This window comes from Macaca thibetana, chromosome 2 (genome assembly GCF_024542745.1).
Source record: "Macaca thibetana thibetana isolate TM-01 chromosome 2, ASM2454274v1, whole genome shotgun sequence".
In the NCBI taxonomy this organism is placed as follows: Eukaryota; Metazoa; Chordata; class Mammalia; order Primates; family Cercopithecidae; genus Macaca; species Macaca thibetana.
Window position 1 is genome coordinate 53,179,988 of NC_065579.1, and position 144,179 is coordinate 53,324,166.

General features: G+C 42.3%; 3 protein-coding genes and 1 long non-coding RNA gene across 5 annotated transcripts; 1 reads left to right on the plus strand and 3 right to left on the minus strand.

Moving 5' to 3' along the window:
• Nucleotides 1–15,357: 15,357 nt before the first annotated feature.
• On the minus strand, nt 15,358–61,488 carry ERICH6 (glutamate rich 6). 2 transcript variants are annotated; one of them, XM_050779772.1, is made up of 14 exons: nt 61,041–61,488; nt 59,948–60,005; nt 56,860–56,951; nt 41,401–41,463; nt 41,069–41,124; nt 40,845–40,961; nt 37,285–37,383; nt 35,917–36,074; nt 35,613–35,683; nt 33,487–33,632; nt 29,472–29,557; nt 24,626–24,781; nt 22,277–22,505; nt 15,358–15,628 (listed from the first exon to the last, which is right to left on the minus strand). In XM_050779772.1, exons 1-14 carry the CDS (start codon nt 61,411–61,413, stop codon nt 15,365–15,367), a joined length of 1,968 nt encoding a protein of 655 aa, XP_050635729.1. In that variant the 5' UTR covers nt 61,414–61,488; the 3' UTR covers nt 15,358–15,364. The 2 variants fall into 2 exon arrangements, with proteins under 2 accessions (XP_050635729.1, XP_050635730.1); XM_050779773.1 differs by lacking the exon at nt 37,285–37,383.
• On the minus strand, nt 48,321–50,721 carry LOC126948235 (WD repeat and SOCS box-containing protein 2-like). Its single transcript, XM_050779784.1, has one exon. The coding sequence runs from the start codon at nt 50,663–50,665 to the stop codon at nt 49,478–49,480; it is 1,188 nt and encodes a 395-aa protein (XP_050635741.1). The 5' UTR covers nt 50,666–50,721; the 3' UTR covers nt 48,321–49,477.
• Nucleotide 61,489: 1 nt separating the features above from the next.
• Nucleotides 61,490–82,307, plus strand: LOC126948257 (uncharacterized). Its single transcript, XR_007723379.1, has 4 exons — nt 61,490–61,577; nt 64,451–64,694; nt 65,502–65,579; nt 81,872–82,307. It is a non-coding gene; the product is annotated as an uncharacterized LOC126948257 (long non-coding RNA).
• Nucleotides 82,308–103,546: 21,239 nt separating this feature from the next.
• SIAH2 (siah E3 ubiquitin protein ligase 2) lies at nt 103,547–124,713 on the minus strand. The gene is made up of 2 exons (XM_050779796.1): nt 123,769–124,713; nt 103,547–105,123 (listed from the first exon to the last, which is right to left on the minus strand). The coding sequence occupies exons 1-2, from the start codon at nt 124,183–124,185 to the stop codon at nt 104,566–104,568; spliced, it is 975 nt and encodes a 324-aa protein (XP_050635753.1). The 5' UTR covers nt 124,186–124,713; the 3' UTR covers nt 103,547–104,565.
• Nucleotides 124,714–144,179: the final 19,466 nt, after the last annotated feature.

Genomic DNA, 144,179 nt, shown 5'->3' on the forward strand with positions numbered 1-144,179 from the left:
TCTTCAAAAAATTAAAATTAAAACTGTCATATAATCCAGCAATCCAACTTCTAGGTATATATCAAAAGGAAATAAAATCAGTATCCTGAAGAGCTATCTACACCCCCATGTTCATTGCAGCATTATGCACAATAGCCAAGATATGAAATCAACTTGTGTCCTTTGACAGATGAACAGATAAAGAAAATGTGGTATATACTTATACAGTGGAATATTACTCAGCCATAAAAAAGAAAATCTTGCCATTTGTGACAATATGGATGAATTTTGAAGGCATTATGCTAAGTGAAATAGCACAGACAGAAAAGACAAATACTGTATGATCTGAAATCTGATCATATATTTGTGCAATCTGAAAAAGTCAAAGTTACAGAAACAGAGAACAGAATGGTAATTGCCAGGAGTTTAGGGGTGGGTGAAATGAGAAAGATGTTGGTCAAAGAGTACAAACTTACAGTTATAAGATAAATAAGTTCAAAGGATCTAATATACACATGGTAACTATAGTTAATAATATGGTATTAAATCCTTGAAATTTGCTAAGAGAGTAGATCTTCAATGTTCTCACCACACAAAAAATTGTAACTGTGAAGTGACGTATATATTAACTAACTTGATTGTGGTAATCATTTCACTATATATTTATAAAAGTATCAGGTTGTACACTATAAATACATATAATTTTATTCATTTTACCTTAATAAACATGGGGGATAAGGAATGACTGAAACCCATCTCCACCCCAACCAATTTATTTTTATTTTTTTAGAGACAGGGTTTGTCTGTGTTGCACAGGCTGGTCTCGAACTCCCGAACTTCAGTGATCATCCTGCCTCGGCCTCTCAAGTGCTGGTATTAAAGACGTGATGCACTGTTCTCACCCCAACCAATTTAAATTTGGAATCTCTGGTGGTAGAATCAGGCCGTGTATGTGTGTGTGTGTGTGTGTGTGTGTATAAAAGTGTGTGCATATATAAAAATATGAAATATATGTATGTGTTTTTAACTTATATGGAAATTTAAAAATAAATATCAAAATAGAATTGTACAAGGAACCCTCATGTACCACTCACCTAGCTTGAAAGATGATCAGTTCATGATCATTCTTGTTCCATTGGTACTTTCTTCCTCTTTCCTCCCCTGCTGAATTATTCAGAAGCAATTCCCAAATATCATATTCTATTAGTTTATCAGTATGTGTTTCGAAAAGAATGACCCCTTACAAAAATAACCACAAAAGCATGATCACATTTTAAAATTTAATATTAATTTTATCAGTGACATGGGGAGAGTTCCAATTTCCCAGGCACAGGGATTTGAAAGGCTCCCAGGGTGATTCTCATGTGCAGCCAGAGTTGAGAACTACTAGATTCTGATCCGTGCTCCTCAAACTTACAGCAAGCACACATTTCGGGGGTCCGAGATTCCACATTTCTAACCAGCTCTTGCCTGATGTCCATGCTGCTGGTTCAAGAGCTACCCTCTGAGTGGCAAGGCTATAGACCACAGGGTCTTTGGGGGAGTTGATGTGGGTGTGTGTTGATAGGACTAACATGCCACCAAAATGGCATAAAGGTTATTTTCAACTGAACATTTTTTAGTTACAGCAGATGCAGAAATAAATCTTATCTGCATGTCCCATATCTAACTAAAGCAAAGCTCCCTGAGAATTCAATTGCTATAACCCACTGCCTACCCTCTCCAAGAGAGTCTTCAGAGAAGCAATTGACTTTTAACACAGTGACATTCCAAGAATATTTTGTAAATGAGCCTCTCAGAATCTTCCATATATTCCCACTGAAGCCCCTTCTCACCTAAATCCTTACCCTTAGCTGTTGGGAAGTGTGTCCTTCCTTCCCACCCTCTCTCCTGCTCTCTCTCAGGTGCTTGCACATGAGTAATACACTTTTTTCCAGGTTCCACGCTCTAGGATATAAGGTGGTAGAGAAGAAAGTTTTCCTTCCTACAGTGTGTGCAGTGTGTGTGTGTGTGTCTATATAATAGTCTTTGCTTTATGACCAGAAAGAACCTCCATTTTGCATCTTGCAAGAGTAGGAAAATTGGTTATACTATAGGTGGGGTGTCAACTTTTCTCTGGATGTTCAGCCAATGTTTTCCCCTTGGAGGGTGGTCTAATTCAGTGACCTTCAAATGGGATCTGAGGACCTTCAGGGGTAAAGCCTTCTTAGGGGATCAGTTCCCATGGGCTGAGTTTCATGCCTTCTCTAAATGTGAATGGAGAGAGATTGTGTGTGTAATGAAGATGTAGGCTCTTTCTTCATCTCCCATTTACAAAGAAAGGCAGACCCCTCACCTTGGTGTCTCACTGAGGGGGCGTACCAGGTGCACAACCCTCCAAGCCTCCACCCAAGGGGTCCATGGTGAGAAAATCAGTGACCCTGGTGACTGGGTAACATACATGTTAAGCAGTTTGTAATTCTTTGAGTTTAACCAAATTTAAGGAGAGTGAATCATACATTTCCGATGAAATTTTACTTTCATTAAAATTTGCTATGTTGTTTTGATCAGTTATGTGCTAATAATAATTGTAATATTAATCAAAGGATTTTTTTGAACACAGAGCCTTAAAGTCATAGAAAGTAAACTTTTACATTTTAAAATTTTAATATATTACTTTTGTAGTCAAGAAATATGAGAAGATGATCAGTAATAGATTTTCAAGCATAAAAATATATCACAGCCCAAATAAACTTCTTTGGAGGAAGTAGGATGAAACTGTAAATTCAAAAGAAAATAAAAGGAATGTTGCAGAGTTTCTGCCTGTTAAAAAAGAGCTAGTTCATATACTTTTTAAATGGATAATGTCAAGTATTATGTTACTGTGGTATTTAGATTCCATTGGATTCATTTTGGAAGGTAATGTTTCTTTCAAAATGTCAAGATTTATAATACATTGAAAATGACTTCATGATGAATCATTATAGATGTCAATTGAAAAATGTGCAATGGGGAACACGCACTAAAATGTTTTCTTAAGGACATAAAATGGGAAAAGTTTGAAGATCACTGATCTGGACTGATTGCTTCCTTCTGGGGGGCTAAGTGCCATTCACTAGAATGTAATTTATTTTAAACCATGTCTTTGTTTTACATATGCTATTACAAAGAGAAAATTTAATGAAGTAGAAATTGATCCATACTTTACAATTTTATTTGTTTTAAGACTGATAAACAATAAACACTACAAAGACTTAAATGTGTGCTTAAGGAAATTGTGTGGGTATGTTTTATGTAGCACTTTCTGTTTATTCTCTGTGGGTAAAGGAGAAACAAATATGTTTGTGTGGTACAAAGTTACTTCTATTATTGTTAATACTTATTAACATCATTTATTTTAATACTGGTAATTAAATAATTCCTTTCTGATGTCAGCTTTCAGTTCCTACTAATTCTCTCATCTAAAATAACTCTATAACTATTTTTTTATATATTATAAATTAGAGATGAGGTCTCACTGTGTTGCCCAGGCTGGTCTGGAACTCCTGAGCTCAAGTGACCCCCCCAGCCTTGGCCTCCCAAAGTGCTAGGATTTCAGGCGTGAGTCACCACACCTGGCCTCTATAATTATTTCTAATTCTCTGAAGCCCCAGAAGAAAGATGACTTAATTCCCTGGTTTGGTTAGAAGGACTGTGTCAGTGAGAGGCTGGTCTCTGTAATTATTACAGTAGTTTCCATCACTAAGCACAACTACAGCAGGCCAGGCACTGCACACATATTCTCTCTAGTGGTCAGTACATGTTATGGTCTGAATGTTTGTGTTCCTCCCCAAATTCCTATGTTGAAATCCCAACCCTCATGATGGTATTTGGAGGTGGAGTCTTTGGGAGGTGATTAGGGCTTGAGGGTGCGGCCTTCATGAATGGGATTAGTGCCTTTACAAAAAGGAAACCCAGAGAGGTCTATAGCTCTCTTTCAACCATGTAAGGATACAGCGAGAAATTGGGAGTCTGCAACTCAGAAGAAGGCCCTCACCAGAACCTGATCATGCTGGCACCCTGATCTCAAACTTCCAGCTTCCAGAATTGTAAAAAATGATTATTGACTAAACATTTATCCAGTTACCCAAACCACCCCGTTTATGGTAGTTTGTTATAGTAGCCCACACTGAATGAGACACTACAACTATGAGAAGTTGATTTTATCTTTTTCATCTTACAGCTGAGAGAATGAGTTTAAGGAAGTTCAGTAACTTGACCAAGGGCACACAGTTAGTTGATGGAGAGCTGGGACTTGCCCTGAGATAGTCCGAGTGATATACTCTTTGGACCTCTCTGGGATTTGGTCTTTGGCAAAGTGAGCCCTGGTGAGAAACAGAGGCAAGAATATTTGATGGGGTCAGATGACCTGGACTCACTTTCTAACTCCACTTGGTGCTTAGCTGTGAGACCTAAGAAGTCACCTGCCACTGTTCAGTCTTAATATCTTTGCTGAAAATTTGCAGTATTATGAGACTCAAAGTATAAACAACATATGAGTATGAAGGAGGATTATTTTATCCTATCCTCTGGCTCAATTTTGTTATGAAATTGACAAAAAACAATGATATCACCTTTTAGTCCCAGAGGAGTTCTCAAAACCTCATTTGAGTTTGTGGAATTGGGAATTGGGTTATGTTTTTCCATCTCTGTTGAATGCAACAGCAAATGGATTGTCAAAACTTAGAAGTGCATGGAAGTGTGTAGTATCCCTGCCTGATTTGGGCACTGGGAAAAGAAATCAGGTAGCGCAAACACAGGAAAATGTAACACATCTTTTTTAGATAGAGACACATGACCTGTGTGCATTCTAGATAATCCATGAATTGAATGATCTCAGAGAATTTCTAGATTGTTCATATTAAGTTCTAAATCTGGTCTCCATCTCTAGAGAATTATGTAAGGGTAGAGTTAAAAAATAAAGATATACTTTGTATTAAAGAAAGCTCATCTGTTCTCTGGATAAGAAGAAATGTCTAAGTTCCAGCCTTGGTGGCCTGATTCCCTAGTCTACTTTGAAGAATTCAACTAAAGCCTCTGCTGACTCACAAAATTGTTTGCTTCTGCCCAATAATTGCTTCCAGTCTCCTTTTTATATTTGCTTGCTTGCTTCTGGCTAGTCTTTCAAATATAAAAAGAGAAATTTCAGATATTAAAAAAATATAAAGAATAGTTAATGAAGACCCCTTGAACTTACCACGTTGCTTAAGAAATAGTCACAGCCCGCTATATAGCTCCCAACATCACATATAGCTCCAGTGGTAAGCGCCAGCCCAAAAATTGACATCAAGCATTCCCGTGCATTTCTTTATACTTTTCCTACACAAGTATGTCTACCTAAATGATACATGGGATCATTTTGCATATTTTAAAACCTTATATAAATAGAATAATACTGAATGTGTTCCTTTGCCCTCTTGCTTTTTTCATTCCAAGTGAAAATGTTTTTCAGAGTTGTTCGTATTGATTCAGATATTTCTAGTTCATTCGTTTTCAGTACTGTGTGGAATTCACTGTGTGAATACACTACAATTTACCTATTCTGTTGATGGACATTATGTTGTTGCTGTTGTTTTTCTATTACAAACAATGCTTCAGTGAACAAGCTTGTTTTTGTTTCACTGAGTAAACGTGAGTGATACGGTTTGGATCTGTGTTCCCACCCAAAGCTTGTGTTGAATTGTAATCCCCAATGCTGGAGGTGGGACCTGGTGGAAGGTGATTGTATCATGGGGATGGTTTCTCATGAATGGTTCAGCACCACCCCCGCTTGGTACAGTGTAGTGAGTGAGTTCTCATGTGACCTGGTTGTTCAAAAGTGTGAACCACCGCCCCCCAGCCCTCTGTCTCTTGCTCCTGCTCCCAGCCACGTGAAGTGCCTGCTCCCGCATTATGCTTCCTGTACAGCCTGTGGAACTGTGAGCCAATTAAACCTCTTTTCTTTATAAATTACCCAGTCTCAGGTATTTCTTTATAGCAGTGCGAGAATGGGCTGATACAGTGAGTTTCTTTAGGCTATCTCTATTTAGGAATGGAACCTCCATGTGTTGGATAGACACATCCCCAGCTTTACTAGCTAATGCAATTTGATCTCCAAATGATGATACCCATTTTCATTTTCTCCAGAGGTATTTGAGTGTTCCCATTGTTTTTCCATCCTTATTCCTGGATCATCATTATCGGGTAGGATAGAGAAAAAGCACATAGTTCGATCAACTCAGCAAGTTTTAAAAATTGGCACCCCTTCAAGAAAAAGACAAGTGTCTGTGGATTAAAATCCCAACTCCTTATCCTAGTGCACACAGCTGCCTTCACTGGCTCCTCCTACCTTGCCAGCCTCACCTTGCACCACAGTCCCTGTCATGCACAGTGGCCTCCTTTCTAGCCCTAGAGTGTGCAGGCAAACTCATTCCCATCTCAGAACTTGATGTTCTTTCTGCCTGGAATACTCTTGTTTCAGCTCACTGTGCAACTAGTTTCTTCCCATTTTTATATATTGGCTCCTCAGAGAGGCCTTCTCTGACTACATATATAAAGTAGATCCCTGCTTACCTGATTACTTACTCCTAACACATTCTGAAATTATTTCCATTGGAATATTAGCATCACAAGGGCCACATACAGTGCCTGGCATGTGCTAAATTGGTAATGAATGAATGAATATACACACTGATGCCTTCTCTACCAGGCAAACCTGTTACCCTTTCCTATCACTTCATCATTCATCCTTCCTGCATTTTGCTGATCACTGGCATATAGATTAGGGTGAATGCAGAGGTGTTGCGGGAAGTCAGGGACCCCAAACGGAGGGACTGGCTGAAGCCATGGCAGAAGAACATAAATTGTGAAGATTTCATGGACACTTATCACTTCCCCAATCAATACCCTTGTGATTTCCTATGCCTATCTTTACTTTAATCTCTTAATCCCATCATCTTCGTAAACTGAGGAGGATGTATGTCTCCTCAGGACCTGGTGATGATTGCATTAACTGCACAAATTGTTTGTAGAGCATGTGTGTTTGAACAATATGAAATCTGGGCACCTTGAAAAAAGAACAGGATAACAGCAATGTTCAGGGAACAAGGGAGATAAGACTTTGAAGTCTGACTGCCGGTGAGCTGGATGGAACAGAGTCATATTTCTCTTCTTTCAAAGGCAAATAGGAGAAATATCGCTGAATTCTTTTTCTCAGCAACGAACATCTCTGAGAAAGAGAATGTGCCCTGAGGGTAGGTCTATGAACGGCCCCAAAGGGATGAAATAAGCCCCGTTCTCCTGTAGTGCTCCCAGGCTTATTAGGATGAGGAAATTCCCGCCTAATAAATTTTGGTCAGACAGGTTGTCTGCTCTCAAACCCTGTCTCCTGATGTTATCAATGACAATGCGTGCCCGAAACTTCATTAGCAATTTTAATTTCATGCCATCCTGTGGTCCTGTGATCTTGCCCTGCCTCCATTTGCTTTGTGATATTTTATTACCTTGTGAAGCATGTGATCTCTGTGATCCACACCCTATTCATACATTCCCTCCCCTTTTGAAAATTGTTAATAAAATCTTGCTGGTTTTATGGCTCAGGGAGCATCATGGAACCTGCCGACATGTGATGTCTCCCCCGGACACCCAGCTTTAAAATTTCTCTTTTGTACTCTTTCTCTTTATTTCTCAAACCAGCTGAGATGCTTAGGGAAATAGAAAAGAACCCACGTTAACTATCGAAGGCGGGTTCTCCCAATACAGAGGACCTTGGTAGTGTCCTAAACAGAGGCTCTAGCCAGTGCTGCCTTTCCTTCTGAATGTCCCAACATCTCATGCGCTGGCTTCATCCACCACTGAACCTTTCACTTTGGATCAAAGCCAGGCCACCTCCTTCTACCCTCAGTGCCTGAGATGAAGCCTGTGACTCCTTCTTTTGCTCTCTACCTTTCCAGAAGTCGTTGTGGCCTCCTTCAGTGCTTGGTCAAGGACAGGATTTGCCTGAATCATCTCTGGCCTTTTCTTGCTAATCTGATGGTGTGGGCAAGTTCTCAAGGGGTAGAGCATATACTTATCTACTTATCATCTGGGTATTTGTGACTTTCTGGTCATCATTTGAGTCACCTGTGATTCTGACTTCCAGTCAGAATCAAAGGTTCTCAAGGATTAATTGTTGCTTCTGGAAAAAATTCTGTGATCATTCTGAGATGGGTCATTTGATTCCTTTGCCTTCTTTGCTCCTTCCTCCCTCCACCCCCACATGACATCTACTTCCTGAGCTGAGACATATGCTCTCCTTTTGGTGCTCTCTGTACTTCTTTTTGTCACTGAGCATACCTCGTTGTTTTGTCATGGTCTCTTCTTGTGTCTCATTTTCCCTGAGGACAAGGAACTATGAGTTCTAACTTTATATCACCAGTACTTGGTACAAAATAAGCAACAAATAAATGTTTATTAAACAGATGAACAAATGAATGGATGGAATAAACTTTGAACCTGGAATTAAAACTTTTTATTAACACATTCAGTTTATATAGAGACAGTGCCAGGGCCAGCCATGTTTCTGAAAAATTTGTTACCAGTGGCAGCTCAACTCCAGAGAAAGCCAGGTGTTTCATAAAAGTATTGAAGTGGGAACTAGTTTTTGATATGAATCTATTTTAATCTATTTTCAACCCACTTCGTCAAGCACTGGATAGAGCAGCAAAGAGACACTAAGAATTTTCCTCCATGGCCATGTATATCTCTTGTAGAGATTTTACTTCACTTGTTCATTCATTCATTCATTCAACATTTGTCAGGTGGTAATATGCATTCATATGGACAATAGATCAGGGGGTTGATTATGTTTCCAGCGTGTTGCCCCTTTGCTTAATTGTTTAACAGAGAGAAGCTTCTGTGTTATTTTGAAAATGACACAATTGGGCATCATCTCTGAAGAGTCTAGATGGATGTTACTGTGGTTTTCATTTCCTGGTGTCAGCTCTATATAGCAAGTATGTGCAAAGTGAATCCCTGGACTTCTCTGTGCATTGTCTAATGCTGGGTCACACCACAAGGTATAATACAGATGCTCTAGTTATTTTCTTGCATGGCTGTGAACACACACAGTCTTTTCATTACCTGCTTTACACTTGCCAGTTTGACTCAAATCAAGGTATTCCTAACTCCCGGATTTCACTCTGTATTGTAGGGGAAAAACTGAAACAACACTCTCTCTAAGGAAACGTGTAACTTGAGGAGGCCATAATCACTTGCTGGTTATCTTCTCATTACAGATTGTGCTATCTCAACTCTAGCAAGGGTATTAGATCTCGTGACTTTTTTTTCTTGAGACAGGGTTTTGCTCTGTCACCCAGGCTGAAGTGCAGTGGCATGATTATGGTTCACTGCAGCCTCTACCTCCTGAGCTCAAGTGATCCTCCTTCCTCAGCCTCCCAGTAGCTGGGGCTACAGGCATGTGCCACCACACCCAGCTAATTTTTCCTTTTATTTTGTAGAGACAGGGTCTCTGCATGTTGCCGAGGCTGGTCTTGAACTCCTGGGCTCAAACCATCCTTCCTCCTCAGTGTTCCAATGTGCTGGAATTACAGGCTTGAGCCACTGTGTCCAGTCCCTTATAGCATTTTGAAAACAATCTTACTCCTCATTTCATATCTCATTTCAAGTTATTTTCTACTTGCCTCACTTACATTCACCTATTTTTAAAGTTGGATGTATTCCTACAAGGTACCTTATATCATTTCTGGAATAAGACAGAGATAAGCAAAAAAAAAAAAAAAAAAAAAAAAAAGGGCATAATATTTGTTTTGCAGGGAAATGGAACAATAGAATGATCAGGACAAAATTACTTGGTTTGAAGTAAAATCTATTGTTTAGTTGCCCTTGGTGTACCCTCTAACATAGCTGGGGAAAAATACAGTTCATTTCTGGGTTTTTGTTTGTTGATTTCTTTTTTTTTTTTTTTTTGAGACGGAGTCTTGCTCTGTCGCCCAGGCTAGAGTGCAGTGGCCGGATCTCAGCTCACTGCAAGCTCCACTTCCCAGGTTCACACCATTGTCCTGCCTCAGCCTCCCGAGTAGCTGGGACTATAGGCGCCCGCCACCTCGCCAGGCTAGTTTTTTGTATTTTTTAGTAGAGACGGGGTTTCACCATGTTAGCCAGGATGGTCTCGATCTCCTGACCTTGTGATCCACTCATCTCGGCCTCCCAAAGTGCTGGGATTACAGGCTTGAGCCACTGCGCCCGGCCTGTTTGTTGGTTTCTTTTGAGATAGAGTCTCACTCTGTTGCCCAGGTTGGAGTGCAGTGGTGTGATTACAGCTCACTGCAGGCTCAACGTCCCAGGCTCAAGTGATGCTTTCACCTCAGCCTCTCTAGTAGCTAGGACTACATGCCTGGCTAATTTTTTTGATTTTTAGTAGAGATGAGGTCTCACTACATTGCCCATGCTTGTTTCAAACTCCTGAGCTTAAGTGATCCTCTTGCCTCAGCCTCCCAAAGTGCTGGAATTACAGGTATGAGCCACAATGCCCAGCCAGCAATTCTGTGTTTCTAAGAAATTTTTATTATTATAGTATAACATTTGCTTCTGAATGTTATTGACCATCCAAATCTTATTACTTTTATTTAAATACATCTATTAAAACAACATATACTCCAATAGCCTTTGCTTAATTATTTTTTTTAAATAAGCTAGTAGTAAATTTACTGTAAAAATGAAAATCCTAACAGTTTCACAAGATAGTTGCTTCCAGTTTACTAACAAACAATGTGCATTTAATTTAGTTGGCTTATTTTGCAGTTCTATAATAGAGTTTTTCTGTGGCTTTCTTTTGGGAACAAAAAATTCAGTTTACTTCCTATCTTTCAAAATTCTTATTGGCAATGACTAATTCCCCTGTATGAGATTTAACACAGAGAAAGAGAGAGAGAGAGAGAGAGAGAGAGAGAGAGGGAAAGGACTGGAATTAAATTGAGCACAATATTAAAGATGACTATCTGGCCCGGTTCTGTGGCTCACACTTGTAATCCTACCACTTTGGAAGGCCGAGTCAGGGGAATCACTTAAGGCCGGGAGTTTGAGACCAGTCTGGGCAACATGGTGAAACTCTGTCTCTACTAAAAATACAAAAGTTAGCCAGGTGTGGTGACATGTGCCTGTAATCCCACCTACTCGGGAGGCTGAGGCACAAGAACCACTTGAACACGGGAGGCAGAGGGTCCAGTGAGCTGAGATTGTGTCACTGTACTTCAGCTTGTGTCACAGACTGAGACTCTGTCTCAAAAATACAAAAAGATTTACCACTATTGTTATTTTGAATTATTCAATTCCCTTAAATAAGTCTAGCTGCCTTGAAATATGAGATGATAGATAGATGATAGATGATAGATATAGATAGATGTTTTCCACTTGGGAATATTTTCGTTTTTAATAATTTTTAAAAGAAGCAATGTAAATTTCTTATAAATCGAAGAAAATGTAAATCAAATTAAATGATTGAAATGGGTCTCAATTATTTTAGTGGTTTATTTTGCCAAGATTGAGGATGCGTCCAGGAGAAAGGAGCACAAAACCACAAGAACATCTATGACCCATTCTTTTTCCAGATAAGGTTTGAGATTTCAATATTTATTTATTTATTTGAGACAAAGTCTGGCTGTGTCACCCAGGCTGGACCCGCCCACTTCAGCCTCCCAAAGTGCTGGAATTACAAGTGTGAGCCACCACACCTGACCTGAGATTTCAATATTTAAAGGGGAAAGAGCAGGTAGTAGGGGAAAGAGGAAGGAAAAAAATGGGGAGGAAGAAAAGAGGAAAGAATAAAAGGGGCAAGCAGTTGCATCTTTGGAGTCTTTGATCAGCATTCACTGAATCCACATTTTACATGGGAAAGGAGGGGATATAGGAATAATTATGCATTCATCTCATGCTGGTGAATCTGCATTTTTACATAAGATAAACATAGAGTAGAGGAAGTAGTCAAATATGCATTTGTCTCAGCTGAGCAGAGGGATGACTTTTCCCCATGCCTGTGATGAGAAGCTGTTAATTTACATTGTCAGGTTAACATTCAATGAAGCTGTTTTAGGGTAAAGATATTGGGGCCCCAGAAAGAATTTCCTTTTGAGTAAACTGTGAGGGAAGTATGTAGCCTTTTCTCTTTGTAGCTATCTAATTAGGAACAAAATAGAAAGCAGTTTTGTGTGACTTAGTTCTCAAGCTCGACTTTTTCCTTTGGCATAGTGAGTTTGGAGTCCTGATATTTTTATTTTGTTTCACACCCTTGTTACATGTCATTATCATTTAGTAAAGTAAATAACATTCTGGCATTAGACATGAAGCAACATGGTAAAAGACGCTGTCCCATTATCCTGCTAATCTCAGCCAATTAAGGCCTTTGAGGCTCAGCATCCCAAAAGTGTTTTTTTTAAATGATGTACAATAACAGATTTCATTTAGGGCTTTGTTGCGATTTGCCGTTATGTGCAGATTTTTGGTGCTATTCTGATACATTTTAGCTCAATTATTTTAATATCTCACTTGATAGAAACTAAGTTTACTCGTCAATGAAAAGGAAGAGGCTAAAGGCAAAACGAAAAAAGAAAAAGAGAAAGACTTTAATGTAGATTAAGATGTGAATCTAGGAACCTCTTTTTCACAAAGATAGTGTGGGGAATGGCAAGAGTGAAAATAAAAAATAAAATAAAACAGAATCCTCAGTATTAACAAAATTCCTAGAAAGAAGGCTAACTAAAGGCAGGAAAAGAAAAAAAGGGAAGTTAATGGATTAATAGCAAGAACCAGACCCCCTATCTCCCAGTCACTCAGCCTCCCTGGAATACTCTATGCTTCCACTTGCTCCTTTCCTTTCCATTCCCTCTTCTATTTCCTCTGGTAGCTCTTAGCAGGGAAACAATATAATTTGACACTAAGTCGTGACGGTGGGTAGGCCTAATCCCTCTTGTTCCACACTAGCACCAAATTTGGAATTCAGTGTAAGGGGTGTCCCCTGAAACTACATTTCACCCTCTCCCAAAGAACAAAGAGTTGAGAAGTAAGTCCCAGGAAGTGCAGGAGCTACAGAGTTCTGGCACCCTTCTATGTCTTGAGGGTCCTCCACCTCCGACTCTCAACTTTGCTTTCTGTTCTAAAGCAACCCTATCATTGAACTGGCTGAGGTGGTAGGATCACTTGAGCTCAGGAGGTCAAAGCTGCAGTTAGCAGTGAGCCCCTGCACTCCAGACTGGGTGCCACAGCAAATCTCTGTCTCAAAATAATAATAATAATAAAAGGCATTCTTGAGTTATTAGGCTGAGGTGGCTCATCTGTAATTTCAGCACTTTGAGAGGCCATGTTGGGAGGATTGCTTGAGCCCAGGAGTTCAAGACTAGCCTGGGCAACACAGTGATATAGGAGTTAAAAAGGAATTACTTAGGCAAATAATGAGGGTAAGGATGTCCTCAGTAAGGTTTTCCTTTTCATGAAAAGCAGGCCCCAAATCATTTTCTTTTCTAACAAAGAGCAGTCTGTAAAATTGAGCTGCAAACATAGACAAGCAAACTGGAAGCCTGCATGGGTGAATACTGGCAGCTGTGCCAATAGGAAAAGGCTACCTGGGACTAGGCATGTTCAAAATGGTGGCTCCATCTTCCCTTCTCTTTGCCAGCCACGTGTACCGTAAGAAGCAGGCAAGCCGGCCCGGTGGCTCACGTCTGTAATTCCAGCACTTTGGGAGACCAAGGCCGGCGGATCACGAGGTCAGGAGATCGAGACCACAGTAAAATCCTGTCTCTACTAAAAATACAAAAAATTAGTCGCACGGTGGTGGGCGCCTGTAGCCCCAGCTGCTCAGGAGGCTGAGGCAGGAGAATGGCGTGAACCCGCGAGGCAGAGCTGGTGGTGAGCCGAGATCGCGCCACTGCACTCCAGCCTGGGTGACAGAGTGAGACTCTGTGTCAAAAGAAAAAAAAAAAAAAAAAAAAGCAGGCAACTTCGTGCCTGCCAGGCAAAGACATCATTTGCATAATGATTAGGGTGGGGCAGCCAGTTTCCTTGTGTATTATGTAAATATCACACCTAGTCCAACCAATCTATGGGCCCTATGTAAATCAGACACCGCCTCCTCAATCCTGTCTATAAAATTCCGTGCCAGAAGTCCGATTTGGGCTCCTTTCTCTCTCCCAGTAGACAGCTTTTCTACTTTGTCTTTCTTTTGCCTATTAAACCGCTACTCTTTTGACATGGAGTCTCGCTCTGTTGCTCAGACTGGAGTGCAGTGGCGCGATCTCAGCTCATTGCAACCTCTGCCTCTTGTTCAAGCGATTCTCCTGCCTCAGCCTCCCGAGTAGCTGGGACTACAGGTGTGTGCCACCATGCCAGGTTCATTTTTGTATTTTTAGTAGAGATGGGGTTTCACCATATTGGCCAGGCTGGTCTCAAATTCCTGACCTTGTGATCTGCCCGCCTTGGCCTCCCAAAGTGCTGGGATTACAGGTGTGAGCCACGGGCACCCGGCCTAAACCTCTGCTCTTAAATTCGCTCCTTGTGTCTGTCTGTGTGTTTAATTTTCCTGGCACGAGGCAATGAACCTTGGGTATCACCCCAGAAAATGATTCCACTTCAACAGTGGGACCCCATCTCTTAAAAAAAAAAAAAAAAAAAAGAATGTAAACCAGTAATGCTCAGAATTTGTTCTAAATTGATAATATAGCATATTTCTTGGTATTTTAGTCATTTTGCACACTTTTTTGGACTCCTACCTGTATTAGTCGAGGGGTCTCTAGAGGGACAGAACTACTAGCATAGATGTATATATGAAGGTGAGTTTATTAAAGAGTATTGACTTACACCATCACAAGGTGAAGTTCCAAACTAGGCCTTCTGCAAGCTGAGGAGCAAGGAAGAGAGTCTGACTCCCCAAATCTCAAAAGTAGGGAAGCCAACAGTGCAGCCTTCAGTCTGTGGCCAAAGGCCCAAGAGCCCCTGGCAAACCACTGGTGTAAGTCCAAGAGTCCAAAAGCTGAAGAACTTGGAGTCTGATGTTCGAGGTCAGAAGCATCCAGAACAGGAGAAAGCTGAAAGCTGGAAGACTCGGCAAGTCTGCTCGTTCCACCTTCTTCTGCCTGCTTTATCCTAGCTCTGCTGGCAGCTGATTAGATGGTGCCCACACAGATTGAGGGTGGGTCTGCCTCTCCCAGTCCACTGACGCAAATGTTAATCTCCTTTGGCAACACCCACACAGACACACCCAGGAACAATACTTTGCATCCTTCAATCCAATCAAGCTGACCCTTGATTGATATTAGCCATCACACTCCCGATCCTTCACCTAAATAAACCTCAACCAAAAAAACCTCAACAAAACAAACGAAAGCACCATCATTCTTAGCTAAATTTCTTCATTTATTATATTTCTTATTGTCTTCATTGTATCTTGCTTTATACCAGAACTGTGACAGAGGGCAATTAGTTTTAGAGTAAGTGAAGAAAGGTAGGAAGGTTGCTTTAATTTTTCCCAAACTTGGCTTGAGGGAAAATTCACACATCCTTCAAGTTTATGAAACAGGCGACGGATCTTTATTAAACTGGCCAGCAGAAGAAGGTCATCTCCACTCACATATCGGAGGACTGGAATCTCCTCAGGGTTTGGTAGCTTTTCAGCAAAGAGAAAGAGAAGGAAACTCAGAGTCCAGCAGTGAAACTGGGGAGGTGGGAGGAGCTGAGTCATGGCACTTATGTGGGGTTGGATTCCCTGATGACGGTCCACTCTAATTCATCCGTAAGCAGGGGCGGTGGTGTTATTCTAATCTGAGTGAGGAAAGAGTTGAAACGCTGTGGAGACTTGAGAGACCAAATGGAATATGGATACCTTCAAAAGCTTATAATTTATTCATGTAGTTTAACCAGCACCTACTGAGGGGATCACAAAGATGCCTCAGACACAGTCCCTTGCCTGGAAAGTGCCCAGTGGGGGAGGTAGGGTGAGTGCTGGTCTGAAGGCTGGGTGCTCACTGGGAAGGCACTGAGAAGAGCAGTTTTCCTCAGAGAGGGTAGGACTGGGAAAAACGAAAACTCCCTTTCCTGCTCCTAAATGTGCCCCAACCTCCAGGAGGCCATTCCAAATTAGCCTCTCCATTGCTCTTCTTTGGCCTCTGCTCTCCCTACTCCCTCACAGCTTTTGACGATTCAAGGCGGGTGTTGTCTTCCTGCAGCTGCAGAAACTGAATGGATTTGCCAGGACAGTCTTGCCTGAGGTGTTTTCAGTCTGTAGCTTCAAGGCCAGCCTAGGAGGGGCATTTAGCCTCTCTGGGGCAGGTTAAATGCAAGCAGAACTACTACCCTCTGCAAGCTGAGTGACCACTTACCTGCAAAAGATGATACTTACAGTATCATTTCTGTATTTCACTCCTTCTTCCATAGAAAGGAAGAAATGGAGGATGGAAAATGTATGAGATGGACAAACAACAAAGAATAGGTCAGAATCTTTTACCCCAAATATCATACAACGACAGAAAACTTTTTTACAGATTAAGTCAACGATGGCTCTAATAAGAAAGATTTCTTTTTTCCCCCTTTGTTTCCAGCGGGGTTGGAATAAGAACGATTTCATTGGCAGGATAATTTTAAGGAATTCCTGAAAATCAAAAAGCGATGAGACCATGTGTATATAGAGAGAAATGACCACATGAAACCACTAAGCAAAAACACATATACTCTGAGCTCAAACGCAACAGAAATGGGAAGCAGGAGGGGCTCTGAGGTAAACGTTAGGCTGATCAATTGGGAGGTGGGCCCCTCACCTTTTCCTTTATGTTGAGTACTGGTGCCCATGGGCTGAGGCTGGCAGCGGGCACTAGCGCTAGCTTTCTACCCCTTAGCAGCACAAATTGTCTCCACAATTATCTGAAGCAAACTTTAGTAAGCAGAACAGGGAAACAGGAATTCTCAAATCCAAATTGAACGCACGACTGAGAATCACCTAATATTTGACGCCACTAAAGAGAGGCACCAGATTTACCTATCAGCTTATACTCAAGGAAATATACCAACTTATACTCAAGGAAAAAGAATTAGGAGATAGAGAAAGACTTTAGGAAATTTATCCATATTTAAATGGTTAATATTTTCTTAGGGACTTGAGAGAATGTTGTTAAGGAAGAAAAACAACTAGAGGATTTGGAAATTAATTTTATGCATATTATAAAAGATACGTTAATTTTAAACTAACCATTGAAATATAGTGTATTAAAAGACTGAGTCTGTTAGCTGGGCATGGTGGTGCATGCCTGTAGTCCTAGCTACTTGGGAGGCTGAGGCAGTATGACGGCTTGAACCCAGAAGTTTGCAGTTACAGTGAGCTATGGTCACACCACTACACTCCAGCCTGGGTGACAGAGCAAAACCCTGTCTCTAAAAACAAACAAACAAAAAACCTACTGAGTCTATTAGGTTGAGGAAAGCAACAAAATCTAACTATATTTGATTTGAACATGTAACTCAAAACTACATGACAAAGGTTGAAATTCAAAGGATGAAAAAATACCAGACAAATGCTAACAAAGAGAAAGTAAGTGTAAGAATTTAACATCAGATGGAACAGCACTTAAGGTAAAGGCCACTAAAAAGGAAATTAGGAATAACATATGTTGATAATATTACTACTTTTATTGTCAAAATAAAAACAAAACTCTCACTAATACACTAGGGCACAAAACGGGAACAGCTGAAGAGCGAACGAGTGAGGAGAAAGAATGAGCCGGCCTGGGCGAAAGGTACAACTCACAAAGAAGAGAGTCAGCGTCTTTAATTTCCTGATCGCAGAGCTTCAAAATATATACAGCAAAAGCTGATTGAAACACTAAGAACAAGGAAGAAATTCACAATCATTTTGGGAAACTTTCATACATTTCTCAGAAGTAAACCCAATGACATAAAAATAAAAGGATAGAGAGGGAGGTGTGACTAGAACAACTAGACATAGAATTTTGTACCAATAAACTATACAACATTTTGGTTAAATATACATGGAACACTTATATAAAAATTATGCAACCAACCACTAAGAAAATATCAATACATTCTAAACAAGAAGAAAAAAACTGCAGGTCATATTTCCTGACCATTTTGAAAGGAACAAGAAAGGGGTAAATCTTTTGATCTATTTGAAAATTCAGTGACTACTGCATTGAAGTCAAAATAGGTATTCTAAATTATTTAGAAGTGAAAGAAAATGACAGCACTATATATTAAAACTTGTGGCAAATGACCAAAGAGGCACTCAGAGTGCTAGGGAGAAGGTGGGGGTAGGTGTGGCTGGTTTTGATAGATTGCTCAGGAAAGGACTCTGTGCGCAGAAACCTGAAGGAAGTGAGGGAACAGCCACATGCTAAATGGGGGGAAAACATTTTAGGTTGAGGGGATAGCAAATGCAAAGACCCTGTGACAGGAACATGCCTGGTATTTTCAAGGAATAGCAAAAAGGCCAGTATGGCTGGAGTAGTGAATGAGATAAGGTAATAGAGAGAGACTATTCGAAGACAGAGGTCCAGATTGTGTACAGCATTGCAAGCCTTTATAGGGCCTTGGCTTTCACTCAAGTAAAATTAGAAGTCCCCGGATAGTTCTGACCAGACTTATGTTTTCAAAGTATCATTCCAAATATTGTGTTAGAATGAACTTTGGGAAGACCAGAAGCAGGGAGACTTATTAGGAGGCTATTGCAATAATCAAGCAAGAGATGGATCAGGTAAAGAGGCAGACAAGAATGATAGCACTGGAAAATGTGAGAAGTGTGAGATTCTGGAGGTATTTTGGAGGCAGAGTTTACAGATGAGTTGGTACGGGACTGTGAAACAGAGTATTTAGAGTTGTGAAACTACTCCCGAGTTTTTGTCCTGAACAAGTGAAAGAATGTAGTTGCCATTTTCTGAGATGGAGAGGACTGAGGTTGGATCATGTGTTGAAATCAAATTCTGCTGTGTTGTTTTTTCTTTTCTTCCTAACAGGGTCTTGCTCTGTCACCCAGGCTGGAGTGCAGTGGCACAATCACGGCTCATGCAGCCTTGAACCCCCTGTCCTCCACCCCGCCAACCGTGGGCTCAAGCTGTCCTTTCGCCTTAGCCTCCCAAATAGCTGGGACCACAGGCATGTGCCACCATGTCTGGAGAATTTAAAAAACAACTTTCATAGAGATCGGGTCTCATTGTGTTGCCCAAGTTGGTCTCACACTCCTGGGCTCAAGTAATGCTCCCGTCACGGCCTCCTAAAGTGCTGGGATTACAGGCATGAGCCACCATGCCTGGCCTGTGTTAAGTTTTTAATGCCCTCTTAGAAATCCACATGGGTATGTTGAATTGGAATCAGAGACTTGCAAGTCTCGAGTTCATATGAGATCTACCTGAAGATACAAATTAAAGGGCTATTAGCATGCAGATGATATTTAAGGAAGTGAAACTCGAGATAATCTGAGGAGTGAGTATAGAGAAAAGACAACCCAAGGACAAGCTCTGGGTTCCTCCAATATTTAGGAAAAGGGGAGATGAACAGTAATCAGGCCAGAAAAATGAGAAGAAACAGCTTGTGAGGTACAAGGAAAATCAGGGGAGAATAGCCTTGGAAGCAAGGGAAGAAATGATTCCAGGAAGAAGAGATCATCAGTGTTTAATGCCACTGAGAAATCATTAAAGTTCATATAAATTTAATATTTATATTAAATTCAATATTCTTCAAAATGTAGACACAAAAAAATCTTCAATACTTAATAAGTGGGAAACAAAAACAAATAGGAACCCCCTCCAACAATACAATATGTACATCATCTAGATTTTATGTTTTAAAAAAGATGTATAAAATAGGCTGGGTGTGGTGGCTCACGCCTATAATCTCGGCACTTTGGGAGGCCCAGGTGGGCAGATCACCTGAGGTCAGGAGTTTGAGACCAGCTTGGCCAACATGGTGAAACCCTGCCTTCACTAAAAATACAAAATTAGCTGAGTGTGGTGGTGTGCGCCTGTAGCCCCAGCTACTCAGGAGGCTGAGGTACTAGAATCGCTTGAACCTGGGAGGTGGAGATTGCAGTGAGCCAAGATCATGCCACTGCACTCCAGTCTGGGAAACAGAGCGAGATTCCATCTGAAAAATAAAAAAGATGTATAAAATAATTTATAAATACATAGTAAGGAGGAAGGGACACACTAAATTTTGGGTGGTGATTACTTTGGGGAAGAGAGTTAGAATAGAAGAAGAAATGAATGGAATTCTCATTTTTTAAAAAAATTATGTTTATTTCTGTATTGTTTAAATCTTTAAATATAAAAATATATTCACAAGTCACTTGTAATTAAAAAAAAAAAAAAAAAACCTAAAGGGTGATTGTGAGAACAATGAGAAAAGTAAAAAACTTCAATAATGAACTCTTCCTTTTGCATCAAAATGATTCTTTTTTGATTAAAATTAATTTCTAAGTGGGGAGAGGAAGGGAGGTGGGGGAGTGGGGGAAGGAAGTAGGGGGAGAAAGAGAGGGTAGAAAGAAGTATCTTTATATTTTGGGTAAAAATGTATTTACTATGGATGTAATGTAACAAAAGGAGGCGATACTGAAGATTTCTAACCAAGAAAGAAGTTTGTCTGGAGCCTAAAAATTTGACTACAGTTTCCAGACTCACTGAAAGTAACTGGAATAGTGCTTAGCACATTGTAGACCCTCGCTCTGTGTTGCCTGAATCTGCAATCTCCCCTTTGTTTGGTGGTCATGAGATATTCCTTCCTGTGTTGAATATTGAGATTCTATTTCCACATACTTAAAAGTTGAAGGCACCTTTGAAGTTTGGAGTTATGTGTTCCTTTAAAAATCAATGAAACAGGTCTTGCGCGGTGGCGTGCCTGTAGTCCCAGCTACTTGGGAGGCTGAGACAGAAGAACCGTTTGAACCCGGGAGGTGGATGTTGCAGTGAGCCAAGATCCCACCACTGCACTCCAGCCTGGTGACACAGAAAGACTGCATCTCAAAAAAAAAAAAAAAAGAAAGAAAAAAATCGATGAAATGGGCCAGGCGTGGTGGCTCATGCCTGTAATCCCTGCACTTTCAGAGGTTGAGGCAGGCGGATTATCTGAGGTCAGGAGTTCGAGATCAGCCTGGCCAACATGGTGAAACCCCGTCTCTAATAAAAATACAAAAATTAGCCAGGCGTGGTGGCAGGCACCTGTAGTCCCAGCTACTCAGGAGGGTGAGGCAGAAAGAATTGCTTGAACCCAGGAGGCGGGGGTTGCAGTGAGCCGAGATCGCGCCACTGCACTCCAGCCTGGAAGACAGAGTGAGGCTCCATCTCAAAAAAAAAAAGAAAAAAAAAGAAAAAGAAAAAAAAATCAATGGAACAAAGGTCCTTGAAGTTTAAGGGACCTGTTCGAAGTCACACACCATATGTGTTATTTATGTATATAGCTATACATCCATCTCTATTTGTATCCATCTCTACATCTATATTATTTTATTTAGTGCCAAGTACTACCCTTAGTACTTTGCATTCTCATCAAATCTTCACAGTAATCTGTAAGGTCGGAATCACGATTCCATTTTATGGATAAGGAACTGAAGTTCAAGTTCACTCAGTCAAGTGGCAGAGTTAAGGTTTGAAACTACAGAGAATCTGCAACCTGAATTCCATGTTCTTAACCATCATGCATTATGGCTGGTCACTGAGAATGTACTCAGGGCTGTGCCCTGGGAGAGGCACTGGAGTTACAGAAGTCAATCAGATAGAGATTCTTCCTTTCAGGAGATTGCCATCCAGTAGGAAAGGCAGCACTGTTCAGCAAGCACGGGGATGGAGGTAAGTACACAGAAAACCCATAGAAGGATGTGGTTGAGGCTGACTGGGTGAAGGACTTGGAGGTCTGGGAAGTGTCTCCAAGGAAATGGGGCTTATGATTGGTCTTGAACGTGATTCAAACTCAGGTCTCCTGACGCAGCCCAAGCCTTTCTACCATGGCAGGGAGAAAAACAAACACAACATGAAATCTTTAAACAAAACCCCCAAAGCAGCACTACTCAGGCACAGAGCAAACATGCAATAAGTGTTACTTGGATCTGAGTCTGAACTTAAAGGAGTTTCAGAGTAAGAAACAATAAAGCTGCCTCAATTCCATATGAAGCTTTCACTACATGTTTTTCCATTGAATTCCAAAATCCTAGTGGACAGTAGATTATGCACTAGTGTAATCTATCAGTAATAATACTAACAAAAGTTATTTTACTCTTATTATTATTCTAAATGCTTTAAACTGTTTTTAAAAATGTACCTACCTTCACTTTGGTTCCAACACTGATTCTTGCCTGTTGACCCATTGCTAGAAAAGTTATAGAAATCTTGTCTTGTTCTAAGATGCGGACTCCAATATAACGGTTCAAAGCCAGAAAGACAGGTTTAAATGAAACAAAGGGTGAGGAAGTGATGGAATTTGACCAATTCCAAGCCCTTATTCTGTTGCCGGCTTGATCTGAATATTGACCTCCCAATATATTGATGTATACCCTGGGCAGGAAGGAAATGTAAAAATCATAAACAGTAACACTGTAATAAAATACTGGAATTATCCTTGTTACTTGCTAGCCAAGGGGACTAACAGTTTATGCCAGCAATTAGCATGAGTGGTGGAAACTTCAGGTCATCTTAGGAGTGATAATACTATGACTAAATTCTACACTAATTTGAAGTACTGTATCCCATTTGAGTTCATACTGATAAACTAAAATGGGCCCAAAGGATCAACCTGGGATGAAGGAGTCTGGAAGGATGAAGAGGGAGCAGAGAAGGTTTAGTCTGGAGAAAATAAGATACAGAAGAAGAGTAGATTAATCCTGAAAGAGGAGGAAAGACCAATGCTTAGATTTTCACCACACCAAAATAAAGACTTGTGGCTGTAAATTCTGGGGAAGACTGTGTCGACCTCAGTACAAGAGAGCTGTTTTCTGGCAATGCCCAATGAGGAGCTAGGAGTCCTTCCACGAGTCCTGCCGTCATGGCTGAGTGTGGCGGCAGAGGCTCAGGGAACAGCTCTGTGATCACTGCAGTGGAGAAGAGGTCTGTGACAGAGCAAAGGTGGACACCTTAGACCCACTAGGCGACCCTATCTCTTCAGACCATGAATGCCTTACATTTTACAACATCACTTTTAGCCCCTCACCATCTGAGATCTGGCAGTACTAATCGCTGTGCCATTCTATTCAGTTATCTCCTTCTCATACCCTCTTACCATCCCCACCTTGAGGAGAGAGAACAGATATAGTTCTGAGTACTCAGAAAGTTGGCTTAATTTGAGAATGAATTATTTTTTTAAAACTAGATGACTTGGCTATGGGGACCCCTAGCTAACATCTCATGTCCCCAGTATTGATCAGTGGTAGTAATCTAATAACAAAAGCACAAATGAGAAACCGAGGTGATTATCGTATTGTGTCTGGGAAGGGAAGATTTAGTTTTATCTTGAAATCTGGGTGAAAATAATTATCTAGCTAAAATTTTCTGGATAAGTTAGTCCCTTGTTTATTTAGTAAGCATTCTTTGAGTCTACACTATGTACAGATATGCTGCTATGTAGTAGCAAAGATTCAGGATGTGCCCTGAAGGAATGTCAGTCCGGTAAGGGAAATGGACTTACTACACAAGAGGCAGAGATAGGGCTATGAGAGTATCAAGGAGCCATCTCAGGGTGCCTGAGAGTTCAGTTCACGGGGCAATGGCTTCATAAAACCAATCTGGAAGAACCTATGGGTTTCCAGTCTAGAAACCAACGAATATTGGTGACAATTAATATCAATTACCATCAGAGGTAACATAGAATTGCTATAGAATCCTGAAAGATACATAGAAATTTTCCAATATACATGGTGGTAATGAATTGACTACTGCTGTAGACAAAAAACACAAATAGCTCGGTATCCTAACTTTCTCAAGACTAGAAGTATAAACTTCGCCAATTATTGGCAGAAGTTCCTGAGATGAGATTGTTATACCTGTATATAACTTAAAGGAAAAGACCTGTTTCTGAAAAGTTCAAAAAGTTTAAACTGTTCTGAAGTTAGAACCCAAATTTCACTTTGTCAGGCTAAATGAAATCATATGAAGTCACATAATTATACATAGTAGGTTAAATTGGGACCAGGATCTTCATTGCTCCGGATATTTTGTCTGTATGTTATTGTTCTTGCTTGTGGCTATAGGACGCTTACTAGCTAGGAATGTATCTCAAACAATAACAACATAGTGTATCAACTGTCTATTGACAAGTTGTTTACACAGATGAAGCAGAATGGCATAGGCTCTAGAGACTGCCTCAGTTAACATCCCACATCTTTAGAGTTACCATATCATTTATCAAGTTTTTTTCTATGTTGTAATTATATAGTTCATATATTCTTACTACATATAGAAATAATACGATGAGCTTTATTTTTATAGTTGCTTGGGATTTTTCCACTGAGAAGCATATGGAATGGTGTAAACCAAAAATGACCCTGAGTTGAACATTACCATTTAAGACCACTAACTTAAATAAATCTTCTTAAACCCATTCTTATCATTTAAAAAGAAAAAAACAAAATTTCCCAGAACGAAAGCCACAAAATGGCAGCAGCAGGAACCTAGAAGCTTACCAGACATTTCCATTGGGATGATAGCAGGAACTTCTGCCAGAGGAATCCAGCACTGCCAGGATAGCAGGGTTAGTGGGCATATCTTCTTGGACTATACAAGTGAAACCATTTACCTTGTTGGGCACTCGAATGATGGCTAGGTTTCCAGATGGATAGCTGAGATCAGATAAGGTCATATAAATTGTTCTAATGCTCCTTGACTATTCTGGGAACAAATTCAATTTATGAGAGCACTCTGAAATGATAAAGCATTCTGAAAATGGGAGGTACTATATTAATACAAAAAATGTTATGCTTTTTATGTGGATCAGAATATACTGATGGGATGCAAGAATACTCAACAAAAAACTTGCAAATGAACTGTCACAATATAAAAAGGATTATGCACCATGATGAAGTAGGGTTTACCCCAGATATGCAAGTTTGGTTTAACATCTGAAAATAACTTAATATACCATCTTAATAGAATAAAGAGCAAAAAACACATGGTCATCTCAACGACACAGAAAAAGCATTTGACAAGTTTCAACCCTCTTAATAATAAGAAAACTCAATGGATTTCAAATAGAAATGAATGTCCTCAACCTGGTAAAGAGTATCTACAAAAAGCCCACAGCTGGGCTGGGCATGGTGGCTCATGCCTGTAATTCCAGCACTTAGGGAGGCCAAGGCAGGAGGATTGTTGAAGCCCAGGAGTTTGAGACCAGCCTGGGCAATATAGTAAGATCCTGTCTCTACAAAACAATTTATTTTTTCATCTTTAGAATTTTGATATTTTAATTAAAAAAAACCCCACAATTAAAACCATACTTAATGGTGAAAGACTTAGTGCTTTCTTCGTAAGATGAGAAACTAAACAAAAATGTCTACTGTTACTACTTCTATTCAACATTGCACTATAAATAGATGTTCTGGCCGGACGCGGTGGCTCACGCCTGTAATCTCAGCACTTTGGGAGGATGAGGAGGGTGGATCACGAGGTCAGGAGATTGAGATCATCCTGGTGAACATGGTGAAACCCCATCTCTATTAAAATTACAAAATTAGCCAGGCATGGTGGTGTGTGCCTATAGTCCCAGCTACTCAGGAGGCTGAGGCAGGAGAATTGCTTGAACCTGGGAGGTGGAGGTTGCAGTGAGCCAAGATTGTGCCACTGCACTCCAGCCTGGGCGAGAGAGCAAGACTCCATCTCAAAAAAAAAAAAAAAAAAAAAAAAAAAGATGTTCTAGCCATGGAAGTTTGGGAGGAAAAAAAAGGAAATGAAAAGCATCCAGATTGGAAAGGGAAGTAAAACTGTACCTATTAGCAGATGACATGTTCTTGTATATAGAAAATCCTAAGGAATTCATAAGATAATGTATTAAAACCAGTAAATGAGTTTAGCAGGGTTGTAAGCTACAAGATCAATATACAAAAACAAATTGTATTTCTATACACTAGCAGTGGATATTCTAAAAATGAGATTAAGAAGGCAATTCTATTTTCAATAGCATCAAAAGTAATAAAATATACTGAGGATAATTCACTAACTGTTAATACTCATTTCCATATCCAGGCTCATTAGAAGTCCAGAAATAAACACAAGATTGATTCTAAATCATTTTGCAGATCAGTTACAGCCTTCAAGAAAGCTAAGAGGAATAAAGTCAGGGCATGAAATGATTAATAACAAAAGTTGGAAAACCATATATTTTTATATGGTTTTTATACAGACACAGCCTGTAGTCCCAGCTGCTGGAGAGACTGAGGTGGGAGGGTCACTTGAGCCCAGGAGTTTGAGGCCAGCCTAGGCAACATAGCAGGGCTCTGTCTCTAAAAACTTTAAAAAAATTTTTAGGCCAGGTAAATTATTTAAAATTTATTGATGTAATGAAAACAAAACCTACACACTCTCATAGGGTCTAGGGAACTAAACCTTCATTATGCTTCCTATGCTGTGAAAGTCATTTTTCTGGCTTATTATTGGGGTTTAAGTAAACACTTCGGAAACGATAACTAAAAATGACTTTCTTCTACAAGGGGAGGCTCTCAGTTCATGAAAAGGCCGCCTCATTTTTTTGCTTTTTGTTTTTACTTTCCTCAGATATTATGAGGATCTGAACAGCTCAGAAAGTGTAAATATTAAATGAATGACCTGGCCGTCAGGCAGAAAGTCCAAGCGATCAACAACTTGGTGTTCTATGAAATAGATACTGAATTTTGGTATTAAAAATTTTCTGCTGCTCATGGGTGTGTAAACTAGTATACATTTTCTGGGATGGAGGGATGGCAAAATCTATCAAAGCTTTAAAATATCCAAATTATTCATCTAGAATTTCTACCCCTATATGTTTGTTTGTTTATATAGTTATTTATTTATTTAATTTTTTGAGATAGGGTCTTGCTGTGTTGCCCAGGTTGGAGTGCAGTGGCACGATCACAGCTCACTGCAGCCTCAACCTCTCTGGCTCAGACAATCCTCCCACCTCAGCCTTCCAGGTAGCTGGAACTACAGGTGCGCACCATGACACCTGGCTCATTTTTGTATTGTTTTTGTAGACACAGGCTTTCCCATGTTGCCCAGGCTGATCTCAAACTGCTGAGCTCAAGCGATCTGCCCACTGTGGCCTCTCAAAGGGCTGGGATTATAGGCATGGGTCACCATGCCCAGCCTCAACCCCTAGGTATATAATTCAAGAAAGTAAGTGGTGACTATGCCACAAAGTATGCACAAAGCTGTTTATTTAGCTGTTGTGTATAATAGCAAAAATTGTGAAACCACCTTTGTTCAGTAATAGCGGATAGGTTAAATGAATTGTAGTACATCTATATAATAAAGTACTATGTGGTTATAAAATGGTGTTGCTACCTGTTTTTTGGGGAAAAATAGTGTTGTACCTTTATATTTATTGCATTATCATATATTTATAACATTATTGTATAATTTCATTATGTAAAGGAGTCAGTTAGAAAATATGAATAAACAGTTAAAGAATCAATTTATATATATACATGCTCATAGATAGAGAAAATATTTTTTAAAACCCCATGGGCCAGGTGTGGTGGCTCACGCCTGTAATCCCAGCACTTTTGGAGGCCAAGGCGAGCAGATCACATGAAGTCAAGAGTTCAAGACCAGCCTGGGGAACATAGTGAAACCCTGTCTCTACTAAAAATATAAAAGTTAGCTGGGCATGGCAGCATGTGCCTGTAATCCCAGCTACTCGGGAGGCTGAGGCAGGAAAATTGCTTGAACCTAGGAGGTGAAGGTTGCAGTGAGCCAAGATCCCACTACTGCACTATAGCCTGGGTGAGACTATGTCTCAAAAAACACACAAACAAAAACCACATATTTTTATGTTTATTCATTTATTTTTCTCTTTTTTTTTTTTTTAACTGCTCTTTGCAGAGCAGAGCTACCCCATAGGAAGTGCATTCAGAATAGCCAAAAAAAAAAAAGAAAAAACAAAAACCATTTATTTTTAAATGCTGGCTAGACACAGTGGCTCACACCTGCAATCCCAGCCATTTAGGAGACTGAGGCGGGAGGATTGCTTGCACCCAGGAGTTCAAGACCAGCCTGGGCAACATAGAGAGATCCCCATCTCTACCAAAAATTAAAAAAATTAGCCAGGTGTAGTGGTGCATGTCTGCGGTCGCAGCTACTTAGGATGCTGAGGTGGGGGGACTGCTTGAGCCCAGGAGGTTGAGGTTGCAGAGGGTCATAATTGTGCCACTGTACTCTAACCTGGGCCTTACAGTGAGACCCTGTCTTAAAAAAACAATAGTAATAAAATGCTATCAGCTTTTCTCTAGGTGGTAGAATTTGAGGGTAGTATTTCCCTTCCTTCCTTCCTTCCTTCCTTCCTTCCTCATTTTCTTCCTTCCTTCCTTTCTTCCTTCCTTCCTTCATTTCCTTCCTTATTTCCTTCCTTCCTTATTTCCTTCGTTTCTTATTTCCTTCCTTCCTTATTTCCTTCCTTCCTTCCTTCCTTCCTTCCTTCCTTCCTTCCTTCCTTCCTTCCTTCCTTCCTCCCTTCCTTCCTTCTTTCCTCCCTCCCTCCCTCCCTCTTTCTCTTTCTCTCTCTTTCTCTCTTTCCTCTCTCTTTCTGTCTTTCTTTCTTGGTCTTGCTCTGTCATTTAGGCTGGAGTGCAGTGGCATGATCATGGCTCACTCAGCCTTGACTCCCCGGGCTCAAGCAATCCTTTCACCTCAGCCTCCTGAGTAGCTGGGACTTCAGGTGTGTACCACCACATCTGGCTAATTTTCTTATTTTTTGTAGAGATGGGAACTCACTATGCTGCTTAGGCTGATTTCAAACTCCTGGGCTCAAGTAACCCTCCTGCCTCAGCCTCCCAAAGTGCTGGGATTATAAGCATAAGCCACCATGCTCAGCCAATATAGTTTCTTTATAGTTTCCTTTTATCTTTCTATTTATTTGTCTTTTTAATTAAAATTTCTATTTTTCAATTACGCTGGATCTTTATCTTTTTCTGTGTTTTTGTTTTTGTTTTTCTGAGACAGGGTCCCACTTTATTGCCCATGGTGGAGTGCAGTGGCACAATCTCAGTTCACTGCAGGCTCTACCTCCTGAGCCCAGGTGATCCTCCTACTTCAGGCTCCCGAGTAGCTGAGACTACAGGCATGTGCCACCACACCCAGCTAACATTTTGTGGAGACGGAGTTTTGCCATGTTGCCCAGGCTGGTCTCAACCTCCTGAGCTCAAGTGATCTGCCCGCCTCGGCCTCCCACCGTGCTGGCATTAGAGGCGTGAGCTGCTGCGCCCGGCCATGTATTTCCTTCCTTTACCTTTCTCTTTTTTGAAGTAATAAAGCTAATAAAAATAACTTGTTGAAAGAGGATACAATATTTGTGTTGTCCCATCTGGAAATGAAGTTAGAAACTTGCTCCCATGTTTGTAATGCTTCTCCAAGAGCTCATTCCTGACAACCTGTACACCACAGAAAAGAAAAGACACTTAATTATTTTGGACATAAAGTCGCAAGTACGACAACAATGGACATCAGCTGGTTACTAGACAGTCATACAAACCATTTATTAATTTAAATTTTGGCCCTGCTTCAACAACAGGAGACAACCCTTAGCAATTATTAACAGATTGTCCCTAACCCTTGCAAGTATAACTTGATAAAAATCCTTCTGGTAGAAATCTGACATTACATATTGATTTTAATTTTTTTTTTTTAATAAATGTTACTACAAGAACAAAAGCAGATAAAAACCAGCCCCTGCACAATGTGCAGTGCCATTGCTATCATAAATCAGATATTCATGTATGCATGAGTCTGTTTCTGGACTCTATTATGCATATGGATTTCCTTGTTTATCCTGCCCCAATACTATACTGGCTTAATTACTATATCTTGTAATAGATCTTAATAGCTAGTAGAACACATCCTCCTCTCCTCAGCCTCTTCTTCTTCAAGAGTGTTGTGGTTACTCTAGGTTCTTTATATTTCCACATACATTTTAGAATCAACTTGACAAGACTTCCCTTCCCCCAATACACACACATAGGCAATCTTGTTAGAATCTGAGATTATATTGGATCTATAGATCACTCTGGAAAGAATGATCAAAGAGTGTCATCTCTAAAAAGGAAGAGGTAGGCTAAAATATCTCATTATGAATATGGTTTTCTTTATTTCTCCTTTTGCTTCTGTGAAATTTTGCTTCACATATTTTTGAGGCTGTGCTAATATGGACAATATATTTTGTAATGCTATATCTTACTGGTGGATTGAAATTTTGTCAATTAAAAAGTGATCATCTTTATCTTTATCTTATAAAGTGATCCTCTTATCTTTACCTTACACTTTCTTTTTTTTTTTTGAGACAGAGTCTTGCTCTGTTGCCCAGGCTGGTGTGCAGTGGTAAGATCTCGACTCACTGCAACCTCCACCTCCTGGGTTCAAGTGATTTTCCTGCCTCAGCCTCCTAAGTAGCTGGGATTACAGGCATGTGCCACCATGCCTGGCTAATCTTTGTATTTTTAGTAGAGATGGGGTTTCACCATGTTGGCCAGGCTAGTCTCAAACTCCCTACCTCAGGTGGTCTGCCTGCTTTGGTCTCCTAGAGAGCTGGGATTACAGGTGTGAGCCACTGCACCTGACCTATCTTACACTTTCTTGAAATACATTTTAACTGGGTATAGAATTCTAGATTGCCATTGTTTTCTTTCACCACACTGAAGACATTCCATTGCCTTTGAGCCTCTATTGTTGCTGTTGGGAGGTTATCTGCCAGTCTGTTTTCTTTTAAATGTAACCTGAACTTTTTTTCCTCTGTTACTTCTAAGAATTCTTTCTTTCCTTTTTTTTTTTTTTTTTTTTTTTTTTTTTGTTTTCGGTCTTTAGTTTTCTGCAGTTTCACTATAATATGTCTAGAATTTTTTTTTCTCATACTGCTTGAGATCACTGGGATTCTTAAACCTGTCAATGGGTCTCTTTTATCAGTTTTGAAAAATTATCATCCATTATCTTTAAAATATTAGCTTTGCCTGATTATCTTTTTTTCTCTCTTTCTGGGATTTTGAATAAATGCATGTTAGACTTCTCATTTTATTTTTGTACCATACACTCTGTCTTGTGTTTCTTGCCCTTTTTTTTTAATCCCCATAATGAATTTTGATATTTTTTCTTTTCAACCTTTCTTCCTGGGCATTGGTTCTTTCTTTAGTAGAGTCTAACCTGCTTTCAGCTCTCATCTTTCAAGTTTTTAATTTCGATTGTTGTATTTTTCATTTCAGTTGTTGCAGTTTTCATTTTCATTTCAGTTCATTTTTTTCCATTTCAAATTTGCTACATCAGTTTATAGTTTTCTCTTCCCTTCATATATCTTCAAGCTGATCTCTTATTTTCATGATCACAGTTAGACTTCCTCATTTTCCAAAGTCTTTTCAGGTCTCTTCTTATTGATTATTATTCCTCTGGATTTTTAGTTGTATTGTTAAGTTTTCTTGTGTTCTTGGTTATTTTTCACTGTATGCTGGTAACTGAACTTGAAAAATAATTTGTAGGTGTGATTTGAAGGTTGAATTAGTGACCTTCCTCCAAAGATAGTTTGGATTTACTTCTGCCAGGCACCTGGGTTTACTGACACCCCTTACATTCTTTTTGTTTGTTTGTTTTGAGATGGGTCTTGCTCTGTCACCCAGGCTGGAATGCATGATCATAGCTCACTGCTGTCTCAAACTCCTCAGCTCAGGTGATTCTCCTGCCTCAACCTCCCAAGTAGGTGGGCCTACAGGCATGTGCTGCCATGCCCAGCTAATTAATTTAAAATTTTTTTTTTTTTTTTTTTTTTTTTTTTTTGAGATGGAGTCCTGCTCCGTTGCCCAGGCTGGAGTACAATGGTGCGATCTTGGCTCAGTGCAACCTCTGCCTCCCAGGTTTAAGCAATTCTCTGCCTCAGCCTCCCGAGTAGCTGGGATTACAGGTGCCCACCACCTTGCCCAGCTAATTTTTGTATTTTAGTAGAGATGAAGTTTCACCATGTTGCCCAGGCTGGTCTCGAACTCCTGAGCTCAGGCAGTCCACCCACCTTGGTCTCCCAAAGTGCTAGGATTACAGGCATGAGCCAACACACCCAGCCAAGAAAATTTTTTTAGAGATGGGATTTTGCTATGTTGCTCAGGCTAGTTTCAAACTCCTGGCCTCAAGTGATCCTCCCACCTTAGCCTCCTAAGTAGCTGGGATTACAGGTGCAAGCCAGTTTGCCTGGTTCACCCCTTAAATTCTATGTCTCCCAAGATAAACAAACCAGGTCTCAGTAATTTAATTCTGAGAAGTCTATTCTGAGGGACTATACTTACATAGAAATGTACTTACATACAAGGATATTTAAAGAAATGGCATTTATATAGCAAAAAATTGTTATGAATCAGTATGTCCAAGAACAGAAAAATGGGTTAAACTACATGATAAGTTATATAGCTATTAAAATAATATTAATGTAAGCTATATATTATGAATTTTTTTTTTTTTTTAGACAGGGTCTTGCTCTGTTACCCAGGCTGGAGTGCAGTGGCACAAACTTGGTTCACTGCAACCTCTGCCCCTAGGCTCAAGGGATCCTCCTGCCTCAGCCCACCAAGTAGCTGGGACTACAGGTGCATGTCAACATGCACAGCTAATTTTTCTATATTTTGTAGAGATGGGGTTTTGTCTTGTTGTCCAGGCTGGTCTTGAACCTCTGGATTCCAGCAATCTGCCTGCTTTGGCTTCCCAAAGTGCTGGGATTAAAGGTGTGAGCCAATGTACCTGGTCTTGGAAAATTTGTTTTTATAATTAAGTTAAAAAAAGAGATATAAGTATGTTAACAAAAACCCATGCAAGGAAAACCATCTAGAACAGTGCTAATATAACTTTTGATTACAAGAAAAATGTTCTGTATCATCACTGCAGTACAGTAGCCACTAGTTACATGTAGCTACCTAAGACTTGTGGAATGGCTAGTGTGACTGAGAAATTACATTCTTAATTTAATTTAATTTAAATCTAAATAGCCAAATGTAGTATTGCTACCATATTGGGCAGTGCAAGTCTAGAAAATATTGAAATATTAATGTTTTGGGAGAAGTGATTGAGACTTTTGGTAATTTTCTTCCCTTCCTTTTAATTTTCTAAGGGTTCCAAATGTTCTCTAATATGCAACTCTTACATTTTAAAGTAAAAAGGCTTTAACCCAAACATAAGACATTGTTATAAAGTCTAGTAGAAGTTAAAAGGCCAAGTCTGTACCAATTCTTTTTGACAAGTAGTTAAATGCATCATGTAGCCAAGCTTCATGAACGATTATATAATTTTAGGTCAAACTGTTTTTTTTAAATACCAAGTAAAAAAATTACAAGTTCATTACCTTTCCACATGCTATCCGAGAATCACAACAAATGATGGACATGTTACTGTTTCTCAGTTGAAAATCAAATACAATGTCATCAATTGTCTGTTTTTCTGGAATATCCACAGAAAGTTGATAAGAAATTGTTTTTAAGCGCTTTGAATCTAGTGGGAAAAGAATCACATAGAAATACATATATGTTTTAAATTTTCTAAAGCCTCTTTTCTAAAATGAAATTTCAAACTCCAGTATAAACACACTGATTCATAAGAAATTTTTATATTCAAATTTTTCATCATCTTTAAAAATTTTACTATTCCCCTTTGTCAAAAAATGAGAACATTCCTTCGTTAAAAGAAGAAAAATGAGACCGGGTGCAGTGGCTCACACCTGTAATCCCAGAACTTTGGGAGGTTGAGGCGGGTGGATTACTTGAGGTAAGGAGTTTGAGACCAGTCTGGCCAATATGGTGAAACCCCATCTCTACCAAAAATACATACATTAACCAGGTGTGGTGGCGTGTGCCTGTAATCCCAGCTGCTTGTGAGGCTGAGGCAGGAAAATTGCTTGAACCGGGAGGCAGAGGTTGCAGTGAGCCAAGATCGTGCCACTGCACTCCAGCCTGGGTGACAGAGCGAGACTGTCTCAAACAAAACAAAAGAAAACAAAACAAAACCAGAAAGAAATTTAAAAAATGACAATTTTCATTAAGTGGAACTTTCTGGCCTTAGTTCTAGTAGAACTGACATTCTAACAGTTGGCTATCAGGAAACTTTATATGAGGGATTTAGTTACAAAAATAAATAAAAATGTATCCTCTCTAAGTATCTTTTTTTTTTTTTTTGGCAGTTCAACTTTTATTTTTATTCATTTTTATTTTATTATTTTAATAGGTTTTTGGGAACAGGTGGTGTTTGGTTACATGAATAAGTTCTTTAGTGGCGATTTCTGAGATTTAGGTGCACTTACCACCTGAGCAGTGATGTAAAGTCTTTTAACCCCCACACCCTCCCACCTTTTCCCCCTGAATCCCTAAAGTCCACTGTATCATTCTTATGCCTTTGTGTCCTCATAGCTTAGCTCCCATCTAAGTATCTTTTCAGTAGCTCTGGGTGGTAGAGGAGGAGCCTGATGCCCAGAAAGATTAAATCATTTACCCCGAATCAGACAGCCTGTAAGGAGAAAAGCAAGGAAATAAATCCAGGACTTCTGATTCTAAACGCAGTGTTTCTTCAACTGTACCAGAACTACAGTGATACTAGCGAGCCGACTTCTACAACAACTAATATATGAAGAAAATAAGCCAACTGTTCTGTTTTTTTTTTTTTTTTTTTTTTTTTTTTTTTGAGACAAGAGTTTCACTCTTGTTGCCCAGGCTGGAGTGCAATGGCACAATCCCAGCTCACTGTAACCTCCGTCTTCCAGGTTCAAGTGATTCTCCTGCCTCAGTCTCCTGAGTAGCTGGGATTGCAGGTGCCTGCCACTATGCCAGCTAACTTTTGTATTTTTAGTAGAGATGGGGGTTTCACTATGTTGGTTGGCGAGGCCAGTCTCAAACTCCTGACCTCAGGCGATCCACCTGCCTCGGTTTCCCAAAGTGCTGGGATTACAGGCATGAGCCACCGCGCCCAGCCAAGTTGACTTATTTTTGACAGATTTTCCATACCCAAGCTTGAAAACAAAATGGAAAGTATGCTTAATAAAATATGAGGCAATGAACCTGAAAGCTCTTTGTAGTTATCTGTAAAATGCTCTATAGGTGTTGCTAATTTATTTCAATGAATAATAACAATGAGATGAAGACTGAAAATTCCAAAAACCAGATGGCTGGAAACACTAGCTTTTCTGAGCCATTTTGACGGATGCAGGCTATATTGTACTTAGAAATAAAAAATTTTCAATACTACTACTTATTATTATTTTTTATAGAGACGGGATCTCACTATTTTACCCAGACTGGTCTCGAACTTCTGGGCTCAAGTGATTCTCCCACTTTGGCTTCCCAAAGTGTTGGGATTACAGGTGTGCGTCACTGCACCTGGCCAATACTATTTTTAAAATACACCCATTTCATCTTTTGGTTAAACATCTGAGCTTTCTGATGTTGTACAGCAGGTCTATGAGATCAGCACTGATGAACTCACCATCTTCAGAGAAATGAGTCTGTTCCCTTGATATTATTGCAAAATGTCTGGCCATTCGTTGCTCCTGTTTCCTACAAAATCAAAAACATCAGGCATAAATCTGAAATGTGGTTGAAGCTTAAAACAGTCTACTTCAAAATTCAGCTGCTTAAATGCCATGCTTGTCTGTTTGATCTGTTATTACTTGTGAATCTAGGAAATACATCTTCAAAATTATATATCTTGAAAAACTGAGGTTCATTTACAAAAAAAGCTCCGATTAAGTTGGCCTGTATGAGTTTCGGTATCAAAGGCTCAATGTTACCTTTGCAGGGCTTTTTCTTTTGCCTTGAGTCTGTCGACCTCACTGTAATGGGCTGCATGAGGGTCAATAGCAATTAATTCAGCTTTAGGGGATTTGATTTTTATTTGTTCCTCATAGATATAATCAATCAGATTTTGGAAAGCAATACAGCAGGAGGCCTGGAAAACACAGAAGTTACTTTCATCTCATCAGTCCTAGATGAAGATGATTAGAGGGGATAAAAATGACTAACAAGGTTTGGATAACAATCTATCATAAGTTTTTATTCTGGTAACAGCTTTATTAAGATATAACTCACATACCATACAATTCACCCATTTAAAAAGTATAATTCATTTGTTTTAGTATATTCATAGAGTTGTACAATCATCATCACAATCAATTTTAGAATCTGAAACCTGTCCTCACTAACAGTCACTTCCTCTCCTTTCTTCTTCACAGCCTCTGGCAACCACTAATTTACATTCTGTCTCTCTAAATTTTCCTGTTCTGTATAGTTTATAAAATGGAACCATAAAACATGTGGCACTCTTTATGTCTGGCTTCTTTCACTTAGCATAATGTTTTCAGGGTTTGTCCATATGGTAACATGTTTCAGTACTTCATATGTCTTTTTATGGTTGAATAATATTTCATGGTATGGATATACCACATTTTATTCATCCATTGATGGACAGTCGGGGTGTTTCTATATTTTGGTTATTATGAATCATGCCGCTGTGAACATTTTTGTACAAGTTTTTGTGTGGACATATGTTGCCATTTTCTTGGATATAAACCTAGGAATAGAACTGATGGCATATGGTTACCGTATGTTGAACCTTTCAAGGAACTACTAGACTGTTTTCCAAAGTGATGCACCATTTTATATTCCCCCTCAGCAGTACATGTGGCTTCTAATTTCTCTATATCTTTATCAACACTTATTGTTATCTGTCTTTTAAATTATACCCATCCTAGTGGGTGTGAAGTGGTATCCCATTACGCTTGTGATTTGCATTTCCCTGACAGCTAACACAAAACTCTTTTTTTTTTTGGAGAGAGTCTCACTCTGTTGCCCAGCCTGGAGTGCAGTGGTGTGACCTCAGCTCACTGCAACCTCCGCCTCCTGGGTTCAAGCAATTCTCCTGCCGCAGCCTCCCAAGTAGCTGGGACTACAGGTGAACGCTGCCATACCCGGCTAAGTTTTCGTATTTTAGTAGAGATAGGGTTTCACCATGTTGCCCAGTGTGGTCTCGACCTCCTGAGCTCAGGCAATCCAACCACCTCGGCCTTCCAAAGTAAGCCCGGCCTAACTCTTTTAAAAATGGTAATGCAGGGGAAAGATGCAAGAGAAAATACTACATACAAACCTGCCTTAGAACTTACATGCCCCTTTGCTTCAGAGCAAACATCCACATTAGAAAAAAATGCTCTTAGATCGCTTCCACAAAATTCACATTTGGGTGATGTCTCCTCCTCTTCATCCTTCAGAGAGAGAGGAAAAAATTAAAGAAGTCCCTACAAAGAGGCCCAGAGGCTCTGAGAGCAGCAGGAGCACAACCCTGGGCACGGTCAGTGAATGCAACAGCAGTGGTGATGAGATGTGCCAGGATGTGATATCACTTCCATTTAAGGGCTGGTGAGGCTTGAGGAGCCTGAGGTGGTGTTTTGCAGGTCTTTGTCTGGTGCAATTCCCCAGAGCAGAGCTGAGCCTATTAGGAAGTGTGTGGTCTTCGGGATGCCTCCCTCGTATAAGAAGAAAGTTGCAGAAATGAATTCACTGTGGATACCAGAGTCTCTTGTTGGGGAGGGGAATGTGTATTATATACCTAGATGCAAGAGACAAGGATAACACACACTGGATTTTATGCAAATCGTCTAAGGTATTTGAACATCGTTAACTCTTTCAAGAAGTGGCAAGTAAGAAAAAACCTTGACATTACTGTGTAGGTCAACATGTACAATGACCAACTTTCTAAAATAAATGACAGTCCCTTCTCCAGGGGAGCCTAGGTGGGAGCTCTGAATTTTGTCTGTATTGTGAAGGTAATTCAGAACAGGGAGGAGGAGGCGAGGCAAAACAAGGGAGAGATTGGGAGTTAGGGGCTCAGCTGACCCAATGTGGAGCTGATACACTGTGGCATGTCAATGACCTGAGGTCATGTCTGTGACTGCACAGGCTCCTGAGCAGGTAAGCAGCCAAGCCTCAGTACAGGCCTCCAGGAAGAGACCTAGATCATGACTTGCAGACCATTAACACCACCAGGGCACCTGTATATGGCATGGAAACCATTCTCTGAGACTGGCAAAAATGCCCAACATAGGGCTAAAAAGTGACTAAGGTGGCTAGTGCAGCCAGGGATTCACTACCCCAGAGTAAGGTCCAACATATTTAGGCCACTGAAACTCCCCAATAGTAAGTACTGCACATTGCTAAAAGCAGAATGCTTGGAGAGGGAAGTCTTGCTTTAGAGAGATGATGGAGGAAAATCTAGGATAGCTATCAAATGATGGAGTAGGGGAGAAAGAGAGCTGGGCAATACCAAGCCATTCACAACCTGCTCAATACAAGGACTTGGTAGTGAGCCCCTCAGTCCGTTGTCCTTTTGCCCTCAGCTTGGGGTGAAGCAAGATGGAGATACTTCAAAAGACCATGAGGGAGGCTGGGCATGGTGGCTCACACCTGTAATCCCAGCACTTTGGGAGGCCGAGGCAGGCGGATCACCTGAGGTCAGGAATTTGAGACCAGCCTGACCACCATGGTAAACCCTGTCTCTGCTAAAAATTCAAAAATTAGCCAGGCATAGTGGTGTGCGCCTGTAGTCCCAGGTACTAGCGAGGCTGAGGTGAGAGGATTGCTTGAACCCGGGAGGCAGAAGCTGCAGCGAGCTGAGGTCACGTCACTGCACTCCAGCACTCCAGCTTGGGTGACAGAGTGAGATTCCATCTCAAAACAAAAACAAAAACAAAAACACCATGAGGGGAGTTGGGATCTTCACCTGAAGAGGGTGTGCTAGAGAGAAGAGCTGGGCAAGCCAGCTGCTGCTACCCCTGCACTAGATTGGCATCAACACTAGACCTGAAAGACCTGCTGAGGAGCAGGAGGAGCCAGCCTCGTCCAAGTGCCAACCTCGTCCAAGTTTAGGGACATCTTGGGGGAGAAGCCGCAAGGCCTTCCCCATGGTAAGACCCATCTCTGGGTGTTGCGGGAGGAGAGTATAACCTCAGACACAACCCTAGATACAAACCTTTGTGGTGCAGAAAAAGGAAGGCACTACATTTAAAGAATCTCAGGGCTGGGAGTGATGGCTTATGCCTGTAATCCCAGAATTTTGGGAGGCAAAGGTAGGGATATTGCTTGAGCTCAGGAGTTCACCTCACCTCAGGCAATATAGTGAGACCACATCTTTTAAATAAATAAATAAAAAGAAAAAAGAATTTCAGCCTGAAGAGTCTATTGAGTGACCATAAAGTAACCTGGGTAAATATAAAGAGTAAATGTTTATAGATATTATATTACATGATATACTTAATGTTTCCCCTCACTAGATTGCATAGCTCAATGTGCTGTACAAAATAGCAATGAACACCACCTCAGCGCATCCATACAGCATTTCCACTAATCTCTACACGTGCATCCATGATGTGTTGCCTTGCATGATTCGTGCCCCCTAGTGTTAATGAATAAACCTGCACCTTTACTATACCCAAGAAGAAGTCATCAAGGGTTCTCAGATCTGGGGAGTGAGCAGTTCTCTCCACATGGCCATGGCGTCCAATCCAGGTTTGGAAACAACCATTCCACCAGTCAGTCCCTCACCCCTCTAGCGGCAGTGTGGTGCTGCACCATCTTATTGGAATTACTTGAGGTAACCTTTCTCTTGCCCTTCAAGTACAGGAATTAACTGGTCACTTCACATGACCAAACATGGCAAATATTCACCCATGTTTCCAGGCTTTGTTCTTTTTCTTTTTTTTCTTCTTCTTTTTTTTTTTTTTTAAATAATAAGCCTGGGAAACATAGTGAGACCCATCTCTGCAAAATATTTAAAAAATTAGCTAGGCATAGTGGTGCACACCTGTGGTCCCAGCTACCTGGGACACGGAGGTGAGAGGATTGCTCGAGCCTGGGAGGTTGAGACTATAGTGAACCACAATCGTGCCACTTACACTGTAGCCTGGGTGACACAGCAAGACCTTGTCTCGAAAAATAATAATGAAATAATAATTTTTTTTTTTTAAAGAGGGGGTCTCGCTCTGTCACGCAGGCTGTTCTCAAGTGATCTGTTTCAGCCTCCCAAAGTGCTGGGATTACAGGTGTGAGCCACTGCGTCTGGCCTGTTTCCAAGCTTTGCGGCCACTCTCACGGGTTGAATTGTGTATCCCAAAAAGATACATTGAAGTCCTAACTCCTGCTACCTGTGAATGTGACCTTATTGAGAAATAGTCTGTGCAAATGTAATCAAGTTAAGATGAGGTCATTAGAGTGGGCCCGAATCCAATTGGACTTGGTGTCCTTAGAAAAGGGAGACATTTGGACCCAGACACACAGAGAGGATGCTGTGACAACTGAGGCAGAGATTGGAGTGATGCAGCTGCAAGCCAAGGAATGCCAAAACTGCTGCCACAACCACAAGCTAGGAAGAGGGAAGGTAGGATTTGCCCCTATATGTTGGCCCTGCCAAAACACTGATTTCGAACTTCTAGCCTCCATAACTACAAGACAGTAAGTTTCTGTTGTTTTAAGCCGCCCAGTTTGTGGTACTAGTTATAACAGCCCTAGGCAACTAACACAGTCACTGTAAGTGCTATTCTAAGTAATTGAGCTCTTTGGCTTTTTTTTTTTTTTTTTCCTTTTAGAGCCTTTTCACTGTCTATTGTGCAAATCACTATTTTTTTTATGTCATTTTAAAAGAGTAATAATAAAAAGCATGAATTAAAATCACCTTGAAGTTAATGTCTAAATTGGAGCTCTCTTCTTTGTATGCCAGAATGGTTGGTGGTCCAATGCTGGGTAACGTTCTTAGAGAAGGCTCGAATAGTGTTATGAAGTCTTCCTTAAACTAAATTTAAACAGAGAAAGGGGTGGCGAGGGGAAATAACTGAAGACTGAATAAGCCATTTTTACTATGAGAACAGTGTACTAGTTAGCATGATAAACATTTCTTACCTCCAGCTCATACAAAATATTTAGTTTTGGCTCTTCTGGATTAATTACCCATTTTTCTGAAGAGAAAGAATAGATTTATAAGAAATGTTTAAAGCCTTTGTGCAGTGCATTCCACTTCTGTAATTTGGGGATTCACACCCACTATCATCCTCCTGGCTTAGCACACACACACTGTTCAGATGCCCTGAACCCTGACGTTTTTGCCACCTTCTTACACCTGTTCTTAGGCGAGTCCTTTTTCAAAGCAGATGGGCTCTGTGCAAGTTCAGGTGATTCCCTACTGGTAGTTTACCTTTGCCAGCAAAAGGAGATGATGCCAAACATGTATTTACCTCTTAACTTAGATGCCAGACATTGAGGTTCAGCTTTCTTCACTTTAGAGGCTGTTTTCTTCCCTGTGAAAACAGTGTACATGTGTCATCAATCCGACAAAGTAGAAAAGAAGCTGAATATAAAAGAATATACATCTCTTGGAAAAATAAGTACCCTTACTATGTTTCTTTTGTCTTTTAATCTTTTGTCTCTTTTTCCAAATAACATTTTGCCAACAATAAGGAATAAACAAAGGAAAGTTAGCATTCTATGTATCACATTTTAAAATGTTTCCCCTTCCTTTCTAGTCCTAGAATACAGTAGTCCCCCTTGATCTGCAGGGGGATACATTCCAAGATCCTGAGTGGATGCCTCAAACTGCAGGTATACCAGACCCTACTATGCACAAATTTATTTTTCCTTCACAATTTTACAGATAGAAGATTCATTCTTACCATGTGTCTTAGCAACCTCAGCATACTATGTTTTTCTTTTTTAAATGAAGTCAATAACTTTTACCTTTTCACTTAAAGGACATACTTTATGGATTCTCTTTGGCAGGTCCAAATTGCCAACATCACTTGAGCTTTGGGGCCATGATTAAGAAACTGAGGTCTAGGTACAGTGGCTCACACCTGTATTCCCAGCACTTTGGGAGGCCAAGGTGGGTGGATCACTTGAGGTCAGGAGTTCAAGACCAGCCTCGCCAACATGGTGAAACCCTGTCTCTACTAAAAATACAAAAATTAGCCAGGTGTGGTGACGGGCACCTGTAGAACCCGTGGCAGAAGTTGCAGTGAGCTGAGATTGTGTCATTGTACTCCAACGTGGGCTACCAAGCAAATATTTGTCTCAAAATAAATAAAATGAAATAAAAGAAAAAGAAATTAATGGTTATTTGAACACAAGCACTGCAATACCACTATAGTCAATCTGATAATCAGAAGGCTGCTAAGTGACTCCAACAGACAAAGAGATAATTCATGTCCCAGGCAGGACAGAGTGGCTAGTGAGAGATTTCATCACTCTACTCAGAATGTCATGCAATTTACAAGTTACGTGTTGATTATTTCAGAAATTTCCCACTAACGTTTTCAGACTGCAGGCAGCCGAAACCACAGAAGATGAAACTGTAGATAAGAGGGGACTATTGTGCTACAGATTAATATTTTCCTTGGTTATAATCATGCTTTGCATACCCTTTTATTTTCTGCTTATTTTAAGTACAATCAATCTACTGTATGTCTGTTATTCTTCATGAGATTTTTTAGGTAGGAGGGTGCTGAGGATTCTAGTTCAAGACAGTGAAGTAAAACACCAGGATTACTCTATCTAGATTCCAGAGCAGCACTGGAAATGGGGAAGAAGGCCATCCACAAATCAGCAACTTTGAGTAAATGTCTAGAAGATTTAAAGCAGATGGCATTGGAATGATGAAAAACTAATGCGAGCAACCTATAATGGGACAGAGGCAAAGTAAAGAGGCTATTTAAGTGCAAGGGACTTATTTTCTTAGCAAAGCCAGGAGAGCAAGGGCTGCTGTTGGAGACAGATATGCCTCAGAAGTTGATTCAGGCTGGGTGTGGTGGTTCATGCCTGTAATCCCAGAACCCTGGGAGGCCAAGGTGGGGGATATTACTTGAGTCCAGGAGTTTGAGAACAGCCTGGGCAAAACATTGAGACCTGGTCTCTATGAAAAAAATTAGCTGATTGTGATGGTGCATGCCTGTGGTCCCAGTTACTGGGGGTTAAAGTGGGAGGATCACTTGAGCAGGAGGTTGAGGCTACAGTGAGCTGAGATCATGCCACTGCACTCAAGCCTGGGTGACACAGCAAGACCTTGTCTCAAAAAGTAAATAAATAAATAAATTTTTTAAAAAAGAAGTTGATCTATTTTGGGGAGGTGGGGGACAACGTGGATCATCTGAAAAAATTTTAAAGATGTTTCAGGCATCTTTATCTACAGAAATGCCGGCACAGGTATTTTAAAAAATTAATGCACAAAGATTTTTACTAATACATTATTTGTTATAGGGAAGAGCTCAAAAAGAAAAAAAAAAACAAAAAAACAAAACAAGAACAACCCCAATATGTCTAGCATTACATAAGTCACAATAACTATATATGAGGAAATATTATGCAGTAATTTCAAAGAATTAGGTCAATCATTCCTGACATGGAAAGATGTCCATGATACATTGCTGTCTTAGTTCATCTGGGCTGCTATAACGAAATGCCCTACACTGGGTAGCTTATGGGAAAGGAAAATATACTGGGGCCCCAAAATCACTAAGCTAAAGGGAAAAGTCAAGATGGGAACTGCTTAGGGAAAACTTGCCTCCCATTCTATTCAATGTCACCCTTCTGCTCACTGAGATTAATGCATATCTGATTGCCTCCTTTGGAGAGGCTAATAAGAAACTCAAAAGAATGCAACCTTTTGTCTCTTCTCTACCTATGACCTGGAAGCCCCCTCCTAGGTTTGAGTTGTCCCGCCTTTCCAGACGAAACCAATGTTCGTTACATATGTTGATTGATGTCTCATGTCTCCCTAAAATGGATAAAGCCAAACTGTGCTCTGACCACCTTGGGCACATGTCGCCAGGACCTCCTGAGGCCGTGTCACAGGTGCGCATCCTCAACTTTGGTAAAATAAACTTTCTAAATTAACTGAGGCCTGTCTCAGATTTTCGGGGTTCACATTTTGGTAACCACAGAGGAATTCTGAGTGGAGGTATCCCTGATATTTGACAAATCTTCTATTGGTGGTTGGTACTAGCTTGAGCTATCTGTATGGCTCAAACCAATAGGACAATTTGCTGAGGCTTGGAAGCACCCCCTCCAGAGAATCCCTGATCTCAAGTTTGGTCATGATCCAAAGTTTATTTTGCTGTACAACTTCTCTTTTTTTGAAGTTTTACTTGCTTCTAACACAAGGAAGTCATTTTTGTCCTGCTTCTATGACACTGGAAGGCAGGTAACTATTTTATATAACATATATCTTTTATATAACATATATTTTATATCTTTACATAATGAGGCCACCTGTTTGCTAGCCAGGCCAAACCAAAAGTAGTGGTTGTTGCCTCATGCTGCAGTTCCATAGATAAGGTTCTGCCTTATTTTTTCCACCACAACAGCCTGGGTTTTGTTCCTAAATCAAGCCCTTTCTGGTTTGATACTTGGTACTTCTGAAATAGCAGTAATTTTTCCTAGCTGAAATATGGTAATGAGATTTTAAAATATTTTTTTAAAAGAAGCTCAGTGGTTAAAATTAGCTTAATTAAAAGCTAACATCCAAGATGTGTGTGTGTATGTGTGCTTGTGTGTGTTTGTATTTAAAAGGCCTTCATGTTTTAATTTTTTTTCCTCCTAGAATCTTGTCCCTTTTCTTTTGAGCAAAAGTGCTTTTCTTCTCAGTTGACTGAATTCTGTTTTCTTCATTTACTTCTGCTGTCTCTCCTTTCTCTTGTATCCTCTGCTGCATGAGGGGCCTAAAATAGTTTATAATAGCCCAGGGTTCCTTAAAGAAAACAGAGAAGGTACCAGACTCCCTTTGGAGGACAACGCTGTTTTTCCCTATGGGAACTCCAAGAGTGTAAACAGACAAGTTCAGTTCAGCTTTTAAACTGCTTTCTTTGGTATTGTTACCTGATTTATTGACTAATATAGTTACTGCAACAGAGGCTACTCTTGGGTTTTTAAAGAAGGGTGTAGTTTAGGCACTTAGAAATGTCTTCGTTTAAATTTTTTTTTTTTTTTTTTTTTTTTTTTTTTTTTTTTTTTTTTTTTTTACGTGCACTGTGAAAACATGATGTGGTCTAGCCTCATAATAATTCTCCCTTTTTGGAAACCCAGGATTCGGCATGGGCTTTGCCTAGAGCTCAGCAATCCAGTTAAAAGATAGGTAGTCACTGTCTAAATAAAATTGGTCTCCTTATACAAAACTATGAAATATTTTTATAATTTTATGTTTGATTTGGCATCCATCTTTAATCTCCCTCTAGCACACCAGACTTTTTCTCTCCATATGTTATGATATAAATTTTGCCATTTGATTTTCACATGAGTTGTTTCCTTTAATATGCAAATTTAAGTCTATTTAGCTGAAAACTGCCTAGGGTTGTGAAATAGGTTATCAAGAATCTGAATGTCTAACATAGGGGAAAAAAAAAGGTTTTCATTAATCTATAAGATGTACTTCTATTGGCATGCCTAATATATCTATGCATGTGTTTTGTACACAATGTTTCATTACTGAAAAGATATAAAACAACACTAATTAATTGGCTTAAAGAAAAATAAAAGCACTTGAATCGAATACTTTATCAGGAAAAAAGAAAAGACTAGTCAAATGCTTTTTCAAGTTTACATAACTTCAGTAAAATCTTTAATAAATAAACTAGCTTTTCAATTATTGGTAAAGTAATATTAGAAATGTCTTAAGAATTGTCAACATACATTTTTGTTTGCATTTATTAATCAAGCAATTTCATACTTATCCCTGCCAAATACTATAAGATGTCAATATCTGACATAGGGGTTACAAAACTATAAACCCAGCTCAAGACAAAATGATCTTTGCTTGTATAATCTTTAATAAGTAAGACATTGATATTGATTTAATAAAAAATAGCTACATCTTAAATTTAGTAAGATTACCATAACTTCTAATCTTGTGGTTTTAGGCAGTCTGGTCCACAAGCAGTAAGGTTTGTTTTGGGAAAGGACTGTTATCATCTTTGTTTCAAAGCTAAATTATAAACTAAGTTCCTCCCAAAGCTAGTTCAGCCTATGCCCAGGAATGAACAAGGACAGCTTGGAGGTTAAAAGCAAGATGGAATCAGTTGGGTCAAATCTTTTTCACTGTCTCAGTTATAATTTTGCAATGGCAGTTCCATAACTTTAAATGATGACTATCACAGTTTTCATAAATAATCCAGGTAAACAATTAAAATAATTAGGTAAATGTAATGGGATAAATACTTGTAGACAAATTCATCATAATTTAGAATCTAAAGTTAAATTATAGATATTTCATTATTTGGGTATTTTCCAATAAAAATATATTTGTAGGAAAATATTCTTTTAAAAAAAGGGTGTCCTTTTTAAAAAAATGAATAATTTTTGTCTAATTCAAAGCTTATTTAAAGGTCATGTATTAAACAATGTAAAAGGAACCAGGAAATAAGAGAGATGTAAAGAAAGTTATAAAAATAAAGAGGTTTGTTTGCTTGTTTTTTGTAAGAAAGCTTAAAGAGAAATAATTTCAATGAGAAAGAAAGAATCTTGTATGGTAAATTTAGTCCTAGAGTAGAATGACTGATTGTTTAAGAAAGAGGGATATTCAGGACAAACCAGAAAGTCCAATCATGTCATGAATGGTCTGTGTAAGTCATGATAAGAGGATTTCTTAAAAAAAAGTTATATAATCAAGTTGTCACATTATTATTAAGTTTTGGTTTGCTTAGGAAAAAAGGCTGAGATTAAATTTTTTTAAAAAATTAAGGTTATTACATCTGTGTATCCTTCTGTATGCACTTTTAAAGTACTTGTGAGATTGAGTTACAGGGCTTTGACTCTGTCTAAAAAGGACGACACCAAGTCCTGCTGAATTTTAAACACTGACAGCAATTAAGGCCCCATCTTCAGGCCTGGTAGAAGATGTCAATGAAAATAAACTGCATTCCCGAGACACAGGGCCAGAAATTAAAGCTATTCCACTTCTCAAGGCCCAGGGACTATCATCGAAGTGATGGGCCCGTGAGATTATAAGGGCCAATTTTGAGGGATAAAATAAGTTCAGTTTCTCTTTAATCATCAAGTCAAAAGCACACTGATATAAGACTAGCATATAGGTGCCTGTGTCAGTTTAACAAGGTTTTCATGAAGCATTAACCAATTCCTTCATAAAGTTTATAAAGGTTACAAAAGGCTATGGAAGTTCTATCTTATGGTCAAGATTAAAATTTTATAGAATATTTATAAAAATTTGAAAAACAAAATTGTCTTTATTAGGGCTTATAATTTGGAAAATTAAGTCTCTTCTCTCAAAGAATGAAGGTTTTTGCTCTTTTTTTGAAATCCTTGAGTTATCACTTTGGTTAAATGAAATGACTTATTTTACAATAACCTGTGATCCTATTTTGTGATATCAAGTGTTTTAAACCTTTGATAATTGACAAACTTTCCAAATCAAATTATAAATTATGTCTTTTCCTATCTAATTAATCCTTTAAGATATTAGGTTCTTTAAAGTCCAAAAATGACATATTTGGCTTATTTGGTATAAAAATTATGCAGGAAGCACTGTCAAATATAAAATGATGTTTGGTTTTCTTTGGCCTGTATTTGTATAAATATGCTATTAGTATGTGTTCCAAAATTATGGAAAACTCCTATCATTTTGATATGAGTTAATGTACATTATCAGTAATAATTATAATTATGTTAAATTATTGTGTACAACAGAGGTAACAAATTTTCTTGTCAATTGTGTCTTTAATTATGGCCGCCCTAAAACTTTTGTCATCCCTAGGCAATTGTTATCTTGTTTTGGTGCTCTTTAGAAGCACCAAAGTTTTATAGCTGGTTTTATAATCAGCTATAAAACTCTTAACAGGTGTTCTCAAATGCAGGTTTCTGATAACTTCAGAGACTGTGACATCAGAATAGAGGAAAAGCTTTCAGGACCCATGGAAAGCTGAAATATTCATGAATATCAAGCAGAACAGGAATTAACTGCATAGACTAAGAGAAGTCTGAAGTAATCTTTTTTTTTTTTTTCCTTCAATGAAATCCTTTCATTTTGAAAAGACATGTTTTTCTTCAAGCAACAAAGGTGGTAGAGGAAATTCCTCAACTTTCTCAACGAGTCATGTAATGCTACACTGGCCTCCATAAAGCACCGATTAAGAAAGCTAAAGAATAAGATGTTGTATTTCTTTTAAAATAATTAAATATATATTAAATTTTCCTAAGGCAGGTTTTGTTTGAATGAGGTGTCTTGATTAGATAACTACATGCCACTGAAGGAGAACAGTACTTTTAAGGAGCTATTTTTGTTTCGCAGTAGAGTTGAAACCAGCTGATTAATCCAATGAAGTTAAACAGCAGAGACAGATCTCGTACATAAAAGTATCAGCTAAAGTCATGACTACACCAATTCTTTACACAATTAAGACATCTTTGCAACTGTTCAATTTAAGTACTACGGTTATTAGATAATCGAGAAAAACACAGTTGTACCTTAACATCTGTTGAGGTCTGGCCAAAACTATTGAGAAAATACAAATAAATATGGTGATGATAAATGGCCACTGATAACTCAGTAGCCATCTGAATAGTCATGCAGTTTAAGAATACATCCTTGTATAATCTGACATACAAATTTGTCATCTCCTGCACATGCACACCATTGTTTTTAAAAAAAAAAAAAGCCAATAATAGTGTGTGGATCAGTCAGAAGCATGGCCTCTGATTCCCCTGTAATTTAGTTAAGCTAAATTAATACCTCGTACCAAATGGCTCGAGGAAAACTGTCCTGCAGGTCAGAAGGGAGCCCAAGAAGAAAAGCACTTGGCTAACGACGAAGCAACTCTGATCACAGCAGGAGAGAACTTGAACCAATGCTACCACTGCATCAGTAACACAAGGATAGGTACTAGGCAGAAGCCATCCTTCCCAGTGGAGGGAGTGTGAGCTGCTCTGCCACTAGAGAGGCTCTGGAGGCCTACTTACTTGTATAATCAAAACAACATCAGTAACTGCACTTTGAATCAAAACGACTAGAAAGAGTTCAACACTTGCTATTCGTAACTGGACTAAAGATTTAAGGTAAAGCTCTGTTGCCATGCAAGTGGAATCTCTTTCTTTAATACTGACTTTCACATGCCAGGGAGAGAAAGATCCATGACTAGTATACTGGAATCTGGTTTTGCTACATTCTATTCACAATCCCGAAGAAATGCTATTTGAATCCAAGACCAGATGTTTGGCCCATTATTCCAGCACCTCCCTTTGACAGGACTATCTACCCTGCTACAAAGAAACACAAGATGTGGCATTGCTTAAAAAGTCCTGTATGTGAGGACGCTTTCATTTTCTTGGGATTGGCAGTGCTAGGACTTGGTAAGTTGTTAGGAAACTTCGAAGGGCTTTCTGGCATAAGTGCTTCAGTGAGGACAGCACCCTAGGAGCTGTCCAGAACTGGACGTGGCCATCTCTTATCTCTGTGGCAATGACTCCACCATGTGGAAAAAATGTGCAGCAGCAAAGACCATTGGTCACAGGAGCAAATGCAATGGGAGTTTTCAGTTCCAGGGCCCAGATCCTGAGGAGTCTGTCATCTGCCACCGTGGCAAGGTACAAGCCTTCTGGAGAGAAGCACACAGATCTCAGTGAGCTAACGTGGACATCACTGTCATCCATGGCGGGGTCAACCTGGGTGTGGTGGAGTGACCTCAGCCTTTCTCTGGTGTAGGGGTCCCACATAATCACATTGGTATCGTAAGAAGCCGTGACAAGCAGGGCAGAGTTGGGGGAGAAGTCACAAGAGACAACACTGCTTTGATGGCCCTCTAGCTTCCGAATTAATGTGTAGGACCTCATGCTCCATAGAAAGACCGACTTCTCTTCAGCTGCAGAGCACAGCATGCTGCAGTCTGGGGAGATGGAACAGCAGTAAACCCACTGCAGGTGGCCCAATAACACTTGAATCTGTTTACTGTGTTTATTCAGGTCCCAGATGCGAAGAGTCTTATCCCGTGACGCGGAGACCAAAATCAAACTGCCACTGGGTGTGAAGCTCAGATCTCTCACGACATCTTGGTGGCCAGAAAGATTCAAAAGCAGGAGCCCTGTCTGCACCTCCCAGATCTTGATCTGCCCATCGTTGAGTCCCGTAGCAAGAACCAGGCAAGAGATATCAGGCACTTGGGGGTGGTGGTGTGCCCAGAGCCTCTTGCTGGGTGGGGAAGGCCATGGGCTGAAGGCCACCCCCCAGACAATCTGACCACAGTCCAGCATTTTCTCTTTTGGGCTGCCCTGCCCTTTCGTCTCATTTTTGCTACTTCGGTTTTTGGCTTCAAACCCTTTAGGGATGAACTGCTCCTCCAGTGGCCAGGGGATCAGTTTGATGATGCAGTGTCCTTGAGACCAAGCAAACCAGGAGCCATCTGGGGAGAAGGCGATGCTCCAGGTTTCACAGCTGGACTTCCAATCAAACTGGTGGGGGCGCCCGGGCTTGAGTTCGGCCAGCAGCAGCAGTTCCTCTCCGGCCTCCATGGAGGACGCGTGGCCCCCGTGGCAGGTGGCGGGCGCCTCAGCCCCCCGGGCTGTGGGCCCTCATGCCATCCCTGCGCCACCCGCCCTGGCCTGGCTGCCGCCACCGCCCAGAGAGGCCATCAGCAGCTTCCCGTCCGAAGTAATCTTTTTAACTTTTTGCTTAAAATGTTGCTGATCCTCTGTTTTGTTTTTCAGACTCAAGAAAACTTTTAAGCTATTTACAGCTTTTAACAATTGAGTAAAGTACACTCCTAAGAACAAAATTTGGAGTGCATTTGTTTTCTACCTGATTTCTCCAGAATTTGGAAACTATTTGTGAGCATTCTTAACTTATAGCAATACAGTTATTTGTATAAGTGCAATAAGAATCTGTTTTCATTTATGACAGAACACAATTGGAGAAACTGTTTAGTTTACCAAGGCTTTGACTGGAATGGTGTGCTTTCCTTAAGGAATCGAATTTGACTTATGGATCCAATAAAAGCCCTTTGGGAAAACTGGCCTCATACTTGTCCATACAGTCCCTGTACAGAGTTCCTGACCTGTGGTAAGTAAAGAATATCATTTTCTGACAGGCCTAGGACCCCCAAGTTTTATCTTGGAACTTCAAGAGGAGAGAGGATCACCCAACTCATAGTATTTGATGGTACAAATCCATGGCTGGGCTCAACTTTAAAAAAAGTCTTATCCGAGATTGTTTCTACAGAACAAAAGTTGCATCTAAGCCAATTTAAAAGTTTATGTAAAAATAATTATTCTTGCTGCATTGTATACAAATAATTAGGATTTGTCTTTAGTAAAAATGGGAAACTGGAGAGAGAAAAATTATGTTTCCAAACCTATAGTATACTTGTTAGATTCTTGTTTTGACTAATGTTTTTCAATGTTTATTATTTTCTACAGTTTGGACTGAATTCTAATTTTTCTTGGTTACAAATCTTCAAAATAATGTTTTCAATTTTTTTCCTTCTTTTCTCCCCCATTTTCCCCAATTTGGGAGTCACTGAAAACTAAGCTGTGCTTTTGTAAAGCCCTGCAAACTGAAGCTAGAAAACTTAAACTTTAGAAGAAAATAACAACAACCTTATTTACACACATAAGCCACTTTCATACCTGCCTAGTGATGTATGGACTTCAGAGTAATGTGGCCTACAGCAGTTTTCCAGGATTGTTCCTTTGTTTGTTGTTGTTTTTCTCCCTTCCTCCCCTATTTTTTCTTCACAGGACATGAGACTTCACAAACTGCTAAAGCCATTTTAGCCATGAAAGATTAGAAACAACCTGAGACCAGACTCATTTTTTTCTAAAATGCTTTCTCTGAGAAATTTTATTTTTTAAAATTTATTTATTTATTTTTTGGTGTGTTTCAGAAAGATGAAACATTTTTAAAAGAAAAGGGAGAAGAAATGTGAATGGAAAATAAAAACTCAGGAACCCAATTCACTATGCCACAAGGAAAAAATTAAGCTAAAATCTGAGTCATGCAAGAAACCACCCTTTCTTTTGTTCTAAGCAGACAGCTACAGATAAAAGGCTAAATATCTCCATGGGTAGCTACTCTATGTTCACTTTATCTTATATAAAGTGCTGATTTACTGAGTGCCAGATGAATACATACTTGACTATTCCCCTATCTGCTCCTTTTTTCCTGCAACACATGGATTGCCACTTCCTTCCTCCTTTCCTTCTGGCCTGCTTTTCCCCTTTAAATACTGAAGCCCTCAAAATCATCTTTGGAGGAAGGCAAAGACCATTTCAGTGACTCTGTCTTAAATCTCTTTTGGGCATGTCCTTAACCATGGCAAAAAAATTTGTTAATTGATTGAAACCTGTCTCAGATACGTTTCGGTTCATAAGCAGCATCCCCACATCTTGGCAGCAATTTTCTGTCTTAGTTTGTTTGGGTTGCTGTAACAAAATATCATAAACTGAGTACCTTATATAAACAACAGAAATTTATATTCACAGTTCTGGAAGCTGAGAAGTCCAAGATCAAGGTGTTGGTAGATTTGGTGTCTGGTAAGGGCCCATTTCCTGGTTCATATATGGTGCCTTATAGCTGTGTCCTCACATGGTGGAAGGAATGAACTAGCTTTCTGGGGCCTCTTTTACAAGGGCACTAATCCCATTCATGAGGGCTGCATCATCATGACCTAATTATCTCCAAAAGGCTCCACTTCTTAATACTATCACATTAGTGATCAGGTTTCAATATGTGAGGGGAACACAAACATTTAGACCATAACAACTGCTAAGTAAAACCAATAAAGAATAGATAAAACTGCCACTATTGGCGACAGAGCAAGACTCTGTCGCAAACAAACAAACAAGCTGCCACTATTCACATGAAATGTAATTGTCCACTAGACTTTCAACTGACAAACTACTAGGATGAATAAGGAAGGACAGCAAGGGGGTCAGATACAAGATTGATACATAGAAATCAATAGTTTTCCTATAGATTGACAATAACCAATTAGAAAATACAATAGAAAAAAAGATTCTGACCAGCTGCAGTGGCTCGCGCCAGTAATCCCAGCACTTTGGGAGGCTAAGGTGGGCGGATCATGAGGTCAGGAGACCGAGACCATCCTGACCAACGTAATGAAACCCTGTCTCTACTAAAAAAAAAAAAAAAATATATATATATATATATATATGTATATATATAAAAATTAGCTGGGCATGGTGCCTTGTGCCTGTAATCCCAGCTACTCAGGAGGCTGAGGCAAGAGAATTGCTTGAACCTGGGAGGTGGAGGTTGCAGTGGGCCGAGATCGCGCCACTGCACTCCAGCATGGCGACAGAGCGAGACTCTGTCTCAAAAAAAGAAAAAAGATCCCAATGGTTGGTTACATCAATGAAAGACTATAAAATACCTAGCATAAACTAGTAAGAGCTTTATGAGGCTCATATATATAGTATATACAACATATATATATGAAGATCATAAAAAAAATGGAGAGGTACATTAGGTTCCGGCAAAGCAAGACTTAATATTAAAAAGGTATCAATTATTCACAAATTAATCTTCATAGTCAATGTAGTTTTGGTGGGATTTTTCAATGGAATTTTGATTCTGAAATACTTTTGGAAGAAAAAGTGCCCAAGAATAACTGGGAATAATATTTTGAAAAAGAATAAGGAGGGGAGAGATTGGTTTATCATATATTAAATAAGTAAAACCATAGAAATTAAGATAGTGTGATATTGGTATAGGAAAATACCAATAGTTCAGTGGAACAGAATATTTGTATGTGTGTGGAAGCAGAGTGGAAGGGTTGGACTGGTTAAGGAGTAGTATAGGGACAAAATTTGGGGGAAAAACAATGGTTATTTTCTTAAGCCATTCACAAAAGTGAAGTCCATATTGATTAAGGTGCTAAAGATAAACAGTAAAATTCTAGAAGTTTTAGAAGAAAATGTAGGAAAATATACGTATATTCTTGAATTAGGGAAATACTTTTTAAACCACAAAATGTGAGAATCACAAGGAAAAGATTTACTTACATCAAATTTAAAATTATATATAACAAAAATGACCACAAGCAAATGTAAAAGACAAACTAGGAGGAGCAATCTGCAACATATACAACATTCAAAGAAGTATTACAGATATGTAAAGAGCCGCCAAAAAATAAACATCAAGAAAGACAAGACAACCCAATGGGAAAATGGGCAAAAGATAAGAACACTGTTTGCTTAATTCCAAGAAGATAATCGAGTAACCAAAAAAAATATGTTGTTATCAAGATGCTCAACCTTAGCAATAATCATAATAATTAAGAAATAAAATAATCATTTCCACCTACCAGACTGCCAAAAATTTAAAAGAATTACAATATCTTATATGGGAAAGGGTAGGAAAAGGGTGGTCTCAACAACCCTTTTGATGGAAGCATATGTTGGGTCAGCTCTTTAGGAAGGTGATGATTAAAATGTGTAACTTTTCACTTAACAATCCCACTTTCTTGGCATCTGTCTTAGAGCAATACTCGGGTGTGTACACAAAGAGGAGGCAGCTTACTGTAACACTGTGGAAATGAATATCTAGGAACAATTTTACGCATCAGTTGGGGAATCTTTAAATAAATAATTGTACATCTATACTATGTACTATTATGCAACAATTACAAATAATTTTTACCTGTATTTACTGGTAAAAAATTTCAAGGCCAATTAAGTGAAAAAGCAAGTAGAACAACAGATTCGGTGTGATACCATTCATGTAAATAACAGCAGCAAACAAAAGCGGCCACACTACTACACTTTTATACGGATATAAAAGCTTAGAAAAAGATTTGGCCGGGCGCCGTGGCTCAAGCCTGTAATCCCAGCACTTTGGGAGGCCGAGGCGGGCGGATCACAAGGTCAGGAGATCGAGACCACAGTGAAACCCCGTCTCTACTAAAAATACAAAAAATTAGCCGGGCGCGGTGGCGGGCGCCTGTAGTCCCAGCTACTCAGGAGGCTGAGGCAGGAGAATGGCGGGAACCCGGGAGGCGGAGCTTGCAGTGAGCCGAGAGCGCGCCACTGCACTCCAGCCTGGGCAACAGCGTGAGACTCCGTCTCAAAAAAAAAAAAAAAAAAAAAAAAAAAAAAAAAATAGAAAAAGATTTGGAAAGATACACACCAACATGATAATAGTGGTGACATCTGAAACTGAGGGTAATAGTTGAAAGAAACTATTGTTTCATTTGTATCTTTTGACTTTTAAAAAATAAGACTATGTTGATGTTTTAATTACACCATTGTACCATTAAAAGCTTAGCAATGAAATGGGACTGTGGAGTATGATTCCATTTCTATTCTACACTTATTTCACTCTCTTTTGAGCCCACTCCAATCGGGCTTTTATCCCCACAGTTACACTGAAGCTGGTCCTATCCACATAACCAATGACTTCTACATGCTAGATCTAGTAGTCAGTTCTCAGTCCTCATCTTCCTAACCTCTGAGTACCATTTGAGCCTGTTGATCATTCCTGCCTCTTTGAAATTTTATTGGTATCTAGGACACTTCCTGGTTTTTCTTCTACATCACTGGATGCTTTTCCTTAGTTTCTTCCTCATGTCCCCAGCTTAACAATGGAGTGCTGCAGGGCTCAATCTCTGGGCTGTTGCCCTCATATTTTCTCAGTAGCTAGCAGTCATTAAAAATGCCAGTTGGATTATATCACTTCTCTGCACAAATTCTGCAGCAACTTCCCACCTCACTCCCAGTGAGAAAGATCTGGTCCTCAGATCTCTCTGACCTCATCCCCTAAGATTCTCCTCCTTGCTTACTCCACTGTAGCCACACAGGCCTCTTGTTCTAGAAGGAGGCACTTGCTGTTCCTTTGCCTGGAACACCTTTCCTGTGAGATTGTCCTAGCTCATTCTCTCACCTCCTGTAGGTCTTTGCTCAAACACCTCAGGTTCTCAGGAAAGATTTCTACAGGCACCCTGTGTAAACTTGCACCCTACCTCCAACCCCCGACACTTTCCACCCCCTTCCCTGCTTTACTTTTCTTCTTAGCACTTACATCATCTAATGTTTTACATATTTACTGATTTATTCTATATATTATTGCTCTCACCATCACCTCCACTTCCCACACGTTAATATCACTGAGACAGGGGATTTGTTTGTGTTTTTCACTGTTGATACCCCATTACAGGCTAAACCTATGATAGGTACTTGGCAAATGGTAGGTGCTTGGCAAATGGTAGGTACTCAGTAAGCATTTGATGAATAAATGACATAAAATAAAAAATAATTAAAATAAAATGTGAATATAAAAGATGAAAGGAAATATACTGGAAAAGCTAAAATTTTAATTATTACATTGTCTACTTCTCAGTGATTTGACATTTAAAAAGTGTGCATATGTTACTTTTATAATAAAAATAAAGATATGTATCAAAAATATAATGGCAGATTATTTCTTGATGTGAACATAATTGCTACCGTTTATTGAATACTGAAAATATTTAATCTTATTTTGATCTTCATAAGAATCCTGTGACAGTATGACTATTACCAAGAGATGAAGAAAGTAAGGCTCAAAGAGGGTAAGCAACTTGCCCAACATCACAAGGTTAGTATGTGTTGGGGCTGGGATTAAAATCTGGCTCTACTGGCCTTCTACACCTCTGATACTTCCAATATGCAATCCCTCCTCCCAGGAAAAGCTAAGAAGTCAAACTACTCACTTGATTGCACTTTACCCAACAAATCTTGGAGCCAGCTTTCTTCTGTTTGTACTGATATTGGAATTCCTGGAGACAAATTATGATGAATATTTCTGAAATTTTGACAAAAATGTTAGTTTTCAGTATACCTCTATAGTTGTTAGCAGGTCTTCTAAATATAGGACATTTAATAATCCATTAATTAATGCACATAGAAAATACTGATTTTGTTTTATTTGAAATATTTTCTTCCATTCTTATCTCTTCAGTAAAGTTAACTCAGTGTGTTTGCATCAAATCTTTTTTTGGGGGATGAGCTGGGAGGATAGCTTGAGCCCAGGAGTTCAAGACCAGCCTGGGCAGCATGGTGAGACCATGTCTCTACAAAAAATAAAAAAATTAGCCAGGTGTTGTGTTCCGTGCCTGTAGCCACAACTACTTGGGAGGCTGAGGCAGGAGGATGGCTTGACTCCAGGAGGTGGAGGCTGCAGTGAGCCATGATTGCACTACCGCACTCCAGCTTGGGAGACAGAGCAAGGCTCTGTCTCAAAAACAAACAAACAAATAAACCACGACCATACACTGAAGTGTCCTTGTCCTAACTCTAGTAATAGTAGGATTACCCAACTTGACTCCTCCCTGCCCAGACACTCCACAGGAAGTGACTCTAATAAGCCCCACCCACCTGTACAGGGATCATAGCAGACTCTCCCATGCAAGCTCTGTCAGAAAACAGAACTACTAAGCTAGGGAAGGATTCCATTCTAGCTATATATCAGTCATTCATTTAAAAATATAAATGGGCAACAAAGGATTACCACTTAAGAAAAATCAGTAGCATTGAAGAGAAAAAGCAAGAGAAATAAACAGAACAACTGACTTTGAAAGAAAAAATAATACAAAGAACAAAGGAGAACTTTAATACATTAGAACACTGCCCTCAAAGAGATAAAAACAAAAAACCACAAAAAACAAACCAAATGATTTTGAACAGCAACAATCAGAGAACAAGTACTGGTTCTTGGAAATGACAAATATGAATCCTGCAATAAAAAAATTCTGTACAAGGGCTGCATAATAGCAGGTAAACAAACATCAAAAATCCTGAAGATACTGAAAATACAAAGGAAATGTTATTAAAGATGGAGAACCTATCGAAGAGGTTCAACAGCATCTAGGAGGAGTTCTGAAGAAAAGAAGAAAAAGGGAGGAAGTAATTATATACCAGAATGGTCTGAGGATAAGACTGGTGAGGCAGTATGGGCTACTAGGAGGCAATGAAGCAATGTCTTTAGAACTCTGAGGGAAAAATGGTTTTAAATCTCTTGTTTTTGGCAGGTTGGTTTTCTTTTGTTTTGTTTTTTTAACAAATCAAGTATGAGGGCAAAATGAAGAAATTTCAAGGCAGGCAAGAACTCAGAAATTTAACTATCCATGAGACCTACATAAAAAATTCACCCGAGGAGTATCTCCAGCAAAAGGAAAAGGAACAAAAGAAAGAAGGCAATATGGGAACCAACAAAGTGTGACTAGTGAGCCAACCCAGAAAAACTGTAGATATAACAACGGAGAGTCAAAAACGTTTGTTATTTATTTATTTTTTGAGATGAAGTCTCACTCTGTTGCCCAAGCTGGAGTGCAATGGTGCGATCTTGGCTCACTGCAACTTCCACCTCCCGGGTTCAAGCGATTCTCCTGCCTCAGCCTCCCAAGTAGCTGGGACTACAGGCATGCGCCACCATGCCAGGTGAATTTTTGTATTTTTAGTAGAGACGGGGTTTCACTATGTTGGCCAGGCTGGTCTTGAACTCCTGACCTCGTGATCTGCCCTCCTCAGCCTCCCAAAGTGCTGGGATTACAGGAGTGAGCCACTGCGTCTGGCAAAAAGTTTACTTTTTAAGAGACAAGTTTTACAGACATAAGATTATATTTTCTTGTCCATAGATTCAATCATATTACTGGTTTGTTAACATGGAAGTGTGAGTATTGTTTATTGGTTTTCAATTTTTAGAAACAACTCCAGAGCACTTTAATTAACAAGCCCCATAATATAAGCATAATAAAGCTTGGGAAAGTAATATAACTTTATGTACATATATATTGCATTTTAATCACATCATATAGTTTGTTGTTAATAGGGAAAAAAGAGGAGAGAAGAGAGATGGAAGGAGGAAGTGCATTAACATGTTAATTTTTCATAATAGTCAATAGATACTAAAACTGATAAATCAAGAAGTAGAGGTTTAAATACCTCAAAGTCCTAAATGTTAGAAAAACTAAAAATAATATAACTACCAAAGTGGAGAGGTGGGAATTCAATACATAAGAAATTGATAAACCAAGAAATGAAAACGTTATTTTAAATTAATAATGGAAACAAAACTGAAGGTGAATGGGAGTAGGAGGAAAGAAGGGCATGGAGACTGTCACTTTTTCACCTTTGTATAGTCTGATTTTTTTTTAACCATGTGCGTACCTTATCTCTACTACAAATTTAATTAAAAGGATAACTAAAAACATCTAAGTGAGACAGAACAATTCTCCTTAAACTTAAGAATTTAAAAGTTGCTTACAAAAGCAAAGTTAGGGTAACTAGTAATTCAAGATCACTGACTCAGGTTTGGTGTGAGATTTCAGGGTGTATTTACAAAGATGTTCCAGAAGGCATTTCTCTGGTATCTTCTTCTTATAGTTAAAGTGCCTGAAGGCTAATAGCAATAACAAGAAAAAGAAGAGACGGAAGGAAAAAGGAAAGGCCATTAGTTCCACTCTCTTCCACAAAAGGTGTCCCTGGTCACTCTTGCATTTAGCCAATTAAAGCCTATATTCTAAATTCTCAAGCACTTACAATTGTACACATGACATATAGTTATTCTTTCATGTTACACTGGTAAGTGGACATGTAATCTCTAGAGCTAGGTAATAAGCTGGGGATAAGTGGGAACCTTTATCTCTTCCAAAGTGTCTACCAGTGTATATTAAAAAAAACTTTTAAAAATAAATAAGTCATAAATGCCCTGGATTATTTTACTCTACTTCCTAACATGTTTATTCAAAAGGTAAACATTATTGGGTTCAAAAAATGTGAAATTTGAAAACATTTTCTTACCTATCTATACTCATTTCGGACATGTCTTTCCTAAATGTCTGAAATATTTTAGGGAAACCTGTTGAATGAAACATTTAAAAATCAGCTACTCCCTCTAAATCAAAAGGGCAATTCTGCCCCCTCCCAGGAACACATGGCAAGGTCTGGAGACATTTTTGATCATCGCAAGGGTGTGTGCTCCTAGCACAGACAAGGGTAGAGGACAGGCATGCTGCTAAACATCCTATAATTCACAGGACAGTCCCCAACCCTCCCCAACAAAGAATTATCCAGACCAAAATGTCAATACTAGAGCTTGAGAAACCTACTCTAAAAGACTTCTCTGCTTCTTTTTTCAAGAAAGTGACTGAGTGGCTTCAGTACAGGATGTTAAACACAATAGAGAGTTGTTTTTTTTTTTTTTTTTTTTTGCAGGACGGTTTTAGTAGTACAACACCCTTGAGGCACTTCTCTGGAAATAATATGTGTGTGTGTGTGTGTGTGTGTGTGTGTGAGACAGAGACAGAGAGAGAGAGAGAGAAAGAGAGGGGGAGAGGGAGGGAAGGAAGAGGGAGGGGGAGAGGAGGGAGAAGGGATAGGGGAAGAGAGAGAGAGAGAGAGAGAGAGAGAGAGAGAGATGTAACGGTGTGAATGCACGCAAAAATGTTATAAAAATGAGCACTCCCATCAGCCTGGGCAACATAGTGAGACGCCAAATTAGCTGGGCCTGGTGGCGTGTGCCTGTAGTTCCAGCTACTCGGGAGGCTGCGATGGGAGGCTTGAGCCCAGGAGGTCGAGGCTGCAGCCACTGCACTCCAGCGTGGGCGACAGAGCGAGACTCTTGTTTCAAAATAAAAAAGCACTCCATACAGCAATGCTCAAGTTCAACTTTTATAGTGTTTCGCCTATATCCTAAATCGTGCATCATCACAACAGCTCAGCCAAGGGTTCAGTGCCTCTGACAAGGACGTGAGAGAAATTAGGTGTGTGGAACGGTGCATGCATTTAGAAATGAAGCACGACGCGCAGGTCGACGAAGGCACGGGAGTGGGTGGACCAGGTGACCCCTGGGGACCAGAAAGCCCTCGAAGAAGGGGTGGGTCGGGGGCGGTACTTTTATGCGAGGAGGCACTGGAGGGTGGGCTGGCGCTCGGTATTTCGGTACTGGTCGCGCTCTGGCTGGGCACGCTCGTAGAGCTCAGGCTAGGGCTGACGATGCTGGCTAAGCGGGGGCGCACGTCTGGGAAGTCGTAGTCGTAGTCACCGATGTCCATGACCTTCCAGAGGTACTCGTCGCTGAACTTCTCAGGGGCCTCCGACTCCTGCTCTTCCCCCACAAACTCCTCCTCCACCTCCTCTTCCTCCTCCTCCACCTCTTCCTCCTCCTCCTCCTCCATCTCTTCCTCCTCCTCCTCTAACTCCTCAGACTCCTTCTGGTTCTTCTTCCCCGGATGTCCGAAGCTGCTAGGCGAGCGCAAATGGGCCATGGCTGGCGGGAGGCGGGATTACAGCCAGCTCAGTGGCCGCGGCCCCTGTCGGCTCTGGCCGGCGTGCGCCTTTGTTGTGCGTTGGTCTCCCCTGGCAACTGCCTGCCCTGCGCCGCGGAGCCTCCCGGATTTAAAGCGGCAGGACCCGATTAGCCGGGTAGAATGTGGGTGCCGGCGGCCGGCAGGGGTCACCGCAAGCTTCTTTCTATCCCTGCTCTCCAGCGTCCGGCGTCTCTGAAACCCCTGGCAGCCTGCAGAGAAACGATCTTTTCTTCGTCTCTCAGCTTATTTGGAGCTTTTTTTTTTTTTTTTTTAAACGGGTGGAGGAAGTGGCTTCTAGCGATGGACACACACAGTGCCATTTGATATTGCGAATGCTGGAGTCTGGTTATTGAGTAGACAGATGCTTGCTGGAGCTTCCAGTGAAACTTTATTTACAAAATCAGGCGCCAGTCCTTGGGCCCTCTTTTGCGGATATTTTTAAAATTACCTTAAATATTAATAAGCGTATTAAAATTGCCTTAAATGTTAGTTGTCTTAAATATTGTTAGATTAATATTAATTAATCTTGATTAGCGAGATTTTTAGCCTCCCATAAATTTTGCTCGTTGCTGTAATCTGGGTCCTGTTTGGCCCATCTATCCATCCTGGAGCAGAAAATCCTGAAGCATCTGGCCACCTAGATACTACCTGCGTCCTTCTGGGACTTTGTATTTACTTAAATTTTTGTTTTATATATATATATATATATTTTATTTTTGAGAGACAGGGTGTCACTCTGTCACCCAGGCTGGAGTGCAGTGGCGGCATCGTGGCTCACTGCAGCCCTGAACTCTTGGGCTGCAGTGATCCTTCCACCTGGGTCTCCCAAGTGGCTAGGACAACAATGTGTGCCACCACGCCTCACCAATTTTATATATTATATTATATTATATTATATTATATTATATTATATTATATTTATTTTGAAACGGAGTCTCGCTCTGTCGCCCAGGCTGGAGTGCAGTGGCGCGATCGCAGCTCACTGCAACCTCAGCCTCCCGGGTTCAAGCAATTCTCCTGCCTCAGCCTCCCGAGTAGCTGGGACTACAGACACATACCACCACACCCAACTAATTTTTTGCATTTTCAGTAGAGATGGGGTTTCACCGTGTTAGCCAGGATGATCTTGATCTCCTGACCTGGTAATCCGCCTGCCTCAGCCTCCCAAAGTGCTGGGATTACAGGCATGAGCCACTGCGCCTGGCCTATATTATATTTATTTTGAGACAGGGTCTTACCCTGTCGCCCAGGCTGGAGTGCAGTGGTGCTATCTCAGCTCCCCAGCAACCTCTGCCTTCCGTCTTAAGCTGATCCTCCAGCCTCAGCCTCCCGAGTATCTGGGACTACTTTTTGTAGAGATGGCGTCCTGCTATGTTGCCCAGGCTGGTCTCAAATTCCTGGTCTCAAGTCCGGGGCTCAAGAGATCCAACTCGGCCTCCCAAAGTTCTTAGGATTACAGACGTGAGCTACTGTGCCTGGCTAGGGAATATTTTTGAAAGACGAGATCTTGCAGGCGAAAGGAGCAGGCAGCACAGATGAGAGGGTACATTTGAGTTGCTTTAAAAGGAAGGGCAAAATGTGGTGACCAGAGAGGAAAGTGAAAAGCTTTCCAGCAGGCTCAGGGCAGGAAAGGAGGGCCAGAACAGGGAATTATGTATACAGATATTGAGGTACAAATAAGATAAGTGGAATTTAAAAAAGAAAATAAGAAAAAGCACATTTCTTTTCTGGGCAATAGTAGCAGTTTGATGCTGGAAGCTATCTCAGAAGCTATGAAATTCAACCAGGGTCCTCAGAGAGCAGACTGGAAGTCAGGATGTGGGGATGTGACATGGGGCTGGCAGAGAGCAAGGGTGACAGTGCTTGTGCTTACTCTGAAGTGCCTGCTCTAGCTCAGTTCTGTGACTGCCCTGGCATTTTCTCAATTGTGTGGTGAATTGATTTGTTTAAGTACTCCTTGTTTAGACCCTCTATTTAAGGCCTTTTTTGAACATTTTATGGAATCTCGTTCCCTTGGATCTACTTACTATGCAAAGAACAGTGTCTTATTTTCCCACGAGTTGATGCCACTCTCTTGTTTTGGCTGTTCAGAGATAATATGATGCTGGGTCAGTTTACATTTCCCCTTCCCCGTTCCTGGTGTCTAGCTTGACTCATGAATTTGAGATTTGAGAACCAGGCACCTGCCCTGACTAACTGTGACTTTGGGGTTATTGAGCCTCAGTTTCTTGGTGTGTAGAATGGAAATATCAGTACCTTTCCACTTAATTCATGGTGCTATTTTGAGATAAAATTTAATTATTCTTTATTTTCTTCATTTTTTTTTTTTTTTTCCTAAGATGGCATCTCAATGTGTTGCCTAGGCTGGTCTTGAACTCCTGGGCTCAAGCAATCCTCCCACCTCGGCCTCCCAAAGTGCTGGGATTACAGCTGTCTGGCCTATTTTCTTTTTGAGGATTGATTTTGTATTTTATTTTATTTTTTTAGGACCACATATCTCCGTTTAGAAAATGTTAGCTTCTAATGTAGTGAATGCTTCAGAGGTATATTAGTTCGGTTTCACACTGCTATAAGGAATTGCCTGAGGCTGAATAATTTATAACATAAACAGGTTTAATTGACTCACAGTGCCCCCTAACTGTGGAGGCCTCAGGAAACTTACAATCATGGCGGAAGGTGAAGGGGAAGCAAGGCACGTCTTACTTGGTGGCAGGAGAGAGAGAGAGAGAGAGTGTAGGGGAAACTGCCACTTTTTTTTTTTTTTTTTTTTTTTTTTGAGACAGAGTCTCGCTCTGTTGCCCAGGCTGGAGTGCAGTGGCACAATCTTGGCTCACTGCCAGCTTGGCCTTCTGGGTTCAGGTCATTCTCCTGCCTCAGCCTCCCGAGTAGCTGGGACTACAGGAGCCCGCCACCACGCCCGGCTAATTTTTTGTCTATTTAGTAGAGACGGGGTTTCACCATGTTAGTCAGAATGGTCTGGATCTCCTGCTCTCAGGTAATCCACCCGCCTTGGCCTCTCCAAGTGCTGGGATTACAGGTGTGAGCCACCATGCCTGGCCAGAAACTGCCACTTTTAAACCATCAGATCTCATGGAGAACTCCCTCACTATCACTAGACCACATGAGGGAAACCACTCCTATGATCTGATCACTTCCCACCAGGTCCTGCCCTCAACATGTGGGGATTACAATTCAAAATGAGATTTTGGTTGGGATACAGAGCCAAACCATATCAAGAGGTAATGGATTTTTTAAAAATTTCCTATCTCAAGTATATAATATTATGTAATTGTATTATATATATATAATATTGTATATTATCATCATTTGATATTTTGTTTGCCTTTCTTTGATTTTGTTTTTAATTGGCACATCATAATTGTACATACTCATGGGATACAGTGTGATGTTTCAATACGTGGTACATTGTGTGAAAATCAAATCAGAATATTTAGCATATCCATCACCTCTTATATTTATTATTTGTATTAGTTCCTTCACACTCTGCTAATAAAGACATACTTGAGGCTGGGTAACTTATAAAGGAAAAAGGTTTAATTTACTCACAGTTCAGCATGGCTGGAGAGGCCTCAGGAAACTTACAATTATGGCAGAAGGGAAAGCAAACACATCCTTCTTCACATGATGGCAGGAAGGAGAAGTGCTGTGCAAAAGTGGGGAAAGCCCCTTATAAAACCATCAGATCTCGTGAGAACTCACTCACTATCATAAGAACAGCAGCATGGTGGTAATTGCCCCCATGATTCAATTACCTCCCACAAGGTTCCTCCCACGACGCATGGGGATTATGGGAACTACAATTCAAGATGACATTTGGGTGGGGACACAGCCAAACTATATAATCATTTCTTTGTGATGAGAACATTCAATATTCTCTCTTCTAGCTATTTTAAAATATGTAATATTGTTAACCATAGTCACTCTACTGTGCAGTAGAACTCCAGACCTTATTCCTCCTATCTAACTATAACTTTGTACTTGTTGACCAACCTCTCTTTATTTTCTCTCTGTCCTACCCTCCCCAGCATCTGGTAGCCACTGTCCTACTAAGTACTTCTGTGAGATCAACTTCTTTGGATTCCACGTATGATCAAGATCATGAGGTGTTTGTCTTTCTATGCCTGGCTTATTTCACTTCACATAATGTCCTCCAGATTCATCCATGTTGTTGTGTATGACAGGATTTAATTCTTTTTTATGACTGAATAGTATTCCATTGTATCTATATACCACTTTTTCTTTTTTTGAGACAGATTCTTGCTCTATTGTCTAGGCTAGAGTGCAGCAGTGCAATCATGGCCCACTGCAGCCTGAAATTCCTGGGTTCAAGTGATCCTTCCACCTCAGCCTCCCCAGTAGCTAAGACTACAGGTGTGTGCCATCATGCCTGGCGAATTTTTAAATTTTCTGTAGAGACAGAGTCTTACTATTTTGCACAGGCTGGTCTTGAACTCCTGGTCTCAAGTGAGTCTCCCACCTTGGCCTCCCAAAGTTCTGGCAGTATAGGTGTAAGCCACCATACTCTGGCAGATTATTATCATTATTATTATTATTTAGCTTTTGAGTTCCTCATATATTCTGATATGAACCCCTTGTCAGATGTATGATTTGCAAATATTTTCTCCTGTTCTGCAACTTGTCTCTTCACTCCGTTGATTGTTTCCTTTGCTGCGCAGAAGCTTTTTAGTTTGAAATAATTCTATTTGTCTATTTTTCTTTTTGTTGCTTGTGCTTTTGGGGTCTTATCAAAAAAATCCTTGCTCAGAACAATGTCATGAAGCATTTCCCCTATGTTTTCTTCTACTAGTTTTATTGTTTCAGGTCTTGCACTTAAGTCTTTAATCCATTTTGATTTGATTTTTGTATATGGTAAAATATACGGGTCTAGCTTTATTCTTCTGCATGTGGATATCCAATTTCCATCACCATGTATTGAAGAGACTGTCTTTTCTCCATTGTGCTTTCTTGGAACCTTTGTCGAAAATCAGTTGGCTCTAAGTATGTGAATTTATTTTTGTGTTCTCCATTCTGTCGCATTGGTCTGTGTGTCTGGTTTTTTGTCAGTATCATGTTGTTTTAGTTACTACAGCTTTGTAGTATATTTTGAAGTCAGGTAGTGTGATGCCTCCAGCTTTGTTCCTTTTGTTTCCTTTTCTGTTTTCCATTTTCTCTCAAAGACTGCCATGAATACCACCACTTTGAGAAAGGCAGGAAAGTGAATTTTTGTCCAGCTTAAACTTCTTATTTGCATATAGAATATTTTGAATGGGCTATACATAGCTCCCTAGCACATCCATGAAGAAAGTACAGTATCTCTTCAGAATACCTTAATTAAGCATTGTTCTGATTCATGGTAGAAGAACAACTTGAAAGAACTGTAGCTTTGATGATGGCTAATTAAGAATGTTCCTAAAGCTGGTCGCGATGGCTCCTACCTGTAATCCTAGCACTTTGGGAGGCCAAGGTGGAAGGATTGCTTGAGCCCAGGGGGTTGAGGCTGCAGTGAGCTGTAATTGCACCCCTGCACTCCAGCCTGGGCAACAGAAAAAAAAAAGTGCCTGGTTGCATTAGCTATGAGGGGCATCTTTCTAAACATCACATTCTCTTCTCCCGACAAGCTCTTTTCAGAAGATGATTTCTGAATGCCCATTTCTGCCTCTTAATTAGCAGTGGCATCCGCTTTATCCTTGCTCTTAATATTTTGTTATTGTTGTTACTATTCATGTACTCTTGTCTCCTTAAATACCTGGTTATTTTTTATCCTATGCCAGATGTTATTTGAAAAAAAAATGGTGGACAAATTTGAGGTTCAGGATTAAGTTCCTCTGGAAGGAATTATATTTGCTTTAGGAAGGCACCTAGGAGGCCTCATAATTCAGGATCATCTTAATCCAATTTCAGTGATTACAATGATTCAAAACTAGATTGTGTCCCTACAAGGATATTCTATTTCTACTTCACCCTTATGCTTAAAATATGCTTAAAATGCAGCCCTTCAGGCCCCAGTCTCAGGTGGGGAGTTACCAGCACCTCTCTTCTACCCTTGGTTGGCTTTGACTCTCATTTTTCCATTTTCTTAGCCAGTCAAGACCATTATAAATCTTACTCAGACTCTCAGTTACCTGTTCTAGAATTGGCAAATGCTTCAGGGGAAAAGCAAGCCCAAAGACACCTCTCCAGATTCTCCTCTTCTTCATTATCTTAGCCTAGTTATTTTAAAGTGCCTTGCTAGTTCTTCTGTGCCTTTATGAGTTTTCAACAAATACATTTGTCTGGCTTTTGTAGATGTCCTCAGTGGGAAAATTACATAGCTCATCATTACCGGAATAGAAGTACTTTATGGAAAGTGGCAACTGTCTTTGGTGGGGAAATATATAAAAGGTGATATGTGGTCTGAATGTGCTCCAGAGTTCATGTGTTGAAACTTACTCATCAGTGTGAGAGTATTAAGAGGTGGAGGCCTTTAGGGAGTGAGTCAGTTATGAGGGCAGAGCCCTCATGAATGGGATTAATTACCTTACAAAAGGGCTTGAGAGAACTTGCATCTCTTTTATACATCTGCCATGTGAGGACAGTGTTTGTCACTCCTGGACACAGCAACAAGGCACCATCTTGGTAGCCGAGAGACCAGGCCCTCATCAGGCACTAAACCTGGTGGCACCTTGGTCTTGGACTTCCCAGTCCTCAGAACTGTGAAAAGTTTCTGTTGTTTATAAATTACCCAGTCTGAGGTATTTTGTTTTTGAAGTACAAATGGACTAAGATAGGTAGGTTTATGGGAATGAGTGCATGAAATCTCAACCTTAGGGAAGGATATAGGGTTGAAGTTCTAGGAAGGAAGCTTCGTCTTCTAAAGAAGATATAGGGTAGGTTGTGTAACAAAGAAAAATATGTTAGTTCCAACAAGATTGCAGTGCATTGATTTCTCTCCCATAGTAGTCCAGAAGAAGATAGTTTAGGTTATTGGGGCAGCTCTGATCTACAAGCATCCAGGGACTTAGGTTTCATCTATCTTGTTGCACCACCATCCCCTAAGATGAGGTCCTCACCCTCACACTAGATACCATATCAATATTCTGGTTGGGAAGGAAAGAGGAAGAAGAAGGCAGCCAGAGTTTTGCTTGCTTGCTTGTTTATTTTAAAGAATATAATCTGGAAGTTGAATGCATCACTTCCATCCACACATTATTGGTCCAAACCAATTATTTGCACAGCCATAGCTAGAGGCCAGAGAGGATTGGACGCATCACTTCTTGCTGGGAAACTGTATGACTTGCTAAAAGTTGTGACAGCATGTAGGGATGGCCAGTGATTGTAATGTAGGAAGAAGAGTAGCATAGACCCTGGGGAACAATTAGCAGTCTCCATCATGGACCCTGGTTAAGAGAGGTAGAGAATTACATCTAATTCCCACAGTGGGCTAATGGGACAAGCCCAGCCAGGAGAGACACCAATATGGCTTCATACATGAGGAGGGACACCTGATACTTCTGTGTGTTAAGGGAGGATGAATTCAAGTGGTGGTTGTCAAACTAGAGCATGCATCAGAATTATGTGGAAGGCTTATTAAAATCTAGATTGCTGGCTGGGCATGGTGACTCATGCCTGTAATCCCAGCACTTTGGGAGGCTGAGGCAGGTGGATTGCCTGAGCTCAGAGTTTGCGATCAACCTGGGCAACACGGTGAAACCCCGTATCTACTAAAATAAAAAAAAAAAAATGAGCTGAGCGTGGCAGCGTGCACTTGTAGTTCTAGCTACTTGGAAGGCTGAGGCAGAAGAATTACTTTAACTTGGGAGGCAGAGGTTGCACTGAGCTGAGATTGCGCCACTGCATTCCAGCCTACGCGACAGAGCGAGACTCTATCACACACACCCACACACCCACACACCCACACACACACACACAAAAGGATTGCTGGCAAGATGGCTGAATAGGAACAGCTCCAGTCTGCAGCTCCAAGGGAGATCGATGCAGAAGGTGGGTGATTTCTGCATTTCCAACTGAGGTATCTAGTTCATCTCATTGGGACTGGTTAGACAATGGGTGCAGCCCACAGAGGGCGAGCTGAAGCAGGGTGGGGTGTTGCCTCACCTGAGAAGTATAAGGGATTGGGGAACTCCCTTCCCTAGCCAAGGGAAGCCGTGAGGGTCTGTGCCGTGAGGAATGGTGCACTCTGGCCTAGATACTACGCTTTTCCCATGATCTTCACAACCCGCACAGCAGGAGATTCCCTCTGGTGCCTAGGCCATCAGGGCCCTGGATTTCAAGCGTAAAACTAGGTGGTCATTGGGGTAGACACTGAGCTAGCTGCAGGAGTTTTTTTTTTTCATACCCCAGTGGCACCTGGAATGCCAGCAAGAGAGAACCATTCACTCCCCTGGAAAGGGGGCTGAAGCCAGGGAGCCAAGTGGACTAGCTCAGCAGATCCCACCCCCACAGAGCCCAGCAAGGTAAGATCCACTGGCTTGAAATTCTTGCTGCCAGCACAACAATCTGAAGTCAACCTGGGATGCTCGAGCTTGGTCGGGGGAAGGGCATCCACCATTACTGAGGCTTGAGTAGGTAGTTTTCCCCTCACAGTGTAAACAAAGCCACCAGGAGGTTTGGACTGGGTGGAACCCACCGCAGCTCTGCAAATCCGCGCTGTAGCCAGACTGCCTCTCTAGATTCCTGCTCTCTGGGCAGGGCATCCCTGAAAAAAAGGCAGCAGCCCCAGTCAGGGGCTTATAGATAAAATCCCCATCTCCCTGGGACAGAACAACTGTGGGAAGGGGCAGCTGTGGGTGCAGCTTCAATGACTTAAACGTTCCAGCCTGCCGGCTCTGAAGAGAGCAGCTGATCTTCCAGCACAGTGTTCGAGCTCTGCTAAGGGTCAGACTGCCTCCTCAAGTGGTTCCTTGACCCCTGTGTCTCCTGACTGGGAGACACCTCCCATCAGGGGCCAACAGACACCTCATACAAGAGAGCTCCGGCTGGCATCTGGCAGGTGCCCCTCTGGGATGAAGCTTCCAGAGGAAGGAGCAGGCAGCAATCTTTGCTGTTCTACAGCCTCCACTGGTGATACCCAGGCAAACAGGGTCTGGAGTGGATCTCCAGCAAACTCCAGCAGACCTGCAGCAGAGGGGCCTGACTGTTAGAAGGAAAACTAACAAACAGAAAGAAATAGCATCAACATCAACAAAAAGGATGTCCACTCAGGGACCCCATCCAAAGGTCACCAACATCAAAGACCAAAGGTTGATAAATCCATGAAGATGCGGAGAAACCAGTGCAAAAAGGCTGACAATTCCAAAACCCAGAATGCCTCTTCTCCTCCAAGGGATCACGACTCCTTGCCAGCATGGGAACAAAACTGGACGGAGAATGAGTTTGATGAACTGACAGAAGTAAGCTTCAGAAGGTGGGTAATAACAAACTCCTCCGAGCTAAAGGAGCATGTTCCAACCCAATGCAAGGAAGCTAAGAACCTTAAAAAAAGGTTAGAGGAATTGCTAACTAGAATAACCAGTTTAGAGAAGAACATAAATGACCTGATGGAGCTGAAAAACACAGCACGAGAACTTCATGAAACCTACATAAGTATCAACAGCCAAATTGATCAAATGGAAGAAAGGATATCAGAGACTGAAGATCAACTTAGTGAAATCAAGTGAGAAAACAAGATTGGAGAGAAAAGAATGAAAAGGAATATGGGACTATGAAATCCAAGAATTATGGGACTGTGTGAAAAGACCAAATCTACATTGATTGGTGTACCTGAAAGTGACGGGGAGAATGGAACCAAGTTGGAAAATACTCTTCAGAATATTATCCAGGAGAACTTCCCCAACCTAGCAAGACGGCCAACATTCAAATTCAGGAAATACAGAGAACACCACAAAGATACTCCTCGAGAAGAGCAACTGCAAGACACATAATCATCAGATTCACCAAGGTTGAAATGAAGGAAAAAATGTTAAGGGTAGCCAGAAGGAAAGGTTGGGTTACCCACAAAGGGAAGCCCATCAGACTCACAGCAGATCTCTGCAGAAATCCTACAAGCCAGAAGAGTGGGGGCCAATATTCAACATGCTTAAAGAAAAGAATTCTTAAAGAAAAGAATTTTCAACCCAGAATTTCACATCCAGCCAAACTAAACTTCATAAGTGAAGGAGAAATAAAATCCTTTACAGACAAGCAAATGCTGATTTTGTCACCACCAGGCCTGCCTTACAAGAGCTCCTGAAGGAAGCACTAAACATGGAAGGAACACCCAGTACCAGCCACTGCAAAAACATACCAAGTAAAGACCATCAACACTATGAAGAAACTGCATCAACTAATGGCAAAATAACCAGCTAGCATCACAATGACAGGATCAAATTCACACATAACATATTAACTTAAATATAAATGGGCTAAATGCCGCAATTAAAAGACACAGACTGGCAAATTGGATAAAGAGTCAAGACCCATCAGTGTGCTGCATTGAGGAGACCCATCTCATGTGCAAAGATACACATAGACTCAAAATAAAAGGATGGAGGAATATTTGCCAAGCACATGGAAAGCAAAAAAAAGCAAGGGTTGCAATCCTAGTCTCAGATAAAACACACTTTAAACCCACAAAGATCAAAAGAGACAAGGACATCAAATAATGGTAAAGAGATCAATGCAACAAGAAGAGCTAACTATCCCAAATATATATGCACCCAATACAGGAGCACCCAGATTCATAAAGCAAGTCCTTAGAGACCTACAAAGAGACTTAGACTCCCACACAATAATAATGGGAGACTTTAACACCCCACTGTCAATATTAGATCAATGAGACAGAAAATTAACAAGGATATTCAAGACTTGAACACAGCTCTGGACTAAATGGACCTAAGAGACATCTACAGAACTCACCACTCCAAATCAACAGAATATACATTCTTCTCAGCACCACATCACACTTATTCTAAAATTGACCACATAATTGGAAGTAAAACACTCCTTAGCAAATGCAAAAGAACAGAAATCATAACAAACAGTCTCTCAGACCACAGTGCAATCAAATTAGAACTCAGGATTAAGAAACTCACTAAAAATTGCACAACTACATGAAAACTGAACAACCTGCTCCTGAATGACTACTGGGTAAATAATGAAGTTAAGGCAGAAATAAATAAGTTATTTGAAACCAATGAGAACAAAGACACAATGTACTAGAATCTCTGGGACACATTTAAAGTAGTGTTTAGAGGGAAATTTGTAGCACTAAATGCCCACAAGAGAAAGCACAAAAGATCTAAAATCGACACTGTAACATCACAATTAAAAGAACCAGAGAAGCAAGAGTAAACAAATTCAAAAGCTAGTGTAAGACAAGAAATAGCTAAGATCATAGCAGAACTGAAGGAGATAGAGATATGAAAAACCCTTCAAAAAATCAATGAATCCAGGAGCTGGGTTTTTAAAAAGATCAACAAAATAGATAGACAACTAGTCAGACTAACAAAGAAGAAGAGAGAGAAGAATCAAATAGGTGCAATAAATGATAAAGAGGATATCACCACTGATCCCACAGAAATACAAAATACAAATATCACCACTGATCCCACCACTGATCTCATCAGAGAATACTATAAACACCTCTATGCAAATAAACTAGAAAATCTAGAAGAAATGACCAGGCGCGGTGGCTCACGCCTGTAATCCCAGCACTTCGGGAGGCCGAGGCGGGTGGATCATAAGGTCAGGAGATCGAGACCATCCTGACTAACATGGTGAAGCCCTGTCTCTACTGAAAATGCAAAAAATTAGCCGGGTGTGGCGGCAGGTGCCTGTACTCCCAGCTGCTCGGGAGGCTGAGGCAGGAGAATGGTGTGAACCTGGGAGGCAGAGCTTGCAGTGAGCCGAGATCACGCCATTACACTCCAGCCTGGGCAACAGAGCAAGACTCTGTCTCAAAAAAAAAAAAAAAAAAAAATCTAGAAGAAATGGATAAATTCCTGGACACGTACACCCTCCCAGGTCTAAAACAGGAAGAAGTCGAATCCCTGAATAGAACAATAACAAGTTCTGAAATTGAGGCAGTAATTAATAGCCTACCAACCAAAAAAAGTCCAGGACTAGACGGATTCACAGCCAAATTCTACCAGAGGTACACAAAGGAGCTGGTACCATTCCTTCTGAAACTATTTCAAACAATAGAAAAAGAGGGAATCCTCCCTAACTCATTTTATGAGGCCAGGATCATCCTGATACCAAAACCTGGCAGAGACACAACAAAAAAAAGAAAATTTCAGACCAATATCCCTGATGAACATTGATGCAAAAATCCTCAATAAAATATTGGCAAACTGAATCCAGCAACATATCAAAAAGCTTATTCACCATAACCAAGCCGGCTTCATCCCTGGGATGCAAGGCTGGTTTAACATACGCAAATCAATAAATGTAATCCATCACATAAACAGAACCAATGACAAAACCACATGATTATCTCAATAGATGCAGAAAAGACCTTCGACAAAATTCAACAGCCCTTCATGCTAAAAACTCTGAATAAACTAGGTATTGATGGAATGTATCTCAAAATAATAAGAGCTATTTATGACAAACCCACAGCCAATATCATACTGAATGGGGAAAAACTGAAAGCATTCCCTTTGAAAACTGGCACAAGACAAGGATGTCCTCTCTCACCACTCCTATTCAACATAGTGTTGGAAGTTCTGGCCAGGGCAATCAGGCAAGAGAAAGAAATCAAGGGTATTCAAATAGGAAGAAAGGAAGTCAAGTTGTCTCTGTTTGCAGATGACATGATTGTATATTTAGAAAACCCCATTGTTAGAATGGTGATCATTAAAAAGTCAAGAAACAACAGATGCTGGAGAGGATGTGGAGAAATAGGAATGCTTTTACACTGTTGGTGGGAGTGTAAATAAGTTCAACCATTGTGGAAGACAGTGTGACAATTCCTCAAGAATCTAGAACCAGAAATACCATCTGACCTAGCAATCCCATTACTGGGTATATACCCAAAGGATTATAAATCATTCTACTATAATGACACATGCCCACGTATGTTTATTTCAGCACTCTTCACAATGGCAAAGACTTAGAACCAACCCAAATGCCCATCGGTGATAGACTAGATAAAGAAAATGTGGCACATGTACACCATGGAATACTATACAGCCATAAAAAGGGCTGAGTTCATCTCCTTTGCAGGGACATGGATGAAGCTGGAAACCGTCATTCTCAGCAAACTAACACAAGAACAGAAAACCAAACACTGCATGTTCCCACTCATAAGTGGGAGTTGAACAATGAGAAAACATGGACACAGGGAGAGAAACATCACACACCAGGGCCTTTTGGGGAGTTGGGGGCTAGGGGAGGGATAGCATTAGGAGAAATACCTAATGTAGATGACGGGTTGATGGGTGCAGCAAACCACCATGGCATGTGTATACCTATGTAACAAACGTACAAGTTCTGCACGTGTATCCCAGAACTTAAAGTGTAAATACACACACACACACACACACACACACACACATAGATAGATAGATAGATAGATAGATAGATAGATAGATAGATAGATAGATTGCTGAGTGTCATGCCCTGGACTTTTTTTTTTTTTTTTTAAGACAGGATCTTGCTCTGTTGCCCATGCTGCAGTGCAGTGGCACTTTCATAGCTCACTATAACCTTGAACTACCAGGCTCAAGTGATTCTCCTACCTCAGCCTCCTGAGTAGCTAGGACTACAGGTGCATACCACCATGCCTGGCTATTTTTTTTTTTTTTTTAGAGATTGGGTCTTCCTATGTTGTTGCCCAGGTTAACCTCAAACTTTTGGCCTCAAGTGATTCTCTTGCCGTGGCCTTCAATGTGCTGAATTACAGGTGTGAGTCACGGCACCTGGGCTCCCCTGGATTTTTGATTCGGTAGGTCTGGGACAGATCTGGGAATTTTTTTTTTTTTTTTTTTTTTTTGTGATGGAGTCTCACTCTGTCACCCAAGCTGGAGTGCAGTGGAGCAATCTCAGTTCACTGCAAGCTCCGCCTCCCGGGTTCACGCCATTCTCCTGCCTCAGCCTCCGGAGTAGCTGGGACTACAGGCACCCGCCACCATGCCTGGCTAATTTTTGTTTTGTTTTGTTTTGTATTTTTAGTAGACACGGGGTTTCACCATGTTAACCAGGATGGTCTCGATCTCCTGACCTCGTGATCCGCCCGCCTCAGCCTCCCAAAGTGTTGGCATTACAGGCTTGAGCCACTGCGCCCAGCCTAGAATTTTTATTTCTAACAATTTTCCAAATGATGCTGATGCAGCTGCTTCAGGGATGAAACTTTAAGAACACCGCATCTTGTGCTCAATTAGCTTGTATTGGATTTGCTTCTACGAGTTGATGAAAAGGAATATGTATAACAATAATATAATCGAACTCGACATTTTCAGCTGCGGGATTCTAGAATCCTTCACCATTGTATTATTGAGGGGATCATTGAAGTCTAGGTAAACTCCTTAACATGGATGAACATAATCACTTCACTTTTTGATTTCTTAATACCTGCTTTCTTTCTCCCTTGTTAATCCCAGTAGAATATCCTGGAAAGCCAGTTAAAGCTCCTCACTTGAAGAATCACTGATTAGCAGATTTCAGTGTGTGCTTACTTCAGAAAGACGTGTGCAGCACATTATTTTTATAGCTTTTAATTCATACTTTAATGAGAATTTTAGAATATAGGTAGGTCTTGGTTCTTCAGTACAAGATAGGGCATGATTTGTTTAATTGATTCCCTTATTTATTTATTTATTTATTTATTTATTTATTTTAGATGGAGTCTCGCTCTGTCACCCAGCTTGGGGTGCAGTGGTGCAATCTCTGCTCACTGCAAGCTCCGCCTCCCGGGTTCACGCCATTCTCCTGCCTCAGCCTCCCGAGTAGCTGAGACTACAGGCGCCTGCCTCCACGCCCGGCTAATTTTTTTGTATATTTAGTAGAGACGCGGTTTCACCGTGTTAGCCAGGATGGTCTCAATCTCCCGACCTAGTGATCCACCCGCCCCAGCCTTCCAAAGTGCTGAGATTACAGGCGTGAGCCACCACTCCCAGCCCCCTTTTTTAATTTTAAGAGATTGAATTTTTTAAGTAACTGAATTCCCATGTTAGCTACAGAATGGAATTAAAAACAAGGACAGATCAATTTGAAAATGATTATGTCAGACCAGGCTCGGTGGCTCATGCCTGTAATCCCAGCACTTTGGGAGGCCGATTTGGGTGGATCAGCTGATGTTGGGAGTTGGAGACTAGCCTGACCAGCATGGAGAAACCCCATCTCTACAAAAAATACAAAATTAGCCAGGCGTGATGGTGCATTTCTGTAGTCCCAGCTACGTGGGAAGTGGAGGCTTGAACCCGATTTGCTTGAACCGGAAAGGCAGAGGTTGCAGTGAGCCAAGATCTTGCCATTGCACTCCAGTCTGGGCAACAAGAGCGAAACTCCATCTCAGAAAAATAAAAATTAAAAAAAAAAAATTATGCCTTCCGGGGAAATTACTAAAATGGATAGAATCTATAGGTTTCATTTTTGATGACTGGCATCTGCAACTTAGCTGAGGTTGGGTCGTTTTATTTCCAATTTCAGTTGCATTTAGCAGGCAAGGGGGAGAGGTGATCCTTTACTCCTTGTTATCGAAATCGTTCCGAAGTGGGATAGTAGAGGACAGAACTGGAAAAACAGGAAGGAGCCCAAGTGTGAAGGAAACAAAAAAGGTGGCACTAACAGGGACAGAAGCAAGGCCCAGGGCGTCATGTCCCAAGCAGCAGGTGGCTAGTCCTGTGCTGTTCTTTTCTCAAGCATAGAGAATCCAATCTGGTGGAAATGAGTTGGAGATGCAGTTTCAAGAGAAAACTTGCCGAGTGTCTTGATGTTAGATACTGAGGCAGATCACTACAATCATTATATCAAAAGTTCAGGCAAGGAATCTGAATAGATAGAAAAGCCAAGAGACCTAGACAGGAGGTCAGGTGGGACTGTAGCCACCACCCAATACTGTCCCTGAAGCATTCAGGGAATTGGATCTCATTTGAGGAGAAGTAACTGTCAGTTCAAACTCTACTAGTTTTGTGGGGAAGCACATTATAGAGAGGGGCAGGGTGGCTTCTGGGCAGTTAGATGCTGTTTCAAACAAGTAGGTGACACTGCCTGGACTAAAAAAGTGACTCTTTCTGGTGCTGAAGTCTTTGGGGCACCCAGGCTGAGTCAGAAAGGCCCTACCCTTAAAGCTACCCATCCAGAACACCCTGATGAAATGGAAGACCTCAAATCCCAGGAAGACTTGAGAGGCTTTTCCTCTAAAAAGTGGTGCACTGATTGATTGATTGATTGATTGATTGATTGAAATAGGGTCTCACTCTGTCACCCAGGCTGGAGTACAGTGGCATAATCATAGCTCATTGCAGCCTTGACATCCTCAGTTTAAGTGATCTTCCTGCCTCCCAAGTAAGTGGGATCACAGGTGTGCGCCACCACACCTGGCTAATTTTTTTAATTTAAAAAAGTTTTTGTAGAGACGAGGTCTCACTATGTTGCCCAGGTTGGTCTTGAACTCCTGAGCTCAGGTGATCCTTCTGCCTCAGCCTCCCAAAGTACTAGGATTACAGGCATGAGCCACTGCACCCGTTCGTTTGGGCCAACTTTTCCCACTTGGAATGAGTGTATTTACCCAATGCTTGTACCCCCATTGTATTTAGGAAGTAACTAACTTGCTTTTGATTTTACAGGCTCTTAGGTGCTCTTAGGTCCGTTGTCTCAGATGAGACTTTGGACTGTGGACTTTTGAGTTAATGCTGAAATGAGTTGACTTTGAGGGACCATTGGGAAGGCTTGGTTGGTTTTGAAATGTGAGGACATGAGATTTGGAAGGGGCTAGGGGTGGAATGATATGGTTTGACTGTGTCCCCACCCAAATCTCACCTCAAATTGTAATAATCCCCACATGTCAAAGGTGGGACCAAGTAGAGATAATTAAATCATGGAGGTCATTTCCCTCATACTGTTCTCTTGACAATGAATAAGTCTCATGATATCTGATGGTTTTATAAAGGGGAGTTCCCCTGCACATGCTCTCTTGCCTGCTGCCGTGTAGGACATGCCTTTGCTCCTCCTTTGTGTTCCACCACGAATGTGAGGCCTCCCCAGCCATGTGGAGCTGTGAGTCCATTAAGCTTTTTTTCCTTTATAAACTACCTAGTCTCAGGTAGGTCTTTATTACAGCATGAGAACAGACTAATATACTGCTATAACAAATTACTGTAGACTGGATGGCTTATAAACAATGGAAATTTATTTCTCACAATTCTGGAGGCTGTGGGAAATAAATCAGGGTGCCAGCATGGTCAGGTTCTGGGGAGGGCCCTCTTGCAGGTTGCAGGCTGCTTTCTTCCTATTTTATCTCACATGAAGCAAAGACAGTGAGAAAGCTCTCTGGGGTTCCTTTTGTAAGGACACTAATCCCATTCATGAGGACTCTACCCTCATGACCTAATTACCTCCTGAAGACCTTACCTCCTAATACTATCATAGTGGGGGTTAGGATTTCAACATACGAATTTTGGGAGGACACAGACATTTAGTCCATTGCAAACCCCTTTGAGTCAGTAACTGTCCAGTTGTGAGAAATTAAAAGAGAACAATCATGTGTCTCTAGGGGCAAAACTCAGGTGAGAGGGGAAATTTGGTGTGGCTCTGGAATCCTACATCAGCAAAGTGGCTCCATCTATACCTCAGCCCTTTCTATTCACTCTTATTTAACTTTATAACAGTAGTTCATTTTATTTTTTTTCATTTTACGGATGAGGAAACAGAGTCAGAGAGAGGCCAAATACCCTGCCCTAAGTCCCACAGGCAGCAGGCGAAGCTAGAATTGAACCCAAGTGGTCTAGCTCCAGCAGCTGAGCTGTTTGTCACTGAGCTATGTCGTCTCTCTGTATCTTCATCCTCCTGTCCTTACCAGTGGAGTGGATCCTTCTTGTCTACATTTAAACACGCCTCATCTTGCCATCTTAAATGCAGCCCTCCCTTGACCAGATATCTGCCTGCTGCTAATTCCCCCTCTCTTCCTTTTACCGACACAGATTTGAAGGAGCTGACCACTTGTATTATCTGTTTCCTTACCTCTCCCACAGTGCTCACTTCACTCCAGGCTGATTTCACCTCCCACCATTCAGCCACATCCACTGCTGCTAAGGTCACCATAACATCTCTGGTGCTGAATCCGATGGAGATTTTTTGGTCATCATCTTGTACATCTCCTCTTGGCAGTTTCCAGTATTGTGATTTCCTGTCTCCTTGAGACTGTCTCATCTCTTAGCTTGGAAAACTCTCAGTTTTCATCCTACCTCTTTAGTCTTCCTCCTTAACTTTTCTGCTTGGCTAATATTCTTCTATGAAACCTTTACATATTGCAGTGACTCATGCCTCATCCCTGATCTCCCTTCTCTTCTAAATCTACCCCTTTTCCCTAAATAAGCTTATCTCCACCCATGACCACATTTACCATGTACACCCTGAGGATCCAAGTGTGTACCTCTAGATGACATCAGGACCCTTTGGTATAAGTTTCAGAGCCTCTGCTACTTGTCTTTTACAGAGCTTTTTATGCATGTGATTATTTAATTATGTAAATAGTTGTTTAAGGCCAGCCCATCTGATAGAATGTTGAGCTCCATGTGGGCAGAGGCTGCCCCAGTGTGGCTGTCTGCCCTGCTCCCAGCACCCAGCACCATCTCTTGCCTCTAAGCGGGGCTCAAATAAATGAATTAATGACTTACCATCTTCAGAATGTTCAACCCCATCTCTTTTATTGTTTGTTACATACAATTTTATCTGAGATGTTTAGAATGCTAACAAAAGAAAAAGTAGTTTATGCTAATGTGGTCTGTGTGACTACTGTATTACCAGTATCAAAAATAAGTGAGTTTTTTGGATATTTCTTTATATTACGTTAAGTTCTGGGATACATGTGCAGACCGTGCAGGTTTGTTACATACGTATACATGTGCCATGGTGGTTTGCTGCACCTATCAACCCATCATCTAGGTTTTAAGCCCCACATCTATTAGGTATTTGTCCCAATGCTCTCCCTCCCCTTGCCCCCATCCCCTGACAGGCCCCAGTGTGTGATGTTCCCCTCACTGTATTCATGTGTTCTCATTATTCAATTCCCACTTATGAGTCAGAACATGTGGTGTTTTGTTTTCTGTTCCTGTGTTAGTTTACTGAGAATGATGGCTTCCAGCTTCATTCATGTCCCTGCTAAAAAGAAGTGATTTTACACAAAAAGATGCTCAACATCGTTAGCCATCAGGGATATGCAAAACAAAACCACAATGAAGTACTACTTCACACTCACTAAGATGGCTATAGCTAAAAAGACAGTAACAAGTATTGGGAAGAATGCAGAGAAACTGGAACTCTCATACCCTATTGGAGGAAATGGAAAATGGTGCATCTGCTTTGGGAAGACAGTCTGGAAGTTCCTCAATATGTTAAACATGGAGTTGCCTTATGACCCAGCAATTCCACTTCAGTTCCACCAAAGAGAAATGAAGACATAGGTCCGCACACAAACTTGTACACATATGTTTGTATCAGCATTATTTGTAATAGTTAAAAAGTAGAAACAATCCAAGCATTCAGCCACTGATAAATGGATAATTAAAATGTAGTGTGTCCTTACAATGGAATATTACTTAGTGATAAAAATAAATGAATTATATATGCTACAACATGGATGAATCTTGAAAGCATTACGTTAAAGGAAAGCAGCCAGTCACAAAGGACCGTGTATATATTGTGTGATTCTATTTGTATGAAATATAGAATAGGCAAAACAGGCAAATCTGTAAAGAAAGTAGAGTCATGATTTTCTAGAATCAGTGGAGTTTGGGGAAATGGGGGGTGACTGCTGATGGGCATGTGGTTTCTTTTGGGGTGATGAACACGATCTAGAATTCATTGTGGTGTTCTTACACGTCTCTGTGAACATACTAAACACCACTGAATGGTACACTTCAAGTGGGTGAATTGTATGGTATGTGAACTATATCTCAAAAAAGTTGTTTTTTAAAAAGGAAAGGAAATGGTTTACTTTTGAGGGTAAATTGAAAGCTCCCCACCCAGATATTATTAACTACAGTTAATATAACAGCAGTACAGAGCACTGACCCTGCCATCTGCGTGTATCTTCATTCTGATATTCCTCTATCCATCTTGTATCCCTTGATTTTGCTCCTTTTTTTTTTTTAACTGATAGAGTTGATAATTTTATTTTCACATTTCACAATACAAATGAAAACTGCACTTTTTCTGGTCCCACTTCTCCCCTCCAATACTATTCTCTTTTTGATAGGAAGGAGGAGCAAGTCTTCTTTGTCATGCTGTTAAGAAAACACCCTGAGTCACAGCACCATGATCTCCCAGTGAAGCAGAACAAGTAATATAAAACTGATCTAAAGAGGCTTGCCTCTATTCTTATCTGTCTGGTCAAGTCATTTGGGGCCAAGTGGGCACCATTGTGGGAGGGTGGGAGGACTCATCACTGGCGGCCCAGGCATCATTGGCATGTGGCCTCCTGTATTAGTCTGTTCTCATGCTGCAGATAAACACATACTTGAGACTGGATAATTTATAAAGGAAAAAGGTTTAATGGACTCACAGTTTCATATGGCTAAGGAGGCCTCATAATCATGGTGGAAGACAAAGGAAGAGCAAAGGCATGTCTTACATGGCAGCAGGCAAGAGAGCGTGTGTGGGGGAACTCCCCTTTACAAAACTGTCAGATCTCGTGAGACTTATTCACTCCCACCGGGTCCCTCCCACCTCATGTGAAGATTATTACAACTCGAGGTGAGATCTGAGTGGGGACACAGAACCATATCACCTCCCATGGGCAGCCTCATTCCAGGAGCACATCCCATTGGCATCATCCAGGAGGAGGGGGGCCCATCATTGGCATCATGGGAGGGCCTCTCTGACGGGCTGCTGGCATCATACCTGGTGAAGAACAGAAAGAGCCCGGGTGGGAGAGGTTGGATCATCGCCCCTGCAGGAAGAGTAGCAGAGAACAGAGTCGGAGGTGTTCTTCCTTGTTGAGATGCAGTCTTTGTTCTGTCAGCCAGGCTCCGAGCCTGCTGTTCCATCCATTTCTGGTAGTAGTCTTTCACATTCTCTTTGTGTTTCCTCCCACTGCAGTGGTAGGTTCCCACAGATGGACAGGCATGGGTGAGGTATGTATTGCAGAAGTCACAACAAAACTTAGGCATGTTGCTCTGTAGCCCATTAATCACTCTGTTCCCTGATTTTGCTTTGTTTTGATGTGACATTGAAGCACTGCACATGCACAGAGCAGTTGATAGTTCTCCCCTCTTTGGATTGTTGGATGAAATTTTTTAGAATTTTATTTTTTATTGATACATAATAGATATACATATTTTGGGGGTACATGTGATAATTTAATACATTTATATAACTTGTTAAGAACAAAGCAGTGTAATTGGGACAGCCACCACCTTAAATACTTGTCCTTCCTTTTTGCTGGAAGCATTTGAATTATGCTCTTAGCTATTTTGAAATATACAATAGGCTATTCTAAACTATAATCACCCTACTGATCTATGAAACACTACGTCTTATTTCTTCTATTGGGTTAAATGATTTAATGTCTGCAATGCCCTTAGCATTGTGCCTGGCACATGGTAAATAAATATTAGCTGTTGTTATTCCGACCCAAAACAAGAACATTTTTTATTGTTACAGAAAAAATAGGACCATTGATTATGTTTCACCATTTAAGTGGCTATTGTTTGCGTGCTTTTGACAGTTCTATCCCATGTCCAGCACATTTCCTTTCCCCCAGAGCTCCCTCCCCTCCACCTTCAACCTATTACAACAGGGTGTAATAATATGGACAAACACTAGAGGGCAGCATGCAACTGCAATGAAGAAAATTGGCATCAGCACACTTGAAACTCAGACAAGAAGACAGAAGATGTCTAGCTAGTATCAAAGGAAAGTGAAATGTCTTCCTTTAATATAGTGTCTTTGTAGTATTCTTCTATAGGAGGAAAGTATTATTACTCTGTCGGATGAGTATTCCTACTGGAAGGATAGCTGCGACATTTAAAAAATCCTGCCTGTATGTGCTTGCCATAAAGATGTCACATAACCATTTCCTCACGTGCTGTTCACTCCACACCCCAGCTCTCCTGAGAGCACTTAGCTTCTCCTGTGAGCTGGTTCCTCCGATGGGAGGCATTTGGAAGCCTACATTAGTATAGTGCTGCCTTACAACGCACTTTAATGTAGTATCTCGTCTCTGGGAGGCCCAGGAGTGCTTCAAATTCTAGGCTTCCCTGAGATGTCCAGTGCGTTTCTGCTGAGGTGTATGTATGCTGACTTGGCCTGAATCTCTCAGGGGGAGGGAACGTACCCCATCTTCACCTTTGTGTCCCCACCTTTGTGCAGTTTGCAGTGCTGGGCATGCCCTGGAGAAGGTGGATAATGTCTATTGGACTAAACTGCTTCATGAGCTGCAGCCAGAAAAAGAGGGAAATTTATGCTCACTTTAAGCCTGAGCAATGGGACTCTAAACTGCACCCCTAACCAGTGAATTTTGTTCATTATTTTTCTGTATCACAAAAACAGTTCGTGCTCATAATGGGCAAATCATACAAAGAGAACATCTAAAATATTCATAATCCCATCCATCCAATATTAACCTGGGGAATACTACAGATTCTTTTAACCTTATGTTAGAGTATAATATATAAATATGTGTGTGTGTGTGTACATATATATAGTGTTTACACTTATGGCAGCATGGAACACCTATCTTTAAAAATTTTTTTTTGAGACGGTGTCTATACTCTGTCACCCAGGTTGGAGTGCAGTGGCGTGATCTGACTCGCTGCAACCTTGACCTCATCCTCCCACCTCAGCCTCCTGAGTAGCTGGGACCACAAGCATGCACCACCATGCCCAGCTAATTTTTTGTATTTTTGGTAGAGATAGGGTTTTAGCATGTTGCCCGGGCTGGTCTTGAACTCCTGAGCTCAAGTGATCCTGCCTTGGACTCCCAGAGTTCTGGGATTACAGGTGTGAGCCACCGTGCCCAGTCTTACATCTATCTTTTTTTTTTTTTTTTTTTTAAACTAATCCCTTTCTTTTGGGAATTTAAGCTGTTTCTCAATTTTTGCTTTTTAAAAGAGCAGTCTGGTGAATATTCGTGTAGCTAAGTGTAAGCCCACATTCTTTATTAGTGTCTTAGGATAAATTCCCAGAGGCAGAATTTCTGGGTGATGGGTAATTTACATTGTCACCAATAGTGACAGTGCCCTTGATCAGATGAAGAGTTTTAATTAAATGTCACACCAGAACTCCATAATCTTGTCTCAGTCTTGTCATCGCTGCTCAAAACATTTGGTGAACTCTGTTTGGTGATCCAGGCTATGACTCATATAAGAAAATAAATCTTAATCTCTCATCTTGCCTTTGATCTTTGACTGTTCGAGAAAATCTAATTTACCACAAAAGGACAGAGACAGCAACTATGGCAGATTTTCATATAGGTGTTCCACCAGAGTCAGGAGGAGATAGGAAAGTGCTTCCCATACTGTTCTGAATAGTGGCAAATCAGAGAATGTTAGGTGTCCCAGAGGCCAGCTCTCATTGTAGATGTCCTGTCTAATTATTAAAAGAGTAGTGTCCTTGCACCCCATGTATTCTCCAGGTGTATCCTACTTGATTCTTTTCCAATTTGAATGTGGATTTTTTTCTTTCTCCTATAATTTATCTAAGTCTTTTTGGAAATTAGAATGGAACTTCCCCATCATCTGAAGACTCCTTATGGATTGAACAAGGAGGGCCCTCTTGACTGGTTTGTTTGCTTTCCTTTCTCTTTCTTTCTTTCTTTCTTTCTTTCTTTCTTTCTTTCTTTCTTTCTTTCTTTCTTTCTTTCTTTCTTTCTTTCCTTCCTTCTTCCTTCCTTCCTTCCTTCCTTCCTTCCTTCCTTCCTTCCTTTCCTTCCTTCCTTCCTTCCTTCTTCTTTCTTTCTTTCTTTCTTTCTTTCTTTCTTTCTTTCTTTCTTTCTTTCTTTCTTTCTTTCTTTCTTTCTTTCTTTCTTTCTTCTTCTCTCCTTCCTTCCTTCCTTCCTTCCTTCCTTCCTTCCTTCCTTCCTTCCTTCCTTCCTTCCTTCCTTCCTTCCTTCCTTCCTTCCTTCCTTCCTTCCCTTTCTCTCTCTCTCATTCTTTCCCCCACCTTCCTTTTCTTTTCTCTTCTCTTTTTTCTTTCCCTTTTCTTTTCAGGGTCTTTGCTATGTTGCCTAGGCTGGTCTCAAATTTCTGGACTCAAGCAATCCTCCTGCCTTGGCTTCCCAAAGTGCTGGGATTACAGGCATGAACCACCTTGACTGGTTTCTTTCTTAAAGGTTCCTAAGTTCTGCCTTTTTTTTTTTTAAATCTTAAAGATGTATACAAATAAAGATCTAAGCATTGAAACAATTTATTTATTGGAGTTTCCTCATAGAAAGGTAAGGTAGACAGTTGCACCCGACTGGGTGCTTAGTATTTCTATAGAGTGGCTTAAGCATGGCAACTGATTAATGGGAGTAGGAGGAGAGGACTTGCATGGTTTTTACTAAGATAATATATATATATATATATATATTTTTTTTTTTTTGGAGAATGGCAGATTGGGTTTATTGAGGGAGGAGGCGAAAGGAACTCAAATCACCCCCTTGGTACTGCCATTTATATTACTGCATTGTGTGGAAATCCTGAGTGGCAAATAAAGCTTTGGGCTGATGTTCAAGGCCCTCTACAATATAACCTTAACCCGGCTTTTCTACCTTTAACTTCACCTACTCTTATACAGACTTAAATGGATGCGGCACATCCTCTTGGCCCAGCTACAACTTCAGCCACTGCCGCAGCAACCAGTTTTGTGCAGGTGTGGCCGACGGCTCTGGCTTTGGCTGCCTGACGTCTCCTGGATCCTGCAGCATGGCACAGGACACATTTGCCTCCTGGTTGCCTTCTGGACTTGCAGGGTACTTACCATGATAGGGGGTACCCTTTGATGAGCTGGGGGTGAGAACTAGAGGGTGAAGACCTCCCTCTTCTCTCTCTCAGTGGACAATTCTGAGGTTCCTTCTACACACACAGCGCCTCAGAAGCCCCCAGCCGGATTGAGCCTCAGTTACCTAAGGCAGTGAGCGGCGGATAATGCACCTGTGCTGGCTTTCTTTCCTCGCCTACTCCCCTCTCCCCAGTCCCTCAGTCCTGTTGCCTGGAATCACTTTTCTAAATAAATGTCTTTTTTTTTTTTTTTTTTTTTTTTTGAGAGGGAGCCTCTCTCTGTCACCCAGGCTGGAGTGCAGTGGTGCAATCTCAGCTCACTGCAACCTCTGCCTCCTGGGTTCAAGCGATTCTCCTGCCTCAGCCTCCTGAGTAGCTGGGATCACAGGTGCATGCCACCTCGCCTGGCTAATTTTTGTATTTTTAGTAGAGATGGGGTTTCACCATGTTGGCCAGGCTGGTCTCAAGCTCCTGACCTCAGGTGATCCACCCACCTCAGCCTCTGAAAGTGCTGGGATTACAGGTGTGAGCCACCATGCCCAGCCTTTCCTAAATAAACTTCATCTAAGCTTTGTCTCAGGCTCTGCTTGCTTTGGGGAAACAACAGTCACCACGCTATTTACCGTTTTCCGATGATGTTCCTTGCTCTTCATCTATTCAGTTCTTTAATACTTGCCTGGGGAACATCTAGTGTGTTCCTGGTCTGGGGAAGGTCCCTAAAATATAGAACGGAATCAGTCACAGGCCTTGCTCTTGGTTCTTGGTTTAAGAGAGAGAGAGAACAGACAGGTTAAAAAAAAAAAAAAAAAAGTCAGTGTATCACCAGGTGAATGCTGTTCCAGAGGACCAAGAAGGAAGAACTCAGGAGACAGGACAGCTGATCAGGCTTGGGGTATCTGAGGAGGTTTTCTCAGGAGCATCTTTCGAAGGATGACTAGGAAGTAGTTTGCCGGAACAAGGCAGGAAAAGACCTTTTGGGCTGAGAGACTGGTCCGGGGCAGAGACACAGAGTCATGAAAGAACTCGGTATGTTTGTGAACTGTGGGAAGTTCGGGGACATTGGAGTGGAGGGTGCCTAAGGAATGTGCTATAGAGGAGCCTGTCAAGACCTGGGTGTCTGCTACACTCCGAGAGGTCAGTGAAGGGGCCCTTAGTGGCTTCTTTTGTGTCGTTGGCCTGGTCTGTATTTCTGCACTAGGTGGCCCTCTCATTGTAGCCTTGACTGCTGACCAGTGGACACTTGCAGGAATGGTCTTGGGGTAGGCCTGAGGCCCCAGTCTGCTGGGGTGCTCCTGGGAAACTGAGTCTTGCATCACCTAGTCTCATGGTAATGTGCAAGGGTTGTTTTGCATCAGCTTCTTGCTACTGGGGAGAGCCAGTATGCAGCCAGAGCTTCCAGAACAGTTGTGAGAGGCTGGGAGGGTATATCCACTTCCCCACCCACCATGAGAATGTGTATACCTTTGCCTGGAAGCAGGCTGTGCAATCTCCTGCTTGTGTGTGTCTCTGTTTACTTTGCCATGAAACAATCCTGTAGTGGGTCTGCTGATGTCTTCCCTTCCATTGACCCCTATATCCCATCGGGTAACCATGCATCTCCTGACTCAGGGACAAGACAGTGACTTTTTAAAAATTTATTAATTTTCTTTTTGAGACAGGTTCTTGCTCTGTCACCCAGGCTGGAAGTTCAGTGGCATGATTGTAGCTCACTGCAGCCTTGGACTCCTGGACACAGTGATCCTTCCACCTCTGAGTAGCTGGGACTATAGGCACACATCACTATGCCCAGTTACTTTTCTTTTGTAGAGAGACAGGGTCTCGCTATGTTGCCAGGCTGGTCTTGAACTCCTGGCCTCAAGTGATCCCTGTCTCAGCCTTCCAAAATGTTGGGATGACAGCTGGGAACCACCGTGTCCTGCCGAGACCAGTGACTTTTAAAGTGGACTAGTGGCTGGCCGAATCAAGTGGTCCCCTCTTGGGGAGTTTGAGTCAGCAGTAGTTGGTAAGGAGTAGAAATTAAAGGACACACAAAGAAGGCAGAAGCAGTGGGGATGGGAGGAGAGCAGAGAGAAGCAGGGTGCTAGCAGCAGGAGAAGCAGACCAAATGTGACTGAGTCACACCGATGTGGCAACACCAGCGGCTAGGAGATAGTGAGGCGTCAGACCCCAGTGGGGCCTGGGTGAGCTTTCCATTTCTGAACTACACTCCAGAGTGCCAGAAACCTGCCGATGTGGCTGGTCCTGTGCTCCGGGAAGCGAAAATAGACACGCACTTTCCTATTCTTGTACATATCCTAACACGGAGTGGGGTCAGCAGAGACACTGCCTGGCCCTGCTACTTCCCACCATGTAAACTTGAGTAAGTAACTGAGTACTCTGTGTCTCAGTTTCCTCACTTGTAAACTGGGCTGTTCCTGGTGTCTGCTTCATAGGGTCGTTTTGATGCTTCAATGAGTTAATGGACATAAGATGCGGAGAAGGGCCTGCTGATGCATATGAAGCACTCTGTAAGCAGGTAGTGGTCTGGGTCTGGGCAGGACACCCAAATTGGGTAACTGAGGAGAGAGAGGGTGAGAGACTATTTACAAAGGTATAGGTCAGATGAAGGGACAAAGAATGGTGGAACACCCTGGGCTATAACTGGCTGAGAAGTCTTTAGTACTCCTAGGCCTGATGAGGCGAAGGGAGGAAGTAGTTATCAGATACCTAGCAGCCTCAAGACAGGGTGACAGGGCAGGAACTGTGGGGGTCTGGATAAGAGGACAGCTGGGCCAGCCTGGCCCTACAGAGCAGGAGTGGAAAGGATACGTACTCTCAAGTGTTCTCCCTCATTCTGATCTCCTGCCCATGATCCCCAAAGGCCAATCCGATCAGAGGCCAAAGGACGAGGCTGTTAGGTGGTTACAAAACGCAGAGGTCAGCCTGCCAGGCCCAGAGCAGCTGGTGAGGCATGGAGTGGGGATCCAGGGGCCAGTGCAGTCTCTCCAGCACAAATGTCGCCAATGTTGCTGCTGTATTGTTATTACAATAGAGACCTGTCACTAGAGGCCTTGACCGAGTCGCCATTCCTTGCAAACAAAAGAGCCTTACAGAGGCTGGGCGCAGTGGCTCATGCCTGAAATCCCAGCACTTCGGGAGGCAGAGGCGGGCGGATCACTCGAGGTCAGGAGTTTGAGACCAGCCTGGCCAACATGGCGAAACCCCCGTCTCTACTAAAAATACAAAAATTAGCTGGGCGTGGTGGCAGGCACCTGTCATCCCAGCTACCCAGGACGCTGAGGCAGGAGAATCACTTGAACCCAGGAGACTGAGGTTGCAGTGAGCTGGATAGCGCCACTGCACTCCAGCCTGGACGATAAGAGCGAGGCTTCATCTCAAAAAAAAAAAAAAAAAAAAAAAAAAAAAAAATTCCTGACAGAGAAGAGCAATGGGAGCTCCGAAGGAGACTTAGGGGACCATGCCATTCCCGTGGTCATCATCAGGTAGTCTGTTTACCAGCTCTACTTTGTTTACCAGTCTCCTGCTCTAGCTGGGAAGGGCTCTCTGGGGCAGGGCAGAAGCCTTTTCCTCTTTATAATCGGAGTGCCCAGCAGAACCAGGGACTGATCGCTGAGGGCTCTGTTGAGGTTTAAGGAACCCCTAAGAACCTGCTACTCCAGCAGATAGGAGAGGGAAGCACTTAGGGCCGTAGGGGAGAATGCTGAGTCAGGGAGCAGTGCGTCCTGCTGTTGCGTGTGCGTGCTTGTTAATATTTACATTTTGTACACGTCAGAGAGGAATTTGAAGGTGTTGCCTGTTTTGGGCTGAGGAGGCCAGGCCCCAGATGAGGCTCCTCCCTGGAGCCCCTCTTTCGTCAGCTCCCATTTGTGCCAGGCTCTGGGCTTCCCTGTATCTCACAACTCATTGCAACCCTGTGGAGTTGGCAGCGTCCCTGTTTTATGGACAAGGACGCTGAGGCCAATGAATTCACAAAGGTAATGGTAATTAGGAGTGTCTGAATTTGAGCCCAGATATGGCTTGAAAGCCTGAGTTCTTTTATTTTTTGAGGGGAAGTCTTGTTCTATTGCCTAGGCTTGAGTACAGTGGCGCGTACCGGCGTGAGCCGCCGTGCCCAGCCAGCCTGAGTTCTTAATCACTGAGCTAGTGTTTCCCAGTGTAGACATTGCAGGTCATCATTTGAATTTTTACCACTTCCGTGTATTTCCTGTATTATCATTTACTTAACATTTTTCTTGAAATTGTCTTTTTTGGTAATTTAAACAAGTTTACTTGAAAAGGACACTGTATCACTACCATAAATGGAGAGCTAGAATCACCTACTGTAAATAGAAGGTATCATAAATATAAACACAAAGGAATTCTTGGTCTCCAGCCTAGCTGACTCTGAATTCTAGAGCAGAATGATTTTGAAGTAACTCCATTCCTTTTAATTGCTTCGCTTCCTTGAGAGGCCTCTCTCTCTTCTATCTGTCTGGGCTCTAAGGTATGTAAAATTGGATTTGATCAGATTGTAGCCAGAGGTGTACTGGTAAATGTTTAATAACTGGCACTCCAGAAATTAAATGTTTTTTTTAAACACATGCAAGTGTCAGATAAATCTTACTGATATAAAGGAATTGTAGCACCCAATGTACAAATAATAGGAAATTATACAGTATTCTAAATTCCATCTAGCCTATTGATTCCCTTAGAATGTTTTCATTGCTTTTTGCTGAACCCTTGTTTCTGAACCTTTTTTTTTGCTGAACCCGTGGCATATATTGTATGCCAACCTGTGGTTGATATTGACAAACAGGTAGTTATGACATAAATGCTGGCTAATACCTATAAGATTAAAATGGAGGAACCTTAACTTTCAGATGTTTGTCAACATTTCACTAGTTCATCAGTGTCATCAATGATGTGAGTGACTTCTTTGTTGACTTGGGCAATAGTTTTTGACTGCTAGAAAAGTATTTCTTTAACTTTTTGTCCTATTTACAATGTAATGGTTCCAAGTATGACATGATTCTAAGTTAAAGCTCTATTATTAACATTTTCTTCGTCATTTTCCTAAGTCTAGACAACAAATAATAAATCAAGCCCCAATTTGTTGCCTTTACCACTTTCTAAGTACCAAATACTGCTACTGTTAAATATGTATTGTTAAATATAATACTATTAAATATAACTTATTTAATTATAAATCCGGAATTTAATTTTTACTAATAGCTGTGTTTATCAACTGGCTCTTAAGGTTCCTAAACATTTGACTGTTGCAAGTTGGTACGTGCCGGCTCCCGTGTGCCACTGATTATGACCCTTATCTTAAACCAGGCAAGCTGCATACGTTCCTCTTGTGGAGTCACCATCCACAATAATTTCTCCTCTTTTTAGATGTAAACACGCCGCTGTGCTCTGCTCCAATAAAATAGCAGAGTTTGTCTCTCCTCACACTTTCTCACCTCACCTCCTACTTGCCTTCTTCAGACTCCACTCCCTGGATATTCCTCGAACACACGAGGCATGCACACCTCAGGGCCTTTGCACTTGCTATTTCCCCTGCCTAGAATGTTTTTCCTCCAATTAGCTGCACGTTTCGTTCCCTCACCTCCGTCAAACATTTGCTCAAATATCACTCTGTTTATAACTGCGATCCCTCCTCTCCCCTGTTCCCCTACTGACCACCCCTTTTCCCTGCTTTATTTTTCTCCATAGCATTGACTATCTTCAATGTATTATACTGTATAAAATCTTTGTATATGTTTTGTTTATTGCCTTCTTCTCTCCATGAGAATGTAAACAACACAAAGGCCAGAAGCTTTTTGTTTACTTTATTTTGTTTTTAAGACAGGGTCTCACTCTGTCACCCAGGCTGGAGTTGCAGTGGTGAAATCTCGGGTCATTGCAACCTCCACCTCCCGGGTTCAAGCAATTTTTGTGCCTTAGCCTCCTGAGTAGCTGGGACAGGCATGTACCACCACACTCAGCTAATTTTTTAATTTTTTTGTAGTTTTAATTGAGACTGGGTTTCACCATGTTGGCCAGGCTGGTCTTAAACTCCTGGCTTCAAGTGACCTGCCAGCCTTGGCTCCTAGAATGCTGTGATTACAGGTATGAGCCACCGCGCCCAGCCAAGGGCTAGAATTTTTGTACATTTTGCTGGATCCTTTGTGTGTGGAACAGTACCTGGCATCGTGTAGGGAAGCAGTATGTATATATGTGTGTTGGATAAATGAATGAATATATAATATGTAATATATAACAGAAACATTCTTACATTGCCTCTGATGAAATGCCTATGTCTCTTTTAATCTATAGATTCTCCTTCTATCTCTTTTCCTTTCTTGAAATTATTTATTGAAGAACCCAGGTTCCCCATAGCAGAGTTTCCTATAGTCTCATTATAGCCCCAGAATATAATCTGCTCAGATTCAGATTTGATTTTCCTTTTTACAAGATTGCTTCAAACTAACCAGGGAACAATTGGGGAAAAAACCCTGACTGCTTCATAGCTGATGGTGGTGATGTGTACATCTATAATGCAAAGGACAGTGTCTGTCTGTCATATAAATTTATATATATACACACACACACACACACACACACACACACACAACATGCATGAGGCAGGGATCCAACTTCATTCTTTTGCATGTGAATATCCAGTTGTCCCAGCACCATTTGTTGAAACAATTATTCTTTCTCCATCGAATATCTTGGCACCGTTGTCTAAAAAAGGGAAGAGATTAAATTAGGTTTGTGCGACCAGATTTGCTTCTTTCATAACTTATTTTGGTGGAAACATTGAGAATTCTAGTCAACATCTATTCAGCTCCGAGGTGGAAAATCCATTCAAACTGGCTCAAGTTTGAATAAAGGGGGCTCCTACTGCCTAGACTGTGGTCTTGAATCATTGTTTCACACTAAAGAAATCGAGGTTCCTTGAAGACTTCGTTGATTACATGTTGAAGGCAGGGAAAGAACAAGATGAGTCTGGAACATCAAAGGCCATTTGTGGTCATGTCAAAAGCACTCAGGAACCAAGCTGAATATGCATTTGTCAGGCCAAGATGGAATGGTATTAATCAACAAGGATAATAATGGCAATGAATTGAAATACATAAAAAAGTTTAAATCTATGAATTCATAATGATATTCTTTTTCAAGAGAGACATAATGATTTTTATTTTTTGAGACAGGGTGTTGCTCTGTCACCCAGGCTGGAGTGCAGTGGTGTGATCTCAGCTCACTGCAACCTCCGTCTCCCAGGTTCAAACGATTCTCCTGCCTCAGCCTCCCAAGTAGCTGGGACTACAGGCATGCACCACCACACCCGGCTAATTTTTGTATTTTTAGTGGAGACGAGTTTTCACCATGTTTGCCAGGCTGGTCTCGAATTCCTGACCTCACATGATCTGCCGCCTCGGCCTCCCAAACTGCTGGAATTACAGGCATGAGCCACCATGCCTGGCCTGCCCGATATATTTTTAAAATGTTACTTCATTGGTTTTATTTTTGGAGGATGCTAAAAAACTACCCCATTGTTTTGAAAACTGATAAAGGAAAATAATCAGGCATTTATGTTATCTTTCCTTTGCAAAATGTACCTTAGGGTAAACAAATAGTTGAAAAGAGGGACTTTGTCACTATAGAAGTTTTCCAGTTAATAAAGAAGGAATGATAGATTGGAAAGATCATTCTGTAATTCCTAATAAGTGAATATGAGCCATCAATGGCTGATAATATCACTAAAAGAGACAAAGAGACGGAGTTAGAGAAAGAGAGCAACAGGCATTGTCCTTTGTGTTATAGACGTACACATCACCACCATCACCTATGAAGCAGTCGTCTTCCCCCCCTGCCCCCAACAGTTCCGTGGTTGGTTTGAAGCAGTCTTGTAAAAAGAAAAATCAAATCTGAATCTGATCAAATGATATTCTGGGGTTGCAATGAGACTATAGGAAACTCTGCTATAGGAACCCTGGGTTCTTCAATAAATAATTTCAAGAAAGGAAAAGAGATGGAGGGAGACTCTGTAGATTAAAAGAGACATAAGCATTTTATCAGTAGCAATGTAAGGATCTTATATATGTATCCCAGTCCAAACAGACTGTATATCAACCAGAGAAATGTGACCTCTGACTGTATATTTGATTATATTAAATTTTATAGTTTTTATAGATGTAAAAACAATATTGTAGGTTTCAAAGTCCTAATCTTTAGATATTCTGTACTGAAACATATACAGATGAAATGACATGATGCCTGGGATATGATTCAAAGAAATCCACGTGTGGATGTAGGTGAGGATATAGATGAAGCACAGCTGGCCAAGCGTTGATAATGGTTGAAGTTGGTGCTAACACATCAAATTCATTACATTATTCTCCTTCCTTTTGAAAATTTACTTAATAAAATGTTTTTTAAAAGTTATACATCTTGGCTGGGTGCAGTAGTTCACGCCTGTAATCTCAGCAATATGGGAGACAGAGGTGGGTGGATTGCTTGAGGTCAGGAGTTCAAGACCACCCTGGCCAACATGGTGAAACCCCGTATTTACTAAAAATACAAAAATTAGGCCGGGCGCGGTGGCTCAAGCCTGTAATCCCAGCACTTTGGGAGGCCGAGATGGGCGGATCACGAGGTCAGGAGATCGAGACCATCCTGGCTAACACGGTGAAACCCCGTCTCTACTAAGAAATACAAAAAATAGCCGGGCGAGGTGGCAGCGCCTGTAGTCCCAGCTACTCGGGAGGCTGAGGCCGGAGAATGGCGTGAACCCGGGAGGCGGAGCTTGCAGTGAGCTGAGATCCGGCCACTGCACTCCAGCCTGGGCTACAGAGCGAGACTCCGTCTCAAAAAAAAAAAAAAAAAAAAAAAAACGAAAATTAGCTAGGCATGGTGGCATGCTCCTGTAATTCCAGCTACTCGGAGACTGAGGCAAGAGAATCGCTTGAACCCCGGAGGCGGAGGCTGCAGTGAGCAGAGATGGCGCCACTGCACCCCAGCCTGGGCAATAGAGAGAGGCTCCATCTCAAAAGAAAAAAAAAAAGTTATACATCTTGACAGCAATAATCATAAAATTAAGCAAAATTAGAAGGAGAGAGAAACTTTGTGTGTTACTTTCTTCAATTTTGATGATGGGAGTGAATAAATACGGTCTAAAATTGAAAAAAAGTGATAAGAAGAATTGTGAAGGCACAGCAGGCTGTCTCCAAGATGCCTCAAAGCAGGAGATGGAGTGTTGCTGGGCTCCCTGGGGAGGGATTAGGACCTGGGAGGGTGGGCGGTGGTGGCTGCTCCCTCCACCCCTTGGGGCCTCTTGCTCTCACGTCAAGGCTTTTCCTTTGCTAGTGTGCCGACTTTCCAGGGTTGTGTGACTCTGGTGCACACCACTGACTGTCTTTGACTCTCTCAAGAGAATCTGACTGGTGGCTGCTCAGCCAATGAACTGCTGGCCCGGGTAAGGTCTTATCACCTGAGGCCTGCCTTATGAGTTTGTGGGTGTGTGGATTAGTAGTGTTCCAGGAACTATGGGCAGGGCAAATTCCCTAGAAGAAGTAGTTTTTATTGTGGGCAGGGTTTGTCCTGAAATTTAGCTAGTATGAGGATGGGTTAAAGGACCGATTAGAAATAGGGACCAGGCAGGACACTGCTGAACTCTAATATTCACTCGGCACCTTCTACGTGTCTGACCTGGTGTGGATATTGAGAACGTAGGGACAAAGGAAGTGTGAGAGATGAAAAGCCCTGCGAAGTGAATGGGTGATGGACAAGGCTGGAATTAGGCATTGAGTGGATTGGTCTTGATCCAGAAGCGGCTGCTCTCTTGGCACATCCTCCTAACTACCTCAGCCTTGCAAAATCCTACCCAACACCCGAGGTCCAATGCATGCATTGCTTCCTCCAAAAAGCCTTTTCCAATCTTCCTTTGAAATCCATAGCAATTTGTATGTCCTTGACTTAACTTGCTTTGCAAACACAGTTGATATAGTGGTGGTTGCATATTTCATGCTACTGTAAGTTGCCTCTTTGTTTGATGCTTTCAGACTTCTGCTAGACTGTAAAGTCCATATCTGAGTCACTTTTGCAGGCAGCAGGGCTGTTGGAAGGGCTACATTCCTGAGTGTAAATCCCATTTTCACTGCTTACAAGCTGTGTGACTTTGGGCAAGTTACTTAGCCTATCTGAGCCCCCACCTTATTCTTTGTTAATGGGAGTGATAATACCCACCTCAAGGTGTTTTGTGAAAAATAAACCATATCAAGGATAGAAAGTACAGGACTAAGCCCAGGGCAGTTGATTAGTTTGTATTGAATTGAGAAGGAACAACTGGGATCTTGAGGGATGAGCAGCGTTAGCATAGCGGGTGAGATAAGGGAAAGGGAAGGGCATGCTCCAAGCTGTTCTCTGCAGTCCCTCCAGGGGAGGGGGCAGCGCGCAGGGCCACACTCTGGATGGGGCAGCTACTCCTCACATTGTCAGCAGAAGCCACTGCAATTCTAGGACTCAGGCAGCCACACTCTTGTCTGGTGTAATGGAAACTGCCTTCTGAGCTGCAGGCGCCCTTACTTGATATCAATGTACCAGGGACTCGGATCTGTAACTACAACAGCACTTACAGCTTGTCTCTCAGGAAAATGGTGTTGGGTGGTCCTCAGGAATGTTTCATCCAGGTTTTCATGGAGCCTAGAAAAACACAGCTTGCTGAGGTGTAAACCTCTCAGATGCCTGGGATGTTCTAGTCTGAGCTGCAGCCAGTGCCTTTCTCCTGTTCAGGGCTGGATATACACAGACTCGCTCACCAGGGCCTTCTAAACATAATTTGCTTCAACCCTTGCTTGTCGGCATAATTTTTTTCCCACCTTTCTCTATTTCAATAGTGGCTGCTTCCTGACCATCTCTACTGCATAAGTAAGTCATCTGCCCGGAAGCTTGTCTTTCTCATTACTTTGCCCCTGCTGTGATTGCCGCCTTCTCCACATCATCCATTTCGCTCTCTCTTCTGGATCCTTCCCATTGGCACAGTGCCATGCTCTAGTGGCTCCAATTTTTAAAACGCAAAATAAAAATATTTCATTGATCCTGCTATTCTCTTGGAGCAACTGCTTCATTTCTCTACGTCTTCTCTGCAGAACTTCTTAAAAGCCTGGTCTATCGCTCCTTGTCTATAGCTCTCTAGCTGTAGCTCCTGCCTCCTCTCCTCACCCATGCCCTGTTCTCTCCCTCACCTCCTCTACTCTGGGTTTCTGTCTTCTCCACGCCATGAGACTGCTCTTGACACCTCGCCACGACCTCGATTGTCTTCTCAGTAGCTGACTCCTCTGTTCAACTTGAGCCAGATTTTTTTCCCGGGGTTCTGTGATGCTGTATTCTCTAGGAGTTCCCCTCATCTTGATGGCCACTCCTTCTATCCAGCCTCATTTCCAGGCTCTGGTTCCTCATGTGACCTCTAAAAGGTTGGCAGTCCCAGGAGATAAGCCTGAGTCCCACCCTCTTTTCTGTTTGTATGCACCTCCCTCCATCGCCCAAACCCCCGGGTCTTCTCACTTCCACCCGACAGCTTAAACACCTTACATACAGTGATGGTGCACACATTTCGGTATTTCCATCCTGGCCTTCCCTCAGAGCTCCAAGCTCATTCAAACAACTGTCTGGTTGATGTCTTCAGCCATGTGTCTCTCTAGATTTCTGCCCTATGCTGGCTCCTTCACCAGTCTCTGCCCCAATACATGGAACTTTTTACCCATGTACTCAGGATGAAAGCCTAGGAGTGATCATCCTTGATTCTCTCTTTTCTTATTCCTATAATCATCACACCTCTCCCACCCATCCAACTTTTTAGCAACTCCTGTTAACTCTATCTTGAAAACATAGCCCAAATCTGCCCATTTCTGTTAATCTCCACCTTTGCTCACTCTGTCCAAGCCATAATCATGTTTCACTGCGTGAAATGCAATAGCTTCCAAAATGCTTCCATTCCTGCCCTTTACAATCACTGTTTTTGTTTTGTTTTTTCAATTGAGCACCTACAGCTCGCCCCGAATCCCATAATCCATGCTCCTTGAAACTCTCCAGTGGCCTCCCATTGTACCTGGAAAGAAACCCAGACCCCTAGCTGGCCTCACAGGGCAAGGCTGTAGCTCCTTACCTGCCTCACCTCAAAGCATTTTCCCCGCTGGTTCTGCCTCAGGCCTCTGCACTTGCTGTTCCTTTCTTGCTGCAATGCTTCCTTCCCTCCAGGTGGTTTTTACATTCACTTGCATTCCTCAGCCTTCCCTGGTTATTCAATCTACAGTGTTGACAGGTCACTTCACTTGTCTCAGTGGCTGGATGAGAAATACAAGAGAAAATAAGGCAGTGAGGTTGGACTGGGTCAGAGATTCTCAACCCTGACTGTGTGCTAGTCCCTTCTGGGAAGCTTTAAAAAGCACACAGAAGCTCAGCTTTACTGCCAAGAATTCTAACTTAGGTCCTGGCATTCTTTAAAGTTCCCCACATGATTCTAAAGGACATGTGGGGTGATTACCTTTGGTCCGACCAGTGCTTCCCAAACTTGAACATGCATCCACATCACCTGCATACTGTGTTAAAATGGGGATTCTGGTCAGGAGGTCTGGGGTGGGGCCTGAGATGCTGCATTTCTAACAAGTTCCCAGGTGATGCTGACGCCGCTGGTGCACGGACCACACTTTAACTAGTGAGGGTCTGAACCATTTCTAGGTCTCCATCCCCTTCTAGCATGCCATGACAGTGGGTAAGGCAGTTCCAAAGCACAGGTGGTATGTTCCGTATTCACCAAGCATCCTGCACCCCTCCATCTTGTTCATCTTTATCTGTTACAAATAAGCAATATTTTTGCCGGTGGTCAAAATATGTGAAAGCCAAACAAGAATAATGATGGATCATGTGATATGGTGAAGGGGCATGGACTCCGCAATGGGTTCATATTCCAATTCTGTTTCTTACCAGCTGTGTGAGTGTAGGCAAATTACTTCATCTCTCTGAGCCTTTGTTTCTTCAACTCCAAAATGGGGATAATAAACACTTACTTTATTGAGAGGCTTAAATGGGTTGATACAGACAAAGCACTTTGCACGCAATAGGTACCTAATGGATGGCAACTGCTGTGATCTTGGTGGACTTTGCAAATTGATCTAATCTTGTAATCCAATTGCTGCAGGTCTTGGGAACCTTGATCTGTGCTTGCTGCAAGGATCATCAAACATAGAGCAGAGTCGGCCTTTGATCTGAATGTCAGGTGACTCCATGACATAAAAAATTTCAAGGCTCAGAACCTTCAAACCAGCATCTGTGACCTTGCCTGGAGGATGACAGGGGCAGAGAAACCCTTTGTTTCTTCCTTTCTCTGGATTGTTAGATTATCTCCCCATCTCTGTTCCCTGCCTACTTGCGTAATTTCCCCAGGGACTTTTGGTACAAAAACAGAAAACCTTAACTCTTAAAGTGTTGACTTCAATGCTGCTCTTACACTAGCCTGTTAGTAGTTATTTATTCATTCAGATATTAATTGGGTGCCTAGGTGCCGGGGACTTCATTGTCTCTGTTACCCTGCAGGTTGTCAAGGGGTGGCAGGCGCTGAACAACAACAACAACAAAAATATGTAATCGCAATTGTGGTGCCATGAAGGAAAAAAACAGGGCGCACCACAAGAGAATGTTGAAGAGCTGTGATGCCACTGATTTCATGTCAAAAGAGCCTCTAGTTGCCTATGTGTAGAATAGATTGGAGCAGGCAGGAAGAAGGAGGACAAACAGTTAGGAGCCCTGTCAGTTGTCCTGGCGCAGATGGTGGCAATGGAAATGGGGAATCAAGACTGGGAGCCCCTTCCTTTAGTCATGGTAAAATGTTGGCTTGTACTTTAAGCTGTTTTGTAATTTTTTTCCCTTTTACTCAATACAGAAGACACCATGTCATCATCACAGAAAATTCTCATCAGCAGTGTGGTTTGGGGCCAGTGCATTTCCCTCTGTAGGTCTTGTTTATTCTGTAAAATGGTAGTGGTGGTGGGTGTTGGTGTCAATGGGATCAAAGTTCTTTCTGCTTGTCATTTGAAGACTCCAAGACACATTAATGATATTCACAAATAAGAGATTTTAAGCTTCAAATTAGTAGAAGGTTTAATAATACAGGGAATTAGATTTCTCCCTTTAAGCGCTCTTGCCTCCCTTTCACAGGTCAGTGAAATTATAATCATACTTTCAAGCACAGCCTGCATGAATCAGGAAGGGTCAAGGCCACAGGCCTCTCAAGTGAGAGCCACAAAGCAAAACTGGTCCCTCTACCCAGGCACCACCCCTAGCTCTAAACCATGGGAATCTGAGAGGTAGCTGGAGCATGACTCACCTGCCAACGCTGATAGACAGACACATGCTGGGCCACAGTGATACCAGAACCACCTCGTACACAGGCCGGCAGGAATGATTTACGTACCTCAACCTAACATTGAATAGCTTATCTCACAGAAATTAGTACTAAAGTAAAAACATTTAGAAAATAAACCTTCAAATGTTGCAGATTAGGAAATTTAGGACCAGAGAGGTCAACTGACCAAGTTAAGGTTACATTGCTGGCTACTTGGCAAGCCCCAAGAACCTGAATGAAGTTACATACAAGGAGAATTTCTTCAGGAAAATTACTTTGGGTGGTATTGTAAGGGAGTTGCTTGATGCTGCTAAAAGACACTCGGCCATTAGTTTGGATGTGTCAGTTGAGTCTGAGGTTCTAGTTGGCAGAGTTCCAAGATGGTTATGCTTCGGTGCCTCTTCTCTGAAGTATCCCATAATCCCCTGGACAGTTCCCTCTAAGAACTTCACTGTCTCAATCCTTTAAGTCTTCTGGATTCAGGGAAACCAAGACCAATTCCTCCTTACAAGAACATTGGGAACCCCTGATCTCAAGGTTGGTTTTTTTTTTAAAAAAATTAAAAACATAGAACAATGCAATTAATAATATAATACACACCCAGGTTCTAGGCACCCAGAATTAATGACTGTTAACATTTTCTCCCAAGGTATTTTGAGAACCCTTTTTTCTTTAGAATGACTCATGTGTCATAAGACACAGGCTTAATCTACCATCGTTTAATCACCAGATTATCAAATTAGAATATTGAACTAGGACAGGAAAGATAAAATATTCTTATTTTTTAAAATATGGTACTTAAGTGGACCACGTGATGAGTTTTGACAAATGCCTATCATTGCTTTTCTTTTTTTTTTTCTCACTTTTTTTTTTTAAAGCAACAAGCCAAGGAATGTACTCATCATGTTTTAAATTGCATTTGCAATTGGAACTGTATAAAAAGGCATTTCACTTCACATAATCTTTTTTTGCTATTTTCACTTCCTGTTAAAACAGGCAATAACCTGGGGATTTTTATTTTCTGGTAGAAAATGCACAGTTTCAAGAAAGTCAAGAGTAAAGGTTAAGTTTACAGATTTCCAGTGACAGAGATGAAAGGGAACTACGTAACTCTGGAAAATAAAAGTTCAGAGTTGCGTTGCCTACAACTTTTTCATTTGTTAAGTTCTAGGAGCAAGTCTGAATGGGGAACCAAGAAGCCTGAATTCTAGAACCAGTGCTGCCACTAGTGCACTGTGTGGCTGCTGGCCCATCACTTTACCTCTTTGGGCTAAAACTCTTTTTGTGCTTTTGGAGTAACTCATGTCCACTTTCTCCTTCTTCATGTCGTTTGTTTATAGTTTTGCCTTTTATGCACTGTTAACCAATCAGTCCTGATTCCTCTATCACATGTAACAAGAGGGTAAGCTGTGAACGTGAAGTGATGCTGCCAAGCTTGGCCAGTGTATGCACGCTGCACCTTGCGTGGGTGCAGTGAGGTCCCTGGAGGCCATATCTGGACTGGCTCTGGTCCTGAGGGTCAAAGTTCACCTGCTCCTGGATCCTAGTTTCACCTTCACAGGTCCCTCTGTATACTGACTTGAAATGTGACTTTCTTAGTGATAAGAGTTGTGGTTTTCGTTCATTCACCACAAATGTTGTAAACCCCTACTTTTGTGCAGGGCACTGTTTTTCACTTTTATGTGAAGAACAGCCTAGAAGAGGTTACTTTAGCAATTCTTTAAATGCCAGAGCCCTATGTTAGCTAAAAACTCAGCACTGTATCTCACTTAAAAAACAAAGTCAACTCCAAAGCCATCACCTCCACTTGGTAGCATGCTAATGAAATTGGGATACTGAGGGCCAGGTATGGTGGCTCACGCCTTAATCCCAGCACTTTGGGAGGCTGAGGCAAGTGGATCACTTGAGGTCAGGAGTTCGAGACCAGTCTGGCCAACATGGTGAAACCTCATCTCTACTAAAAATACAAAGATTAGCCAGGTGGGGTGGCATAGGCCTCTAGGCCCAGTTACTCGGGAGGCTGAGGCAGGAGAATTGCTTGAACCCAGAGGCAGAGGTTGCAGTGAGCTGAGATCATGCCATTGCACTCCAGCCTCCGTCTCAAAAACAAAAACAACAACAACAACAAAAAAGGGAAACTGGGACACTGAAGTAAGCAGCCTTCAATCCTTGCTGAGCATTTGGCCCTAATCCTCTCAATTCTTTTGAGAGTTTAGGGTTGGGACTGAGGCAGTGGGTCACCATGGATCAACCCTAGCACTCTGGATGTCAGCACTGGCCAAGCGTCTTCCTTCTGACTCTGTAAAGCAGGAGCAATCCTCTTCTTGCACAGCTACTGGCACCATCAGATAGAAACGACAGCCCTGGGAGGAGACCTGCTGCACTGACATTCAGTGGTTCAGACACGTGAGCCCGGACCCCAGTGCTGTCATGGACCCACGCCATGACTTGGCCCAGTGACTGTTTCCACAGTGGAAACAGTGAAAGTTCCAACCCCAGATGTAGTGATGAAGGTTCACTGCACTTGCACACAGTAGATGCTCAATAAATACCCGTTATTCAATTAGGGAAATGAAGCACAACATCCATTTTTGGAAAATATTTATTAAAAAACTAGTGAATGTGGCAGAAAAACAAAACCAACACACAGCTTTAAATAGCAAGCATATGACACACCGGTTATAAAGCTTTTCCAACTCTACTGACCTCGTCTTTCACACCAGCTACTGTCGACGAGGGCTTCCGAGGGAAGCCATGTGTAAACGGGTCATCTGTACTAGTGGTGAGCAAAACTAATTACATGAGAACTATCAATGGCCATATGACTTTCTTTCCTAGGCAATCCACCCAAAACATAGGTGAGTGACCAAATCTCAGGTGTGTGTTCGTGTGGATCTATAGTTCTACTAGTTTTAATTTGAGGGTTGGGGGAGGTTAGGGGATGAAACAGTAGAAAGACAAACAGTATCGGCAGAGGGCAACCTTAAAGCACCTTTAAAATCTGGACCCTTTCCCACAATTTAACCCAGTAATTCTCAAACATTACTGCTGAAAAGAGTCACCTGATGAGACTGTTAAATTGGCAGGCTCCCTAAATCTGCAATTTTAAGATAAGCACTCCGGGTGATTCAGTGTCTATTAGCCAGCCATCCTATTTGAGAAACACTGTTTAAAATGCATTAAAACAATTCCTACATCCCACAAACAAAAGTAAAGGAATCTGCTGACAGTCACTGTGCTTTTGTCAATGTCAAGGGACCAATACGCGAAGGCAGGCAGGAAGGGGCCTCCCATTCCTGACACACTGATCTATAGAAGCCCTGTGCAACAGCCTGTCAAGTGTTGTTTAGGGAGTAAATACAATTTAATAAGAGTTGTTTTAGATCACAGAACAGCCTCCAAATTACCAACAGGCCAACCCCATTCATCCCAGGTTAATGAACTTTGTTGGGTTGAAGCCAGATGGGAAACTGCTGTTCAAACAAAACACGGGTAATTGTGGGTCCTGACTTGTGAAGACATATGGAATAAAACATCTATAAAAACCTTTATTAAACATAGAGCACTATGCCCAAATAATTTTGATGGTTTACGAAAGTCACATCATGGACAACATGTAGAAATAGTCACATTGATTCCAAGGTTCCCATTATCTGCAAAAAGATGTGCTATGGCTGTGTCGAAAACAAGGCAGTCGCTGTTCATGATGGCCGCAGCCACACCGTCATGAATCGACCGGGGTGTGGCCTCCCAGGTCAATCTCCGCCGGTTCCCATTCAACTCCAGTCTATAGGCAAAGTTCTCAGCTTGCTTGCGGGTGCCAATGAGCAGGACGATGGCAAAAAACTGCTGGTGGCCTTCGTACTTCTCTTGTTTCTCCAGCACCAGCATGAAGTGATGGCCAAAACATGACTGCATCATCACCCAGTCGACAGCCCCTGGCAAGTTAATGTCTGTAGCTAGAAAGACGATGTCTTCTCCTTGGAGGGTGGTAATGCTCTTGTGGGCATGCATGAGATGGGACATCACAGCTTCCAGGGACCCCTGCCACTTGCAGGAGGCACCAGGACAAGGGCAGGAGTAGGGACGGTATTCACAGATGTCTTCGTGTTCTGGTTTCTCCGTATGGTGCAGGGTCAGGGAACAGCCCGTGGTGGCATACTGCAGAGAAAGAAATGCATTGAGACATTGGGCCTTCTCAAAACTTCTATTGCTTCAACCCTCTCTGAGTACTTAACTACTCCCTTTTCCTGGCCTTAAACTGGTCTTAACTACTTTTGCTCAAAACAAGTGAAATATTCAAGACTAAAAGTCTCAGTCTCTGCTCATCATCAATGCTGTCATGCATAACATCAAGGGTCTTTTCCTGAACCAGAAATATGCTGTTTTCCATGCCCCCTGTTCTGCTGTCAAAAGGATAAGAACTAAAGTTCTCTTACTATGCACATCTCAAAATTGTTGAGTAAGCCCTGTAAAATCTGGTCTTCCTCATATTTTCGGTGAAGCTGTTTTTTAAAGAATTCAATTGCTTGGGGGTAGGGATGGGGTTGGGCAAGGATTATTATATTATCCCCAGATTAGTTTTTACATACAGACAATATGAACAACAGTATAATTCTATTGTCCCCCTCCACTGCTTCCTGGCTCAAACTGGTGACTGGCAGGCAGGCCGTGGGGAAGGCTGCCCTTTGGTTCCTTGCTCTTTGCTGCTGGCATGACCAGGCTAGGGCAGCGGAGGCCTGGAGGCCCCTTCATACTGCTAGAAATATTACCCCACTGTATCCTTTTGATCTTCCCTCTGGGGGGCTTTGCCCATATTTTTTGGGTGGAAGGAAATCACATTCAAGAGCTACTTAACTAACTCATAAGACTGCCAGTCAGTCTGGTTCTGGCCAGTGGAGGTTAAAATGAGAAGGGCCTAACCCTCCTCTGAAATCTCACTAACCCCAACACTTCCTGCGATTCAAAAGCACATCACTTCATGGCCAGGTATGTCAGGTCCTCACAACAGGCCCGGGAGGAAGCAGAACTAGACGAGTTTGTTGACATGATCGGTCTGCCCCTCAGACACTGCCTTAATAGGGTAGGAGAACAAAATCTTTTTCTCCCTTGCACTTGGGATGACATTCCTAGTGGACAAATCATACCTGCCGTGGCAAAAGACCACACCAAGAGGAACTGAACTTCTGCTCCTGACTCTCACAGGATGACAGTGTTAATTCCTAGATACCAGATGGAGAATCAGCCCACAGGTAGACACCTGCCCTGAGTACTAAGCTGTGGTTCTGTAAAGAATTAAGAAACCTGAATCACCTTTTCGGGTGAAACTAGGTGTCAGCCTTATACCCCTGGAGCACAGAATGGCAGGGGACTGTCTGGCTTACCACACTTGGATTCCCTGCTCCACCGAGACATGAAGGCACCAAATAAGGGCAGGGCCAGGTCATTTTTCTAAGACGCTATGTCCAGTTGCTAAAAAAAAAAAAAAAAAACCTACCACTGCTGTTTTTGCTTTTCTCTACCCTGCTTTATGGAATAATCCCCCTTTTAAACTTGAAGTCGGTCAAATTCCAACCTTTATAGATGAATTTATCACTAGCAACAAGCAGATAGTATGCACTATATGCCTTCTCCATGCAAGACGCTAAGTTACAGTCACTCAGAGGATTCCGAAGCAAAGATGACAGTCTCCACTCTCAGGGGGATTAGTCTCCCCTAATCGGAAAGGAGAGTGGCTTAAAGAAAGAAATGCAGCTCATCCTCCAACCCTCACTTCCCCATACCTAAGCGGATTATGATATTCAACAGAAATTGGCAGAAATGTTTCACTGTTACTTCCTTTGCCCATAGGAATTGTTTGTTCATCTTTTAAAACTCTGAACTAATTTTTAAAGCCTGGGTGTAAAAAAACTCACTCAGGAGAAACAAATTCATGCATATTTATACTTTGTGTTCCTTACTTTATAAGGCCTGAAAAACAAATCCCTATTAACTGTGTTTTAAATCTAGGGTGTGGCTAGGAATACAGAGCCTCCTAATGTTCTTTTGTGAGTGATGGGTGAGACATTTTTGTCCAGAGTTTAAAAAAATAACACACACACACACACACACACACACACACACACAGTAAAAATAGCAAGAACTAGCCCAGAGCCTGGCAGATTCTCGAAACAAGCTCTCAATATCTGAAGAGGTTTCAAAACGAACTGTTCCCCATAGCCACCCAGGTATAATCCCAGGAATGAGATGAACTTTGGCCAATGGCACCCAGAAAGGTACCACCTGCACCTCTGCCCAAAGCCCCAAACCACTCCTCATTCATGACGAACTCAACATTTACAGCAAATATTTATCATCTGGCAGTCATTTTATAACTTTCCCCACTCGAGTAGGAGTATTTATACTCTGAATTATTTGGTTTGCCTTACAAGTCACATATTCAACACTTCTTTTCACCCAGATATACAGAACAGGGAACCTCCCCAAACTGCACATATAGAAAAGGCATTACTTTGCATTTGTGTGGACAACGATCTCATGTTTTTTCATAAGGATCTTGCTATATCCTCTATTAACTTAAATAAATAGTTTTAAAGCCTTAGGTGCTTACTCTGCTTTTACTAAACAAGCAGAAATTTCATGGCATTCTATTCCTTCTCTTTCCATCATGGGTAAGGTTCATGTCTTCATAACCACTGGTGCCACTTTTATGATGACTAAAGTCTAAACTTTAACCCTCTACACACACACACACACACACACACACACACACATTTCATACTTCAAGCAGTCTTGGCATTGTTCTGGAATGGCATGCAGAGCACCATGGGTGCTCTGCCACTTTCATCAGGGGCTCTCATCCAGGGATCCGAGGGAGGGGCTTTAGGGCTTTGTGAATTCCCCAAGACTGTATGTAAAACTGTCTAGGTGCTTCTGAGCAGCAAAGCTAAGCCTCACTGGCCCCTGGCCTTGGGCTTGTGTTTTCTTTTTTCTCTTCTTTTTTTTTCTGTGAGACAGAGTCTTGCTCTGTCACCCAGCTGGAGCGCAGTGGCACGATATCGGCTCCCTGCAAACTCTGCCTCCCGTGTTCATGCCATTCTCCTGCCTCAGCCTCCCAAGTAGCTGGGACTACAGGCACCCACCACCACACCTGGCTAATTTTTGTATATTTAGTAGAGACAGGGTTTCACCATGTTAGCCAGGATGGTCTCGATCTCCTAACCTTGTGATCCACCCGCCTTGGCCTTCCAAAGTGCTGGGATTACAGGCTTCAGCCACCGCGTCTGGTCTGGGCTTGTGTTTTCTTGAAGAGCTCCAAGGGTTTCTAAGGGTTTCCAGGGCTGAGAACCTCTATCCTAGAGCACACAGAAGGAATCAGCTGTGGATCCTGCCCTTGTGGTGTTTCCAGTTGAGAAAGACCATATAATAAATTTAACAACTGCATAAAGGAAGACCAGGAGGGCAACAGGTGATTTCAAGGTGGGACAGGGTGAGGAGGACAGGGTAAGGAAAGCTTTACTGTAGACAAGTGGATTGTGGTTGGAGTTGTTCCATCTGGTTCTAGCACAGGGTGAGTGGAGGAAACAGAGGGGATAAAACCTAAAGGAGGCCAGGTGCGGTGGCTCACACCTCTAATCCCAGCACTTGGGGAGGCTGAGGCAGGTGGATCACTTGAGGTCAGGAGTTCAAGACTAGCCTTGACAAGATGGTGAAACCCTGTCGCTACCAAAAAATAGCGGGTGTGGTGGCATGCACCTGTAATCCCAGCTACTTGGAAGGCTGAGGCAGGAGAATAACTTGAACCCAGGAGGCGGAGGTTGCAGTGAGCTGAGATCGTGTCACTGCATTGCAGCCTGGGCGACAGAGTGAGACTCCGTCTCAAAAAACAACCAACCTACCTAAAGGAGAAGGCAGGTCAGGGACTTTCCTGACAATGGAGTTTATTTGGAGTTTCTCTACAGTGATGCTATTGACATTCTGGACCTGATAATTCGTTGTTGTGGGGGCTGTGCCGTGCACCGTAGATGCCAATAGTAACCACCCCCTGCCCCTCAGTTGTGACAACCAAAAATGTCTCCAGGTCTCCAGGCATGGCCAGATGTCTCCTAGGGGGCAAAATGGCCCCAGTTGAGAACCACTAACTCTGATGAGAACCACTCATTCCAATTCTCAAGAATGACAAAACCTGGCTTCCAGGCAGCCACAATCACAGTTGCAAGGAGGGGCCCCATGCCAGCAGGTCCAGTGGGTCACTGCCCCACCCAATGAGCACTACCAGGGCAACTCAGGAATGCCAGCCCTGCCACACAACCAGAACATGATCGCTAGCAAAGCATGGAGTTAGACCAGGGAGCCCGTTCTGCCCATTTTACCCACTAGAAGCTGGATGCTCCCAGGGCGTGGCTGACTGGTCAGGGCCCTGTGGTCATTTGTGGCTTCACAAGGGGCAGAACCCTGCATTCCCAGGCTGCCCCTCCAAGGTTCTTTCACTGCACACAACAGCTCAGGAGTCAAAGAATCAATATTTTGAGAAAACTAAACAAATAACTTACGTCTGCCTTCAGCCCTGGCCCCCAACCCAACACACATAAAACCCAGAGTCCACAGATACACTGCTTTTGGAAGCAGGTTCTAATATTAACTTCTTTGGTTTGCAAGGAGAGAAAAACAGACCTGAAAGTGCCACTCCCTGAGGAATAAGGCAGCAGCATCTCACAAAGCAGTGACTAGCCATTAGGCCCTCCCAGCCTTCTCTGGGATCTGGCAAGAAAGTCCTGAGGTTTCACTTCACACTCTAGCTGGGGCTTGCTCCACAACATGTGAAAAGGTCAAGGACTTGTGCGTTTGGGCTGGGGAGGGCTTTCCTTTAGACATCTGGTTCTTAGCTGTACCCTCTTGTTACTGAGAGAAGGCTCTTGGGCTGGTTTGCAGAGGGCTGCCTGTGTCTCCTGGGACAAGCCCACAGCTATAAATGAGATTTCTCCTTAGGGAAATATGTGCTCATTTTCCCCAGGGGGAATTAGTTTTAAGTAAACCTCTCTAAAGAAAACACACACACACACACACCCCCTGAAAACTAAAGAAGAAAACAGGGAGATAGGACCCGGCGTGATGGCTCACTTCTGTAATCCTAGCACTTTGGGAGGCCGAGTTGGGTGGATCACCTGAGATCAGGGGTTCTAGACCAGCCTGGCCAACATGGTGAAACCCTGTCTCTACCGAAAATACAAAAAAAAAAAAAAAAAAAAAAAAAAAATTAGCCGGGTGTGGTGGTGGGCACATGTAGTCCCAGCTACTCAGGAGGCTGAAGCAGGAGAATCACTTGAACCTGGGAGGCAGAGGTTGCAGGGAGCCAAGGTTGTGCCATTGCACTCCAGCCTGGGCAACAAGAGCAAAATGCCATCTCGGAAGGAAAAAAAAAACAAAACAAAAAGAGGTAGATGATGGCCCAGCAGAATGAGAAACAAAGAGATGTTGAAATCCCATTTCTGACTTCTCTTTAGAAACTTTTCATGTTGCAGTGACTCAAAAGTCTTGTGCAAATGTGTTCTGCCATTGAGATGCAATGTGTAATCCGGACCCTCATTTTTAGGTCTTTGCAGAAAGCAGCAAATAGTTCCCATTCTTTTCCTGGGTGTGGGTTTTGAAGGTTGTATTTAAGTTGGAATTTAGGCAGGGTTTTTCCCTTTTCAGCAGAGAAACCCCTTCATACACAAATATACACAAAAAGATATGTCCGCACACAGTCAAACACAACACACCTGTTATTTACCTAATGAACACAGTCACATTATGTTTACTTATGAAATGAGTATACAAGCAAAATAAGCCTTCTTAGCCCTGGTGCTAGTGAAGGTCATGGATGCTGTGATCGGTTTAGAACAAGTCACTTAACCTATTTAATTAAATCTGATTCCATGCAATTCAAGAATGATTTACTGAACCCAACAATCAACAATCTACTCAATGGGAGGAGCATGTGCTCCACAGCAGAAGCATGTCTGTGAGGTAACCACACTGCTTAAACCTGCTTACCTCCTAGGAAACAGCTGAAATTATTAGCAAAATACCTGCCAGCACCTCAAATGAGAATGTCTCAAGAAGAACCACAATCGACATTTTGTTGTTGATGCTCATCAACTTTGGAATTAAATCTAAGAAATGACCTTGTCTTGGAGTGAACAAAAGCAAATGGCACTTTCTTTCAACCTAAATAAGTTGTAATGATCACAGAATGCACACTGACGGCTAAGTGCAATGCATAACCCTAGAATGAGAAACCAAAATTCCTATAAAGGACATTACTGGGGCAAAAGCTGTAATTTGAATATGGACTGTGGATTAGATAACAGGATCTGCTGTGTGTCAAATTTCCTGATTTTGATAACTGTGCTATGATTATATCAGAAAATGATTTTAGATGAAACACAATGAGGTATTTAGGGGTAAAGGGATAAGATGGCTGCAATTTACATTCAAATGGTTAAAAAATATGTATGAGCAGAGACAGCACAAACGATAAAGCAACTGGAGCAAAAAGGAAATAACAGGTGAATCTGGATAGAGGCTGTAAGGGAATTTTTTTATGCTATTATTACAACTGCTGTGTAAGTTTGAAATCATATCAAAATAAAAACATGGCCAGGCAAAGTGGTTCAAGCCTGTAATTCCAGCACTCTGGGAGGCCAAGATGAAGGAATTGCTTGAGCCCAGGAGTTCAAGACTAGGGCAACATAGGAAGACCCCTGTCTCTATAAAAATGAAAAAAAAAAAAAAAAGCCAGGCCTCGTGGTGCACACATGTAGTCCCAGCTACTTGGAGGGCAAATGTGAGAGGATTGCTTGAGCCTGGGATGTCAAGGCGCAGTGAGCCATGATTGCACCACTGCCCTCCAGCCTGGGTAACAGAATGACAGACACCCTGTCTCAAAAATACATACATGAAAACATACTAAAGAATCCAGGGACTGAGTGAGCATATTTATCCTTTATGGGATAGAAATGGTTTATGCAGAATTGGTTGAATGAATTTTTATCATAATAGTGTTTATTTTAAAAGAATATATACCTTTAGCTACATAACTACATGTAAATGCAACTGAAGTTGGTAGTTTTCCTTTTACTAGAGGCTCTTTGAGACTGTAGTGAACCAATACAATTTTGCAATGAGAAACGAATTGTCATGATAACCGACACTTCTTCAGCCCCTATAGAAGACAATGCATTCTCCATTGTCTTCTGATCCTTCTAAAGGTTTGCGGGTCCCTGACAAGTCTGTGGCCTTGGCATGTAGTTTCATTATTCACCACCCTCAGTGGTCCAAGGTAAACTCCACTTTGTTCTAGAACCATTTGAAAGATGAACTCCAGGAATAAAATTTACCCAAGCGCCCTTTTTCTTTTGGGAGGGGAACCTGGAAGTGGGAAGAAGAGATATATGAGCTCAACTGGAAGGATGAATTTCTGACAGTATAATTTATTACATATGATTAGCAGATAATTAGGACTTGTGCAAATGGGAGTTCGCAGCTAAACCTAGTATAGATCCACATCATGGTAAAAGTTACATTTTAACCATCAAACTTTTAAAAGGACAGCTAGCAACTCAAGCTAGCTGTTTTGTGATTTAAGACGTTTACCTGCTCCACAAAGACCACTGAATGATCACAGGTTATTTTCCAGTTAATTTATGGGTCCACTAATTTTGCTGATTGGTTTATTGATTCATTGCCTGCTTCTTGCCCACCTAGTATTTGTTGATAAATGAATACATGTTACATGTATCTGCCGAAGATGGAATGTTTTCCACCATGTTAATTTTACTTTAATTAGAAGTTTTACTGTGGGACTTAGAATTTTGAAAAAATTCAATAGATTTTGAGATCATGTAAGAAGAAATGTTTGTTTTAGATTTCAGGCACTATGGTTTTGTCACTTTTGATGAACGTGTTTCACATATTTTATTTACATAACTCTTTGGAGTGAGAAGGTTTTTAAATTTTTTTTGTTGAAATGACAGGGTCTCACTTTGTTAGCCAGGGTTAGTCATGAATTCCTGACGTCAAGCAATCCTCCCACCTCAGTCTCCCAAAATGCTGGGATTATAGCTGTGAGCCACCATGCCTGGCAGTGAGAAGGTTTATAGCCCTTCTGAGATCTTACCTAGACTGGAAAACATCAGCACCACTGACCTTTTGATGACTGTATGTTCCTCTTGCTTAAAATATGTTTACAACAATGGTAGAATAGCTGTGATTGGAACTCAAGTACCCAGAGTCCTGTGTGACCTGGAGCCTACCAAGTCACCTATGAGTGGGTCTATAAAACTGTCTATGACTTACTCCTTGACTATTCTTAACAGTGGAAGAGTTGTGGACTCTTCAAGTTAATCATGTTAAGGCTTGGGAAAGAGGAGAAAGTGAAATCTGTTCTTGTGACTTATTTATAATACTCAACCTGCATCTGTCTAGCATCCTTCGTCTAAGAATCTCAGCGTATTTTCACTTAACTCAAATGGTAAATTCCTGAACTCTGCTGTGAGGCAGTGTGAAGAGATAATCAGGCCTGGCACGGTGGCTCATGCCTGTAATCCCAGCACTTTGGGAGGCCGAGGTGGACGGATCACGAGGTCAGGAGATCGAGACCATCCTGGCTAACACAGTGAAACCCCGTCTCTACTAAAAATACAAAAAGAAATTAGCCGGGCGCGGTGGCGGGTGCCTGTAGTCCCAGCTACTCAGGAGGCTGAGGCAGGAGAATGGCGTGAACCTGGGAGGCGGAGCTTGCAGTGAGCCGAGATCGTGCCACTGCACTCCAGCCTGGGTGACAGAGCGAGAGCGAGACTCCATCTCAAAAAAAAAAAAAAGATAGATAATCATCAACCAATAGTGTAGTAACGGTTTTACAGACCGTGACATGAGAAGACACTGTTACTCAGCACTAGAACTGTCAAGTCAAACAGTGTCACCAAACAGTGGTGAGAGTAAGGAAATACTGTTAACTTTACTAAATTTCTTCTGGGGAAGGCAATTCTAATTAAAATCTTGGGCCCAAAAATCTGTCCTTTTTGCCTAAGAGAAACTCAACAAACCACCTTTTAGCGTGTTACTAAGAAGTGTCTCGGGAAGACTTTGGCATAATTTTTTTTTCTTTCTTTTTAATAAAAGACAGGGTCCTGCTGTGTTGCCCAGGCTGATTTCAAACTCCTAGCCTCAAGTGATCCTCCCATGTCAGCCTCTCGAAGTGTTGGGATTACAGGCGTGAGCCACCACAACTGGCCTGGCATAGTTATTTCTGCAGAAATCTGAGAACACCTTGCTATTGAGGGAGGGTGTGTTTAGCCTTACAGAGACTCCCACGGCTGGCAGGGATTTATTTTTAATCTTAGAAACGTTAAACAAAGGTTGACTTTTGACCATGTGTGTTTCTCATCTGTCCATAGCCAGAGTTAGCAGGTAACCACACATTGTCCTGGAGAACCAGTTTTGTGAGGTCCCTTCAAAGTGCATGTTCAAGCAAACAAAGCACGTAAAAGAACCAAGTTAAAGGCTCTATGCCATGTGACCAGTACTGCACCCACCCTTTCAGTATGCCCTCACTCTTCCATGCCAGGTGCCCACCTGCACAACCACGTAACTGCCCTGACAGTTCTTCAAACAGCTCTATTCCCCTCAGCAGTCTTGATTTCTCAATGAAAGAAATTGAATTCCCCAAAAGACTTAAGTAGTAGGGTTGTAAAATTATCAAATTGGCCAGGCACAGTGGCTCACACCTGTAATCTCAGCATTTTGGGAAGCCGAGGCAGGTGGATCACCTGAGGTGAGGAGTTCGAGAACAGCCTGGCCAACACAGTGAAATCTGTCTCTACTAAAAATACAAAAATTATCTGGGCATGGTGGCACGAGCCTGAAGTCTCAGCTACTCAGGAGGCTGAGGCACGACAATCACTGGAACCCGGGCGGCAGAGGTTGCAGTGAGCCAAGATCACACCACTGCATTCCAGCCTGGGCGAAAGAGTGAGACTCCATCTCAATATTAAAAAAAAAAACAAATTATCAAATAAAAATATAAGATGTCTCTCAGGCAATATTTGGAACATACTTATTACTCCTCTCTGGCCCCACAAGTTATTTGTTGTTTATCTGAAATTCAAATTTAACTGGGCATTCTGTATTTACCTGGCAACCCTAATAAGAGGGCCCTCTGGTACCACTGCCATCCCTGCAAAAGCCACTACTTAGGTCTAGAAGGGAAAGAGGGATCACTATTCCTCAGAAGGGTAGAGTGGGCACAGAAAAGGCAAGAGGTTGTAGTGAAAAAGACACTGTATATGCAATTAGTCCAGACTGGAGTTTCTGTCCCCAAACTTAAAAACTGCATGAGCATGGGTGCCTAGCTCGGGTCACCTATAAGGAAGGCAAGCAATGTCCTTCACAAGCAACTCTACTGGCCTCCCACACAGCCTCCTTATGAGCTTCCATCCCTTATTTCTTCATGGGCAAACCGCTGCACATCCTTCAACATGCTGCTGGTGCCACCACAGCAACAAGGTCTTAGACTCCTTTAGGCTCCTACTACTTCAGAAGGGCTCTGCCCTATTGGCACATCTGTCTCCACCACTAGACTTAGAGTTTCAGAAAGACGAGAGGGGTGAGCAGAGGCAAGAACTGGCCAGGCAGATGGGTTGTGGGAAGGAGAGGGCCTGGAACTGCAGGAGATTCCAAGGCAAGAGTGAGTACGATGTGGTGGACAGGTCAGCATTGGCCAACTCTGGCCTGACACTGCACCAGGGAGAAAAAGCAGGCTGTGGCATTAAGAAAACCAAAAGGTAACATCCAGTGTCGGTGCTGCTGGGAAGAAATGGACATTCAACTGTAAACCATTCTAAGGCTATCAAAAAGCTTCGATTTCTCAGACTGGGTGTGGTGGCTCATGCCTGTAATCCCGCCACTTCAGGAGGCTGAGGCCGAATCACTTGAGCTCAGGTGTTCAAGACCAGCCTGGCCAACATGGTGAAATCCTGTTCCTACAAAAAATACAAAAATTAGCCAAGCATGATGGTGTGTGCCCGTAATCCCAGCTACTCAAGAGGCTGAGGTGTGAGGATCCCCTGAGCCCAGGAGGTTGAGGCTGCAGTGAGCTGTGATTATACCACTGCACTCCAGCTTGGATGACAGAACTAGACCCTGTCTCAAAAAAAACAAACAAAAACAAAAACAAAAACAAAAACCACTTAGATTTCTGCATATACCCTTGGGCTCTACCATCCAACTTCAAGGAGTTTATCTTTAGGAAATAACTATTTTTTTGTGTACAAAGATTTGGTTATAGCAATGCTTTAAAAAAAAAATCTCAGTAAGAAAACAGAATTTAAATGACCACAAATAGGAACCTGATTAAATAATTCTGGTACTGTTATAGAACTGCAATATGTGGCCATTAAATATGATCCTAAAGAATATTTATCACTGTAGAAAAGCAGTCACGATGTACTAGATGAAGAAGCAGATTATGAAACAGTGTGGACAATAGGATTCCCCACCTGTATTGTTCCATTCTCAAATTGCTATAAAGAAAAGGAGTTGGGATTTAGACCAGGCCAGAGTAGGGGCTGCCCTCAAAACTGCCAGAGTAAGAGGGATCCTGGGGGTAAAAGGGACCCAAAGATACTATCTTTGTTGATTCAAAATTTTAAAGCAGTGCATAAGGCCAGCACATTAACAAAAGAATATTTTTCTTTTCTTTTTTTTTTCTTGTTGAGACAGGGTCTCACTCTGACACCCAGTCTGGAGGGTACTGGCAAGATCTTAGCTCACTGCAGCCTCGACCTCCTGGGCTCAAGCGATCCTCCCACCTCAGCCCTCTGAGTAGCTGGGAGTATAGACACAAGCCACCATGCCTGGCTAATTTTTGTATTTACTTATTTATTATTTTTTTGAAATGGAGTTTCACTCTTGTTGCCCAGGCTGGAGTGCAAAGGCACGATCTCGGCTCACCACAACCTTTGCCTCCCAGGTTCAAGTGATTCTCCTGCCTCAGCCTCCCAGGTAGCTGGGATTACGGACATGCGCCACCATGCCGGGCTAATTTTTTATTTTTAGTAGAGACGGGGTTTCTCCATGTTAGTCAGGCTGGTCTCGAACTCTCAATCTCAGGTGATCTGCCCACCTCAGCCTCCCAAAGTGCTGGGATTACAGGTGTGAGCCACGGTGCCTGGCACAATTTTTGTATTTTTAGTAGAGATGAGGTTTCACCATGGTGGTCAGGCTGGTCTCAAACTCCTGACCTCATGATCTGCCCTCCTCGGCCTCCCAAAATGCTGGGATTACAGGCACGAGCCACCACACCTGATCAGGAATATTTTTCATCCATCTCTATATCACCTGTGGGCAAAAACTGCGAAGAGAATAACCCTTTTATCCCATAGATGCTACACAGTCTAAAAATTATTACATAAAATCTTTATCAAACTGGAAATGAGGTAAACAACAGTTTTGCAATCTAGGACAAAGTTGATGAAATTCATAGACCATTTCAGTATCCTTCATGGGCCTTAAAAGGATACCCCAAAGCTTAAAATAAAGATACATTTGATCAGGAAGACTTTCTTATTTTCCTTTTCAGGATGTCCAGAGCGAAGCACATTCAAATATCCTGTGTATGATCATGTCCTGAAAAACTCGCCAGCAACACACAGTGGCTCCAAATGCTGGCACAGGTACACAGTTTAGCAAATACATATCTGCTACATGCCCCTTTCAAGGAGGGAGGACCTTATGGGTTTGAATAAGAACGGCCACGTCTCACAAATTTTGTCAGAAGCAAAATCTGATGCTTAAGACAATTTACAGTGAGGCCTTACTATATTCATGTATACAGTACTTTTTAATGGGGCTTCAAAAAACAGATCTACCACAGAACGGGACAGTCTAATCCAATCTTGGGCTGGTATTTTATAGGCCAGACCTGCTGTAACTTTTGGTAAGCCTCTGTTCTGGTTATACCAAGGCTCAATTTTCACTGATAACTATTTACTCCAGTTCCAGGTCGTGGTGACCTGTGAAAAATCTTTGGCCAATTATGTGTGGAATCACCATTAAGCTTTAGTCCTGCCATATAGTATTCTAATGCTTCTGCTTTATACAAAAAGTAAAATACAACAAAAGGTGTATTATCGATTTTGTTCTTTAAAATCTTGAGCCCCAGAGCTAATGTATGTGGACTCTGGTCCTTGCCAGTTCACTCTGTGCTTTCATGGGCCAACCTTGCCCATGTCAGGCAGTAGTGAGGACTTCAGGGAGAACTTCCAAAGTAAACAGTTTTGTCTTAGGAGATTTTTGGGGGTTAGGAATAAATTTTTGCAAGCATTTTTGGCTACTCGGCTTGTGCTTCCTGCTTCCAGGTGATCCCCCATCGCAACCTTCCAACCACCCTAATACCCCCCATATTCCATTCCATATGGTGAAGCAAAAGCCCTCAACAGCACTTCTAATCTGATTTCTGAACACCCACTAGCTCGGCGTTATCTCCATTCTTTCTAATGGATGAACAAACACGATCAGGGAAGTATATGACTAGACCAAAGTCACACAAAGCCAGGACGAGAACCCACGTCTTCTGTTTCCTGGCTCATGTTCTTGTCACTGGGACTGCTTACTATATTTTAAAATTTTAGGGTAAGAAAGAACCTTGGGATAATCATTTAGTCCAATCCCTTCTCTTAAAGACCCTCAGGTGCAAAAAAGAAGCTGACCTGTATAGAGTCAAACATCTAGTCACAAGGCCATCATCTGAGGTTTCCTGGTGGCCAGCAAATAATATTCTCTTGGCAAAATAAAAATGAAAAGAAAACAAGCTACAAAATTACCAACAGTTAGGGTCTAACAGAGTTCAAAAGTTCATGTACGGCAAGAGTTAAATGAGAACTTCCAGGCTCAAGGAATGCTTCTAGAAGAGAATCAGATCAGAGGCTGCATGCTGGCAGCTGGAATTTGGCCTGGAGATATGATTGGCTTGGTCTGCAAGCAGTGGCTATACATGTGAAGTCAGCCAATGCTAGAAAAAAAAATCGAATTGAGATATTTAACATAAAAAAAAAAAATCCAGGCTGGGCACAGTGGCTCACACTTGTAATCCCAGCACTTTGGGAGGCTGAGATGGGAGGATCGCTTGAGCTCAGGAGTTCAAGACCAGCCTGGGCAACATAGTGAGATGACATCTCTGAAAGGAAAAAAAAAAAAAAATCCAGATTTCTGGCTTTTCTTGAAAAAATCTAAAGGTCTGATATGCCTGCACCCATATCCCCACCCTTACCAATCAGCCAGAGCTGAGTAAAGGCTGCCTCTTGGGAGGTGGCACCTGTTCTCTGGCTCTCCACTATCTCCACTGCTCCTCCAGGTCTCCCTGACCCGAGGCCATGCATGCGTCAAATGCTTCTCTCCTCTGCATTACGTGGCCCTGCTCCCATTTAGAAAGTTTGTCTCCACTGAACTAGATGAGGCCAAGGGCTTTTAAACTTTCAACTGTTTTGTCTAACCTTACTTGGTTTTATGTTATTTTTTATTTTTTTTAAGGAACACAGATATTGTCACAATTCAACCACAGAGAAGACTTGTCTGGCTGAGGCTTTCAAATTCAATAATTATTTGGAGACATGCTACTAAAAACTTTCAGAGAGGACAAAGAAAGGGTATTATCACAGTGTAAGAAGGCTGGAGTGGATTAGCATTGCTCACAGTTGTGGACAGAAATACTTGTCTGATAGCAAAATGCACAGTTGGATGGTAAAGGAGACTATGTTGTTCACATGAATGTGTCAACCTTCACTTCTCCCCCTAACCCACACACTGAAGGGGTGAGTTTAAGTCTGGGCACAGGATGTCAAAAGTTCTCAGGCATGGAAAAAGCCACAGAATGGATTAAAAAAGACCCCAAGTGGAAGAAAGCCATACACAATTAGACATTCCATTTTTTTTTTTTTTTTTTTTTTGAGATGGAGTCTTGCTCTGTCACCCAGGCTGGAATGCAGTGGCACAATCTCAGCTCACTGCAACCTCCACCTCCCGGGTTCAAGCAATTCTCCTGCCTCAGCCTCTCAAGTAGCCGGGATTACAGGTGCCTGCCACCACGCTCAGCTAATTTTTATTTTATTTTTTTAAATGAGACCGAGTTTCACTCTTGTTGCCCAGGCTGGAGTGCAATGGCGTGATCTCGGCTTACTGCAACCTCTGCCTCCCGGGTTCAAGTGATTCTCCTGCCTCAGCCTCCTGAGTAACTGACATTACAGGCATGCGCCACCATGCCCAGCTAACTTTTTTGTACTTTTAGTAGAAACCGGGTTTCTTCATGTTGGTCAGGCTGGTCTCAAACTCCTGACCTCAGGTGATCTGCCCGCCTCAGCCTCCCAAAGTGCTGGGATTACAGGTGTGAGCCACTGAGCCTGGCCCTAATTTTTGTATTTTTAGTAGAGACAGGGTTTCACTATGTTGTCCAGGCTGGTCTCGAACTCCTGACCTCAGGTGATCTGCTCACCTCTGCCTCCCAAAGTGCTGGGATTACAGGCATGAGCCACCACACCCAAAGATCTGAGCTAATAATGCACCTGGCTCCCCATATCAAAGGTGCTGGCAACACTCTAGCCTTTAATTAATTACCCTACACCTAAGTAGGATAGTTATTTGGCAATACATCCATTTTTTGGCCAACTGAAGCAGTCCAGAGCTGTGATGATATCCCACAAAATACTAGGTTTGTAGGTTTCCCCTACCCCCCATCTTCCTACCCTACATGGCCTACAAAATTCCTGCCAATGAATTTCATAGTGAGTATGTATGTTGTCATTTTGGGATGGTCCCATAAGAGGCCCATCTGGTGAACTCATCCAACCAGATGGTTTTGTTACTGGTGTCAACCTTGAGTTATGATTCAGAATCTTGAGTATATACTCAGATTCGAAATCCCTAAGCAGTAAGGTGTAGGACAAAACATCTGTGCCTTTGAGATGCAGGTGCTTGGACTGGTCCTCTTACTAGCTGTGTGATTTGACAAGTCACTTCACATTTAACCACTCTGTAGGCATGAGTTTCCTCATCTGGAAAAAAAAAAAAAGGCAAACTAGTAAAAGCTGACCCCTGTGAAGTAGCTGGCAGATAGAGGGCATCCAATAACATTCCAGATAGCTTCCCTTCTTTTCATGGAATGCTAGAAGCTACAGGTCCTCAGAAGTCCAGCAGACTCATCTCTCATTTATATAGATGAGGAAATCAAGGCCCTGGGAGGTGGTCTTTCAGGCAAACAGTGGCAATGCCAGGCACCTCTTGAGATGTGGACTCTGTTACTTTATTCAACGTTGGTTTTTTTCACATGAGCCAGCCCATGAGAGATTCTGAGAGCAGGTGGGCACAGTGAAAAGGCAGTGCCATAATTTCTAGGAGCCTCCAACTGTAGGCCAAAGGGCTAGGAAAACAGACCTACCTTGTTTTAAGTTTGATACAGGCCTTACGACTACTCCCTGTTGTTTCTCATCCTCTACAGCACATCTTGGTTGGTCGCTGGGCCTATGTATACATTCAAGTTTGGTTCGTCCAGACTAACTGGCTGAGCTGCCCTGCCAATAGTTTGGATTATTGATCAACCAAAGGTGAGGCATGCACACTCCGGCTTTATGTAACTCACACACATGCACACACAAAAGCATCCCCAAGATCACATTCTAAGCTTGGTTCCTGGTCTTTAGGGGAATAGTTGGCCCTTTTAAATTTCAGCTTGCAAAGTAATGGCTTTGCCCAACTGCATTCTTATGGAATAGAGACTCAGAAAATCACTGACATGTACAGAAAGGCTGAGAACCCCCGATTCCCAGAACTACTCTTCAAGGTTGATTTCACTAGCCTGTTTCACGTTAGGAAAGAACATATGCTTTCATAGGAACCAGAGTTCTAGATCCTGAAAGTGAAACTTCATGCTCCATATAGCATAACTGTTTCCTTCCCTTTCTCTTGGGAACAACACAATTCTAAGGTTACATTTTAAAAACAAATTATGGATTACTGACTAATATCAAATGCTCATTTGTGAACTAAAACTCACCTAAAAGCCATTTCTTTTGTTAGCCACTGCGGGTTTAAGGGAAAGTAAAGGGGTGAGAAAATGGCTCCCCAGAAATCCTGTGGGGCATCCCCCACCCCTGCAATATATCTCAAACATCAAATAGCCACTCTATGTTAACTACCGCCAAACCTTTGTCTCCTTTTTCACAACCCTAAGACAACTATGCAAATACTTCATCTAAATTTTGAGAAACTGGGCTGAGTGAATTAGTAAGCATTATATGAGGAGGGGTTAAAAGCAATTTATTAAGGTTGCCTGAAACACCCTAGTCCAAACACTGATTCAAACTCTTATTTAAATATGCTATTTTAAACCTCATTTGCAGCAGGGCAGCAGACCAAATTAAAGCACTCATTTTACTGACCTGAGTCCCACGCCTGAATTCTCTGGTGGATTATTTTTAATTTAAAAATGAGCTCTTGTCCTATAAAATAAGCAGCACCAAGGAGAAATACAAGACAGCCTAAAGGGCCCAAGAGGCAGAGCAAGTTACTTTTACAAAAAAACTGGAAAGTATTAATGACAATATTTCCACTTCTAATTTCAGAAAATGAACTTTACAGTATAGTTCTAGGTCATAATGAAGTAATGTAGACAAGTATGTCTGTGAAACTGCTCCTGAAGGTAAACAAATGTTACAATATGACCACACAATGCAATACTATACAGTCATTTAAAATACAGTGAAGTCGACTAGGTTTCAGGCATAGAGAAATATGTATGATAATATGAATTTAAAAACAGCAAGTTGCAGATGCCATTTTTGGAGAAAAACTTACATCTATGTGTGGGTATTAAAAAACCTCCCTGACATACACTGACATCTATGATTCTATATTTAGCTGCGAGGGTGTATGTATATATAGTTTAAAAAGATACACACTAAACCTAACAATGGTGGGAAAGGAGGGGAGAGGTCTTGGTCTTTCATTTTACTTATTGTCTTGGCTTGCATTTTTCGCAAGGGCATTGAAAACTTTTTACATTAAATAAAAAATGAACTGATGAGCTTTAAACAACTGTAACAACAGCTCTTGAGTGCCCTTGTTAATTTCTTGATTGACTGTTTTCACCCCACATAGTACAAAAACGCAGCCACAACTCCTCGGTCCTTCCCAGTCCTTGGAAGGCTAGGAGAGAAAAAGGCGTGGCTTGCAGGGTTTTCTTCTAGCTAGAAGAAAACAGGCTGTAGGCGCCCTTTTTTTAGCTACACTCCCGAGAGCTCCCACGTGTCAGGGGTGCGCAGACTGTAGGCGCGGGGTGCAGGACTCCAGTATCAATTCAGCCAAGCCGAGCGCTGGACAAGGGTGCGTTTAGCTCGCCCGTTTCTTCCCTCCTCAGTCCCCACATTGTCAGTTTCTCGGTCCAAGTTTTACTGGTGCGGCCCAGCCCTATCGAGCGTACCCGAATACATGTCTGCAGAGGACGCGGGCATTGGGCCGGGTGAGCTACGATGTTCTGACGACCAGCGAATGCCAATTAATCTGTTAACTGTCAATTAACCATTACTCGGTAAATGTCAACCCAGAACTACTCCCAAAGTGGGTTTGAGGGAGGGTAGACGAAATGTAAACATTTTTTCTTTTTTTTTTTTTTTAAATGAGAGATGCCGCCCGCCTTTCCGGGCCTGCCAGTGGGCTGGAGGATACCGGAGTCCCTGAGGTCACCGGCGGAGATACGCGGGCTGTCCCTGGGCTTACCTTACAGGGAAACAGGACTGCCGAGGCCACCTTCTCCATAGCCAGGTTCCTGATGCTGGGCGTCAGGGCGCCCCTGCACGTCGGGCAGCAGCTCAACTTCTGGCGGCATTGGTTACACACCAGGTGCCCGGCCTGGCACTGCAGGATAGGAGGCAGGACATAGTCAAAGCAGACCGGACACTCGAAGAGCGAGGTCAGCTCGTGGTGCTGCGGGGACACCGGGCCGGCCCCGCCGCCGCCGCCGGGGCCCGAGATCACCGCCGCCGCGGCGGGCACCGCGGACGAGCCGGGGCCCGCAGCCGAGATGGTGGCGGCGGCCGGGGGCGCAGCCGGGGACGGAGTGTGCTGGGGCTGCGGCGGCGGCTGCTTGCTGCAGGGTTTATTAGCGCTGGGGCCGGTGGAGGACGGGCGGCTCATCGCGCTCCGAACCAACCATGGAACTGCGGGCGCCTGCCTGCCGCGGGGCCGCCCGGGTCAAGGTGGTGCGCGCCCCGCGGGCAGCGAGCTCCGAGGCAACGCCACGGCGCCCAGCCCAGGTCTGGGCGGCAGAGACGCTCGGCCCCCGGCAGGCGGAGGGCTGGACCGCGCTGATGCACTCCGCAGCCCCCGGCGTTCCGAGCACGCCTCCGCGTCGGACCCCGCGCGATGCCCTCCTCCCAGCGGCGTCCGGGCCCCGAACCCAGCGGTGCGCAAGGAGCCCCGGCCCACCCGCTTCTGGAGCGGCCGCTGACGCAAGCCCCGGGGGCGCGCGCGGACGTGACGCCTGGACACGTGTGCGGCCGCCCAGGCGCGCGGGGACTGGCAGAGCCACCCTGCGCCGGGGCGCTGGCTCCGCCCGGCTCCAGCTGGCAGCGCAGGGGGCCGCCTAGCGCCGGCGCTTCCTGCTCGGGCTGCGGGCCGGGCCTGCGCCAGTGAGCATGCCTGGCTCGCCGCAGCCCCGCGGGGTTGTCTTTTCCGGGTTGGCGAGGGAGGCCACTCTCGGGGAAGGCGTCGCCGAAGTCCTCTGGCCACACCCCGGGGTGCCTGGCCGACGCGTCCCTCAGCTCAAACGAGAAGGGCAACTTCAGGCTGGGCGGGGGCGTGGACGGTGGGTGGGACAGTACGCTGGCGGGCAGGGGCGGGGCGCCGGCGCCCCTGCACTGGTCGGAAAAAACCGAGAGGTTTGTCTTCTCAGGGTTGAGTCACCAGCGTGCAGGCGAGGAGGGCGACGCGGCCAACCGAGTTCTGTGTTCGGAGTCAGGACGGGAAGCATTGGGTGGGAGCAGGTCGAGGGGCCGAGTTGGGTCTGCAGCGGGCACAGGACCTAGTTTTGTACAGTTAACGGTGGGGTTGAGTAAAGAAGGGGGGCGGTGGGGAGGAGGTAAGCCCCCTTTATTCCTTTCCCAGCGGACCAGGAGGAAGCTTCGTTGAATTAAGCGCCCCTGGCTTGTATAGCAGGCCGAGGAGGGAGCTCATGGACAGCGTTGGCTAAGAGTTCGAGATCATCTAGGAATGCCAGAAACGTGGGTTGGGTCGTGAGGTCTCTGAAGACAGTAGGTGAGCCTCCAGTGTAGGGCGCTGAGTCCGCTTGGTAAAGAGCCGGCCGAAGTCCGAGTCTTTGTTGCGAGCTGTAGGCCACCCTGCGCGCCCAGCAGAAGCGCTAGAGAGGGCACCGTAGCCCGGAGTGAACCGCATGTCCAAATGTAACTGTGTGCTCCGAGTTAAATTGTTTTTCTGCAAACTTTGCTTAAGCCAACGATTCCAGAATTGGGGAAAGGGTTACCCTAGGTGGAAATCGGATATTTGTAGGAGCCACAGAGGTAAGGACCAACTATTAAGACTGAGTGAAAAATGGTTCCCTCCAACTGTAAAAGTGGAATAAAAACAATACCTATCTTATAGGTGGGGCAGTGAGGGGTAAATGAGTTTAATATGTTTCAAACTTTTGAAACAACCTCGCTCATCATAAGCACTATTTAAACATTAGCTGTTATCTTTTTAAAATATTAGTGGATGTTTAATATGAATGAATACAATTTGTCCAAGAAATACGGCGTTAGAGCCCAGAAGAAATAAAGTTTAATCTTACAAAGGGCTTCTATAGAATGACTGCATGCATGGAATTGATGGAATTTGGTATAAATCTTGAAAAAACTTAATAGTTGTAGATATTCAATCGTTCAGTAAATGTTTCCTGAGCATTTATCACGTATCAGCTACTATTGGAGCTCTGAGAATGGTTCTCATACAGTTTACATTCTAGTAAGAGAGCAAGGCCCAATAATCAAACACTCATGGGAGAGGAAGGATTTCAGATACCACAGGGGTGGGAAGGCATTATAGCAGGAGCTAAAAAGCACAGAGTGAAAGAATGAATTCTGGGATTGCATTGGGACTTGGAGGGGATATAACGGGAGCGTAGGGGTGTGGGGTTAGCACAAGCGGAGCCTCAACTGGCTTAATAAGACACTTACCTCAATGATAGGGGTAAACCACTGTAGGGTTTTGTTTGTTTGTTTAAGAACACACAAGTAACAACACTAGGTTTTGTAGGTTTTTGAAAGCTCTTTAGTAACATGGCTGAACCTGAGTTTTTGGATAGGTGGGGAGCATAATATAATTAATGTTTATTGAGTGCCCACCGTATGTTGGGCACGAACAGTTTTAAGTATTTATCATAACTCTATATGATGAATACTACTTTTATCTCCATTTTACAGTTGAAGAAACCGAGACATAGGTTACTTTGCTCAAGATCACATAGCTGAGAATGTGGGAACATGCTCGGAGCCCTTCTTAACTACTAGTCTGTATGCCTCTAAATTATGCCTGACTCCTACTTATAGTCTGGTTAAAGAGTTAAGATTAGCACACTCAACAGAGTCAGAAGACAGTTGTTCAGCCTATAATAAAGCACTGAATTTTGTGGGCAAACTTTACATAAACTCTTTCCTTAGCTGGTCTAGAGAGAAAAATTAAATCATATTCTATTTATTTCATTTTCACCTTTTTATGACACAAAACAAGTGATGACACAAAAATCACCTACAGTTTTACCGTTATTGGAGAAAATGTAATATTTTTCATTCTTAGTTTAAAATCAAAGCATTTGGAATTTATTACTGGAATGCATTTTCTTTCCTTCCACTTCCAGCCTCTTGTGATGATCCCCATTCCCACGGCTTCTTACTAGCTCTCATTAGGAGACTGGAGTCCTCACGCTTGCCCGGTTGACATGAGCTTTAAGTATTCCAGCTAGATAGGACCTGGTCATTCAGAAAGCAATTTGGTTTGGGAGGTGTTGAAACAAAGAACAGGAAAAGCAATTCTCTGCAGAGAGAATTTGGTTTATTTTTCTAAAAATACAACGAACCCATCCACTCTTACCCTGGCAGATGCCTCCCCTGGTATAGAGAAATTTCTTCTTTTCTTCCTTCTTCACATCATTGCACACCTGATTAAGTCAACCAGGGTAATTAAAAAACAAAACTGAAACCAAAAACTCTGGGCAGTTGCTGAAGGTAGGCAGGGGGAGAGTGGATAGGTCTGCTATGTGAGCCACATAAGTGACCAGGCTGGTCTTCCCAGTTGCCTTTCTTCTTCCTCCTTTCTTGGCGACTTTTGAAACAAAGAAAGGTGACCTTTGCACAGCAGGCACTGTGAGCTAGAGCCTCCTCTTCCAGAGGGCAGTGAGCTCAGAGGTCGCGTTTAGCGTGTACTCAAAATGTATGCTGAATTGAGTTGTTGCGGGGTTTATTTACCCTTGGGAGCGTCGCTGCTGCTTCTGGGCCTGTTTAGTGAGTGACTTTGTGGTCTGGGGGAGCAGGGTCCAGCCTTTTGTTATCTCCTGATTAATGACTCATTTACCACATCTGCTGTATGAGAGGTTGGCCTCATTCGCCCACCTACTGAGTCCCAGATTGCATATGTCAAGCAGGACACCTCTCCTTAACCCATCTGCTCTGTGCTAAGCTTGAAAGACTGGGGGTGTACTGAGTAGCCTTTTCTTTCCTTAAAATAGCAGGGTGAGTCTTAAAAAAAAACACCTCACAGGTGAGTTCCTAATCTCACTAAACTGCTGAGCTCAATGAGAAGTGCTCCAGCTAGGCAGACAAGCTCTTGCCCTTTTTTCTGTAACTTACAAATTGTGTGGTTTTGCAAATCAGGCAACTTCTGCCATCAGGCAAATGGTGTGCATTTACAGAGCAAATTGTGGTTGGCTTTTTGGAGATGACTCAGGTATGCATTGGAGCTTGCTGCATGGAAATTCCTCATCAGGGGAGGCTTATGGGGAATCTGTAGGTGATGTAAGGCCCCCTGGTAATTAAAGTAGGAACTTTCAACTTCATCTGTTTCTGGGGTAATTTCCAAATACTCACACTTCTTTTGGATAATTGTAGATCTCTTAATTCAAGTCTTTTTTTTTTTTTTTGAGACAGAGTCTCACTCTGTCGTCTAGGCTTAATGCAGTGGCTGGATCATGGCTGACTGCAGCCTCGACCTCCCAGGCTCAAGGGCTCCTCCTGAGTAGCTGGGACAACAGGCACGTGCCATCATGCCCTGCTAGTTTTTTAATTTTTGTAGAGAAGGGGTCTCGCTATGTTGCCAAGGCTGGCCTCAAACTCCTATACTCAAGTACTCCTAATTCAAGCATTTTTTGAACAACCATCATGGACTTAGTACTGTGTACTAACAGTAGTTCTATGTGTTCGCATTATTTTTGTATCCACACTTAGCTAATTAGTGCTCACCCTGTTCTAGGGAGTGTTCTAAGTACTTTACATATTTTAATTCTTTTAATTCTCACAATGTCTTTTATAGGGTAGATCTTTATAGATGACACAACTGAGGTACAGAGAGGCCAAGAGAGTTGTAGGAAGTCATCATTAAGAAGGCTCCCAGGATCCCTCCTCCTGGTGTTGCCCGATATGTAACACCTTTCCTGTGAATGAGGGCTGATCCTGCTTTAAGTGAACAGAATATGGTCAAAGTGATAGAATGTCACTTCCGAGATTAGGTTAAAAAAGACTATGAATTCTGTCTTACTGAACCTGCGTTCCTTTCGCTCGCTGTCTTAACTTGAGCTATTATAATAAAATATCATAAACTAGGTGGCTTAAATAACAAACATTTATTTCTCACAGTGGTGGAGGATGGGGAGACCAAGGTCAAGGTGCCACAGGTGTCTAGCGATGGCTTGCTTCCTAGTTCATAGACGGCAGCCTTCTCACTGTGTCCTCACATAGCAGAGATAGGAAGGAAGCTCCCTCAGGATTCTTCTAAGGATACCAATCCTCTTCATGCGGGCTCCACCCTTAGAACCTGCTCTAATCCTGATTACCTCCCAAAGACCCTGCCTGCTAATACCATCACATTAGGGATTACAGTTTCAATATGTGAATTTTGAGGGGACACAAGTATTCAGTCTATAACATTCTCTGAGCCCTCTCTATGGATGAAGCCAGCACCATGTTGGGAGTAGCTCTGCAAAAAGGTCCACATGGCAAGGAACTGATGTCTGTGGCCAACAGCCAGTGAGAACCCCGGGCTTGCCAACAGTGAGTGAGTTTGGAAGTGGATTCTCTCAGCCAAGCCTTGTGATGATTGCAACCCTGGCTCATAAGTGATTGTGCCTGTCACACCTTGAACTAGAGGACTCAGCTGAACTGACACACAGAAACTGTGAGATAATGAATATGTACTGTTTTTATTTTTATCTTTATTTTTAGAGACAGGGTCTTGCTATGTTGCCCAGGCTGGAGTGCAGTGGCCATTCTCAGACACAATCATAGTGCATCACAGCCTGGAACTCCCAGGCTGAAGCAATTCTCCTGCCTCAGCCTCCCAGGTTGCTGGGACTACAGGTGTGAGCCACTGAACCTGGCTTCAGTGTTTGTTGTTTAAAGCCATGAAGTTTTGGGATCATTCGTTACCCAGCAATATATAACTAATACACCTGTCCCAGGTCACAAGGCTTATATGTAAAGTGATTTTTAATTATAATGCTATTTAAATATATGGAAACAAATATAGGAATATTATTTTTATTATCTACAGCTATAGAAACAAAAAAATTGAACACCAACAAAACCAGAATTGATGTTCTTACTTCTTATTTTTATGTAAATCCGTATTTTTCAGATGATAATTTGATGTGATAGAAGGTATGCTAAAATGAAATCATCATTTAGTTTGGAAACAACCTCAGTGTCCATCAATAAGAAGAAGAACTATTGAAAGCCATCCTATAAAACCCTCTGCAATTTAGAAAAGGTCTTCAAGACAAATTGTTACATGAAAAAAGCACACTGTGGCCAGGCATGGTGGCTCATGCCTGAAATCCCAGCACTTCAGAAGGCCAAAGTGGGCAGATCACTTGAGGTCAGGAGTTTGAGACCAACCTGGTCAACATGGTGAAATCCTGTCTCTACTAAAAATACAAAAATTAGCTGGGCCTGGTTGTGGGCATCTGTAGTCCCAGTTACTGGGGAGGCTGAGGCAAGGAGAATCGCTTGAAGCCAGGATGCAGAAGTTGCAGTGAGCCTAGATTGTGCCACAGCACTCCAGCCTGGATGACAGAGCGAAATTCCATCTCAAAACAAAAACAAAAACAAAACAAAAAACAATGAAGCCAAAAAACCCAAAATGATTCCATTTCTATAAAAAATACCGTGCAAGGCAAAATATGCTTACAAGGGCATAGAAAGGTCTGGAAGAAGACAGTGAACTGACGGCAGCAGCTGCCTCCAAGGAGGGGAATGTGAATGGATATGGAGTATGGAAAGCATACATACTTCCTATATTTCTGGAGTTTATATTTTTTTTCTTCTCTTGTTCTTTTTTGTTTGTACAATGAGAATTTATTCATGTGTTTCTTGTGTTTTTTTTTTAAAAGTATGTTGTCCTTGCCTTTCTGGGGCTTATTTTAGTGAAGGATTTATTTAGCTGTAGGGTTGGTGCCAAAATGGGTGATAAAGACTAGCCAGCCAGAAAAGGTGGGCATTGTACTGCTGGGAAAGGAACTAGGAGCTTCAGTCAGGTCTTTGGGTCTGAGAGATGACTTGCTGAAATTAATGTTTTAAGAAGAGTAACCCAAAGGCAGTGTGCGAATATAACTTGGAGACTCCAGAAAGAAGGAAATAGGTTGGAGGATCTAGTGCTCCAAGGGGGTTCCTGGGTCAAGTAGAGATGAAGGCTATGAGCCAGGTTGTGGCCACTGGTCAGCTGGCTAAGTGCAAAGATTTATTCATTTGGAGGCCATGGATAATATGAAGCCCAGGCTTGACTTTTTGGAGAGATAGTAGCCCAGTAGGGGAATAACATTAATTATAAAACCCTTACACAGTGCTCACTGGATATCAGACACTCTTTTTTTTTTTTTTTTTTTTTTTTTTTTTTTTTTTTTTTTTTAGATGGAGTTTCACTCTTGTTGCCCAGGCTGGAGTGCAATGGCGTGATCTCGGCTCACCACAACCTCCACCTCTTGAGTTCAAGCAATTCTCCTGCCTCAGCCTCCTGAGTAGCTGGGATTACAGGCATGCGCCACCATGCCCAGCTAATTTTTTATCTTTAGTAGAGACGGGATTTCTCCATGTTGATCAGGCTGGTCTCGAACTCCTAACCTCAGGTGATCCGCCCGTCTCAGCCTCCCAAACTGCTGGGATTACAGGCGTAAGCCACCGTGCCCGGCCCCCAGACATTCTTTTAAGCATGTTGCATTTAATCCTTATTAGAACCCTCTAAGGCATATAGTCTATTAATCCACTTTTATAGATGAACGAACCTTCAAGAGGAGGTTTCATCCCTTGTCCTAGGTCATATTCTGGTGAGTGACAGAACCATGATTTGGATCCAGGCTGTTTTAACTCCAGTGACTGTGCTCACCATTTGACTGTCCTGCCAGACATCATTTGGAAAATCTAATACAGTGTGATACATGCCACAATAGAGATGGGAAAGGAGAGGAGGGCGAAGTTTAGCACTTCCTGGGCAAGTGTGAAGCAGACATTAAGAAAAAGCAAGAGTAGGAATGTGACAACCAAAGAAGAGGGTAAAGACTGCAGTCCAGAGAGAGGGGAGCGTATACCCGAAGGTACACAGCTCCTGAAACTTCCCTACCTTGGGGAGTCTTCTGTCCTCTTTCCTCTAGGAACCATCCTTGGATCCCTGCTAGCCTCCTTTCTGAACCCGCTGTTGAGGCAGAGTTCCATATACAGCATTTCTCCCAGGACTGTTTGCTCTTAGATCTCTGTCCGTTAGTGAGAAGTGAAGAAAGGCAGAGGGGAGAGAGTCTGGAATAATCTCCTTATTCGCCATCCCCACTTCCCTAAGTCTGATTTGAAATTCCCCCAAAGAGCCTCAACTATGCCAGCCTAACCCAACACAGAGTGTGGATCACTGAGAACCAGCAAAATTGACATAACCTTGAGGCCTCAAATAATACATTCCTTTCCTTTGACATCAATTTTGTCAGATTAAAAATCCAATAACAGGCTGTCATTGAATCCAAGAAAAGAGATGGTAATAAAAGGGAGAATCTGACTCCATAATGGAAAGCAGGTGATTTTTAAAATTGGTTCCTCCAGCTGTCTGTGCTACAGAAATTCCAAGAAAAAGTAGAAAAACTGCTCCCTCCCCTTCCGTCTTCTCCGACTTGGTGAGTGGCCCCGTTACTGCCCCATTTGTCTGGTTTCAACTCCAGGAGGTGTCCTTATGTCTCCCTCCCTCCAACTCAGCCAAATTCTGCACGTCCTGCACACCTGGCCCACCACGCCATCTCTGCTGCCCCTGCGTTCACCAAGGGCCTACACAAGTCACCTAGGGACTCTGCCTTCCACCACCTCGTCAGCCTCTCTCTCCTCCAGTCCCTGTTTCACTGCCTCCACAGCACAAACATAAATAATTCTGGCAAATGAATAGCTGATCTACCGTGTAATGAATGCTATAGCATTGAGTAATAAGATGCAAACCACTTACCTTATTGGTGCATTCATCAAGTGTGAAAATATTTACTGTATGCCCAGTCTTGGGCTACGTCCATTGTAAATTCCTTCGAATAAGTTGAAACTTATTTCAGACCACTTCAGGGGGTCTCATGGAAAACAAAGGTGGGCAGTGTCCACAGGCCTGAGACCCCTAGAATCAGGAGCTGCAAACCTCCAGTAAATAGGCAACTTGTGCTCTCCAATTATTTCTCATAGAGTCTATTTAACCCTTCCCCTTTCTGTAAACTGGCTGTTACTGCTTTCCAGAGCACAAGGTCAAAGGTAGCCAGCCTGCAGATTTTGAATTTATCATCCTGTGTTCCAGCTGCATCTCCTGAGGGATGAGGCACTGTGAGATCTCAGATTTAAGTCAAATTTCAGGAGAGAGAATCTGATTGGACAGCTTAGGTCATGTGACCATTCCCAGTCCGTTAAACTAAGTCCACACAGACAGGCTCACTGGGTGGAAACATGGCTGCCGCTCACCTACCCCTGTGGGTGGGTGGCAGGAATTCTGACAAGAGCAGTTTAGGGCTGGCTAGATACTCCAAAAGTTGTCTATTATGTGTGGTTGGTTTGTTTTTTGAGACCGGGTTCACTCAGTTGCCCAGGCTAGAGTGCAGTGGCATGATACATAGCTCACTGTAACTCGAACTCCTGGACTTAAGTGATTCTCCAGCCTCTGTCTCTTGAGTAGCTGGTACCATAGGCACCCGCCACTATACTAGAATTTTTTATTTTTTGTAGAGACAAGGTCTGGCTATGTTGCCCACATTAGTGTTGAACTCCTGGGCTCAAGTGATCATCCTGCTTCAGCCTCCCAAAATGCTGGGATTACAGGCATGAGCCATGGCACCCAGCCTATTAAGACATGACGTCTGGCTTCTCAGCACTTAAGCCCCATTGGGGAAATTAAATGGTAAGTTGAGGTTTCAAACGAATGCAAAATCTTTAATTTTTTGGAAAGAATTTGGAGTTTATGATGGACGTATTGATCTTGACTTTAAGGGATCATACGCCTTTGAGTTTTAGAAAGAATGCTTATTTCAAATAAAAATAGAAGGATCATAGGTTCCTAAAAGGAATGCGTGAGGGCAGCAGACAGTCCTCAAGGTGGCTTCCATTTTGAGTGCTGAGAGATGAGATTAGGTGGAAAAGTGGGAACATTCATCAAAAGGATTTGAACAACAAAGACATAAGTTTAGAGTTGGCCCGTTAATAACAGGGAATTCGGATGGCTAAAATGGAAAATGGGTGTGTTCAGGAGTCACCCAGACTTGGTAATTATTATTTTTGAGACAGGATCTTGTTCTGTTTTTCAGGCTGGAGTGCAGTGGCCCAATCAGGGCTCACTGTTGCATTGATATCCTGAGCTCAAGCGATCCTCCTGCTTCAGCCTCCCAAATAGCTGGGACTATAGCCACGCACCTTCCTACCTGGCTAATTTACAGACTTGGGTTTGAGTCTGCCCCTTCCTGTAGTTTATGGGACTGGGCAATTTTTTAACTGCAGAATCTCAGTATCTTCATCTGGAAAATGGCAATAATCATACTAGTGGGTAATGGGCATCTGTGGTTTTGTCTGTCCAGCATCCACATCCATTCCCACTCTTTTTTTTTTTGAAAACAGAGTCTTGCTCTTTCACCCAGGCTGGAGTGCCGTGGCATGACCTTGGCTCGCTGTAAACTCTGCCTTCCAGGTTCAAGTGATTCTTGTGCCTCAGCCACCCAAGTAGCTGGGACTACAGGTGCGTGCCACCACACCCGGCTAATTTTTGTATTTTTGGTAGAGATGGGGCTTCACCGTGTTGGCCAGGCTGGTCTTTACTCCTGGCCTCAAGTGATCCACCCACCTTGGCCTCCTAAAGTGCTGGGATTACAGGTGTAAGCCACTGTGCCTGACCCATTCCCACCCTTGATAAACATTCCTTGGTGTTACTTTGGAGAATTACATTGTGTGGTTTGGGTAGGATTGACTTCACCTTACAGCCAGAAAATAGACACATGACACTGGCCAGGGCCACCCATGCAACACCTTCCTCAGGACCCTTTACCTTCATCTGTTGGAAATTGTTTTATTTCATATACAGATCTATGACATATGTGGTGTGAATGGTGCCTCTTTGCATGTGGTGCTGTGCATATTACACGACCTGTCCAACTGTACAAAGCTGCTCTGACCCCGGCTAACTAGAGCAGTCTACCCTTGGCCACAGATCAGGGAAAGGGAAATGACCCAGGCCAATAGGAGATAATTGCTTGCTAGAAAAGTGATGGATTTCCTAAATTCAGTGTTCTTTGGTTGCAATATAAATGTAACTGTGTGCAAAGCATCCATCTGAGTCATACTATGTCACCCTGGAAGGACACGGTATCTCGGGATCCTTGGGCTGTCACTTTGCCAGCTGGAAACCTCTGTGCGCGGCAGTGCCTTCTGCCTGAGTATTGCTCACGCCCTCTGGGCTCATTCTGCCCACTCGGCCTGGCAGGCTGTGCTCAGCTTGTGCTACCAGCCCAGATCCCGTACCTGCCAAGGGCAAGCCAGACATGGAGAAGTGAGGGGTGTGTGGGTGAGTGAGTGTGGGTTCAGGCCACTACACACAGCTAGGCATGCCGGCTACTGTGGTGGAGCGGGCACTTCCAGGCACCAGCACAGGTGCCAGCTCCGTGCGAGGCTGCCGCTGGACCAGATGTACCTGTGGGCACCTGTGTCTGGTTGAGGGGAACTTGGTGGTGCCCAGTAGCTTGGAGATGCCAGGAACCACAGAGTCCCCAAAGAAGGTGTCAAAGGCCTGGCTCAGGGACGCCCTAAATCTGGATTCCCCGAAGGGCTACTGCTCTTTTCTCCTTCTAATCGCCCACAGTGTGGCGAGCAGGGAGTCGTGTTTCAGCCCTGTTTGTGTTGTGACACTTTCAGTCCTGCCATTTGGCAGGTCCTGAATTCTTGTGCCATGTCCAGCGAGAATGAGGTACCAGATGACTGGAGGGTGAGCAAGGTGGAGAGGACCTTCACTGAGCAACAGAACAGCTCTCAGGAGACCCGCAGTGGGTAGCTCCTTTCCGCAGCTGGTAGTCCTGATGTCTGTGTGAGTCTAGCTTTTTATGGGCTCAAACGGGAGGAAGTGCAGGCTGATTGGTCCATGGGCTGCCATGGGCAGCCCGGAAAAACCACAAGTTCTCACTCTGTGCCTCGGACTCCACGTGGAAGTGGCAGCCCAGCCCCCAAGCTTCAGGCTGTCCCTGGCTTGAAGATGGGGTTTCACCACGAATCTGTCCCTTTCCTGCCAAGGAAACTTTCTGCCTCCCGCCATCAACATGCCATCCATGGCGCCCAGGATGTTTGTGCCAAGGAGCATCTGCAGGCCCACACGGAACCGCCCTCAGCACCCCCCAGCCTCCCTCCCTGAGCTTGTGGGTGTCCAAAGTTTCACAGGGGGCCAAGGTGATGGGAGGGGGAGGGGGATGCTGTCATGTCAGCCCTGCCTCCAGTGCATGCACACCCAGGTGGGTCACAACAGCGCCTGGGCTCAGCTTCAACTTTGCTCCACAATTGGAGCAGGGACCAGGAGTGGGGAGAGGCCAGGGAGAAGAAGCAGGCCCTTCCAAGCCAGCAGGGGCAGGGGGGCTTCCTGGGCCCCTGAGAGCACAGGGATGCATGGGTCCACAGCTGTGGCTTGGCGGCGGCAGCTGTGCACAGGAATGTTGGGCTCCTGCCCTGCCAACCGAGTAGGGGATGAGGCTCCCACCTGTTCCCAGCTCCTGCTGGCCCCACAGAGCACACAACCTCGGCTGTGCCTCCCCTGCCACAGGAGGTGTCTTCCCAGGGGCCACTCCGGACAGTCCAATGCTGCCATCAGTGGGTTCAAGGGAATCAATGTAAATATGTTAATGCTCCTCAGGTTACACCATCATTGTTGTACCATGAGTAACACAGTTCTTTGTATCTGATTCAGAAGTTTTGTGTCCTCTGGCAGCATCTATGAAATAGTTACAGGCTAACATATTAGCTCATAATACCAGACCTGATAATAATCCTCCATTTTGCTTTCTCAGGCCGGAAAGAATTAGGGTCTGTCACTTACATAAGTTGTAGCAAATTATCTTCCTCATTAATTGAAATAATATATGTGAAAACTTCTTATCCATACTGGCTTCCCAAGTATGTGTGGTCCTATAATAGATTGTTTTATTAAACAGCTTTATTCAGGTTCAATTGACATACAACAAGCCACACATAAAGTATACAGTTTGATAGATTTTGAGATATGTATACACCAGTGAAACTTTACCACAATTAAGAGAATAAACATAAAGATGGATTGTTTTTCCTCTTATTGTGCTTATTTTAAAGCTTTTTATTATGGAAATATTCAAACAAACACAATAGTAAGGAAAATAGTATCATATACTCCCAGGTACCCATCACCTATCAATTATCAACATTCTCACATTTTTGTTTTACCTTCCTCCTTCCTACTTTTTTTTTGCTGAAATATTTTAAAGCAAATTTCAGATACAATTTTTTTACATATAAATATTTCAGCATATATCTTTAACAGACAAGGACTTTTTGCTTTAATATAACTACAACAACATTATCACATCCAACAATACAACAATAACTTTTTTAAATCATCGAAAAGACAGTCTCTGGTGTTCAGTTTCTCCAACTGACTATAAAAATACCTTTTTGCAGTTTGTGTTTTCAAATCAAGATTCAAACAGGGTCCACAGATTGCGTTTGGTTAATATGATCCTTAAGAATCTTTTAATCTATAAAAGTTTCTTCTTCCTTTTATTCTCCCTTATTTATTTGTTGAAGAAACTAAGTCCTTCATGTAGAACTTCACAAATTTTAGATTAAGCTAATTGTATCCTTTGATGGACATAGGCGTTCCTCTATCTCTCATATTTTCACTAAACTGGCAGTTAGGCATAGATCTATACTGTTTATGTGGTAGCCACTAGTCACATGTGGCTACTGAACATTTTAAATGTATAAATTGAAACGTGCTGTAAGTATAAAATGCACAACCAGAGTTCAGACTTATTATGAGAAGAATAGAATGTTGTAATAATATTTTTATATTGATTATATATTAGAATATTTTGGATGTATTACCTAAAATATATTTAAAAATTAATTTCACCTCTTTGTTTTTACTTTTTTTTTTTTTTTTTTTGAGACAGAGTCTCGCCCTGTTACCTAGGCTAGAGTGCAATGTCGCGATCTCAGCTCACTGCAACCTCTGCCTCCCGGGTTCAAGTGATTCTCCTGCCTCGGCCTCCTGAGTAGCTGAGATTACAGGTGCGTGCCACCACGCTTGGCTAATTTTTTGTATCTTTAGTAGAGATGGGATTTCACCATGTTGGCCAGGCTGGTCTTGAACTCCTGACCTTGTGATCCTCCCGCCTCGGCCTCCCAAAGTGCTGGGATTACAGGCATGAGCCACCACACCCGGCCCTTTTTATTTTTTAAATGTGCTTACTGGAAAATTTTAAATAACATATGTAGCTTATATTTCTGTTGGACAGTGCTGAAGGTTTTGTTAGATTCAGATTCAATTTTTTTCTTTTTTTAACAAGGGTACTTCCATGGTGATGTGGCATACTTCTGCTTGCAACCCATCTGGGGGTGCGTAATATGCAGTTGCCTTACTGGTAGGGATGTTAATATTGCTCTGTGGTGAGAAAGAGAAAAGCTGGCCTGGAACTCACAGCTAAAACCTTGGTGTTCTCCTGTTGAACATCACCAACTTCACAGAATACCAGCATAATGCAGGACCAATCTGTGACTCTAATGGAGCAAGATAAAACAAGACAATACCATAATCATATCTGAGCGCATATAAAAAGAAGTACCTTGTCCGAACCACAAAACACTTCTCTTTCTTGGCTGTTGCTTCTTTACCATTTACAGCTTTAGCTTTACTTTGTTCCTTTTGCCTTTTAGATGAGAATTACTAAAATATCCAATAATAGACTCACCCCTGCTTCCTGGCAGCATCCAATTAAGAGCAAAGCTTATTTCCCCCAAATCATCTCCACAAGCCCAGACCTTATAAATCCTTTCTAACACCCTGTTGAGACCACATGGCTCCCTTTGGCATACATTTCCTCTTGTTGCAGTGAGGCAATTAACACAAAATTTGACTGAAGATGTGTTTGGGGCATTGACAGTGGGGTCAGGTAGTGTTGGCCTCATCCTTCCATTCTAAAGTATGTTGGATAGATTTTTAAGCACAGGTACAACTTTGTGCAATTAAATGTTTTGGGAATTACACAGTTAGTACCTATTTGTGACTGTTGTGATACTGGATATATCAGTTCAAACAATTATTGAAGCTATTTTATAAACAGACCCCAGCTCATTTGGTTATTATATTAGTTTGCCAGGATACTGTAAAAAAGTACCACAAAGTGGGTGACTTAAAACAGCAGTGCCAGGCCGGGTGCGGTGGCTCACGCCTGTAATCCCAGCACTTCGGAAGGCTGAGGTGGGCGGATCACAAGGTCAGGAGTTCAAGACCAGCTTGGCCAACATGGTGAAACCCCATCTCTACTAAAAAATTCAAAAATTAACTCAGCATGGTGGCATGTGTCTGTAATCCCAGCTACTCAGGAGGCTGAGGCAGGAGAATTGCTTAAACAGGGACCCGGGAGGCGGAGGTTGCAGTGAGCCGAGATTGCGCCACTGCACTCCAGCCTGGGCTACAGAGCGAGACTCCGTCTCAAAGAAAAACAAAAACAAAAATGAAAAACAGCAGTGCCACAGTTGTCTCACAGTTCTGGATGCTGGAAGTCCAGGTCATGTATTGGCAAGGGCTGGTTCCTTCTGAGGGCTGTGAGAGAGAATCTGTTCCCTGCCTCTCCTCTTGCTCCTGATGGGTTGCCGGCAATCTTTGTGTTCCCTGGCTTGTAAACACATCACCCTGCTTCTGCCTTCATGTTCACGTGGTGTTCTTCCTGTGTCACTGTCTCTAAAAACAACCTCATTTTAACTTTATTATCTCTGCAAAGATTCTGTTTCCAAATAAGATCACATTCTGAGGTGCTGGGAGTTATGACCTCAGCATGCAAATTTTTCAGGGACAAAGTTAAACTCACACTAGTAATTCACAATTATTAGAATCTTTCTGGTAGATGTCAGTAGCCACCGATCTTAGAGGTAAGTGACAGTGAACACTTCTGGACAATCTCACCATAAGTAGTTTATATTAAAAGTGAATTGTCAACCAAATTCTACACACATATAGACATTCATTAAATAAGCATGTATTCATAAGCAGGCTCAGGAACAGTTCATAAAACCTGTTCTATAATCTTGGGAAGTCCCAGACCTCTTTTCTTTAGGGGCTCTAACTATACCACATACAAAGGATTCATCTGAAACAGATACCCCAACTAGAGGCAAGATTCCACTAACCCTATAGTTGTACTGGCCAACCAAAATCCTCTGAAATAGGGATGTGGAATCACTTGTTATTCTAGCCATGGGTGCCATCCTTACAGGCAAAGGTGAAGGACTCATCTTTGTTGTGATAAGATGGGGAGTAACTCTAAAAGCATTTTACCTTGAACTGTACCAGTTTCACCAATGGCAATCCATTTGTAGTATCCATTATGCTGATTAATAAGTCACTAGTTTCACCAATAAAAGTCTATTAATAGCATTTATTATAATAAGCAGAGCCTCTGGTGTTGATTGAAGGTAGCTGAGCCTTGTGATAGTCCTCTCTGGTGTGTGGCATTTTGATTAAATGCTAGCAATGAATTCTTGATTAAGGCAACCAACTGTCCCTAGAGTATAGATTAAGACTAACAAACACACATATTTATGTCACACTGTCTGAGCTAAAGTATTTAAAAGTAAATTACAGACATCATAACCAGGCCACTCCATTTTCAGAGTGTATTTGGGAGGATGCATAATAAACAGATGCACGTTGGAGTGTAAAGACCATGGAATAGGGTCAAGTGTGCCCTTTCTCAGCTGTCTTTGTGACCTTGGGCAATCACTTAAGTTTTCTGGGTTTCAGTTTCTTCATCCATAAAATGAAAGGCCTGGATTAAATGATTCTTTAAGTTCCCTTTAGCACTATGTTCCACAATTCAATTCCAAGAGCTAATACATCCACATGTATAAAATAACACAATGCAGACTGAATACATGACTGCTGAGAAGAAGTGGCATAAGGGTGAGATTGGATTAGTCAAGAAAGACTTTGGAAAATGAGGAAAAACCAGTCATCAGTGAATTATTTCATTTGACAACATTTGTATGTGTGTGTATATATATGTGTGTCTCTGTGTGTGTGTATATATATATATTTTTTTTTTCTCTTACTTTTTTGCTTATAAGCCAAAAACACACATTTTGTGTAGATCAAAATAATACTTGGCACTTTAAGACTCAACCTTGGGATATTATACATTATTTGAAGTGACTTTGTTAGCTTTTAAAATCTGTGATTGGTGAAGGGACAGGATATTGGTTTTGCTGGCTCAAGGTCGACAAATGCTACCATAGCAGATTTCTGACTTGGCTTCAAGTTCAGAAAAGTAATGTGTGCTACCAGTTTAGTTCTGTGCCTCCTTCAGTCAGGCTTGTAGTAAAATGGCTATTTGTAAGACTAAAGCCTGAATAAAGACGCACATTCCTTTATGTTCAGAAAGCAAAGGGAAAAACATACTGATTTCAAATACCTTGATTAATGTGGCATTCAAATCCTAAACATTGCTGCAGGCACACAATTCAAACGAACCCCATCGGCAAATTTTCTGTACTTCGTTTGACAGTATATGCTTCATAGCAGTTCCCAGACATTCTGCCCAGGGATGCTAGAAGATAATGCAATAGCTTCCCCTTGTCTAGGATGAAAACACATGCTGGACAGAGGCAGGGATGGGACAAACTGAAATGTCCACAAAGACTGAGGAAGTAAAGTCAGGAATGAAGCCGGCTGATGTGTCAGTAGGATGTGATAGGGCAAGCCTGGCCCCATTGAAGGGGAAAAGCCACCACTCAGCTTCTGTGGATTTGCCAATGGGAACTGCACATCCAAGACTGCCAGATATTCTAGCATTTACAGAGTTGCCAGAGAACTCAATATTTTATTTTCCCCCAAAGCTGAAAATCCAGATTTTTTATGTGACAATTCTTGACAATTGAACATTTGTAATGAATTTAAACTTTTTAAACAGTTTTCTAGGGTGAAAAAATCAACTTGTACAATGTAGACATTTAGGTCATTGGTTTATGATGGAAAAAACAAGGGCTTTAGACACCTGGGAATAAAGTCCTGTAAAATCACTTGTTGGCTGTGTAATGTGGGGTAGTATATTAGTGTGTTCTCACACTGCTAATAAAGACATATTTGAGACTGGGAAATTTATAAAGAAAAGAGGTTTAGTTGACTTACAGTTCCACAGGGTTGGGGGGACCTCAGAAAACTTACAATCATGGCGGAAGGGGAAGCAAACACATCCTTCTTCACATGGCAGCAGCAAGGAGAAGTGCAGAGTGAAGCGGGGGAAAGACCCTTATAAAACCATCAGATCTGATGAGAACTCACTCATTGTCATGAGAACTCACTCACTGTCATGAGAACAGCATGGAGGTAACTGCCCCATGATTCAATTACCTCCCACTGGCTCCCTCCCATGACATGTGGGGATTATGGAACTATAATTCAAGATGAGATTTGGTTGGAGACACAACCAAACCATATCAGGTAGGTATTTAAGATGTCTGAACCTTACTTTTCTTGTAAGTGAAGAATTAGTATATTTAAACCCATTTGTTGGGGCTACTGTGAGCATTGAATGAGGGAAAGTGTTTGACAAGGCATGCAAATACACCTGGAGTTTAGTTGAGTAAATGCAATATTTGTGTTTGTTCTTTCCAGATACCTTTTGGACCAATGGTTATAAACTGGGTGCCCACAGGTCAAATCCGGCCCACAATTCCTTTTTATTCCCAGCTTCCAATTGTTTGAGGAGTGGACTATTGGCCTCCTCCCTTAAAATAAGGCATGCGCTCTTCAGTTGGTCACTGATTCCACCATTCTGCTATTTTCAGTTTTGCTCTCTGCCTGATCCTTTACCTATCTGAGCTTATGACCCTAGCACATAGGCCCCTGACCTTGAACTCCATATAGTATATTTCCAACCTCTGTTCGGTGATAAGAAGCTCGATAATCCTGACTGTGGAGAGTCATCAGAGACATTACATACACAAAGACTGGCTGGCACAATCAGGATAATAGTAAGTTCAATGGGAGTGTCATATCTCAGGCTTCTGTGGCTGGTGCTTTCCATGATACTTAAATAACCTAGTGGATTTATATGGCCTCAGTCTTCCATGGTATCAACACATAAATTCTCATTTTCCCAGCATACCCTGTGCTAAAAGCATGATATGAAAATCCAGTAAACCATGTTTTCTCTATCAAATGATAATAATAATAATAATTCTTTTCTTATCTCTTTTTTTTTTTTTTGAGACAGAGTCTCACTATGTTGCCCAGGCTGGAGTGCAGTGGTGTAATCTCAGCTCACTGCAACCTCTGCCTCCTGGGTTCAAGTGATTCTTCCGCCTCAGCCTCCCAAGTAGCTGGGTCTACAGGTGCGCATCACCACACCTGGCTAATTTTTGTATTTTTAGTAGAAATGGGGTTTTGCCATGTTTGCCAGGCTAGTCTCAAACTCCTGACCTCAGGTGATCCACCTGCCTTGGCCTCCCAAAGCGCTGGCATTATAGGCGTGAGCTACCATGCCCAGCCTCTTTTCTCTTCTCTTCTCTTGTCTTCTCTTCTCTCTTTTCTTTTTTCTTTTCTTTTCTTTTCTTTTCTTTTCTTTTCTTTTCTTTTCTTTTCTTTTGAGACAAGGTCTCATTATGTTCCCCAGGCTGGTTTTGAACTCCTGGGCTCGAGCAATCCTCCTGCTTCAGCCTCCCAAACTGTTGGAATTGCAGACAGTTGGAATTACAGAGCCACTGTACCCGGCCTAGCAAATAATAATTAAAAAGTTATATCTCAGGGCTCAGAAATAACATGGCTTCCCCAGGAAATGGCTATGGAAAGACTACCATGTGGCCTGATGGTAGGTGGTATGGAAATGAATGCAGCAGCAGTGAAAACATGCGCAAATCCTAGATCCTGAGAGTCAAAGAAATATAATGGGTGCCTGGTGGATCTTAACATTTTCACGCCTGGAAAAGTGTCATTTGGGGAATTGTAAGCGTTTATGCTTTCTAGGATAGAACATTCAACTTGTCTTTGGGGCTATATCAATTAGAGTCATTTGGTGCAAGCAACAGAAACAGATTTTGGCTGATGTTAGCAAAAGGGATTTTATTGGGTGGATATGGGGTATCTCAAATAACAGTAATAAAAGTGAATGAACTGCAGACTATGACAGAACTAGGAATCAGGTGGCAAGAGCTACC

Bases quoted from the DNA above. Each gene is read 5' to 3' on its own strand.
- LOC126948235 (XM_050779784.1), bottom strand. From the start codon at position 50,665: ATGGAGGCCGGAGAGGAACTGCTGCTGCTGGCCGAACTCAAGCCCGGG.
- ERICH6 (XM_050779772.1), bottom strand. From the start codon at position 61,413: ATGGCCCATTTGCGCTCGCCTAGCAGCTTCGGACATCCGGGGAAGAAG. The intron at 36,075-37,284 runs GTAAGTTCTAAG...TGTGTTTTCCAG, and splicing joins GCTCTGAAGCAAAGGGGCAT to GCCTCCTGCTGTATTGCTTT. The intron at 24,782-29,471 runs GTATCCTCTTTC...ATCTGATCTCAG, and splicing joins GATGGGACAACACAAATATT to CTATCCATCTGGAAACCTAG.
- SIAH2 (XM_050779796.1), bottom strand. From the start codon at position 124,185: ATGAGCCGCCCGTCCTCCACCGGCCCCAGCGCTAATAAACCCTGCAGC. The intron at 105,124-123,768 runs GTAAGCCCAGGG...CTTTCTCTGCAG, and splicing joins CAGTCCTGTTTCCCTGTAAG to TATGCCACCACGGGCTGTTC.